The following is a 101,919-nucleotide window of genomic DNA, read 5'->3' as shown; positions in this document are numbered from 1 at the left end:
TACATAAAATACAGGGAGTATGCAGGTCGACGATGGCTTTGTACTCCCAGTAAAAATTTAATAAAACTTATATCCAATTTCCAAGACATAGTTTATCAAATTCTCAAAGAAAACTTAGAATTTCATTATTTAAAGGATATTATTAAAGCGTCTATTTATTCCTTAGTCAATTTTGATTTTATACAATGTAATACGCATAAAAGAAAAATGATAGATTATTTAATTAATACTGTGATTAGATGAATGTGCTGTGAGAATGTGCTGTGTGGCTACGGCACTAAAGAATTTAGCCACCCCCTCTCTTCCCGTGGGTGTTGTAAGAGGCGACTAAGGGATAACAAGGTTCCACAACCACCTTGGAACTTAAGAAGCCGACCGATGGCGGGATAACCATCCAACTGCTGGCTTTGAAATACACAGGCCGAAGACGGGCAGCAGCGTCTTCGGTGCGACAAAGTCAGTTCTGCGGTCACCAACCCGCCTGCCCAGCGTGGTGACTATGGGCAAAACACATGAGTTCCCGTTATTTTTGGCGTAAACTTGTGGAGGCCTATGTCCAGCAGTGGACTGTATAGGCTGTAATGATGATGATGATGATGATGATGTGATTAGATTTATGAATTTTAATTATTGTAAAGTAATAAATAAAATTTTATCTGGGAGAAGACAAGTTGATGATGAAGAAGATAAAGTACAGATGAAAGCTAAAAAATATCATGCTAAATGTTTTAAAAAGAAAATTTAAATATTAACCTATGGGGCCGATAAGGTAACATTTAAATTTTCTGTAAATTATGTCTTGGAAATTGGGATGGATATAAGCATCACATAAGTAGTTTTCACAATTTTTTCCTTTACCAACCAGGAAATCTATCAGTAATTTACATTATACAAGATTAGTTGGAAAGGGTGGCCCACAGAGTACTGTTAACTATACTGAAAGGGTGGCCTTTCTAACTGTATATGAGTTTGGCCATACATTTAATACTTTACAAGAACATTTAATACCAGCAATAGCGAAATGTCTCGTTTCCAATTTTGATAAGTGTGTACTAAAACTTCAACACAATTGTAATGTTCGAAATATATCTCTATCTAACTCATCTAGCCACTCCAAATGGATAATTTTGCAATATTCTACCATACCATGTTCAATCTTTACATATCATATCATAGGATAATTAATCAATCGAGGTCAATAGTAATAAAAACATTATTAGCTAAATTGTATTTCATTTTTCAATCCCTGAAATAAGCACAATATTAAATAATAAAATTAAATATACCTATACATAACTATATGTACATCGGTATCACAAAGTTTTAGTTCTGACTATAAAATACAGATGGCGCTAGTTTCTTCAGGCCCCTTTTTATGGAGCAAGATTGGTCTCTATTCCTGTTTATATCATAGTACTCTGTGGCAAGATGGAAGACGACTACACGCGTACGCTTGATTTCCCTACGCCCGGATCTTCGTCGACGGGTACGACGTCTGGTTCCCGATCAGTTGTTGCAAACGAAAAATAATAATAATTGTTTATTTGCAAGAACATGGTGTTGAAGTTGTACAGGATTAACATTTGTATAGTCCAAACATGTTCTACCTTACGGTGTGCAAATATTAAATATTAATGTGGTTATTATACAATATTTTTAACATAAACTGTAGATTATTTATCTTTGAATTATTTATATATTATTAAATTATTTATAGATTATTAATATATGATTTACTTTCTTCCTAAAACTATACAACTAATATGAATATAATTGAGAAAGAAAAAGTATTAAATTATTTATACATTATTAATATATGTTATAATCTCTTCCCAAAACTATATAAGTAATATAGGTACTATAATTGGAAAAAAAATTATACATTATCAATATGATTGTTATATAATTTCTTCCTAAAACGATATAATTAACACTACCATAATTGATATGTTTCTTAGATGTGACGTTTAATTGACTATCTTTAAGGTCATTAAATTAATATCCTAAATTCCGTGCACTAAAAAGTCATTAACATCGTAATACATTTTCTCCAACAGCAGATCGAATAATTTTTTCTTAAACATTGCAGTTGTAAGGTCTTTTAAGGTATCAGGCAATGTGTTATCAATTTTTATAGCCATACAGTATATATTTTTTTTATAAAGAGTTAGTTTTTGAAATGGTACATATAACTTTTGTGGATATCTTGTGTTCGTGATATCATATCTGAATTAGTCTTGAAGAGATACAAATGCTTTTTTTACGAAAGCATTTGTATAGTAGAAGAACTTATAGATGAACCTTAATTAAAAAAAATAGCATGTTTTAGAAATAAAAAAGGACATGGGTTTCAAAAGCCCGTGGATGTATATTATTTAATTATATTTAAAAAAAAAATTTCTTCAAGGGCTATAACGAGTCGGAAAGGTGTGTCCTGTTTGATTATTGCTGGCCCAATTAGATATACGAGTTCATCAAAAGACGAAATAATCATTCTGTAGTATTAAAAAAAAATATCTGGATAACATCTGAGTTTAGAATGCAATGTACGATGCTTCCCATATTATAATCTATTACTTAATATATGTGCAGCCAAAATTTTCGTTTTTGTTTTCATCTTCTTTTTATTATTAGAGCAATTAGAGCGTTTTTTTCTGCATTTTCACGCACACGCACCGCGCTAGCAACACTGTCACTGATTAAACCGAATAGTCTGCGTGAGTCTGCGGCTAACCAACCAACAAAATAAAGCTGATCACCTAAGTTGTAAACGCCCGCACACGTACGCAATTTAGTTGTTCGGTAGTCGGCCAACTTAATTGTAAGTGTGCGATACAAAATTTTTGTATTATATGATTATTGTTATATTTGTATTCTAGTTTCCCATGTCGTGAAATAAGCTATAAATAAATATTTTTTAGATATTTTATTTTTTAAACTATTATTGATATTTTAAATTGATTTATTAATAGTAAAATCATGTAGCAGATAATTTTTATGCTGTACAGCGTCATCTTTTATCGGTATTATACAAATGATTGTAAAAATTTTCATTACTAGGTGTCACTTATGCCATCTAGTGGAATTTTTATGAACTAGGGATAAAATAATTACAAAAAAGAATAGACGTACTTCGATATGCTATGTCATAAATTCTCAATTACTTCAGATTAAGTACCTATCATAATCAGAACTTTCCTTCGATTTTTTTTTATTATGCGCTAAGTTTGATATTTATAGGCGCATTTATTTTTTATATTGGGAAGCCTATTGACATAGCTTATAACTTTATAAGGCTTAAAACGTTATAGGTACCTACTAGAACTCTTAGAAGTGGAAAGAAAAAAGCACCGTGGAGGTTATATGTAAATAATTATATTAGTCTCCAAATTATAATCGATGATAAGAAAGACTTCTATAATTTTATTTATATCTATAATTGTAAAATTATTTAGTTTTTACTAAAATCTAGCTTAAGTTATAACACCTTAATATATAATAATATCATAAGCAACGTTATAAAAAATATTTTTATTTATATGAAAAAGACACTTAAAACATACTAAATAAATCCTTTGGTTTTGGGTGTTCTTAACCGACTTCCAAAAAAGGAGGTGGTTAGGTAAGGTATAACTTTTCACTGGGTGTACCGATTTTGATCATTCTAGTTTTAATCGAAAGCTGGTGCTTATCTTGTGTCTATTGGCATTAGTCCGTTTATTGCAGACGATTTAGACAGTGTCAGACCGACACTGTGTCGTCTAGGACACTCTTCAGGAAAACGCAGAGTTGCCTAAGCTCTGCGCTATCCTCTCGACCTCACTGGCTAGGCTCACAGTAACGACGAGTCGATACCTGTGGAGCCTATTCAGCTGCAGGAGTCTTTCAGATTTTAGAGCTATTCCACGAATGCTTGACGGGCGACTCCATTCTGGGTTTCAAATGAAGTTTTCCTTCTCCAGGACTTTGATGATTTTGAGCCAAGTTTATGCTTCGGTCGTCTTTTACGACCCCCGCGGGAAGAAAGGGGGTGATGCTATTCTACTCAGCCGACACCACACGGTATCTTGTAGTCCCACTTAAATTTGATAGAGTATCTACATATTTACTTGATTTTTTTTTCGTTTACCTACGTTATATTATTTGTCGATGTAATTGAAGTCAGTTTTTTTTTTCGTTAACGAGCAAACTATAATAAATATTAAATAAAAATTATTGAGGTAGTTTCCGTAAAAATGTAGATATAATTAACCAAAAGAATTCAAGTTTATATACATTTTTTTTAACAAGCTATATCTGTTCAAAATTGTAGCATTGGTAGGTCAGGGGACCAAATTATTTTCTTGGTGTGGAATTGTTGACACGAGAAGCTGTACAAATGTATACTAATATAATTTCAATTTGCAAAATGACAATTTAAAATGCTTTTGAAGACTATTAAATTAATTTCGATTTTGATTTTAATTAATTTCCGATTGCGCAAAAAAAGTCTCCTTTCTGGGTATTGTATAATAAAAACCCACCAACGATTTTGCAATTGTCTCAATATAAATTTACAGTTTTTATTAATTGCCTGTTTGAATAAAGGTATTTTTGATTTTCAGAATCTTAACAAAAGTCGAAAAATGTTTGTAAATGAGGAGGCTTAATTCCAAATTAATTATTTATTTTTTACGAAGTTGGGTTATAAAATAACATTAAATTAGATCAAATTTTATGATTTAACTTCAAAATTTATTTATTGACGATAGGCTTTCGTAAATAAGCATAAAGTTTAATTTTGGCCAGTATCATGTACATGTTAGGTAACTACTGCACCGCTGTAGCAATACCACTCCATTGCGGGTGGCGCGTTGCTACGTTACACGTGTAAAAATTATTTTACGTAAAAATATATAGGAACTGTTTGATTTGTTTTTTTTTTTTTAAATTATATCCAAGGAGTTTGTCTTAATTGAAGGTTTTAATCATTATTTACTTGAAATAAATTTAAATTTAAATTTCTCTTCAGTCCTGTCAGTGTTTTAAAATCGTATTAGAACACATAGGTATATTCACTTTTTTAATTTAAATTTTGAACGTAACAATATTGATAAAAAATACTATTAAGATTATACTTTTTATTACGATTATATGATATTATGTGATTTAGAAAATTGATTAACATTTTAGGTTACTACTATCATATATTATTCGTGAAGTCATATTGTATAACATAGCATTCTCCTTCTGAAAGAGTTTTTAAAATTAGTCTAGGAGCAGTTGAGTTTATTTCTTACAACCAAAAAAAAATCTTCTTTATTAATTTATATTATAGACAGAATGACACTGTGATTGAACACAGCTGTCCGTACGCAAAGGAGGTAATATCTTTCGGACTACATGCCCTTTCCAACAACAAGTATTCAGGTAGGTTTTCCCGCCTCGGTTTCCTAAATGATACCATGAAAAGAGCTGCCACCATCCACGTTCCTGCTCTTATCGAGCCTACTGGAATTAGTCGCGATTAGGACAAGATATCTACCCGATGGATTGACGTTGGTCTCTGATAAAGGAGACGGGCGCTTTTGTGGGAGGCAAGCTGCGTTGATACACTGGCTCCGTCTCATGTCAGGGTAACAGCCTTAAAAGCCGGAGCCGCAGCGGAAAAGGCTGAAATGACTAAACGGCGCAAATATACGTCACTAATTCTAAATTACATCTCTGTGCCGTTTGCAGTCGAAACACTTGGACTTTGGAGTAGCAGTGCTAAAAATAAAATAAAAGAGATAACTCCCAGGGCACTACACCTTGGGACACCGAGGTTGCTCCAGGAAATCGTCGGCAACGTGAAGGGTCTGCTAGGCTTCCTCAAGGAGCTAGGCTGGCACGAATAGTGCCCACCAGCCGATCACGCAAAAAAAGGCGCACCAAGACTTCGAGTTGCGGAAAAGAGCCCGTGAACAACAACAACAACAACAAAGAGATAACTCCTCGTCTTATTGCCTCCATTGGAGACAAGAGGGCTGCTGAGAACTTGGAGCAGCCCGACTTGGGAAGTACCTTAACCTTACAGAAGATCACAGCTAGATAGCACTTCTCTCAATTAGTGTTGTGTTCCTGTGAGTAAGGTAGAGAGCTGCTGGACAGGATCGGGGGTAGAGTCGGTAACGTGCTTGCGATGCTTCTGGTGTTACAGGCGTCTAAAGGCTACGGCAACCCTTATTATCAAGTTAAATGTACGCTACGAAATGAGAATGAAAGTCGGTGTAGGAAAATCGTCATCAGATATTTGACATGACGATGATGATATCGTCATGTCAAATATGGTTTCATAAGGAGTTAATTCAAAAATATATATTTTTGTATTAGTCGTCTGTTACTTGTAACATATGCATTAAGTTCCTTACCTTAGGAACGGACGATCATATGTATTTCAAAGATATTTATATATAATCCATCTTGTTGATACTGGTTCTCATACCGCATAGCAGTAACTTTGGCCTAAATTTAGCAGCGATTGTTTAACACTTTGATTAATTACTTATAGAATAACATTTCTATTAGTTAGAGGCCTTCGTTAAGCCCTTTTTGGTATATTTTAACCGACTTACAAAAAAGGTGGAGGTTGTCAATTCGACAGTATTTTTTATGTATATTACTTCAGAACTGGTGACTGGGTGGACCGGTTTCGATTATTGTTTTTTTAATCGATAGGTGGTGCCTCTCGCTATTTGCATAGTTTCGTTTATATTTCATCGAGACATGTTGAGTACTTTTTGAGTACTCTGTGTTATCATTTACTTGATTATTTTATCGTCTACCTATGTACGTTGTATTACTTGTGTGTGTGTAGCATACACTATTATGACCATAACATTACAACACATTTATATTATATCAAAATCATAACTTAAATTTTCTTTTATTTAAATCGGTAACAAAAATAATAAAAAATTATATTATTATAGGTTTTCTAAACTAGCCCATTAGCGCAGCTGTTTTCTGTTGCAGGGGATATGGGTTCGATTCCCGGGGTGGTCTGGGTGTAATAATACCTATGTATTTCTTATTTATATGTGTATTTATTTTAAAAATTATTTTATTTTATAAATATAGCAAGAACTAACGACCGTGTGTGTATGTTAAAATATACATTATTTGTTAAAATATTTTTTTTTTCTTTTATTAACTTTACTTTTTTAACTTTCAACTTGTTTCTTTTTTTTAACTTAACTTTCTTTTATTATTGTCGAGTATTTTATTTATTTATTTGTATTAATATTTTTGTAAATGACAATATTTTGAGTTTCGTTAAGTGTGTATATCAACCTTATGACGAAATAAATGTTTTCATTTCATTTCATTTAACACTTTATTTATAATTTCATATAGTTCATTTTATTATTATAATTAATACTAGCTGAGTTGGCAAACGTTGTCTTGCCGCTAAACGCTATTTAAAAATAGGGGTTGGTGGTAGAAGGGTGAAAATTTAGGGTTGTATGTATTTTTCAACGCCAAACCATAATAAAATTAAAAATAAGTAAATTATCTAAAAATAAAAAATATTTGGGGTGGACTACCCTTAACATTTAAGGGGATGAAAAAAAGATGTTGTTCGATTCTCAGACCTACCCAATATGCACACAAAACTTCATGAGAATCGGTTAAGCCGTTTCGGAGAAGTTTAACTACAAACACCGCGACACGAGAATTTTATATATTAGACTAGCTGACCCTGCAAAACGTTGTTTTGCCATATATGATATAAAGCCCCTTAATCGCCAGCCCCCACCCACCCCTTATAACTTAGAGGTATGAAAAATAGATGTTGTTAGATTCTCAGACCTAACCAATATGCACACAAAATTTCATGAGAATCGGTCAAGCCGTTTCGGAGAAGTTTAACTACAAACACCGTGACACGAGAATTTTATATATTAGATTATGCTGTAAAAATGTGACCTCAATGGTGTCAAAATGATTTAACAGTGAATACTAATAAAAAGAAAAATAATAACAGAAAATAAGAAAATAATTATTTTTAAATTAAATTTACAAATTACAAAAATTTACTGGTAACATCGTTCACACAAACGTCAATAAAAATATCACAATAAAACTACTACAAATCCAATGAACTACAACTGACTGACTGTAACAAAAAAAAAAAATTTCAACCTTTTTGGCATTATTAAAATTATCAAATTAAAATGATATTCTATCTTTCCTAACACAATTTTATAAACTTATCAATGTTGCTATAAAGAAAAAATTGTTTAGAGGCATGCGCGCGCATCCATCGACCCGATATGTGTTATCGGAGGACTCCAGTAGCGGTCCAATCACCGTATAGGTTGGACGTATGCTTGCATGGGTGAGTTACACTACCCCGGCGCTCCTAGCGTCGACGATGAAAGGCAGTACCGGGCTCCTTTCCGCCGAGCCCCCCAGTACAGATGGCCGGCACCTCAACCCCCTCAACCCTCAGCGTTCGCACCCTGGAGGAGGGCCCCAGCGCCCCCGAGGCCTCCAGATTATAGACGCAGTGCTTCTTACCCTGGAAAACCAGACGAACCTTACCAGGTAGGTTATCATATGTTTTTACAATACTTATAACGTACAAAAATATAAAGAGAAAATCATAAAATTCAGTAATACATAAAAATAATAAGCAATAAATTTTTTATTACATTTTTATTATAAGTAAAAACTCAATACGTTTTAATATCTTTATCACGACGTGTATTAATATTTTCTAAAAAGAAAATTTCAATTAATTTCTAATCAAAATCCATTTTGTCATGATTATGATTTTGATTAACAGCAAATGCTAAGCAGAAAATTGGCCTAATTTATATCTTTTAAATACCAATTCGTTATATCGGCTATGTAATTTAATTTAAATTAAATATAATAGATAACAAAACTTTATATATTTTAAACACATGTATAATATTCAAATATTTATAAATTAATCTCTATGTATATATATACTAATATTTAATGTTCTTAACTCTCTTACAAAGAAATCCTTCCGATCACATGTACAGCTAGAGTAGCTGTTAGCTCAAAAAATTAATTTAAAAAAAAAATGACAAGGTTGAACTCAACTCTAATAGGTATATATTAAAAATATATATACAAAAAATTGTGTGTGTGTCTGCTTCGGCACGTGAATGGAGTGTACTTCCTGTAAAACGATCACTAACTTTTATCTGAGGTAACTGAACTAGGGCACAGCAGGAAATTTCCTGCTCAAAATATGTGACAGCCCGACTGAGATAGTACCTCGACCTTACAGAAGACCACAGCTAAATAGTACTGCTTTCAAGCAGTGTCGTGTTCCCGTTGGTGAGTAAGGAGACCAGAGATCCCGGGGAATTGGGGATAGGATCAGCAGCGAGGTCGCGATGCGTCTGGTGTTACAGACGTCTATAGGTTACGGTAATCGCTTACCATCAGGTGAGCCGTACGCTTGTTTGTCGACCTAGTGACAAAAAAAAAAAAAAAAAAAACCATCAGGTGAGCCGTACGCTTGTTTGCCGACCTAGTTATATAAAAGACATAATATTAGAAATCGAATCAACAAATGTAACTTATTCAATTAATGTCTAATCCTTATCAGAGAACTGTAAGAAAATGTTTCGGAAACATTTTCTCTATACATTAGTACAAATTAAATTGTGAAATTAAAATTGTACCTTAAATTAATTGAAGTCGTTTTTTTAATCGACTAAAAAAATGGAGTAGGTTCTCAATTCTACTGAATTTTTTATGTGTGGTAGTTACCTCAAAAAAAAAAAAAAATTAAAAATAAACTTTGTACTACGTGAATCGAATATTTTTTTTTTAAATCTAAAGGTGATGCTTGTCATGTGTTTCCATTGAAATGTAATCGAGATTTGAGAAGTAATTTTTACTTGACTATTTTTTTCGTCTACCTTGTTATTCGTCTACGTTGTGTTACTTGTCGATGTAATTGAAGTCGACTTTTTTTTTCGTTTGCGAGCAAACACAATTATTTTTGTTGAGAAGAAACACAATATTAAGTTGAGAGTTATACTAATATTATAATGAGGAAAAATTACAATTTTTGTTTGCATTTGATGATATAAAAAAAGTAATGAACTGATTTTAGAAATTCTCCGTTATCACTAAGTGACATAGGCTATATTTCAACGAGAGTAAACGAGATCAAATCAAAATCGTGGGCCGTTAGAAGCCGCGAGCGAAAAGCTAGTTATTACATAAGTATCTTAAGACGTACTACGTATATCGTTATCGTTATATGTGAGAAAATTATGTCAATTACTATGTACCATAGAATTTAAATTATATTTTATTTAAAATGCAATGCGAATAACTTTCAGAATATAAATAAACGTAACAGGAAAAATATTAAATTTTAATTGGGGCTAATTAAGCCCAAAAAATGTTTCAATGCAGTTTATTTATGTTTAGAATTTATAAAATAAAATCTGTAGACTAAACCATTTATTCTCATATCTACCAAATAATCTTTGTTAAATAATTCTTGTTTGTTCTCCAACGAAAAAAAAAAATTAACTTTAATTCACAGCGTAGTCGATATTACTCAAAAAATATTATTCATCAGGTCTTCCTGAAATTTAATTAACAATCACAAGTTTCGAATGAAAAAGTATCATCAAAATCGATACACCCAGAAAAAGTTATCAGATACCTCCTCCTTTTTTGAAGTTTACTGAAAAGGTTACATATATTTATCTATACAAATAAATCAAATTTGAATGCCTGTTTGTAATATTAAAATAACAGCCTTTTACTAAATGCATATGGATGCATACACGGTACATATACCAAAATATTTTTTTTACAATTTTTGTCTGTCTATCTGTCTGTCTTCTTGTTCCGGCTAATCTCTGAAACGACTGGACCGATTTTGACGGAACTTTCGCTGGCAGATAGCTGATGTAATAAGGAGGCTAGTCTACTTTTTAACCGACTTCCAAAAAAGGAGGAGGTTCTCAATTCGACTGTATTTTTTTTAAATGTATGTTACATATGTAAATCTTTGATAATGCGTAGTTACTTGACAATTTTTCCGTCGATCTACGTTGTATTATATTTTAGAAATTTATTAATTTTCTAACTCTGCGAACTGAAAAATAATTATTTTGTTAAATTCCTCGCAGACGAAGTCGCGGGCACAGCTAGTTTATTATACAGAGCTTTCGAAAGTGTCATTTTAATCTTAGTTAGGGCTTGGGTTACCTAATCTCTTGAAAGAGTGTTCTAAATATACGAGTAGTATATAGCTGACCCAGTCCGTGTGTTTTCTGAAACTAAGTCTTTGCAGTTATTAATTAATTTTTAATTTTGTAAGAATCTTCTACAAAATATTGAGAAACTATGTAAAAACATCAGGTTGTACTCTATGGAAATAATATTCTAATACCAAGTTAAGAGAGGCTATGAGATTTTTTTCATAGGGTTTTATTCAGCCGTTTTATACTTTTAAGCATAGCACCAAATTAGTAAATCATATTTATTTGGCTAGTCCTTAGATCAAGGGCCGCCATTTTGAAATTAGATAGGTTAGGGTTTTTTTTTGTAACGAAATTATGTCGATAATAGGTCAAATTTTAAGCTTAGATCATTCGACGGCCGTTAATTTAAAGGCTTACCATTTATTTTAATAGATTATAGAGAGTCATAATTTTGTTTGGTGGACATCTTTACTCAAATTTTATTGCTGTGATAAATTTTCTTACAACCCTTAAGATTCGTAATCGGTAATCGAAGTAAGATGACATAACATAACAATACACAATTGTACACCAAAACAGAAATAATACATATCAGATTGATTTTAACAGAGTATAAGGTACGAAGGGCGGCCTTATCGCTGAAAAGCGATCTCTTCCAGGCAACCTAGGGGCAGAGGAGATGGTATTGTGTCGGTGTAGGTGTAAAAATTTTGACATAAACGTGATGTCTTGTATATATTTTATAAATAGTAATAAGTGTATTTGGTTTAATAAAATGTTCTTGATTGTAATTTTGGAATTGTCTCAACATAAATTTAAAGTTTATATTTATAAAAATAATAGATAGAGCGTATTATTCGTTGCAGGATTACATAGTTAATAAAGATGTGTGGACTTAGTGACGCTGTATTTCATGCAAGATATTACTAATTTTGTATTAAAACACAGTTTATATATTATTTTCAAAAGAGTAATTGCGGAGTTTCTTGCCGATTCTTCTCTGCAGAATATACATTCCGAATCGGTGGTAGCTTCACTTTTACAAAAAAATAATAATTTTTAAAGCTTAAATTTGTAAAATGACGATTCGAAACTGCTCACGGGGCCTATTTGAATGAAGTTGTTTTTGATTTTGTATCTATTTTTCATATTCGCTACGTAAAAGCTGTCTAATACAGGGCTTAAAATTGTATTGTAGTGCCTGTAAAGTCAATTGTTTTGATGTTGTACAGCAAACATATTATGCAACAAGAGTTTGTTTTATATAGAGTCCTTGTTGATAAAAATTAAAGTTATACTTGACATGTAAGGAAAAGTGTTCCGGAGAATCATTATAATAAATATTATTTAATACTTAAATTTATTACAGCGTGTTAGTTTTATACCAATGTACAAGGTATCATAAACATTAAAATTTGTAATGATAACACATGATTAGCCAAAGAGCCACCAGCTTTCGAATAAAAAAAATAATATCAAAAATCGGTACAAAAGTGACAAGTTAGGACTTATAATACACAAAAAATATTATGGCCAAATTAAGAACCTTTTTTTGAAAATTAAAAAAACTATGTCTTACTGACATAGCACACCATCTATATATTAAATACGAAGCACACACTTATAGTTTATATAGAGAAGGAGTGCAGAATTCTAATATTTTTTTTTTAAATTATGCATAAAAAAATAATTAAATCCATAAAAAAATATCGTCTTCGTCGTATTTGACACACACACGCATACCTATATACTCTTTTGTTTATTGTAAGCCTGTGATCAAATTGAGAATAGATTATAGATTAATATTGTTTGGCTTTAAAAAAAATAATAAGAAAAAAATCAACTGTCTATTTTTTTTTCATAACAATACTTTATTATTAATTTGTCAATATCTTATAGTCTATTTATTTTTAGTCTGATAATGTTGTGTATTAAATTTTTTAACGATTTAAAAGCAATAATTTTAGTCAAAAAAAATCTGTAATGAAATGACGCAACAAAAAAATGCTTTTTTATTTTATTTTATATATTGTTTGTCTTTACTGTGTAGTCTTGTCGAAATCTGTGATTATAGAAGTATAGTACTTGACAACAGAACCTTAATAATGTCCAAACTTTTAATTTAAATTAATTATCGTCGAATTTCGACCACTAGGCGACCACTAGTCCCGATAAATGGCTGAATACATATCTCGTATTAGTGGTTAAACGCCATGTAAAAAGTTGAGGGCAACGCATGGCTCATTAAAACCGTGGCGTATCGATCGCTATATAACTGGGTCAGAAGGTCGCATCACCGTCTCTCCTGTAACACTAGTACCAACATACTGTCACTCGAGTTATTACTATTATTTTTTTAATACAGGTAACATATATATTAATACGTGCAAAAACTTCGTACCCCGTTTTACGAAAATCGCGCGGACGAAGGATTATGAAATTTCGTACACTTATCTTAATATATATAAATCTCGTGTCACAATGTTTGTCCTCAATGGACTCCTAAACCACTTAACCGATTATAATAAAATTCGCACACTATGTGCAGTTCGATCCAACTTAAAAGATAGGCTATATTTTATTTTGATATATTATGTTATTATTATATTTCAGGAAAAAATAAAGTGATACGAAGTTCGCCAGGTCAGCTAGTAGTTTATATAGAGGAGTACAGAATGCCGATATATTTTTTTTTAAATAAGCATAAAATAATAAATCAATAAAGACAACATTATACACACTACCATGTACTTGACACACACGCATTTAACATTATGTCCGTTTTTAATAAATTAAGAATTGAGGTAATTATATTTATAGTGATGACTTACAGAATCGGAATGTAGAGAAGAATCGATCAAGAAACTCCGCCGTTAGTCTTTACATATACTTTTGTTATTTTTTGTTATAAAGTTAGTCATATCAATCTTTTATGAAATACAGCACAGTAAAAATTATATATGCACCTATTATATTTACATTTATACATTTTTTAATATCATATCAAAAATCGACCGTTCCAGCCGGGATCGAACCTGCATCTCCGACTGACCGTGTGCTCGCGCCAATTAAGCTATGGAACGATGTACCCGCTAGATCGTTTTTGATATGATGATTTTATATTCGGTCTAAGTGACCTTTGATATGATACAAGCGATTTTTGATATGATAGTAAAAAATATTTAGAATTTCCTAATGTGGGTAACACAAAAATAAAATCGTTCAAATTACATTTTATATTTAAACAGTTAAAATTATTAGGTAACACACGTAATTTCTTTTTTAGTTTTCATTCTAATTTTGATTGGATTTTGATTTGATATAATTTGTTTGTCACAATTATTGAAACTAACATTGGTAACTAATAAAAATATGGACTGATGTCTGCAATAAATGATGATGATTATTATTTATTTATTTTTATTTATTTAACAATTTATGTACATTAGGATAGCAATAGGAAATAGCTCTTATAAACAATGCTGGTACAAAGGCACTACTTATCCCATGATGGAATCTCTTCCAGTAGTCCTGCTACAGGAAAATTATAAAACAGTCGCAAAATTAGCGTGTACAATCTCAACATATTAAGAATAAAAATATAATATATAATAAATACATAATTATACAACATATAAATGCACACATACATAATAATACTATCGTAAAAATTCAGTCGAATTGAGAACCTTCTTTTTTCGAAGTCATTAAAATAATTCAATCTTCAAAAAGTTAAAAACAAAAACATGTTACAATATGAATGATGCTTAAATAGAAATTATTCACGTGATGGGGTGATCGTATTTAATGATTATGTCAACACTCACCCTTTTAGCCCTCATATACGATGGCAACACGAGGGCATCACGAAGTCATTACGACAGCAACGTGTCGTATGAAAACGCCCATTTATTGCTACGCCAACTCCCCATTCATTGGTCTAGCCGCAGTCTGAGGATCAGTCCAATCTATTGGTTCACTTCTTAAGAAATCGATATAATGTGCGATATGAAAAAAATATGGGTGACGACCGCTCCGCTCTGGTGTAATGGTGCGTGTGTCATGTCGACGGCGCCTAAACACCGACGGTCGCAGGTTCGATTCTCGCTCGGAGTGGATATTTGTGTTCGTACAAATATTTAATTCCGGTCTGGTTAGTCCTTGTGGGTCTCCCCATCCCTATTTCGGTATATTAATAAAGTCCTCGGTATGTTAATAAATAAAAAACAAAGAATTTTTACTTTTATTTTTTAATACCCGGTTTACCCACAACTAAACAGGCATGAGAAAAATGTTTGCGGTATTACACACAACGCCCGCCATTTACTTCAGCCATTTAAACAGTACGGTCCTGACTTAATTCTTTCGCGAATTTGTCGAATAACTTACGTACATACCTCATTTTTATTCGACGATTAAAACTGGCTCATCAATAAAGCGACGTGCTCTTTACGTGGTAAGCTCAAATCAGGATTAAAATGTCGATCAAGTACAGTTTGAAAATTCATTTTCTTCACGATAACGCCTCTTTTCCAATTAAAATGAAAGGCTGAAGCTTTATCTTTGAGTAACGAGAAATCTTGAGGAAATTATTGATTTATATTTGCTGGTATGAACTAGCTCTGTCTTGTTGTTTAAGCCATATATTTTCCGATTCCGTGGAAATTTCAGGACAAAAAGTATTCTATTTGCTATTATAACTGAGGTAGGAAATAAGGTAGGAAATTTGAAAAAATTATGATGATGATGATGACAGAAGATCACAGCTAAATAATACTGTTTTCAAGCAGTCTTGTATTCGTATTGGTGAGCATGGTGTCTAGCGCTCCTGGGGGAAATTAGGGATAGACTCGGCAACGCGCTTGCGATGCTTCTGGCGTTGCAGACGTCTATAAGCTACGGTGATACGCTTACCATCAGGAAAGCCGTACGCTTGTTTGTCGACCTTGTTATATAAAAAAAATCTGGATCTCCAGCTGCCTCTCCTCTGCCTACCGAATTTAATTACAGTTAGATGTGTAATTTTGTGTAATAGAGTAAAAAATATTCATCAATCTTCACAAATTTTCACATTTATATATAATATAAGGGTATCCGCTACATTATCCGCTAAAACGTATTGATAACCAGGTTTCTTTCAGGATAAGGTATTTGATATCCTAATACAAGATACGCTACAACTTTTTAATTTAACAGGCTAAGAAAGATAGAGAACAGATAATAGTAAAAAGAGTAGTTTGAGGGTAGAACAGAAAAAAAACCCAGATTGGACTAGAAGCTTAACTTGTAGATGAGAGAAAGAAAATATGTGCTTGCACCTCTCTTACACTCCTCTTGCTCCGTTCACACTTTTCGTAACGTTCTCGTCACGCATTAGCCAGCTTACTCCCCAAGTCAAGCGTGCTTAAAGAAGTTTCAATTTAAATACTTAACAGAAAATGTTCTCTATTGAATAATGTTATTTATTAGATATGCTGTGTGGTTACGGCATCAAAGAATATAGCCACTCCTCTCTTCCCGTGGGTGTCGTAAGAGGCGACTAAGGGATAACACAGTTCCACTACCACTACCTTGGAACTTAAAAAGCCGACCAATGGCGGGATAACCATCCAACTGCTGGCTTTGAAATACACAGGCCGAAGATGGGCAGCAGCGTCATGGCCTGGCGTGTGTTTGGCCTTGGCAAAACACACGCCATTTTTGGCGTGAACTTGTGGAGGCCTATGTCCAGTAGTAGACTGCGAAAGGGTGCTGTGATTGATTGATTGATTTATTAGATGACTATCTTTAAGACTTTATCAATAATAATAACTGAAATTAAACCCGGGTATTTTACTGTGACATAAAAAGACATCCTCCCTGTATTATGGTATTTGTAGCCCATATTTGTTCGTTAATTTTTTCCAAAAACAAATCAATATATGGAAATATTTACACAATTAGACTTAAATAGAACTATCTTTCTACAATATATTCGAAATTCATAAAAACCATAAACAATATTTTAATTTTTCGCCGCCTTTTCCTGTTTTTTCACTACGTTTTGATTGCTATACTAGATACTATTACTGATACAAGTAACGATTCCAATCTCTTTGCTACAGAGCCATGAGGGCAGGTCAACAACCTACTTGGAAATACTCTATACTAATATTATAAAGAATGTACTCTTATAACTCGGTATGACAATTTGGTCTTCATTTGTCCATATTTTAATGAGTTTTATGAGATATTTCTCATATGGATGTTATGACTACCACTGAATATCAGTCACTATAAACAATTATGACTAAATAGTACCCCTAGCTATCATATCGCTGAGCTTAAGCTGAATTATGCGATTTTTCTTGTTCTCTTTCCTTTAGCTGTTCGTTTGTCCTTTTGTGAGATCCATATCTATATCTCGGCCAGCTACACTGCGGCCATCAACCCGCCTGCCCAGTGTGGTGTGGTGTGTGGTCGCTACATGTCAGGGATAGTCACAAAAAGGAAGGCTTCCAGTTCCCGGTGGCCCTACTACTCTGAATAGGTTAAGGAATGCTAACAATCCCTGGGCTACGAGTGGTTATCATCAATTGACTTGATTGGTTACGTTCCGTTTACTCCAAGGAAAATATAGCAAAAAAATTACGGGGTAATTTAAAGGCGTTCAAATCATAATTGCGCAATACTTTTACAGAAAATAGGGATTATGATATCATTATGTTCGGTGAGCGAAAGAGTCAAAACTCGATATTGCTTTTCCTTACTCACTTTCCTACTTAAAAATCCCTATTTATTTTTTATTATATTAGTTACATTTCGAAATCAAAATTTAATTTTGATCGGTCATAGATTTTAAGTTTTTTTTTTGTATTTATTGGTTTCAATATTTAACGTTATTAGAAAATTATATTTAATTACATACGAAGGGTTACGACTGTTGCCTTATAGCATTTAGCTATATATATAATATTATATATATATGTATGTGTGTATGTATGTGTGTGTGTATATGTTTATGTGTATTTATATGCGTAGTGTATTTACATCTTATTATGTAATAAGTTATTTAATTTTTTGTATAGTGAATATTGTTTATGATATGTGTATGTTTGTATGCATGTATGTATGTTTATTTGGTTTTCTTCCTGTTTTCTTTCATTTTAATTCTCTACACCCTTTCCGCTTTTTTCACATTATCTCCTCCAAGCTGGTTGACTGGAAGAGATCGCTGTTTAGCGATAAGACCGCCTGTTGTACATTTCTTTTTGTGAATTGTTTTATAAATTGTAAACTTCTTTTTATGTGTACAATAAAGAGTAAATTAAATTAAATTAAGGGTTGTCCTTCTCAAATTTTGTGGTATAAATCTCCCCCTAAGGTTTCAAACGTCGGGATTTCAATGAAGTCGGTTTTTCCGTGGGTAGCGCTTACAATTTCGAATCGGATACAATTTTCATCTTTCCCTTCAATTCGGAAACCTAATGGCGCTTAAATTTGAGCGTTTACAATATCACTCGAATCGAGTATTTGATAGAATGAGGGCGTTGTAAATAATTGACATTTCAGCGATCGAACAAGATATGGGCATTGAGCTGCCAGCCTTTGTGTTTTGTATGTGTATGGCCATTTTGTCTATTATTAATTGTAATGTTACTAACCGTAAGATTTCATTAAAGTATTTTAAAATCAAACTACATATTATATTTTTAAGATTTTGATGAGCCTTTTTGTGTCTGTATATGTGTATGGAACTTTTTCCGTTGTTGTGATCTCCATTCCAGGACACACCTGCTCCAGCGTCCATCGCTTCTGTGTCACAGGTGATCAGTCCACTACCACTTGCTAATTCTGAGGGCTATATCTCGGTTACTTTCGTTCTCTCGCGGATAGACTAATTTCTAATCCTATCTTTGAGTGACCCCCGAGCATGGCCCGTTCCATTGGACATTGAGTGACTTTAAATTAGTTGACCAGTCCCTTCGTCAGTGTCCATAGCACCATTGAATCTTCTACAAAATTTTATTCAATTATTTATATTTGAAATTTATTTTATTTATTTATTTATTAAGAAGAAATTAGGAATTTATAAAAAGAAGGTGTTTCTCAATTTGACGATCTTCACGATATATCCTGCACTTGTAAAGAGAATGTAATTTCTTTTATTTCATTGTTTTTGTATATAGGAAGATTATATTTGATACTGTTTCAATATATTGTATGTGTATTAAAAGATATAGTGGCACTTAATAGTACTACTCAAATAAACGAATTAAATTAATCGTTACCTTCTTGTATTTACATTTTTTAAATTAAATAAAATGTTTTTGATACTGTTACCACTTACAGATTCGTCTTATTGACCCAAGTGTTATTATGCACAAATAAATGATGAGAAAACAAAATGGCGGATTTTGGCCAATTTTAAATATTTTATATTGCTGTATTTTGTATGGAAAATTGAGGAAATTTGGAGTAGAGAGAAGAGATAATTTAGGTAGTTTCCATTTCCGGGGCCCGGAGGCTTTGCCCGGGCCTACCGCCGGGGCGAGGTGGCGAATGCTAGCGCGACCCCATCTCGCCCCACTCAGGTGGACGTTAGTCAGTAGGAGTCTGACAAAACCCTCTGGTGCCCCCGCGCTGGAGAGTATCCATGATGGATTTTCCCCACGTAAAATTAAAACAAAGGTAGTTTCCATTTATTTTCTATTTTCCTATAAACTTGTCTCTAAAAGTAATCTCTTTTAGTCAATCAATGGTCACGAGAGATAATATCGTATAGAGGGTGAGACAGTTCAAGAACTACCCAATAAATATCGACGATAATCTCGTGAAAAAGGTCGTAAGCGCCATGCAAAACGCATCGCTTACGCGTTTAATTTTATTTTATTTTCAAATTTCGAAAACTTACAGCTAAATTACAAATGTAAAAAAAAAAAAAATGATTAAGTTACGGCCAGTTACAAGTTTTCACAAAAGGTAATAATGGATATAAGGTTGGCGTTGCTCTAAAAATAAGAGTTTTTATTTCGTTAAATTTTAATTTACATTGTAAGAAAAATCACTTAAATCTATAGACACTCTCACCTGAAAATAAGAGAAACGACAATTTAATTAATTAATTATATTTTATTATTATTTTCCGATTTCATCAAACACCATATTTTTATACTTTTATTATTTTTTTTATGTCATCTGCAATGACAATTCAAAATACTAAATTTAAATATTTAGAGATAAAAGAGGATACTCTTTATATGGATATGTGGGATAAAATTAATTTAGTGTAAAATCGAAAACAATAACTATGCAAACAACTCTATACAAAGGCCAAGAACACGTTTTTCTTTCTCTGTCGTGACGTAATTTCGTTTCATCGAATTTCGAATCGCAACGATTTTAAAGAAGTTTCACATCACTAATTTTAAGTCACTTAAGAATAAAAGTATAAGAATATCGAGTTGAAATGATTGTTGAACGAATTGCATAACATTAGCAAAGAATGCGTACAAATACACATTGTTCTGTTTTGTTGTTGATATCGATCCGATTGTTTTGAGCGACATTCATTTTGACGTTGTGGCTGCCATGATTATTTACTGAATCATTCTGAATGTAATTTACAAAACTATGTCCATGGTCACTGCTTCATCATTTCATCTGAGACGTTCGACCACGATTTAGTCTGTAACATCCCACTGCTGGGCATAGATCTCTTTCCTCGTGTAGGAGAAGAATTGGGGCTTGTTTATTTGTTATAGACTATTTTGAGACTTTTGGGTCGCCTGTGGGTGGCATCGTAACTTTCGAATGGATGAATCGATTACGAAGTTAAAATTAAATAAAATAAAAATATTTATTTAGAAATAAAAAACGTTTACATAGATGATACCGTTGTTGGGACATCCTTTTAAGTAAGTGTTTTACCTGTGTCAGGATGTCCCGCTCTTCCATATGCATACTTAAGGAATAAAAACTTAACATTAGAGAAGAGATTTTTTTAAGTGAAACCGAGTTTCTAGACTATTCTTAGCTTTCTTCGATAAAAATCGATCAAACAATTTGAAGGATGTTAACTTATCCGCAATGATGTATGACGTTTTCGTGATAAAATGTTATTATATTTCATTGTCAAATTAGTAATTAATTTAGATTTATCCAGCTAAAGGTGACGATAATATAGAAACTTTGACCTGATGATTCAACTAGGTTGGTCTGTTGAGATTCAACTGTTAGAAAATTTACAATAGATAATTCGTGTTTTTCTTTTGTTTTTTGCTTTTTTTTTTGCACCAGGTTAGATTCAATGAGCCACGCGTTGGCGTAACATGGCTACGTTAACCTGGGGCTGTGAACAGGATGATATGCTGAGAAGCCAAATAAGTTTTATTTTGCGTAGCGTAAGAAACCTCATTTTTAACTGACTTCCAAAAAAGGAGGAGGTTCTCAATTCGACTGTATTTTTTTTTTTTTTATGTATGTTACATCAGAACTTTTGACTGGGTGGAGCGATTTCGACAAATTTTCTTTTAATCGAAAGGTGGTGTGTGCCAATTGGTCCCATTTAAATTTATTTGAGATCTAACAACTACTTTTCGAGCTATATCTAATAATGCGTTTTTACTTGACGCTTTTTTCGTCGACCTACGTTGTATTATACCGCATAACTTTCTACTGGATATACCGATTTTGATATTTCTTTTTTTGTTCGAAAGAAGATATCCCAAGTTTAGTACCATGATAAGGAAACCAGGATCTAATGATGGGATCCCAGAGAAATTGATGAAAATTCTTGAAAATCCGCAATAACTTTTTACTGGGTGTACCGATTTTGATAATTCTTTTTTTGTTGGAAAGAAGATATCCTTAGTTTAGTACCATGATAAGGAAACCAGGATCTGATGATGGGATCCCAGAGAAATCGAGGGAACTTCTTGAAAATCCGCAATAACTTTTTACCGGGTATACCGATTTTAATAATTTTTAATTTAATCGAAAGCTGATGTTTGTCATGTGGTCACATATAAATTTTATTGAGATCTGATAACTACTTTTTGAGTAATCTTTGATAACGCGCAGTTACTTGACTATTTTTTCGTCGATCTACGTTGTATTACTCGTCGATGTAATTGAAGTCGGTTTTTTTTTCGTTTGCGAGCAAACTCAATTATTAATATAATAGTTATTAGGAACTCAAATTATAATGTGCGTGTGATGATAACCTGAATTATTTTATTTTCGACGTAAACGAAATAACACAAGGACACACAACTAGAGAGTGCAAATATTTGTATTAAAAAAAAATCGTTAAAAGTTAACAATATTTGATTATCTAATCACAGTTTGATAAACTGTACATAAATGTATAGTTTTTAAATGTATTCTTGAGTTATATGAATTATCTGATGTAGTGTACAATGAATAAGTACATAAACCCATACATACATATACACCAATAAATTAGGAACGCATTTCTAATGTTAAACTAGCTGTTCCAGAAACTTATGACTAATTTATTTATTTATTTAGAAAACTAGCAGCTTATACATACAATTTTTAACCGACTTCCAAAAAAATTCTCAATTCAATTGAATTTTTTTTAGTATGTTACTTCAAAACTTTTGACTGGGTGGACCGATTTCGATGATTTTTTTTTTTGATCGAAAGGCGTTGCGTGTCATGTGGTCTAATTTAAATTTAATTGAGATCTGACAAGTACTTTTCGATATATATCTAATAATGCGTATGTACTTGACTATTTTTTCGTCTACCTACGTTGTATACCGCATAACTTTTCATTGGGCATACCGATTTTGATGATTCTTATTTTAATCGAAAGCTGATAGTTATTTTGTAGTTAAATTTTAATTTGATCGAGATCTGACAAGCATTTTTCGAGTAATCTTTGATAACGTGTATTTACTTGACTATTTTTTTGTGTACCTACGTTGTATTACTTTTCAGAGTAAACTGAATTATTATCACAACAACAGTCATAGTCAACAGTCATAGCCAATAACAGGTTTTTTCTAAGGTTATTGGTGTTATGGAGATATCGTTGAGAAAAAAATAAATAAAACAACAGTCACAATCAGTACATTGCGATACACAAAAAATACTTATAACAGAATTTTGATGTAGAGACACAATTAACTAGCATTTATACGCATACGTGAATAACACATGTGAAAGAGGCGTATACAACTACTCATATACATACATATACAAACACATATATACTTATCTTTATTTATACTTTGTTATGATGACTCAGATAGTATTTTTATATTTATTTTTATTTTTTTAAATCATTTGTAAAATGATATTAATAATTTTGTGACGTGATAACGTCTTATAAGTTAATGAACACCGGCTGCGCGCACGAAAAACTGTCACGTTCCGCTTGAGCCTGAGCGTGCAAGCGAGAGCGCGGAAAAAGCGATAGAGAGGCAAGATCGGCCCAAGCGTTGGCTTATGACACATTTATTTCTCTTCTCGCGTAACGTAATTCAAGTCAATTCATAACAGTATGCAATTTTTCATCAATGTTTTTTATGACGTGATCACGTAAAACTATCGTCCGTAAACCGACTTTACAGACAACTGATTTTTTATGACGATAGCTGGGTGAGGTTTGAGGAAAACCGGGATACATGATGAAAACTTAGGGAGATCTATGTCAAGCTGTGGAATGCGATACGCTGAAGCGAAATAACTCTCCAGAAGCTATATGGCAGTAAATATTCAGATTAACATCTTCCCAACGTTATGAAAGTAGCACGGATGATTTCGCCAATGTCACGTAAAATAGAAAGAATGCGAAAGAGATGAATCGGTGCGGTTGAGATTACAACATCAATAGACTTTTCGAAGATCGGAAAAATAGTAGACATCTTATAAGAAGCCAGTAACAACTAGTCAAAACTAAACAAACTAGTCTAAGAAAAAGATCAATAACATATCAAATGGTAAATAAACGAATTAAATAACGGCATATATCGGAACCCAATAGGGTTGTTAGAAGATGGCGTTATTAAAAAAACGTCGTAACGCCATCTATCGGAATCATATTGATTTCCGATAGATGGCGTTAACAAAAACGTAACGAGGTCATTCGTTCAGTAGATTTTACTCCTCATGTTTTTTTATACTGGGCGGCTTATATGAAAATCGATTCTTAAGTATTAAACACCAATAAGCACATTAAAATATTTTTCAGAGCATACGCTTTCGTATTATTCGTTGTTTTCCTACAGATGATGTTTTGTAACATTTCAATTGATTTTAGCAATGACGTTAGTTCTATCTTATCTTTTATTTATCAAATATCTTCCAAAAAAGATTTGGTTAGTAGACGAAACCAAAATCTTATTAGATTAATATCTATAACGAAAACAAAAAATTTGAATTTCAAATTTGCTTTGCAAATTTATAGTAGTAGGTAGGGGTATAAATAAATAAAGCCTTTATTTACTGCCCACTTGTTTTGAATTAATTTTTACAATGATTTACTGCACAATGTACTTTACTTACACAATGTACTTTTAAATGGCATAGCACTATACAAATAAATACAATTTTTAACTAATTTGGCAACTAGTTCCTTTGTCAGGTTGTTCTTCGAAATAAGCCTTCCCTAGTTCCTCCCATACTTATTTTTCTCGAGCTAATTAGCTAATAGGGGTATATACAGAATTATATACTATTATATATGTATATTATATATATTACAAACTCATATATACATATGCTTAAATGTCTACTGAAACATAAGTACATAGTTAAGATACCATTTCTTTACTATATTTTTAAATCGTTACTGTACAATGTATAGCTGTTAATGTAAAAATAAAACAGATTAGAACCCACTTCTCATCCATAGTCACAATTCTATCACGATTTAGTCTGTAGCATCACACTACTGAGTATAGCTTTCTCAATGTAGAAGAAGGTATCTATAGTCATTTTAATAATTATTATACAAATGAAATTACAAATGAAGGTCCTGCATGAAATACAGCGATAAACTACACTCGTTTGTTTATCTATATTATGGTAAATATTTATGATGACACACAGATTGTATTAGAGTGATCGAGGCATTCGTTGAGTTGTACCCTTGACAACCGTTGATAGAGGATTCCTTTATATTGTATTATGTAAAGCAAACAATAAGTATTTAATAATCTTTGCATTTAAAACCAAGTCGTATATTAAAAACCAAGTTTTTGTATTATTAGAATTGTTAATATCAACGTTATTAAATAAAAATGGTCCTATAATTAAGCCCATATATAACAAGCACGTATATGCTAACAGATTCACAAATAATTGAGGTACCGCTCAGTAAGAATACTAAGAATGCTTTTATGTATTTATAATTCTATTTATATTTATCTACTTTTGCACAATCCACTTTGTTACTAATAATCTCCTTTTACCTGAGGTTGTCTGGAAGAGATTGCTTAAAGCAATAAGACCGCCTTTGTATGTCGTCATTGTAACTACTTACTTTTTGTTTAATTTTATTTCTGTTCTTTTGTTTTTTTCCTTTTTTTTACTACGTAAAAATGTTTGATTATATTTATACAAGAAGTAATAAAAAAATATATATAAGAAATACGTTGTTCAAAATCTGGAATGGCCGAACTTATGAAGTACTTCAACCTTATAAAAGTTACTGGAAAATAATATTGCTCTCATGTGGTGATATGTTTATGTAAAACGGCAATCAAAGCAACCAAGGACACCTGTGTTGATAACGAGGGTAGAGTCCGCAATGCGCTTATGACCATGGTTTTGAAGGTATCCATAAGCAATTTTACGGCTTTACAACAGGTAGACTGTACTATACACATAAATTAAATTTTTATTTTGATATTCGTATGAATTACTAGCATGGGCTAGTAATTCATACGAATTCATTACTAGCCCATGAATTCGTCAGCTTCTTTGGGCTAGTTGGGGAAGCTTTCAAAATGAAAAAAACCCGATTTTGAAACATTCTTCATTGGTGCTCCGCTTCTATTGGTCTTAGCTTGATGATATATAGCCTATAGCCTTCCTCGATAAATGGGCTATTTAACACAAAAAGAATTTTCGAAATCGGACCACGGTTCCTGAGAATACCGCGTTAAAAAAAAAAAAAATTCAGCTTTATAATATTAGTATAGATGAAGCTATGGCTAAGTCTGTTCACATTAACTCTGAAACGTTACAGTTTGCATAAAATACTTTAAGCAAACATGTTAGGGACTAAAATTTAAAAATAGGGACAAACTTATAATAATTCTAATTGTTTAAGAGGACGGGGACCGGGACGGGCGCTTTTGTGGGACGCAACCTGCGTTGACACACTTGCTCCGTCTCATGTCAGGGAAACAGCCTTAAAAGCGGAAGCCGCAGCGGAAAAAGCTAAAACGACTAAACGGCACAAATATTCGTCACTAATTCCAAATTACATCTTTGTGCCGTTTGCAGTCGAAACACTTGGACCTTGGAGTAGTAGTGCTAAAAAAAAATTAAATGAGATAAATCCTTGCCTTATTGCCTCCATTGGTGACAAGAGGGCTGGTGCATTTTTTGCCCAGAGAATCGGCATAGCGATTCAACGCGGAAATTCTGCCAGCATTCTTGGCACTATTCCACGCGGACATGATTTATACCAAAACTATCTGTAAATATTTAGTTCTTAAGTTGTGAATTGTAAATATGTATAATGCTTATTAAGCCATTACAGGCCAGTTTAGGAATTAAATTTATATATGACGTGGTTTGAAAGGAATCAGTTTCTTAGTTGAAGCATCTAGTAAATATAGTTAAAAAACTTTTCAAATGGCCACTTTTAAAAATTACCTCCTAACATAAGCTTTAGACTACTGCAGCATCTGTTGCCGATCTTTAGTGAAACTACGCTTGATATGAAAAATGTCACCAACATTAAAATAAAGAATGGTTTAGCTTTACATAATGTTGTCAAATATTTTAACTGCTCGCTATAATTAAAGGGATGTCAAGCGTCGAGTACTTACGGCCATTAGCTAAAGGCCGGCAACGCATGTGTAATTGCTTTAATACTGCAGATGTCCATAGCGACGGAAGTCATTTAACGCTAGATGGTACCTTTCAATAGTTTGCCCCCCCCCCCTTTATTCTATAAAAAAATTAAGAGAAGAAACGGAATCACTGGTCAGTAAGTACTGACCAGTGATTTCGTTTTGATTTTCTTTTTTTTGTAGTTGCGAGGAATTTTATTTAGGATAGGCATATTTAAATTTTATTTTATTTATTTAATACTCTTGTTGTATACAAAAGTTATACAAATTGTATCTTGCAGAACTTTAAAAGCAAATTTTAAAATTCTTACCAAAAACCATAATACCAGTATATTTATTCAAGTCCAAGGGGATTGCTATTAATAGTTCCAAAATACGTTGTAGAATAGACGAAAAAAATTTATCAGCGTGGTCGAGACTACAATTTTCGTTTAAATTTCAGACCAAAATGAGTAGTATAAGGGTATTACATAATCCTATAATTGGTACAAATCATTGGCTGAAATATTTGAGCAAATTTTTGCAAGAGTTTGATATTGGATCCAACGTTTTTTTTATAGGTGTTAGATCAGCGCTAAGTTGAACACGTGGAACTTAAGCGAAGGTCGTTGTTTCAAATATAAGTGAGCACCATTGAAATGTTTTAAGAGCTTTTGTGCTTCCTATTTTATCTTGTGGTCAAGAAAAACTTTAAATCTGCTTATATCGCAAAGTTTGATTTTTTGTCAAGATTTTCTAGGTTGTTTTACTAGATTTGTTTTGAGGTTTTATAGTATTCTTCCTTAGTATAAATCTTAAGCCCAATTTTAATGAAATGAATATTACAGAGGTAATAAAATAAGTTTTTTTAAAAAGGAAATGCTTAAGAATAGTGTTTGGCAAAGTCACAAATAAGTTTTAAAATATCTGCTTTAATACTGCCCTCATAATTTTTTACTATTTATATGCTTTCCAAAAGAAATATAGTTAAAAGTAAACGAAACAAGTGCTGTAGAACACACGACAGAATTAAAAATTATGACACGTAACTCTCTCAACTCTCGTAACTTTATCTTATCTAACTTATATCTCTCGACTTCCGTTCGCATCGCCCGATCACACTTTTCGTAACGTTCTCGTCATGCATTCACCAGCTTACTCCCCAAGTCGAGCGCGTGTAAAGAAGTTTTACTTCAAAATTTTACAAAATGCTTTTTAACGACTAAATTCCATATTTGAATTTTCTAGCAAGGTTTTAATAGTCTTTAATGGCCTATTTATTTTAATCTAAAAATACAGAAACTAAAATGCAGACCTATTTAAAATCATTGAGAAAATGATCAGCGCAATCTTCTGTTTCCAAACGTTAATTAATATTGCAAAAAATGACATTAAAGCCGTGTGACGTTACAACATGGCGTCAGTTCATATCAATCGTTTTCCCTCCAAGCTCAAGACACCGCATCGTCCGCAGCCACGTGACCCAGTTTACCCGCTCGATGCGGGCGCACTGCGACGCCCCGATTGGCCGGGTTACTATTGTCAGGATGGCTTTGTATTTTTCCTTTTTTTTTTATTTGAATCTGTTACTTCACTAAAAAGTTTTTAATGTTATTGTTTATATAGAAAATTAGGCTCTCAAACTATGTACCCATAAAATAAATCAAATAATAGTCGTTCTTTTGGAACCGTGAGAGGTAGATGTTAGTTTTAAGTTTGTTTAAAATTTTTAATTTGAATCGTTTTCTTTTGAAACTAATGTCACATTTCGACTATAAAATCGGGTTAAGTTTGTTGCGCTAGTAGGAGATCCAAACTAGAGATGAACTTCATCCATTAATGGACTATTTAATATTTACTTTAGTCATTTTAAAAAAATCAAGGAAAGAGGTGATTGAAAAATTACTGACCAGGCTCTATTTAATTCTAAATTGAATTTTTTTAATGCGCCTACGAGTATTAAGAATACATTTAATACCTACAGTATGAAGTCTGTAGAAAATATATATGTAATATATGTTGTCGTATTTTTTTTTTCGATCCGAGATTTTCGGGCCTTGTGAAAGGTCAGTGCTTGTAGCCAAAAATCAGTGCTTTTCATGTAGTCCCATTTAACTTTGATTATTATCTTTACATCTGTGTATCGAGTATAATATTTGAGTTAACTCTTATAATGCATGGTTCATTAAAAAAAATTCGACTACCTACGTATTACTTTTAGATTTAAATTGAAGTCAGTTTTTTTGTTTGCGAGAAAAAAATAATAATCGGAAGCTAGCGCCTGTCATGTTGCATTAATTTCTTATAAATTTGATGAGTAGTTTTTAACCGACTTCGAAAAACGGAGTAGGTTACTCCATTCGACCGTATATATTTTTTTATGTATGTTAGGAGATAGCTTCGTCGTTTATGAACCGATTTTGATAATTCTTTTTTGTTGGAAAGGGGATATCCCTGGTGTGGTACCATGATAAGGAAACCAGGATCTGATGATGGAATCTCAGAGAAATCGAGGAAAGCTCTCAAAGATCCGCATAAATTTTTACTGGGTGTACCAATTTTGAAGATTTTTAGTTAATCGAAAGCCGATGTTTATCATGTGGTCACATTTAAATTGCATCGAGATCTGATTACAACTTTTGGAGATCTTTGATAATGCGTTATTACTTGACTATTTTTTCGTCTACCTACGTTGTATTACTTGTCGATATAATTGAAGTCGGTTTTTTTTTCGTTTGCTTGCAAACACAATTATTGAGTTATCCTATAATGACTAAAATCCCTATTATTTGACTTCGACTACGTTACGAAGTTCTCATTTATCTTATATGTAGATGTCAACTAAAGTAGGTTTGTTGTTTGAAAACCAACACAACTAAATAAGAGGGAAGCTCAGTACGTTGTTTCATGGATTTATTTACTTACCTGTTCAGTAAATACTGTATGGTAAGTATTGGGGTACCCTAGGATCAAAAAGGCCATTGCCGGGGGCGGCGTTCGAAAATAAACGATTTTTTTGATGATAATTATCTATTTGCTCTAAGCGAGTTGTAGCTAAAAAATGGTTGACAGAAATATAATGGACATCGTTACATTTTTTAACTGACTTCCAATAAAGGAGGAGGTTCTCAATTCGATTGTATTTATTTATGTATGTTACTTTAGAACTTTTGACTGGGTGGACCGATTTCGATAATTTTTATTTTAATCGAAACCATGGTGTGTGTCATGTAGTCCCATTTTAATTTGACTGAGATCTAATAAGCACTTTTCGAGTATTTATTTGGCTGTTTTTTTCGTCGACCTGCATTACTTATTACTTGATTGAACCGATTTTGAGGATTCTTATTTTAATCAAAAGCTAATGTTTGTTGTGTAGTTTCATTTAAATTTGATCGAGACACGATGACTACTTTGTAAGTAATTTTTGATAACGCGTATTTATTTGATTATTTTTTCGTCTACTTACGTTGTATTACTTGTCGATGTAATTGAAGTCGATTTTTTTTTCGTTTGCGAGCAAACATAATTATTATTTGATCGAGTAAATCAAATAAAAACAAAATCAACAATTTTATTAATAAGTTATATCAATTGATTCATTAATTTTTTTTCTTGAAAAGTCTCATTCCGCTGCTTTTGCCTTTTCCACTTAATTTGTGGTGTCATCACATCATGATCACATCGGCCTTTAGGAGTTCACTGCTGGGTGTAGGCCTGCCCAAGTTCGCGCCAAAAATCCCGCTTTTTCACACTCCTCATCCAGCCTCCATCTTAAGTAGGTCGTCGGTCCAGTGCCAATTTATGACGTGGGAAACTATATTTGCTGGGGGTGCTGAATCTTAAAATACGTCACGGGGTACAGCAGAATATATCCTGATCAAAATCTGGAGCAGCGAGCCTTGGGAAGTACCTTAACCTTACAGAAGTTCACTGATAAATATTTCTCCAAGTAGTGCTCTGTTCCTGTATTGAGTAAGGAAGCCAGGGCTTCTGAGGAGCTAGCGATGCTTCTGATATTGCAGGCGTCTAAAGGCTACGGTAACCACATTAACCATTTTGCACACTTGATAATTCAAGTGTGCATAATGCTTGTTTGGTGACCTAATCGTATAAAAAAGTAACGTAATACAATGTATAGTATGTTAAAAATCAAAACAAAAATATTTCCGATATCAGGCGAATATGCTTTTATCGGTAAATCTGGACGAATAATTATTACATTGATAACAAGTCGTTATCGGGTATATATTACTTTTTAAAAGGTTAACAAACCCCTTTATCAATTGTAACATAAGTAATGTTAATTTTTAGCCGACTCCCAAAAAAGGAGGAGGTTCGCGATTCGATTGTATTCTTTTGTATGAATGTTACCTCAGAACTTTTGACTGACTGGATTGATTTTGATGATTTTTTTTTAAATCGATAGGTGATATTTGTCATGTAGTCCCATTTAAATTTAATGGAGATTTAACCAGTACTTTTTGTTATATATATATTAATGCGTATTTACTTTTTCCTCGACCTTGTCTTTTGTATTATACCACATAACTTTACAGTGGGTATACAGATTTTGATGATTCTTGTTATAAGCGAAAATATCAACTTGTCTTGTAGTCTCATTTAAATTTTGTCACGATCTGGTGACTACTTTTTGAGTAATCTTTGATAAAGCTTAGTTAAGGCGCAACAGGAAATTTCCTGCTTAAAATATGGAGCAGCCTGACTGGGATACCTCGATCTTACAGAAGATCACAGCTAAATAATACTGGTTTTAAAGCAGAGTTTTGTTCCTGTTGGTGTGTAAGATGACCAGAGTTCCTAGAGGGGATTAGGGATAGAGTGTACAATAAAGTACTACCTACAATTATTAACTACAATATATTCCCGCACATAATAAACATTTGTATTAGCCATACAAATTTTTGCCGTGGTCTGGGTGTTTGTGCAGTCCTTGTGGGTCTCCCCACCGTGCCTCGGAAAGCACGTTAATCCGTCGGTCCCGTTTGTCCCGTTGTTTTCATGTACACCTGATAGCGATCGTTACTCATACTAGGGATTATATCCGCCAACCCGCATTGGAGCAGCGTGATGGATTAAGCTCTAATCCTTCCCCTATATGGGGAAAGAGGCCAATGCCCAGCAGTGGTTATTACTGGCTGAAGCGGGCAACTATTGAATATTTTTATACTTCCATTGTAACTAATAACCAACATAATCCAGTAACATTATATGCTATAATAACTCATAGTATGGCTAATACTATTTAAATAATAATATAACCTGTAATACGTATCAATTGGACTTATGGAATTTCAATAACTCTGAGTCGAATATGGATCTGTTTTAATTAATGTTTCACAATTTTAATCAACATTATCAAGTAATATGATAGGCTGTAATAAATAACGATATGACAGTTGAAATTTATATACCAATCATAAATAATACCAAACAATGTAAACTGTAGAAATTGTAATGAAGAATTTAGTTTACTTTTGAAAAAGAAATAAGTATTTTATATCATATACATACGCAGATCAATATTATTGGCTTGTAAACGTGCTGTATATCTATCTCGTTCACACATACGGCGATGAAAGAGTTAGATGTATCCAGAACAAAAGGCCTTGAAACGTACTGATAAGAAGGAAAACCTGAAATTTTAATGTTGAACTTTTCATTAGTTTTAGTTTTACGTTGTTACAACTGTATTTTTTTATTTATTAATATTTGACGTGGATAAATAATTCGATACATCGACTTTAAAAAAGGAGGAGGTTCTAAATTTGATTTTTTTCATGAGGTAATAACCTCATTTTGTTACGGGGTGTATCAGTTTTTTTATTCTTTTTTTAAATCGAAAGTTGGTGCTTGTCATGTGGTGCTGTGGCTATAGAGAAATATTTGATAATAATGTGTATTTAATTAACATTTTTTTCGATTACGTACGTTGTGTTACTAATGTAATGTAATTTAAAATATTATTGTCATATATTTTAAACATATTTTTTTAATTTGATCGACAGCTAACGATTAGTTTTTGAGTTATCACAAATAATGCGTATTTCATCATAACTTCGACTTCGTAGATAATGTTCTAATTTCATTGTTAATGTAAATTGAAGTCTTTTTTTACGTTTGCGAGCAAATTTAATCACGGAAATCACTCTTCTAAAACAAAACATAACACACGAGATGCCGTATGGCGGATACATATCCGCCTACCCGCAATACAGCATTTTGGTGGATTGGGCTCCGATCCTTCTCCTAATTTATTTTTACAGACTGAATCGATATGAATTTATGTGTGTACATATATTTCGCTCTTTACTATTATTTTTCTTAACTGTAATGAGATTATTTTTTATCTTATCTAGGACATCGATCAAGATAACTGCGCGGTTGAAGATTTCGGTCCATATTATTCGTTTCATCTATTACTTTTTAAGATAAAATTTTCAGAATTTAATTTTCATTATTGTAGCAAATAAGCATAGTCTGGCTGATGGCAGCATTGTAGACGCATTGACGACCCCTATGGACAAAATCTCATAAGCTTCACACATGGACAAGTGCAGACTAAAGACTCATACCGAGTTATGAAAGGTCATGAGATTTTTGAGATTTTGTTCTGTTTTCGTCCATGTTTTTATGAGCTTCATAAGGTTTTCCTTAGTGCTGAATCCGAGCTCTCCAAAAGGCTTGGCTACGTTACTCACACAGGAGCACAACACTGCTTGAGATTAATGTTACTTAGCTGTGATCTTCTGTAAGGTTGCTGTACTTTTACAGTCTGGCAGCGCCTAGAAGCTACTATAGTACTTACTAATTTATTTTTGTGTTACCCACACATTAGGGAATTCTAAACATTTTAAATATCATATCAAAAACCAATAGAACCAAATAGACATAAATCAGAAACAAATAGAACCGAATATAAAATCATCATATCAAAAATTTCGACCTAAAGGGTACATCGTTCCATGCGCCGACACGGTCAGTCGGAGATGCAGGTTCGATCCCCGCTGGAACGGTCGATTTTTGACATGATATTAAAAAGGTTACGGCATTAAGAATATAGACACCCCCTCTCTTCCTGTGGATGTCGTAAGGGGTGACTAAGGGATAACACAGTTCCACTACCACCTTGGAACTTAAAAAGTCGACCGATGGCTTTGAAATACACAGATCGAAGACGGGCAGCGGCGTCTTTGGCACGATAAAGCCAGCCTTGCGGTCACCAACCCACCTGCCCAGCGTGATGACTATGGGCAAAACACATGAGTTCACTCCATTTTTGGCGCGAACTCGTGGATGTCTATGTCCAGTAGTGGACTGTAATAGGCTAAAATGATGATGATGAGTACTTGTTAAGAGCTATAACAATAAAAAAAACTCATTTTCCCAAAAAAAAAAAAGAAAAATTTGACAACCCCTTTTTTTCCTTCTTTTTTGTATCAGATTTCTATTCTAACTCCGATAATGAGATTTTAAAAGTGCTCAAGAAAAAATGTCGTCTCAACAATATTATCTAAAATTGTATTAAATATTCCGTCACAGCACTTCGCAAATGTGTATACAGCGTATTTCATTTAGAATGTGTCGTTATAAAGCTGATTCTTTATTGTGAGCTAGTTATATCTTCGTACCGCAATTATGCGGCCGCTTGCTTTTACCACTCAGCACTCGCACAAGTGGTAATTTGTGTTTATACATTATGTGTATTTTAAATACATTATATGTATTTTAAATACATTATATGTATTTATACATTCTGGGTGTCTGTTCTTGTGAGTCAAACCCTGCCTCGGAGAGCACGTTCAGCTGTCGGTCCCGGTTTTTATCATAGACATTTGATAGCCATCGTTATTCATATTAGGGAATATATTTGCCAACCCGCAGTAGAGCAGCGTGGTGGATTACGCTCCGATTCTTTTCCTACGTCTGAAAAGATGCCTAAACCCAGTGTTCAAAGAAAAAAGCGCAAACAAAAAAGAAATGCAATACACCCACACAAATAACTGACAATGCATACATAATAACTATAATGAGAGCCAATTTAATCATTTGCTAATAAAACTTATCTCGGTTATGTTACTGATACTCCGTGCTTTTTTTTTAAAGAAGCAGTTAGGACCTGTTAACCTTTAACAAATAAACTTAAAACATTTGGTTTCAGTTTTCGAATAGGAATATTTTACGGATGAATTGGAGTTTGGCAGTGCAACAGGAAAACATATTAGAATATTTTGTCTGTAGGATATAGCGTTGTTGTTAGATATTTTCGACAACAATTAACTTTTAAAGAAAAAATAATCTGATAGTATAGTAAAAATAAGGATCCTTATTCTATATGGGAAAAGAGGCCTTTACCCAGCAGTGGGATATTATAGGCTGAAGCGAGGATAATAAAATAAAAATATTAAAGGTACTTAAATTTTAATATTAAGCATAGTGTAGTACATATATTCCATCATATACCGAGGCGATGCGTCGCCACGGCCTGTATCGTCACGCCAAAAATCAGGTTTACCTTCGCCTAAATATAAATAAATAAATAAAAAAATAAATAAATAAATATCTACACAATACACACACGGTCGTCTGTTCTTAAAGTAAGCAACTTAATGCTTGTGTTATAAGTAACAGCCGACTGGTATATAGCTACATTTTTACATATATATTTATTAATACATATATGTATAAATATATAAATAAATATTTATATTACACCCAGACTCGGGGTGGGAATCGAACCCACAACCCTCGGAGCAGAAAGCAAGGTGACTACAAACTGCGCCAATGGGCAAATTAATAATATATAAAGTCAATGAATATATTTCACATCAAAAAGCCTTCTTTTACTACAAATACATAGAACATTAGCAAATGTTAGAAAAGGAACTAGCTTCATAAAGCCTATCATAGCAACATGTCCAATGAACAATTAGGTTAAGATTGTTTTTCAGATAACATGTGTTGGCGCACATGATAACCTACATACTAGAAAGGTGAAGTTTCGTGAAATTTCAAAATTCATTACAATTTGAATATTTCATGCTTTTTTCATTATTCGACTTCGGAGATGGTGTGTTATTTGTTTGATTGTCTTGTTTTATTTATTTATTATTTTTAAAAGGCCGAAAAATTACTTAATTTCATTTTTCGAACTTACTGCGTTGTATTTCATTTAAAATAAGATGATATATTATAAATAAAATATATATTTAAATATATATTTCTAATTACGTACAAGTCTCAGAGACTAGGTAGGCAATTTAAGATGATAGGTTCCCAATATCTAAGATTTTTTTTTTATTTTTGTGTTACCCACATTAGGAATTCTAAACATTTTGAATATCATATCAAAAATTGACCGCTCCAGCGGGGTTCGAACCCGCGTCTCCGACTTACCGTGTCGGCGAAATTTTTGAAAAATTAAAAATTATCATATCGAAAATTTCGCTCGAGCGGGTGCATCGTTCCATAGCTTAATTGGCTAGAGCGCCGACACGGTAAGTCGGAGACGCGGGTTCGAACCCCGCTGGAGCGGTCAATTTTTGATATGATATTCAAAATGTTTAGAATAGGTTCCCAACCTAACATAGTGGGCAATGGAGCTTTTCGTGGGGGCGGTTGCCGGTCCTAAGGCAAATGAGCGTTATGATAGTCAGGGGGCAGTCGCGGAATACCTACCTAATTAGAAATTTAATGTAAAAAATACTTTATAAATATTATATACTAGCGACCCGCCCCGGCTTCGCACGGGTGCAATGCTGATACTAAATATACTACAGAATGTCTTTATTTATATTGTGACCTAGCTTATAGCATGGTTATTAACATAATAACAACAACATTCAAATATGCGTCGTTAGATTACACGTTGTTTCAGAATGCGTTGAAGAAATAAAGGTTCACTGCTCGTTCCCCGTAGGTAGCGTGGTAGCGTGATATTATGTAGCCTACGAGTATATGTTGACCCGACTTCTTAATAATATTCGTGCCAAATTTGAAGTAAATCCATGCAGTACTTTTTGAAGTTATCCCGGACATACATACAGACAAATAGACAAAAATTCTAAAAACTATATTTTTGGTTTCGGTATCGATTGTACATCACACCCCAAACATTCTTTTAAAATGTACAGTTTTGACTTTCCTATCATTTTATTATATGTATACATATATTTTTTTTTATGAAAATATATTTTTTCTAGCCATCTAACATGGTTATCTTAATATTATAGCGTCAATGAACATTAAAACATATTAATAAACTAACTAATTGATTTAGAATTGTCGGCAACAAGTCTATGCAAGTTGGTATACAAAGACGTGATTACTTGTAACAACCTGTTTGCAGGGCAAGTGCACCGGGGCGCCACAAACAAATGCATGCAAATTGTTGTGAGCTCGAAACCAAATCTTTAAAATGCAGGGATAGCTTTGCAAATATATTATTGTTTTAGTGTGCTTTGCTAGTCCATACTCGCACTGATAAAAAAAAAGTCACTATAGCCATTACCTTTATAACTTTCTATAAATCGGTTGAAATGTTGATGTCTTGAAATTGTGAATTCCAAAATGTCTGAACTAAGATAAAATTTCGATAGTACAACATGGAGTATTTGAAATATACTATATTTACGCAATATCTAGCGAATTATTGCCTAGGGGCTTACTTTGCCAAAAAGTATTTTCAAATGAAGCCATGAAGCCTTTTAAGCTAGAAAAGCATCGGAATAATATATATATTATACAACTAGGTCGGCAAACAAGCGTACAGCTCACCTGATGGTAAGCGATTACCGTAGCTTATAGACATCAGTAGCACCTGAAGCATTGCAAGCGCGTTGCCGACCCTATCCTCAATCCCCCCCCCCCTCGCAGGAGCTCTGGTCACCTTACTTACCAACAGGAACACAACACTGCTAGCAAATAGTATTATTTAGCTGTGATCTTCTGTAAGGTCGAGGTACTTCCCCAGTCGGGTTGCTCCAGGTTATGAGCATGACATTTCCTGTTGTGCCTTACCTCAGTTAAAACATAAGCGTAAAACATTATTTCAGATCGTCAAAAAATCAGTCAAAAATACGGGACTGGCTTTTATTTGACTGATTCTGAAGAGGATCTCATTTCGACAATATTTATATGTTTCACCTCGTAACTTTTTTCTTAACTAACTTTTATTCCTTTTTTTCATTCAAAAGCTGCTGCTTTTCGTATTGTCTCATTTTAATTTGATCGAGACTTACGAGTAATTTTTGAGATATCCCTATAATGCAATGTACTATACCTTAACTCCCTATTGTTTATCCGATCTACGCAGAGTTACAACGCACTAGATACGAAACCAATAATATTTGTCATCGAAAAAGATAAACATTTAAAAGAACTGTCAGCTGTCTGTCAATGCACAGATAAGATAATGCGCCTTTTAGTACACCTGTATCGACGATGTGACCTCAAAATTTCTAAACTGACTATATTATAGCTATCATATGATTCAGCTGTCAGTTCGATTTATATTTGTATACTAGTTATGCCCCGCGTTTTTGCGCGCATTAATTTGAGAAAAAATGGTACTAAATATTATATAGCATAGAAAAAATATGTGTATGCGTATGTATTTTTGAATCTATTAAGTACTATTATCACACATCCTTAGAATCTTCATATTGTACACTTCCTATCCGCCACTACTATATCGTGTCCTTTGCCCAAAGGTTATCTGGAAGAAATCTCTCTTCAGCGATAAGATCGCCTTTGTACACCTGTTTTTAGTTACTACTACTGCTTGTTTGTATTTTGGTGTACAATAAAGAATATTATTATTATTTAATTTGTACGATTTTATTTTTGTGTTGCCCACACATTAGGGAATTCTAAACATTTTTTAATATCATATCAAAAATCGTCTGATTGACCGTGTGTGCTCTAGCCAATTAAGCTATAGAACGATGTACCCGCTAGATCGAAATTTTTGATATGATCCCCGCTGGAACGGTTGATCTTTGATATGATATTAAAACATTATTATTACTATTAACTTTCTTCGGGAAATGAACTATACAACACAAAAACAAGTTTTCAATTCGAGCCAATAGTTCCTAAGAACAAATAAACAAAATCTTCAGCTGTGTGATATTAGTATTTAGTATGACAATGGTATAGATATTGTACTATCACAGTATAAAAAAAGTTTGGAAAATCCAAAAGCGCACTCCTCATAATCTCATTTTTACACTTTATTGCTACTTATAAATAAACTACATTGTATTAGACCGTGACCTTCGAAAGGACTTAGTTTTATACACTAAAGAAAGAAAATGTCATAAATGTTGGACCTAGTGCTTTTCTCATTACGTTTATATGCAAACTAGCTGTGCCCGCGACTTCACCCGCGTGGAATTTAACAAAATAGTTATTGTTTAGTTCGCAGAGTTATAAAAAACATTTAAAATAAAAGTATCCCAAGTTACTCCTTATTACATAAGCTATCTGTCAGTGGAAGTCCCGTCAAAATCGGTCTAGCCGTTTCAGAGATTAGCCGGAACTGACAGACAGACAGACAGACAAAAATTATAAAAAAATGTTAGTACCGTGTATACATATGAATTTAGTAAAAAGCGGTTATTTTAATATTACAAACAGACACTCCAATTTTATTTATTTGATATGTGATAGAAACTGAATCGAGTTAATTTTAGTTCAAGAAATATCTTGATATTGTAAGGCGAGTGTAGAGCATTACCTCCTCCGCTTCGCTTACGAGGCGTGCAACATACAGACAACAGATGATTTTGTTTACTTTGTTTTTATATTTCAAACAATAACAATTATCAACCGCAAATGACCCGTAGACAGTGTATGACCACTTGGGTCTTCTCATACATAGCTCATACATAGGTAATGAGAACTCCCGTACACACTATGTGAGTATTAGAAGCATGTATAAAATATTTAGGCTGTGGCAATGCGTTCAAAAATTTCAACTTGAAAAACATTTCTAAAATGTTTAAAAAATGTTAAAAAACGGTCAGCGGTTTTTTAACAGTTTCATTTCAACATTTTTCCATGTTGAAATGAAAATTAGCTTACTTCACCAAATATTTAAAAAAGGCATAACACATGTATGTCTTACTGCAAAGTTGAAATCAGGTATTTTATGAAACAAGCTTTCTGTCCGCGACTTCGCTTGCGTGGTTAACACAATTACGTTTCTTCCTTTTGAAATATAGACTATGTCACACAGTCATAACGTACTGGTGAAAGAATTTATAATATCAATCCTGCACTTTTTGATTTTCAAAATAAAAATCAAAACGAAATATAACTTTATTCAATTAGGCTACAAAAAAGCACCTTAGCTACAAGAGAACAGTGTTGTGTGTCTGTAATTTTACAGGTTGAGATACTTACCCAGTTGAGCTGTTCCAGATGTTGAACAAGATATTTCCCTATATTAATAAACATGCATCAAGTACAAATGAGATTTTAATTGAATTTTTAGTGCTACGATTGTTATTCGTCAAATTTTTCACAACGCAAAGACGAACAACGAAGTCTTATATAGACGTATATTTAAAAAAAAAAAGAATTTTGCGCATAAAAACACTTCGAAGCCTTAATTAATTTACATACATAATTACTAAAACTAGTGGCCATCTAGTGGTCGAAATTTGACCAATAAACAAAAGAGTATATATGCGTGTTGTCGAATACATGGTAGCGTGTGTAATTTTTTTTATTAATTTAATATATATTCATAATTTAAAAATATATTAGCATTCTGCACTCCTTCTCTGTATAAATTTTAAGTGTGCGAAATTTCATACTCCTCCGTCCGCGCAATTTTCTTAAAAAGGGGTACAAAGTTTTCGCTTCACGTGTTAATATATATTAATATATATGTATTAAAATTGACGAAAAAACACATTAAAAGAAACATAACTCTAACTTCATACTATTTACAGTTTTTTTAAGTAATATCAAGCTAAAATCAACTTAAACAAAAATATAACAACACATCATTCTACAGTCATCACAACATATCATTTTACAGTTTGAAGTGTGTTTTTTGTAAAATGAAATTCAATTTGAATGAAAGAAGTCAGCTGAAGCCCTCACGTCACAGACAGATAACTGTATACCTAGTTGTAATATAACGTTGTAAGCTTTTTCAAGGCTGTCTTTTATTGATTTTATAATCTCTTGTCGAAGAGGCGTGTTGTAGCTTGTTTAATAATAATGTTGTATTTATACATGTTTTACCTGTATTTTTACCGCACTTCGAGAAAAGAAGAAGGTTCTCTATTCGACTGTTTTTTACGTGTGTTTCCTCATACCTCTTATAACTAGGTGTACTGATTTTCATGATTCCCTTTGTAATCGAAAACCGGTGCATATGATGTGGTGCCATTTAAATTTGAGCAAGATCTGACGAAAATCTTTTTTGTTATTACGAACGCCACGTGCATTAGAAGTCAAAGAAAATGTATGTATATTTTCGTTTACGGGGAAAAACACAAATGTCCTAGCGACGTGAGGATCCATACTCTGACAAAAATGATCGGTGTCTAGATTTTGTCTAACAGAAAAATAGGCAGATTTCTATTAAACTAGTTTTTACTAACACAAACTAGGGACTTGTCCCCTCGCTACGAAACAATCTAATAGCCGGAAATTATAACTTCCTTTTCGTAATATTCCAATCAAAATCACCACAGCATATTAAGTATATTAGAATGTATATTAAAATTAGTTATTGTGGATTATGTACCACATACCTTAGCCCTCTGAAGTTATTTTTCTTATTTAGGCGTAAAGGTACTAAAAATATTTTAGTGAATTTAAAAAAAATAACAATTTTGTTACTGGCCACAAAGAATTATGGCAAGGGGTGAAAAGAAAAAACTCTCAAATGCGGTTTTACTCCGATATTACTGCGAATAAAGCAACAAAATACCGCTTGTATCTTAATATTAATTAGACAGCCGGAACCGGAAGGTCAAGCGACCTTACATTTTCGCAATGCAGCTCGACCTCGTGACCTTATGCTTGCATAAAAAAAAATTAAGGAAACCCAAACTTTATACCTTAAACATAACGCGTCTTTTCGCTTAAAACTTCAGTTCTAATAATTAGTCACACAATATTCGACTTTAACGTTATGGTATAAGATTTACTTTCCACTATCCCAAATATATATAATTAATTTTGTGCTTTATGGCTTTAGTTAAAAGGTGCCTTTTCGTCTGTATTGCTCGATAGCGCAATGCCGTTGTGACGTCACACTGCGTACGAATAAATAGGTCAGTGGGTAACCAAGTTAACTTGACCCCGGTTCGCGTTACACGTGCCTGGGTTTAGGGGTTTTGCTAAATTGGATTTTATAGAATGCTCGTTGTGGAATTGATTTTAATTTTTATAATGATAATATGGGATATAATGGATTGTTTTTTTTTTAATTTCATTTTTGATTTTTTGAATGTGTTCGATTGTTAAATCTATTGGATTCTCGATTATTAGGCACTCTATCCTTTTGTTAATAATGTTATAGTTTAATTCTATTGCTAATATTGTTCAATTTATGTTATTGTACTTCATTAATATTTAATATTTGCACACCGTAAGATAGAATGTTTGGATTATACGAATGGTAATCTTGTACAACTAAAAAAAATGTATTCTAGGATTATTATTATTATAATCTTTTTTATTTTTGTTTTTTCATTCGCCTTAAGTTTTTGCAAACATGTTCGATTTTTAAATTTATTTCTTGATGTTGATATTAAATTGGATAACCTCCAATAATATAATAATAATAACCTCCATCTTTATTGTGGAATCAATTTTTTTTAATTGTAGATATTTTATTCAGTTTTGAAATACGTTCGAGTTTTAATTTTTTTTTACTTATTAAATTAAATTCTTACACCTACCTTACCTAATAGGTACAATAAGTAACTACCCCCTAGTCCCTACTGTGTATTGTATTAGAAAAAGGGTTTTTTATTGTTGATGTTTTTTTAAATTAAATTTGTTTTTCGATTTTGTAAATAAGTTCGATTTTTAAATTTAACATTATTTTATAATGCAACCAAGTTATAATGATTCCAGATTTGAGGCAGAGTGGCTTTGGTTATACGCGTTTTGTTGGAGGTTTTTATAAAATTGGATTTTGTTGTATCAGAGAACGAATCGATTATAATTTTTAAACGTGGTTACCTACTGGTCGGAGAAATACATTTGCTTTAAAAATATATATTTTGTATTGTTTGAAATTTAAAAAGATAATGGAAACTATTAAAATTAAATATATTTTTTTACAAAATTTGTTTCAAGAAAATTTCAACATTTTAATTAAAGAATTTATTTTTATTTTTTTTATCTACCTATCGCTCTACTAATTGCGTTATTCTATTTCGTAAACTTACTATTTATTTATTTAAATTTAAAATAATTTATTATTTACAGAATAAAATATCAATTAACAAACCTAGGTATAACCTAAAAAACATTAAATCTGAATAATATTTGCATCCATATTTTTCATTTCATAACCGATATCCACAGATTACTATTACATTATTTTTCTTCGCTTCAGCCTGTAATAACCCACTACTGGGCATAGGTCTCTTTACCCATGTAGGAGAAGGATCAGAGCTTAACCCACCACGCTGCTCCAATGTGGGTTGGCGCATATATTCCCTACTATGAGTAACGATCGCTATCAGGTCATGATAACAACAGGGATCGACGGCTTAACGTGCCCACCGAGGCACGGTTGGAGGACCCACAAGGACTGTACCCAGACCACGGTAAATACCTGTATGGCCAACACAAATATTTGTTACGTGCGGGGATCGAACCCGCAACCGCCAGCGCAACAGGTACAATCCACGGCTGTGACCGTTGCGCCAACGCGACGTCTATTTATTTTTCTTAGTTTACAAATATTAAAAGGAGTTTCTATACATATATTTATGAAGTTTCTCTTTTTTTCCAGGACCGTGGCGGTCTAGACAACATGCGGTCTCTAGAACATTACCTGACAGATATCATGAGAGCTGATACTTCAGACCATTTGAAAGGTAACTTTTTATATTATACTGACTTACCCGGAAACATGGTTCATTCACATCATCATACGGATAGAGACACCACTGCCACCTAGGAGTATTTAAAATAATGTACGACTTATTCCTTTTTAATACCCCCTCCCCAATTCGAAAACCATGATATTATGTCCATTAGTTTTGGAGCCCCTATATGAGTATCCCCCCCTCGTTACACCACTGGACCTACCAATATAAAAAATAAAATAAAACTCAGTCTAAGACATTTTAGAGGAGTTTGGTAGCAAACACTTAACATAAGGATATTAAGATTTAGGGCATGTTTCGCCGGTGGTGGGTTACGCTATTCGACGGATAACGGTATTCAACAGATATCAATTTATGATACGTTATCGAGTTCTTCTAAATTTCTGAGATATTTCTATCCGCAAATATGAATCTAAATGTTCAAGTTTATAGTTTGAGAAGAAATAAATCATAATGGCCTATTTTTAACTGAATTCAAAAAAGGAGGGTAAAAACAACAGTCGAACTCCTCCTATTTTTTTAAGTCGGTTAAAAACACTTAAGTTTTTCATAATTAACCTTCTTTCAACCCTCGAACCTTAAGAATTTATTTATTTATTTATCTAAGGTCAGTCAATAGAAACTTGTGTTATTGTAAACATTACACCAGACAAAACCGCGTGAAGTATATAGTCACGTCCTGTTAAATACTGCATCACGGTAAATTAACATATCCTATACTCACACACGAACAAACATACAAATATATATCTTAACACCAGACTTTAAAGTCCAAAATACTATAACGTTGCATGAGAATCAAAGTATGTAAGCAAAAATAGTTGCTAGATAAATGTAAATAGAGTTTAAAATACTATGAAAACAAAATGGTGTTACAAATTTAACAAATGTTTAAATATCTGTTTTTATTATATACAAGGCTTATGTAGTTTGGGTAGCTAAAAGGATTTATATAAAAACTAGATGACTTGGTGAACTTTATGTCACCTACATAAAGTGAAAAGTATGGATTAAAATAAAAGAAAAAAAAAACTTTCTGAACGCACCCATGAATATTTGACAACCAAGTGACAATTTTTTGACAAAAGACGAGATGTTTCACAGCTAGAAATATTTTGTATTGGAAAATGAAATTGTAGTTTTTTGTATTTTACGTTACTTATTATTTACGTTTCTCACCGTTTAAACCTTCCCCGAATTTCCAGTAACAATTCAAGATTATTATTCTGATATTCCCACGGAACCGCGTGACCCAGCTAGTTATACTATAGTAGTAAGATTCTGCAAACTCCGTATCGCCATCTTTTCTTTCTGATTATAAATATACTAGTAACCTCGATTACCAACATATCGTATACTAAAAACTTCTCCGAAACACGCTCCATCTTATGGCATAAGTATTATTCCGATCGGTTCAGTAGTTTTCGCAGTATAACTCAACAAAAAACCGCTTCTCCATTTATTAGTATATAGATTTGTATGTTATATACAAACTTTGTTCTGACAAAGAATTGTCCAACTTGCTACAATCATTAGGTAGTGATGCGCGTACATACATTTTGGCGATATATTTCAAAATCAAAATCAATAATACAATACCGTTGACGCAGTTTCTAGTTTGTAGTGCTTTCTGCTCCGCGGGTTGTTGGTTCGATTCCCGCCTGAGTCTCGGTTTAATATTTGTATTTAGATATTTATGTATGTATTATTTCCATGTATATTTCCAAAAAAAAAAACCACGAAGCTATATCAGCAGCCTGTTACCTGTAACAAGTATTAAGTTACTTACCTTAGGAACAGACAACTGTGAATGTTACAAGATATATATATTTATAACTAGCTGCCCGTACAGACTTCGTTCTGTCAAAAGTTAATAGTATTTATTTTTTTGTATTAAAACCGTGGGCCTTAAGGAACCTTAGCAACATTTATTTTTATTTATATGTACTTTATTACATACTACAAACTGCGCCCACGGGCTTATCTAGATAGATAATACCCGAGCGAAGTCAGGTTATAAGCTAGTTAAGTTATACATTGTGTTGTTAATTTATTTGTTGACTTTACTTCGTCACTTCTGTTACAAAAGACCGGACAGTGTTGATCTAGCTTACTAGATGTGGCAAACCTTTTTGTAACCTATTTATAAAATATAGACTAACTGGCAGTGTTCTGCGGTTTCACATTTGAGAAAAAATATTACATAATCTTTCTTGGTAAATTGGCACTACAACACAAAAAGAATTTTTCGATTCGGACCAGTAGTTTCTGAGAAAAGCGTGGATAAACAAATAAATGAGATAAACTGAAAGTGAATATTCCTTTACTCTAAATCTTTATTAAAAGTTTAACACGTCCATATACAGAGGCTATAAAACGTCAAGGTAGGCTATAATAGGTCACAGTAAACTTTTAGATGTTGAATAGTAAATATGACGTGAAATTATGTTTAAAAAGGCAGTCAATACTAATAAAGTACTTTCTATAAATTTTTAATTTTAATAACGCCTGTGGTGGCAGACATTTTGTGTAATTTTATTATGTGAGATTAAGTTTACTAGCACTTTAACACTATCGAAACGTTTGAAACATGACAAAGATCTCTATGACCTACAGAAAATTTTAATTTTATCATTGGCCAGTTGCTTATATTTATATACGTACGTATTATATTTATATTTTTCACTTCGAAGATTTCGCAATGCTTGAAGACAAAAGTCTTCGAGCAATGCGTCCTGCTTGTGTTAACATACGGAGCCGAGGCGTGGACACTGATGAAGGGACTGGTCCACAAGTTTAAAGTCGCTCAACGTGCAATAGAACGGGCTATGCTTGGAGTTTCTCTCAAAGAAAGGATTAGAAATGAGACTATCCACGAGAGAACGAAAATAACCGAAATAGTCCACAGAATTAGCAAGTTGAAGTGGCAGTGGGCATCTGTGTCGCAGGATCGATGGCAGTTGGAGTAGACGGGTCCTGGAGTGGAGACCGCGTCTTGGCAAACGCAATGTGGGACATCCTCGGGCCCGTTGGACCGACGATCTACATTAGATTGCCGGTGTAGGCTGAATGAGGATTGCGGAAAATCGGGATGTCTTGTGCGAACTTGGGGAGGCCTATGTCCAGCAGTGGACTGCCATAGACTGAAGTGATGATGATGATGATGGTGATGAGGCCTTTTTAACAATTGTTGATTTTTTAAATTTTATGTAAATATCTACAGTAAAATGTCAAATAAAAAATAAAATAAGCAACAGAACGAGATCAGAATGACCACAAGAACAATAAAGGTTGAAAACAATAGTTTGCTGGCAAACGTTAAAAAAAACCCGACTTAAATTACAAAACTTTGATAGACGAAAAAATAGTCAAGTAAATACGCCTTATCAAAGATTGCTTAAAAAGGAATCATCAAACATCAATCAAATTTGAATGAGACCACGTCACAAGTACCAACTTTCGATGAAAAAAAGAATCAACGAAAACGGTACCCCCATTAAAAAGGAATGAGGTTACACATAAAAAAATTACAGTCAAATCGAGAACCCTCCTTTTTTGAAGTCACTTAAAAAAATAACTCGTTTCGTAGGTAGTTTCGTAGGCCATAATAAAGCAAGTACGCTAAGCATCAACGTAAATCTACGCTCGAAACACTGTCAGATCTAGTGACTCTACAGTCATTGTATTACGCAAGCCTTTTATGCTATGTCCTTGGCGTTTTGTTAAAAACAGGGTTATTAGTATACCGTGTCACCTTAACTAGCAACTAGCATGCATATACGAATAGGAATGTATTTGCGACTAACATTTGCCCGTAGCTTCGTTCATTTGTCACGCTTACGGCTATTACGCTTTGTTTGCTTGCAAACCTAAAATGTCGGACTTCATTCGCATTGACAAGTAAAACGACGTAGGTAGGTGATAAAGTTATTCTATTAAATACGCATTATTAGATATAACTCAAAAAGTACTCGGCAGATCTCAGTTTAATTTAAATGGGACCACGTAACAAGCACCAGATTTCAACTAAAAGAGATGATTTTTTTTCTTTAAAAATCGGTACACCCAGTCAAAAGTTATAAGGTAACACAGATAAAAAATAGATTAGAAGTCTCCATTTTTGAATTTTAAAGGAGTTTCTGAATTCGATTGTATTTTTTTATATAAGACTTGACTGGACGGACCGATTTTGATATATTTTTTTAAATTGAAAGGTGTTGCTTGTCATGTGGTCCAATTTAAATTTAATTGAGTCTTGACAATTACTATTAGAGTTATATCTAAAAGTGCGTAACACAATCTTTATATCTAATTGAGGTAGGGCACAGCAGTAATTTCCTGCTCGAAATATGGAGCCCGACTGAAGTACCACGACCTTACAGAAGACCACAGCTAAATAATACTGTTTTCAAGCAGTAGGTATTATGTCCCTGTTGGTGAGTAAGGTGACCAGAGCTCCTGTGGGGTTTTGGAGATTGGGTCGACAACGCGGTTGCGTTGCTTCTGATATTGCAGGCGTCTATGAGCTACGGTAATCGCTTACCATCAGGTGAGTCGTAAGCTTGTTTGCCGACCTAGTTAAATAAAAAAAATCTATTCACCTCCACTGTCAATACGGCTATAGCTAGAGCTCCCTTACTCACACAGAACACAACACTATTTGACAGCAGTGTTTTTGTTTGTGATCTTCTGTAAGGTCAGTACTATTTTGAAGTATGATAATTCCTAGTGTACCATTTTTTCGCTCAGAGACAGCACAGATCTATTAAAAATATTTAGAAATAATTTATCTCAAGCACACATGTCTGCATGTTTTACTTTGTGTATTAAAATAAAAGAAAATATATATTTAGATAGAGTTGATAGAGATATAGATTGATAGTTTTGTAGATGAGAAGAAAAAAAAGGATAGGTATTTTATTCTAAACGTTTATAGGCTGTAAAAAGTCACACTATATACGATTGAAGCATTTTTCGTGCGATAGGAAATACGCTAGTAACTGAAAATGTGTTGTATATACCTTAATCAATATAATTTAAACGTAATTCTATCTCTTTTACACGCATCATATGCATATATAGTTGTCCTTTTCCTAGTTGCGATATTACAAAACCATCTACTAACAGTAACTAATGCGCTATTCGCAGTAATATGCCCGAAACGCCCACGTAACATGCTTCCTACTGAAAATACGACTAACAAAACAAATAGACAAGAAATCCAAAACAACAGATCAACTTTTGACATTTCCAATTTGGCTGCAACGCGTAGGTGATTAAAATAGACGCATAGACTAGACCTGATTCTTACCTCGTGACTCAATAACATAATAGACATTATCTGACCATTTTAAAAGTCACACAAATAACTCGAGAATCAAAACACAAACAAAACACTCTAAATTACACGGGTTATATCTACGTGCTAGGATGGTAAATTAAATAGGTAAGTGATAACTAGGTCACGGATGGTATGGCGCGACTTCTGAATTTAATCGCGTAGTCGACACGGCAATGGCGGGCTAGCTGAGTTGTCAGTACGAAATTGCGCGTGAAGAGGGCGCATGCGTGAGTTTACTTTTTAAAAATCACACTAAATTAGAAGCGGAGACGCGCTAGCTCTATTTATAAAAATAAAAAAATAGTGCGTTCGTTCAGAAGTGCAGTGAACTGTGTCTTGTGTTATGAAAAGTGGAAAAAATTAGGATTATTTATTTGGTATTACATATTTATTGATTTTTATATATATATTTTTTTAAATTTAAAATGAGATAGGTTTTTTATCATATCAGGTTTGTTCTTTAATAAGGTTGGATAAAGGATATATTGAGTTTATTGTATTTATGCCTTGGACAAGTTATTCCATTTTTTTTCGATATTTTTATATTATGTAGAGTAACTCTACATGATAATTATTTTACATAACTATCATTTTCTTTAAAAAATTTAGATTATAAAGTATTTATACTTACAGGATATTTGTCTGAGATCTACAGTGTTTCCTTTTTTTGCAACAAACTATTAAATTGTCTCAAATATTTTTCACATTGTAGAAGAGAAAAAAAAGAAAAAAAGTTAAAACTTTTAACACTAAAAATCTTAAGTATTTTATTTTAAAGTATATGATTTAGTAACAATAAAAATATAGATTAAAAATCTATGTATTAATTACGTTAAGCAAAAACTTTGTACCCCTTTTTACAAAAATTGCGCGGACGGCTGAGTATGAAATTTCTCACACTTATAGTTTATATAGAGAAGGTAGAAGAAGTGTAGAATGCTAATATATTTTTTAAATTGTGTATAAAAATATATTAAATCAATAAAAAATAATTACACACACTAAATACATGATGTATTTGACACACACACGCATATTATACTTTTGTTAATTGTCAGTCTGTAGTCAAAATAAAATTTAAAAAAAAGGTTCTTTATATTCATTATTATTTTGTTATTTTTTAATTTAAATTTTTAATTACGATCGAATTTCGAATACCAATAAATACATAACTAAAACAGTCTAGATCATGAACATTAAAATTTGCTATTTTATCTATATTCAGAACAATAATACGGAAGTTCCATGTTTGCTTGAACTCCCTTATCTCAGAATGAACTAGTTTGATTAAAAAATTATTTTTACGTTAGATAGCCTATTTTTTGGATAAGATTATAGACTATATAACATTGCATTATGACATATCGTGAATCTAGTATATTTCTAAAACAATTTCTTTGCTATATCGTTTTGAAGTTATACTTCTTTTGGCGTGTTGGGGAAAAATGATGAGAGTAAATTTTACGTTGCGCGCGCACACCGTCACAAAAAACCGATACTCTGAAGTTATCTAGTCAACGAAAAATAAGTTAGCAACGTGAAGTAAGCCAACCAATGAAGTATAACTTCTTACTGGCGTACATAAGTACTGCCACACATTTTTTTTTCAATTTTTCAAATGTAGAGAAGACCTAGAGACAAGACGATGTGCATTTTTATCCTCATGTCCTCATTTACGCCGTGCGATGTTTTGCAGTCTAACTTAATAAGCTTCACAATTCCTAAAGTGTGTCTAAAGTAAGTTGATGTTTTTCCTTTGCTAGCAAACAAATTATGAACTAGGTAATGATAGATTTGCTATCATGACAAACATATTTTGAAGGACAGATTTTTTTACAACATATTTTGAACATATTTTGAAGGACAGATTTTTCGATAAGTGGGCGAAGAAGCGGGTGAGTAGCTAGTCAATACGAAGAAGATATATGAGAAAAAATATTGTGGCCTTTATCGACGCAAATAGCACCCAAAACAATGATTGTTATAATTTCTGTCTGTTTGTCTGTGCGTTTTTGCACGTTAATCTCAGAAACGGCTTATCCCATTCAGATGTGATTTTGACTAATTATTGTGGTAAGCTTCGCTTAACATTTAGTGTTTGTTTAATGTCAATCGGTTCATAAATAAAAAGTTATGCCAATTTAAGTAATCGTGTTGAACATGTCAATAACCAAAACGCGGACGAAGTCGCAAGTACAGCTAGTTTTACAGAAAATCCAAAAAATCAACACTTTTTGGTGTATATTTCCTTTTTTTTTCGTTAACCTTTTAAAGAACCTCGCGTTACTATGTCAAGGTTGATTTGTTTATTGTTATAGATGTCATTTTTACCGACTTTATAAAAAAGAAGGTTACGTTTTGCTCGACTACGTTCTAATAAGTGTTTTGATTATTATTATTTTTTGTGTTTATGATTGTATTTTTAAGGGAATATGAGGTTTGACAGCCGTTTTTTTTATATTATATTATATAATATTACTAGGTCGGCAAACAAGCGTACGGCTCACCTGATAGTAAGCGATTACCGTAGCTTATAGACGCCTGCAACACCAGAAGCATCGCAAGCGCGTTGCCGACCCAATCCCCAATCCCCCAGAAGCTCTGGTCACCTTACTCACCAACAGGAACACAATACTGCTTGAAAACAGTATTATTTAGCTGTGATCTTCTGTAAGGTCGAGGTACTTCCCCAGTCGGGCTGCTCCATATTTTGAGCAGGGAATTCCTGCTGTGCCCTACCTCAGTTAAATAAGCCGTTCTGGTGTAGTGGTGCGTGTGCCACTTACGTTCTTAAACACTGGTGGCTTGTGGGTTCTATACCTCGGGGTGGATATTTGTATTTGTATAAATGTTTTTCGTCGGCTTGGATGTCTTTCCTTGTGGGTCTCCCCACCAGTCCTCCGAGAGCACGTTAAGCCGTCGGTCCCGGTTGTTATCATGTACACTCCTTTTATTATGCTATAGGCTAAATTGTGATCATGATTTGAATATAAATTTCCTACCAATCCTTCGTATATCCTCACTGTCAGTAGCTTTACACGTACCATATTTCATTGCAAACAGTATATAGATTTTTGCTTGAAACTTCTGCACAATAGGCCCGCACTGTGAGTGTGACTGTGTGTGTGTGACTATCTAAGAGATACACGAAACGTAACTGGCTATGAGAGAAAGAACGAAAGAAAATGTTGCTCGCACGTCTCTTACTCCGTTCGCCTCGTCCGATTACACTTTTCGTATCACTCTCGTCACGAATTCACCAGCTTACTATCCAAATCAAGCGTGCGTTAGGAAGTTATACTTCAAATAAATTACATGACAGCTCCGAGTCTCCGAGACGCGATTTGTGTTAACTCATTATTCAATGAATTCAATTATAATAATTAATTCAAATAATTATCATCATCATTACAGCCTATACAGTCCACTGCTGGACATAGGTCTCCACAAGCTTATGCCAAAAATAACGTGAACTCATATGTTTTGCCCATAGTCACCACGCTGGGCAGGCGGGTTGGTGACCGGAGGGCTGGCTTTGTCGCACCGAAGACGCTGCTGCCCGTCTTCGACCTGTGTATTTCAAAGTCAGCAGTTGGATTGTTATCCCGCCACCGGTCGGCTGTTTAAATTCCAAGGTGGTAGCGGAACTGTGTTATCCCTTAGTCGCCTCTTACGACACCCACTTCAAATTTCATTCAAATAATAAAGCTTTAAAATTAAAACATAAATCGTTACAGCAAAAGCTGGTATACTGTTATAACAATATCACTAGTATCATTTATGCAATCCTGCAATGGATAATAAGTTTCAGCTATTAATTTATCATAATCAATACATCTATACAAATAAATAAAATTGGAGTGTCTGTTTGTAATATTAAAATAACCGCTTTTTAATAAATGCACGTGGGACACGGTACATATACCAAAATAAAATTTAATACAATTTCTGTCTGTCTGTCTGTCTGTATCTCTGTTTGTTCCGGCTAATCTCTGAAACAGCTGGGCCGATTTTGACGGGATTTTCACTGGCAGATAGCCGATTTAATAAGGAGTAATTTAGACTACTTTTATTTTAGAAATTTATTTATTTTATAAATCTGCCAACTGAAAAATAACTTTTTTGTTAAATTCCACGCGGACGAAGTCACGGGCACACCTAATATATAATAAAAATGTAAACGTAATATGTTTGTGCACGTTACTTTCAGAAACAGCTTATCCGATTTAGATGCGGTTTTCATTAATATATTGTGATAAGCTTCACTTAACATTTAATGTCTGTTTCATGTCAATCGGTTCATAAATAAAAAAGTTATGACAATTTAAAGAATTATGTTGAACATGTAAATACACAAACAACGATGTTTATAATCCAAAATAAACCAAAAGATATATGAAAAAAAAATGCTGCTGATTCCAGAGGAAGGTTTATATGTATAATGCTTTATATAGTAGTACACTGATCGTTTTAGAGGTTTCTAATGTGATGTCGTAAATAAAATACATTCTGTAGCATATTTAGTATCAGAATTGCACCCGTGCGGTCGCTAGTATGGAATACGTACACCAACTCTTTTCACGTGTCGGAGCACACACATATCTTATTTTTATTTTTTCTTATTATTTAGCTAGCTAATTATGCTAGTAGTTCGCGTTGATATTGTAATCATTTGCTAACGTTTGGTTTTGTCGTTCGTGAGTGACCTTGTGTTACAAAACAGTGGCGCAATAGTGATGTGCAGTTATCGAAGACAATTTAAAGTGATTGTCGATTGTTTTTTTTTTTCGAAACATGACTACGTTTTTGTCTGACTTCAATAAGAAAGATGCACAATTCGATTGAATTTTTACGTGCGTTATCTTTAACTTTTTTCTGTGTTTCGATTTTGAAGACTCTGTTTTATTATTGAAAGCTGGTGCTTTTCATGTGGTTCCGTTTAAATTTAATCGATATCTGACCAGTCGTTTTTTACTTATTTTCGCCTTCTTACTTTGTATTATTGAATTTCGGATTTATTTTTTTGACCATGAACAATATTAAAATAAAATTTATAGAGTAACAACTATACTTCTAGATGATGTATCAAGACGAAACCTACACCAAATTTTAGGTTATAGTTCTAGGCATACAATTATTAAAATTGAATTCAATTTCTTGCGTCATACGGGAACAAACATACACAAAGACAAAATTCCATTTTTTTGTTTTCTACGTCTATCGTAAAGATGGCGTTTTCTTTCGAAATATCTCTCACTAGATGTGCCATGCAGTTTCACACGCGTTCATTTGAAGAAACAATTGTGTTTGCTCGCAAACTAAAAAAATACCGACTTCAATTACACCGACTAGTAATACAAGGACAGTCAACGAAATAATATTCAAGTAAATACGCGTTATTAGAGATTAGCTGTGCTCGCGACTTCGTCTGGTTGAGTTAAAAAAAAATGTTTAGTTCGTAGTTACAAAATAAATAAATTTCTAAAAAGGTAACAACTCCTTAATACATCAGCTATCTGGCAATGAAAGTCCCGTCAAAATCGGTCCAGCCGTTTCAGAGATAAGCCGGAACAAACAGACAAACAGACAGTCAGACAGACAAAAATTGTAAAAAGTGTAATTTTGGTATATGCGTCATGTATTTAGGTAGTAAAAAGCTGTTATTTTAATATTACAAACAGACATTCCAATTTTATTTATTTGTATAGTTAAATCAAAAGTACACGTCAAAAATCGATCAAATTTAAGTTGGACCACATGACAAATTATCTTTTGATCATGATATTGAATGTTACGTATCAAAATGTAATTTAAAAATACAATTTTAAATGAATTTTTTGAGGACAGAACAGAGTGCCTAGTGTGAGTTTTATTCACAGAAACATGACAGAAACGCGCTTATACGCGAAAATTATTTTGCATGGGAATTTAAACAGTGCAGCCTAGACGATAAAGAATAGTATACGATACAATCGATACAGAGTCATCTAGCGGCAAACGCGAGAACTAGGTTGAAATCCCGAATTTCCCATACAAAATGAAGTTAAGATTTACGCCCGTTATTGCGGGACGGATTAAACGAAACTCTAGGCACTCAGGTATCCAAACGGGAAACAATATTTATCCAAATACAAATATTCATCGCGAGCAGAAATCAGAAGCAGAATCAGAATTTGGTTAGTAAAAAACTTCTTTATAGAAAAAAGAGTGCGTCCGTACAAAGTACACATGTCAGAAGTTAAACTTCTTTGGTAACCTAATTGTTGTCTCGTTTATATTTATACAAATCTAATGCTTGAGGTTTCCGTTCTAGCGCTATCGGCAAAAACGTTGCCGTTTCATCAAAACGTTGCCGTTTCATCCGTAAAAATTTTACCCTCATGTCCCCAAAGAAGTTTCACTTCGAAAAATTATTTCAAAAAAAAAAAAAACTTCAAAAATAATGTACAATTAAACATTTTATAGTTGTTACTTGTTTTGATAATAGTTATAAGTAAATTTAAAAGTAGGCACGACTACATTAACAAACGAATTTAGGACCTTGTCGTGTCAAACTCATTGTATATTCGTTCCACGTTTTAACCTTTTAGTTTTATAGGTTAATGTGGTAAGGTTCTACAGTGTTAATCTATTGATTACAAATCAATGTATCTTTCAAATTAATCTTTTTTAGTATGTTTATAGTATATGTATAGTTAGATAGATGTATATAGTATGTGTATATATATATATATATATATATATATATATATATATGTATATAGTTAGATAGTATATATTATCACTTCAGCCTATCGCAGTTCGCTGCTGGACTTCACAAGTTCGCGCCAAAAATGACGTAAACTTATGTGTTTTGCCCATTGTTACCACGCTGGGCAGGCGGGTTGGTAACCGCAGGGTGGCTTTATCGCACCGAAGACGCTGCTGCGCATCTTCGGCCTGTGTATTTTAAAGCTAGCAGTTGGATGGTTATCTCGCCACCGGTCGGCTTTTTAAGTTCCAAGGTGGTAGTGGAACTGTGTTATCCCTTAGTCGCCCCTTACGAAACCCACGGGAAGAGAGGGGGTGGCTATATTCTTTACTGCCGTAACAACACTGTAGGGTAGTAAATACATATATACTAAAGAGGATACTTAAGAGGATATGCAATTCAAACCCGGCAGAAGTGAAACTTCTGAAAAGTCATAGGAAGGTAAACCCTTCTGATTTGTTCTATCGACGATAATCACGGTTTGGTGAAAAAGGCCGTAAGCGCCATGCAAAATCCTTTAATGCAAAATTCTCAGTTCGACAGTAATTAACAAAAAAATAGCACATGTACCTATTGCAGTCGTTTGGAATTTATCTGCTTACATACATCTCGACGATTAATTCCTATTTACAGAGATTAAAACTTTCGATTTAATCGCATACAAAATAATAATGCCATTAACCTTGGTAATTAAGATGTATTTTTAATTATGAACTGATTATTTCATTGAATTACGTACGTAAATATATTTATCTGTGTACGAAACCTGACCTTTTCTCATTATTTGTTCGTTTAATACGTGAAATAGCAAGGTTTTGCGCATTTCGTTTTTTATTATTAAATATTTTAATTCAAACATTCAAAAAAAATGAGTCATAATAACCTAACAAGAAATATATCAAAACAAACACTGCAAATCCCTAGACCCCGTTCTTAATATAAAATCTGCCATTGGAATTAAAATAAAAACACACTAAAAAGTTCCATTTAGACCAACATATAAAGAAAGAATGAAATAGCCGCATGTGAATAACTTTAAAAAAAATATATAGAACTACAAATTACTTATTATATTTATCTATATATTAATACGTTAGGCAAAAACTTTGTACCCCTTTTTACGAAAATTGCGCGGACAGAGGAGTATGAAATTTCGCACACTTAAAATGTATACAGAGAAGGAGTGCAGAATGCTAATATTTTTTTTTTAATTGTGTATAAAATATATTAAATCAATAAAAAAAAAAAAACATCACACACACTATCACGTATTTGACACACACACGCATATTATACTTTTGTTGATTGTCAGTCTGTAGTCAAAGTGAAAATTTTTAAATAAGGTTCTTTATTTTAATTTTTTTTTGTTTTTTTTTGTAACTTAAAATTTTAATTAAGGTCGGAATTTCGACCCTGGATATTCGAGTTCCACAAAGTCGTAGGTTCTGTCACCTCACACTATATAAATGACAAAAAGTTATAACTTTTAAAACAATAAATAAAATTAAATGTAACATTTTTTTTGTAATCTTAAATTTTCTGTGACTAGTATAGTTCCGTTCAAGAACTAAATAAACAAGCAACCAAAATAATCAAAACACATTTCGCCTCTCCTCAAAGTCGGTTGCTCTACATACATAGGAAATAGGTCGCAGCTCCGACCTGACCCAAACAACACACGACCTGCCATATAGGCCATGTAACGTCATATAATATCATTAATAGTATTTATTCACTGGCTTTTCATTTGAAAATGTTAAATCTATACTAACATTATTATAAAGAGAAAAAAAAATTTGGCTGAACAAGAAAGGAACGTCGCTCGTGCGGGTTATACACCATCACGCTATGATTCACCCATTGTCAACCCATCGGTACTGACTTGGATAGCAAAATTTCGTTTTTTTTTTTCGTGTCATTTAACATCACGCTATATATTATTTATGTAAACTTATTATTTTAATCAAGAATTTTTTTTAAATAAATTACAAAAAAAAGTTTTTGTTTTATGTCAAAAGTAAAGTAGTAAAAAGTAAAAGTAGTTTAAGTACAAAAGACGGCCTTATATAGAACAATTTATTTCAGACAACCTTTGGATGGAAACTTTTCATAGAACCTATAAGTATATAATCGACAATTATGCGTGTACCTGATCTAACTAAATGAATTTAATTGACAGCCCAAACATTACTTTTGATTGCATACATTTATTTTATGATTTACTAGCTGTCGCAATATACTCTGTACCGCCATTTTTTATTCGTCAGTTCACTATATTATTTAAAATTTTATTTAATACAAACCTTTTTTGAACTAATACTTCTTTAGGGAAACATAATAAGAGTAAATTTTTACGGTGCGCGCGCACATTGTCACAAAATACCGACACCCTAAAGTTGGATAGTCAACGAAGAAGAAGTTAGCAATGTGAAGTTAGTCAATGAAGTATAACTTATTATGTGCGTACATAAGTATACAAACACAAACTTTTTTTTAAATAATGAACACAAAAAACAAAGAAAGAATTATGTAATTCGGTGCAGCGTTTGAAAATTATGCGAGTATAACATTTTTATTTATATCGATTTTTTTAAACAACTAGGTCGACAAACAAGCGTACGGCTCACTTGATGGTAAGCGATTACCGTAGCTTATAGACGCCTGCAACACCAGAAGCATCGCAAGTGCGTTTCCGACCTTACCCCCCATCTCAGGAGCACTGGTCACATCACCCACCACAAGAACACAACATTGCTTGAGAGCAGTATTATTTAATTGAGATCTTCTAAGTAAATAAGGTCGAGGTACTTCCCCAGTCAGGCTGCTCCTGAATTTTCTCAATTTTTTTTTAAATGAATAAAAAACTTTTTAGTGTAGTTAAGTTAAATACAACTTTTTTTTATTTATAATTTTTTTTTTGAAAATAATCATCCCTATTTTGTTATCGTATATAGATATACAAGATCACATGTATATTATTGTACTAATTATTTCGCAGTTGGTTAACAATTAAATATATGATGTCAAGGTGAATGACCAGAGTTGCGAAATGTGACGTGCTTCGTATGGGTTCGATAAGGCAGTGTTTGGACGTGATTTTTATTTTTTATCTTTGACTAGATGTTACACGTAGTTTTACTTGATTTTTATAACATTATGTATATATATTAAGGATAAAAGTTTTCCGAATCCGCGATTTATTAATTGGTCACGGGATGACTGACGAGGCCATGGTTGCTGTAAAGTATCCGAAACGTTGGGCATTTAAAAAATGTAATGAGCCGTGATAAATTTCGAAAAAATTGTTTCATTATAATGAGTGATGCGTAAACATTAGAGAACAATATTATGTATACATCGTTTAGTTATCATTACTTTGAATTTTTATTTCACAGAAATTAAGAAATTTAAAAAGTATACGATGATTGCTAAATGTGATTAAATTTAACCACTTTTTTAATAAGAATTCTATTTGAATTAAATTACTATCTGATCAAACAGACGTTCTGTCTTGCGATCTGTCAAATACATGAATAAAGAAAAGTTTAAATGGTCGTGGGTTTTCTGTAATTATAAAAACTAGTGGTCGCCAAAGGTCGAACTTCGACCATATTTAAAAATTTAAATAAAAAAAGACAAAAAATGACTAAAATAAAGCATACCTTTTCAAAATATTTTAATATGACCACAGTCTTTAATAATAAACAAAAGAGTATATATACGTGTGTGTCAAATACATGGTAGTGTGCGTAATGTTTTTTTTTTTATTGATTTAATGTATTTTTTACATAATTTAAAAAAAATAGCATTTGACACTCCTTCTCTATATAAACTATAAGTGTACGAAATTTCATATTCCTCCGTCCACGCAATTTTCGTCAATAGGGGTACAAAGTTTTTGCTTCACGTATTAATATAGAGATGAAACACTATCGATATCGATAAAAACATGAAATTGCTACATCACTATTGTCGTCGGAAAATGCATGTCATTCGTGTCTAACTTGTGTTCTGCTGGTTATTATTAACCGACGCTACAAAAAGGAATAATAGATCTTACAATACTATATTGCAGCCGGGGACAAAAAATGTGCAAACAGAATACGTATATGTTTTATTGTAATTGTAATTATTGACTAGCATTTACGTAAGATTAGGTTTTTAGTTTGTAAAACGACTTCAAAATAAGTACGATAAATTCAATTCGACTGTTTCTCTTTATATGCTTCTTCATAACTTTTATCTTGGTTTGTTGGTTTTGAATATTCTTTTTTTTTGGAATTTTCCTCTCGACAGATCTGAGGAGTACTTTTTGAGTTATCCTTGATAATTTTATTTGCTAGCAAACGCAAAAAAAAATCGACATCAATTACATCGACAAGTACTACAACGTAGGTACACAAAAAAAGTAGTCGAGTAAATACGCATTATCAAAGATTACTCAAAAAGTAGTCATCAGATCTCGATTAAATTTAAATGGGACTACAAAACAAGTATCAGCTTTCGAATAAAATAAGAATCATCAAAACAAGTGAACCCAGTGAAAAGGTATACGGTATAATACAACGTAGGTCGACGTATAAGTAGTCAAGGAAATGCACATTTCGAACTCAAAATGTACTTGTTAAATCTCAATTAAATTTAAATAGCATCACATGACATGCATCACCTTTTGATGAAATTTTCTTTATCATAATCGGTCGGTAATCATATATAAAAAAAAAAAACAATCAAATTGGAAACCTCCAAATTTTGAAAGTCGATTAATAAAGCGTATATGCGTTGTAACTTTAATTCTAGTCGCTCTAAATTGAATTCGGTTTTTATTTCGTATTAAAATAAACATAATTAATTGTAATGGATAAACTCGAATACCACTGGCCCGATTATAAAAATTATTTTAACCAGTAGAATGCGATATCACTGAGTGACATAGGCTTTTAATGTCGTGTTTAAATCGTCTTATCAAGGCGCGCGAAGTCATAGACAGAAGGCTAGTTTAAGATAATTTTATCTAACACATAGATAATTACACAAAATTATTATTTCTTGTAATTTTAAAACTGATGTCAATACGTGCTTTTATATTATAACAACTACATTTCTAAGAAAAAATAAAATCCCCTTTTTTTAGAATCAATTATTTATTCACAATCTATTGTTACCCAACCGCTCTGGTGTTACGACAGTTTACGGGTTTGACGCCGCTCGGGATGGATATTTATATTTCTACAAATACCTATTTACGGTTTGGATGTCTGTTCTTGTGGGTCTCCCCGCCACGCCTCGTATAGCACGTTAATTCGTCCGTCCTGCTTGTTATCATTAAAAGCCGATTACAATCGTCACTCATAATAGGGAACATCCAACCCGCAGTGGATCGGCGTTATGGATTAAGATCGAATCCTTCTCCTACATGGATGAAGAGGCCTTTGCCCAGCAGTGGGATCTTAAATGCTGAATCGTGATTGTTACTAGATATTCATCGCAATTTTACTGTTTTATGCCACTATGTTGACTGACTGACTGACTGATTTTGTTGACTATTAAGTCAACAAAATCAGTCAGTCACTTATTACTCGTAAAGTGGATATCCTTGTCCAGGCATCTAAACGTTTACATACTTTCGATTTCTTCATCAAATCAAATCAAAACAACTTTATTTAAATAGGCTTCAAATGCACTTCCGAATCATTATTTTTCAAATTAAAATGTTCGAAGCAATTATTATAATATTTTTAAAAGTGAAGCTACCACCGTTTCGGAATGTACATTCTGCAGAGAAGAATCTGCAAGAAACTCCGCAGTTAGTCCATTGAAAAATAATAAATACATAAACTGTGTTTTAGTACAAAATTAGTAATATCATGCATGAAATACAGCGTCACTAAGTCCCCACATCTTTATCAACTATTAGTAATCCTGCATCGAATACTTAATATGCTTTATCTATCAATTTCTTTTTAGTAAACACTTTAAATTTATGTTGAGACGATTGCCAATCGTTTGTGGGATTTTATTCTCAACTAAGCCTTTATTGAACCTTAGAGGATGTGAGATTTCAACTCTTAAAATAAACATATAATAGAAATCTTTGGTTTTCGTAGAGGAATTAACTGTCCACTATCAAGTACAGTAGAGGATAAAGTCCAAAAGTATATACTACAACAGTGTTTCCCAAAGTCAAAATCAAAAATCAAAATCAAAAATAGCTTTATTCAAATAGGCTCCAAGAGCACTTTCGAATCGTCATTTTACAAATTAAAGCTTTAGAAATTAATTATTATTTTTATAAAAGTGAAGCTACCACCGATTCGGAAGTGGGCGATAAGTCCCCCTTGTGGGTGCTGCAGTACTAAAGAGAGCTAAAAAAAATGATGGCGCTGTTTAGAGGCTTGGGAGTCGATTTGTCATTTAATCGATAAGGACTCTCGACTACAACTCTTGAACATCAACTAATATTCATTAAAAGATTTCTCAAAGGGGGCACTATAAAATAATTTATTCTCTTAGTGGGCAGTAGACAAAATAAGTTTGGGAACTCCTGTCCTATATGTTACAGATCACTGTCCAAGTTAACTTATGTTCAATACAAATAAATGATCCTATGTTTCCACTCATAACGTGAAAATTCATTTTGTAGTTTTGTGTATGAAATGATTATTTTTTAACAATTATATCAAAATGATGAATGAACAACTCGTCGCGATGACTTACTATGGTGAGTATTTTTTTCCTACTTTTTTATAAGATAAACAAGCGTACGGCGCATCTGATGGTAAGCAGTTTTTTTATACGTAGGGAAAATCCTCATGGATGGACCCCTCCAGTGCGGGGATACTGGAGGTTATGTCAGACTGACCAAAAACCATTACGTGTGAGCAGTCATACCTGGGTGGGGTGAGATGGGGTCGCGCTAGCGTTCGCCACCTTGGTAAGCAGTTACCGTAGTTTGTAGACGCCTGCAACACCAGAAGCATGCAAGCGCGTGACCCCACCCCCGGCCCTGTCCAGGAGCTCTGACATTACTCACACAGGAATGCAAAACTTTTAGAGCGGTGTTATTTTATTGCGATCTTCTGTCAGGTCGAGGTACCTACTTCCCCAGTAGAACTGCTCCAAATTTTGAACAGGATAATTATATCCTATTGTGCTCTACCTTGGATTAAGCCTGGCCTTTCACCTACATGGAAAAAGAGACAGAATAGCCATCGATCGTGATCGTCATCAATGAAACTATCAATGGAGTTCACATTCTCTATAATAATATAATAAATCTTATACAATTTTTCAATCGTTAATGAAATACTTGAATGATGCCTATGCCCAGCTGTGGGACCAAACAGCCTGAATCGTTGTTATTCATTATCAAATCTGAATGAATTTTTTGAATGAGTTAAGCTAGTGACTGTGTGTCCGCCCATTGTACTTCACAGTCTGTAACTGTCTTTCAATGTGTTGAATGTTTAAAATGTAGTTTTGGTGTACAATGAAGTATAAATAAATAAATAATAAAAAAGAAAATTATGTGGTGTCATGGGACACCAGGTAAGAACGAAGTTCCTTCTTATAGTATAGAAGCAACACAATTTGAATTTTTTTTTTGATTTTTATATATATTTTCTAGCTCTTGATTTTTTTTAAATTTTGTTGATTGGTTTTTAATTAAGTACATAAGTATATTGAGGAAATTTAGTATTTTAGAAAATAACAAATACCGTGAAATAAAATAAAATAATAATAATAATTCAAACTATTAAGTGAAATAAAAAAACATGTCTTTATTTATTTTTGTCGACAGAATAAAATTATATAAATAATTTAAAAAGTTTACTTGTAATATTTTAGTTTAACAAACGTCACGGTCGTGTGACTGATATTATGTCAGTCCGTTATATGTTTTTCTTACGGTTTTAGTATCACATTTTTTTCAGTTCGGTCGCCCAGCCAAATGTCAAGCCTGCCGTAAGGAACTTCGTTCCAATAAACACTCATTCAATTCTTTAGCTTAATGGCTTTCAGTTGTGTCATATTTGTGTTTGCTCGCAAACAAATAAAAATTCACTTCAATTACATCGACAAGTAATACGACGTAGGTAGTCGGTAAAACGGCCAAATTAATTAATACGCATTGTTATGGATAGCTATAAAAAAAAATTCTCGCTAAAATTAAATGGGACCACACGACAATCACCAGCTTTCGAATAAATAAGGGATCAGCAAATTCGGTACACCCAGTAAAAAGTAATATGGTAACACATAAAAAACCAGCCAAGTGCGAGTCGGACTCACGCACCGAGGTCTCCGTACAAACAAAATTATTAAAAATATTTTATTACATGATGTAACTAAAAATCTATGCTTTTCGCAATTTTTAGGTTTTCGTAGGTGAGCCGTAGGTTTGTTTGACGACCTAGTTGTATGGAAAAAAAATGTAGAGTGACGAATAACATAAATACGAACGCCCAGACCATGATAAACGTCCTCGAACCTACACAGACATTTGTCATACACAGATAACCTTGCCAAGAGACTTGAGTAATTTAAAAATAATGAAACCAAACACTGAAATAAAAATATTTAGACAATAATTTTCAGCTATTTAATATTAATGTGGACTTAAATGATCTTTCAAAAGCTCTTTAGAATTAGGAAAATATGAATAATTCTATCTTTTAAGTAGCTACGTAGCTTTTGAGGTAAGGTACGGCAGAGAATATTTTGCTTCGAATTTGGAACGGCTCGACTGGGGAAGTACCTCGACCTTATAAAAGATTACAGATAAATAAATCTGGGCAGCACACATGAGTTCACGCCATTTTTGGTGCGAACTTGTGGAGGCCTATGTCCAGTGGACTGCAATAGGCTGAAATGATGATGATGATGAACTCTGCGTTCAATTAGCGTTGTGCTCCTGTTTGAGTAGTCAGAGCTCCTGGGTCGGGTCGGGGCCAGCAACGTGCTTGCAATCTTCTGGTGTTGCAGACGTCTAAAGCCTACGATATCAACTATTGCTACCAGCTGGACGTTACGCTTGATTGATTTTTTTTTTTGTTATAAAAAAATGGGAATTTAAAGCGATTAATATTTAAAAAAATACTTATAACAAACTTCAGATATAAAGGAGGTACACGATTGGTTTTTTTTATTACGTATGTTACCTCATAACTTTGTACTGAGTGTAGCGATTTTGATGATTCTTTTATTAATCGAAAGCTAGTGCGCGTTGCGTTCTAGTTTAATCTGTCAAAATCTGTAGAGTATTTTTTTAGTTATACCTAATAATGCGTATTTAATTGACTGTTATTTGGTTACCTAAGTTATATTACGAAAAAAAGAAAATAAAATTGTTAAAGTCGATACAAAATAAAATATAGTTAATATTATTAAAATAGAGTTAATTTTAATTTCGCTTACGAGCAATTCTTGCTTAATCCATTAAATATTATAATTACAAAATAGAATAATTACGAAGCGATTAGAACTAACCATTCTTACAAATATGTAACTTAAAGAGTTTCTTAGTTAAAGAGTTTTTTTTATAATAGAAAAAGCTGAAAGAAATATGGGTCAGCCAAGGGTAGATTTGACCTACTTGTCTGGTTGCCATGGTTACGGCCGCCATGTTGCAGTTTCCATGGCTACGCGCGTGCGTACTATGTCCGGGCTTAAGGCGTGGTGATAAGGATTGATAACAATAGCCCTATGTTTCCATAAAAAACAACTATACTCTGTGAGTTAAATTTTAATGAAATTATTATTACGACCTTAACACATAGTTTTGTGTAATATGAAAATGTAATTATGTATAATGATTTTTTTGATAACATCTAAGCAATGTCTTGATAGTAACTCAAAAAAACATTAGAAGTTAAAGAGACTGTCGATAGAAGTGAAAACTCAGAACTTTTAGTATTAAAATTTGAAAATTTATAATCATTTACAAATAAAAAATTCGAATAATAAATAAAAAAAAAACACAATTTGAACAAATAATAATCAAACAAAAACACTATTACAACAATGCACAGCATAAGATATACATAGCACTAATGTTGCACAATACATCAGCTGTTAGCTACTGATATACTGCTATAAGCATGTGACGCGAATGCACAAGATTTCACCCATCCAACAACCGTCTAACGCGCCCAGCACGCGGCCGTTGCGCTTGAGTCACGAGCATGTCGATGACGCGAACCCATAAGGTTTCCCCTACCAAAAAGTGCCCAACGCGACTAAAGGAGTTTTCACTTCAAAAAAATTCAAATTTGATGCAGTAATCCGGAAATCACCCGCGTATGTCCATTTCAAGGATTAATTTTTTTGATTTAAAATAATGTGGAGATACACAAATCGATTGAAATTCTTCTTTATATGTGTTATCTCGTTACTTTTTATATTAGAAAACTGGTAATCTTTGAGTGGTCCCATTTCAATTTAAGCGGGATCTGAAGATTAGTTTTGGAGTTTAGTCGTTAAGAATCGATTTTCATATAAGGCCCCGTTATGAAAAAAATTTGACGAGTAAAATCTACTGAACGAATGACCTCGTTATGTTCAAACCTAACCTAACCTAACGCCATCTATCGGGACCCAATAGGTTTCCGATAGATGGCATCTATCGGGACCCAATAGGTTTCCGATAGATGGCGTTATTTGATACGTTAATTTACCATTTTATATGTTATCTTTTTCTTAGACTAGTAAGCCTTTTTTGTACCTATTTAGGCAGTCGATCTGAAGGAGTAAACTCCAGTCGTGCGTCGGAGCTGACACACACACTTCTTTTTATTTGTGCTATCCCTACTGATGTCTATTTAAATGATTTAGACTATATTAATGACATTCTCATTTTATTGCCTGTTGATGTAAATTGGAGACTTTTTTTTGTTTTACAATAATAATAATAATAATACACTTTATTGTACACCAAAAACAGAATTAATACATATCAAAAAAAGAAAAAAATATTGACAATATATTCATTAGGTACAAAGGGCGGCCTTATCGCTAAAAAGCGATCTCTTCCAGGCAACCTTAGGGCAAAGGAAATGGTCTAGCGTCAGCATAGGTGTACAAGTTACAACAAATTTATTATAAGTATTCAAATAATAACAATTTCAATTATGTAGTTTATTTAGATTACCAATCTCTTTTATTCAGAGTACCGAGGCCCAGGGAAAACCAAAGTACACAGCTATTAATGTCAGCTAAAAGTTGTATGAAGTATGTTAAACTGGTATTACCGGAAATATATGATTGGCAGTGAGGGGAACTAGGGTTCTTCCTGTTAAAATAACTGTTACAATTGCGTTTATCTGTATGTTGCAATGGCGGATACCTACTACTATTATCAATCACTCAGTAAAAAGTTATGAGGTACAATGCCTAAAAAAATATATTTGAATAGAGAAACTCCTCCTTTTTGAAGACAGTAAAAATTCCACTAAAATATAATTTAATTTACACGCCGAAACTGACAAAATCGCATCGAAATCGCTCCAACCTTTTTAATTTATTTTTAACCGACTTCAAAAAAGGAGGAGGATACTCAATTCGACCGTATATACATATTTTTTACGTATATTCGGGGATAACCTCCTCGTTTATGAACCGATTTTGATAATTATTTTTTGTTGGAAAGGAGATATCCTAAGTGTGGTACCATGATAAGTAAACCAGGATCTGATGATAGGATCCCAGAGAAATCGAGGGACACCCTTGAAAATCCGCATGACTTTTTACTGGGTGTACCGATTTTGATGATTTGTAACTTAATCGAAAGCCGATTATCATGTGGTCACATTTAAATTTCATCGAGATCTGATTACAACTTTTGGAGTAATCTTCGATAACGCGTATTTACTTGACTATTTTTTCGTCTACCTTCTTTGTATTACTCGTCGATGTAATTGAAGTCGGTTGTTTTTCGAAGCTTCTGGTGTTGCAGGCGTCTATAAGCTACGGTAATCGCTTACCATCAGGTGAGCCGTACGCTTGTCCTGCCGACCTAGTTGTGTAAAAAAATAACCTAGAGCTATTTCGGACAATCTATTTCTGTGTCAAATTTCATCAACAACAACCTCTGTGGCTCTTTTTAACCAACTTCAAAAATGGGAAGTTTCTCAGTTCGATTACATTTTTACTAAATTTTTAATGTGTATCTTATAATTTTCTACTGGATGTATTGATTTTGATGATTCTCTTTGTATTCGATTGTTAGTGCGTGTCGTGTGGTCCCATTTAAATTTGATTAAGATCTGACAAGTAATTTTTTAAGTTATCTTCAATGATGTACTCATATACTCACTTGACTATTTTTTTGTCTACCTACGTTGTATTAGTCATCATCATCATCATCATCACTGCAGACTATCGCAGTCTACTGGTGGACCACCTCCACAAGTTCGCGCCAAAAGTAGCGTTAACTCATGTGTTGCCCACCACCACGCTGGGCAGGTGGGTTGGTGACCGCAGGGCTTGCTTTGTTGCACCGAAGATGCTGCTACCCGTCTTGAGCCTGTGTATTTCAAAGTCAGCTGTTGGATAGTTATTCCTTCATCGGTCGGCTTTTTAAGTTCCAAGGCGGTAGTGGAACTGTGTTATGGTGGATATATTCTTTACTGCAGTAACCACACAGCTAAATGAGTATACATATGATTGAAGTTGACTGTACATCATCCACGGTACCGTGCTGCGGCACGACGCCCTGCTAGGGGCATGGGGCCAGGCCTATAGATGAATAAAATTTAAAGCTATACATCTCTACAGATGGTTCAAAAGACAAAACGCTAGAAAACTGTTGCTAACTAAATTACTACGGTCTGGATATCTCAAGATCTACATCTAGACCAGATCAAGACTATGATTCAGTCTACTGAAACAGAAAATCACATAACGGAATCATATTGTTGTAACGGAATATATTTGCTTTAATTCATTGAAACACTCAAATTTAATACATATTATCTGTATTAATATTATAAAGAGTAAGATAAGATTTTTTGTTTCTTTTTAATGTATATAATTATGTTTGCTTGGAAACAAAAAAAAACCGACTTCAATTCCATTGATCAGTAATACAACGTGGGTAGACGAAAAAAAAGTCAAGTAAATACGTATTATTAGGGATAGTTCGAAAGTTCTTGTTAAATCTCGATTAAAAAAAACGGCTAAGTGCGAGTCGAACTCGCGCACGCAGGGTTCCGTACCATTGATTAGGTAATATATTTAGACTAAATTTTTTTGTCTAAATATTTATTTTTAATTTTAATTTTATTGTTAAAGTATATATACAATAAAGTATTTTGTGAATTTTTCAAGTGTCTACCTGTTACCATTTATTGATATCGAGCAAAAATAGGCCAACAATGGCGTTTTTGTATGGGAACCCCCCTTAAATGTTTATTTTATTTTAGTTTTATTATTTATTAAAAATACGATTGAGTGAGTTGGTGAATATTTCAAGTGCCTACCTGTTGCCATTATTAATATCGAGCAAAGAAGGGCAAAAAATCGTGTTTGTTGTATGCGAGCCCCCCTTAAATATTTATGTTATTTTAATTTTAGTATTTGTTGTTACAGCGGCAACAGAAATACATAATTTGTGAAAATTTCAACTGTCTAGCTATCGCGGTCCTTGAGATACAGCCTGGTGAGAGACAGACGGACGGACAGACAGCGAAGTCTTAGTAATTAGGGTCCCGTTTTTACACTTTGGGTACGGAACCCTAGAAAAGAATCATCGATATCGGTCCACGCAGTACATATTTATGAGGTAACACACCTCAAAAATACAGTCGAATTGCGAATTTCTTCTTTTTTGAAGAAGAAGTTGTTTAAAAAAGAATTGGTTTTATTTCAATTCCTGGATTTCATGTGATTATGCGTAAAAAAGCATTGTCTCTGCTGCGACACATGAGGGCCAGCAACAACAGCATTCTGAGGACAATCACGGTTCGCCCTGATTGTTCTATTCGAAAACATTGGTTTGAAACAATGACAGGCCAGATAAAATGATTATTTTATTTTATTTACTAACTAGTCGACCCGAGCCCACTTCTTCATTACAGCCTATACAGTCCACTGCTGGACATAGGGCTCCACAAGTTTACGCCAAAAATAACGTGAACTCATGTGTTTTGCCCATAGTCACCACGCTGGGCAGGCGGGTTGGTGACCGCAGGACTGGCTTTGTCGCACCGAAGACGCTGCTGAAGACGAGCCCACTTCGTTTAACGTTAATTATGTTTGTGATGCAAATATATACTCATAGTAGTTTTCATCTCGCTCGTATTTCTTCAAATTGGCACATATAGGCATTTCTTTTTCACTGATTTTTTTTTCAATCACAATAAAATATAGCCTATGTCACTCCTGAATAGTGTAGCTTTCCGTTAGTGGAAGAATTTTCGTGATCGGATCAGTATTTGCCAAGATTACCCCCTACAAACAAACAAAGCTAGAAGCTTTACGCTTCAGCCTATAATATCCCAATACTGGGCATAGACCTCTTTCCCCATGTAGGAGAAGGATCAGAGCTTAATCCACTACGCTGTTCCAATGCGGATTGGCGGATACATTCCCTACTATGAGTAACGATCGCTATCAGGTGTATATGATAACAACCGGGACCGACGGCTTCACGTGCTCTCCGAGGCACGGTGGGGAGACCCACAAGGACTGCACAAACACCCAGACCACGGCAAACACCTGTATGGCCAATACAAATGTTTTTCATGTGCGGGGATCGAACCCGCAACCGCCAGCGCAGGTACAATCCATGGCGTGACCGTTGCGCCAACGCGGCGTTAGAAACTTTACCTCTTCATAATATTGGTATAGATTATATTCACAAAAAAAAATAAGGCGATGCGAAGTTCGCCCGGCCAGCTAGTTTAAAATTAAAATACGCCAAATATGTATGAACAACAAAAAAAAAAACACAGATGCATATCAACAATTCGATAATTCCGCGAAATAATAAAAAAAGTACATGCATAATAACAAAACACGAAGGGACGTAAAAACCTACGAAATAATTACTAAAAAAGGGTTGAAGTAATAAAATTAATTAAATATGTGGCCCACTGATACTCTAGTGACGAAATTATGACAGTGTCATTGACCCCCACGTGACTCTGCCACGCATGCGTATTACGTTAATGGATTATGTACGGAGTGACTATAGACGCAACCTTTAAAAAAATGGAATTCTAAATTTGAATCCAGAGTCTTTTCGTGCTAGAGCTATTGAGATTACGGTCGAAAGCTACCAACATAAGGATAAAAAAGTTTAAAAAATAATTGTGTTTGCTCGCAAACGAAAAAAAAACCGACTTCAATTACATCGAGGAGTAATACAACGTAGATCGACGAAAAAATAGTCAAGCAACTACGCGTTATCAAAGATTACTCAAAAATTAGTTATCAGATCTCAATAAAATTTATATTTGACCATATGATAATGAGTTTCCCTCGATTTCTCTGGGATCCCATCATCAGATCCTGATTTCCTTATCACGGTACCAAACTAGGGATATCCCCTTTCCAACAAAAAAAGAATTATCAAAATCGGTACATCCAGTAGAAAGTTATGCGGTATAATACAACGTAGATCGACGAAAAAAGCGTCAAGTAAAAACGCATTATTAGATATAACTCGAAAAGTAGTTGTTAGATCGCAAATAAATTTAAATGGGACCAATTGGCACACACCACCTTTCGATTAAAACAAAATTTGTCGAATCGATCGAAAAGTTCTGATGTAACATACATAAAAAAAAAAAAAAATACAATCGAATTGAGCACCTCCTCCTTTTTTGGAAGTCGGTTAAAAATATGGTTATTCAACTGATATATTTGGAAGGGTGCATCTATCTGTGCATCCTTATGAAGCTCTATATATAGGTACACAAAGTCTCTTCTCAAAGTCTGTTTCCCACCTCCTGCCCTTACCTTGTGAGTGACATCCTTATGGAAAAAATCTCATATAACATGGACAAAAAACGCAGACGAAATCCTCAAACAAAGTCATGAGATGCTATGACATCTATATGAATTTGGTCTATATTTTTCCATTTTTTAATGGAGTTTATAAGACATTTTCCATAGGAATAGACGATAGGCTATATTTTAACGGAATGGGAAGAAATGGGAAAAAACAGTCGAATTAGTAAAATCCGTGCTTACTAAAAACTTTTAACTATGTGCAAAAGTAACAAAACGATAATAAACACGTACGTACGGACAGATTTTAACCCGTTTAGGAATAGATATATGATTGGTAAGATCACTTCGGTCGTGTAGACGTCTAGATTGCTTATATTAGGGCTTAGCGATCGAATCATCTAGAATACAAGCTGCTGAAAAATTTCTTATATTCAAAGTAAATTTTGTTCTAGAATTTACTACAATTTTATTTACAACTAGCTGCCCGGACAGACTTCGTTCTGTCAAAAGTTAATAGTCAAAATTATTTTTTTTTATTTTTTATTTTTTTTAAAGTATTAAAACCTTCCGTGTATATTCCTTAAGCCCTTAAGGAACATACTAAAAAATATATAGCCGAATTGGTCGAACCATTCCCGAGTTATGCACTTAGAAACATTCATTTTTATTTATATAGATAATTCACAATTTCGTCTGCGTAATTTCCAAACCAGATTACGACATTTATTTTTATTTTAATTATTATTACAGCAAAACGAAGTTGGTTGGGTTAGCAAATAAGTACTTAAAAACTTTTTCGTACGGCCCATCTGATGGTAAGCGATTACGTAGCTTATAGACGCTTGTATACAAAATTATTGCAAGCGCGTTGCCGATCCCACCCCCAATCACCCAAAGGAGCTATGGTCATTTTACTCACCACAGGAACACAATACTGCTTGAACGCAGTATTATTTAGCTGTGATCTTCTGTAAGGTCGAAGTACTACCACTGGGGCTGCTTTAAATTTCGAACAGAATATTTCCTGGCGTCCTCTACCTCAGTTATATATAGGAATACTTACCCTATATACATATGTGTATTATGTTCAAACGTGTTTATCACGATATACTCAGTCTGAATCGTATTAACGACAGTAGACACGTGAAAATTACGCCTCTTGAGACGCGAGCTCTTGACCTTGGACGTTGGATAATTTTCGTAGACTCTTTGCATCCGTCAACGCTACGCAATGCTTGTATCAAAATAATTTGGTGATGTTGAGATGATTTGATATAGGTTTATTGATTTATTGGTTCAGCCTATCACAACCACTGCTGAGAATAGGCGTATAGGCTTCTTTTTAAACGACTTTTAATAAGGAGTTTTCTATGTGCATCGATTTTGATGTTTTTTTTAAATCACTATTAGAAATAATAATTATAATAATAATTGTGTTTGCTCGCAAACGAAAAAAAAACCGACTTCAATTACATCGACGAGTAATACAACGTAGATCGACGAAAAACATAGTCAAGTTTCAACGCGTTATCAAAGATTACTCAAAAAGTAGTAATCAGATCTCAATAAAATTTATATGTGACCACATGACAAACATCAGCTTTCGATAAAATTAAATATTATCAAAATCGGTACACCCAGTAAAAAATTATTGCGGATTTTCAAGAGTTTCCCTCGATTTCTCTGGTATCTCATCATCAGATCCTGGTTTCCTTATCATGATACTAAACTAGGAATATCTCCTTTCCAATAAAAAAAAGAATTATCAAAATCGGTACATCGAATAGAAAGTTATGCGGTATAATACAACGTAGGTCGACGAAAAAAGCGTCAAGTAAAAACACATTATTGGATATAACTCGAAAAGTAGTTGTTAGATCTCAAATAAATTTAAATGGGACCAATTGGCACACACCACCTTTCGATTAAAAGAAAATTTGTCGAAATCGCTCCACCCAGTCAAAAGTTCTGATGTAACATACATTAAAAAAAAATACAGTTGAATTGAGAACCTCCTCCTTTTTTCGAAGTCGGTTAAAAAGGCTTACTAGTCTAAGAAAAAGATTAATATACATTACATTTGATAGTACAGTATATTACATTATAAAATAATAAATCAAATAACGCCATCTCTCGGATCCCAATAGTGTTCCGATAGATGGCGTAACAAAAACGTAACGAGATCATTCGTTCGGTACATTGTAGTCCTCATATTTTTTTCATACCGGGGGCCATATATGAAAATTGTTACTCAAAAATATTGGTAGAAAGGACTTCAATTCGTCCCAAGGTTGTTTAAAGGAAATCGCTTGGCTGACGATAAGGTTGATGCAATGGATGCGACTCGGCTTCATATATACTAATATTATTATGCAATGAAGTTTGTTTATTTGTAGGCTACCTTCTATTTATTATTAAGTTATGTATATTATATTTAAATGTATTACACATATAGCACTCAAATTACACATAGAATTATTAACGATTACTATTTAATTTGTAAAATATTATAATAAATATATTTATGGAACGGATTTGACGTTAGCTTTTTCTCTCACGATTTTTTACACGCTTTTTATTAGCTTCACCTGTATGTTTGTATGTTTGTAACCCACTTCAAACTACCAGATTTCATTTAAACTTAATAGACTTATCGAGGACCGATGACAATACACTAATTTAATACAATTATTCCTTTTTAGTATGGTTTATATAGAAAAGCGTATTTTTTAATCTTTTTAAAGTATTATTTTTATATTGACATAATTTTTTTGTCATTATAAAGGAATGGTCTAGACTCTTGGAGGACTTTACCGCGCATGATCGAGAATTTTGAGAAGACAAGGGAGACGTAATTCTATGATACAAGAGATTTAATTATTAATAGCTTATTTAAACGTGCTAATTTGAACTGATTCGAACTGAAACATTCTTTTTGTGTCGGATAGCGTATTTACCGAAAAAGTCTAGGTATTTTTTTCCTTAATTAACACATGAGAAACCGCGGGGCACGATTAACGTATATATTTTGATACTTTTCGTGCTGTTAATTCAATGAAAATATTATTATAAGTTAGGTTTACAACTGAACTTGAAGTATTTCTTCTAACTGACTGATGTTTTGTATCTTATCTCTTATACTATTAAACGAGCAATTCTTGTATATATATATCTATATAATCTGAATCTCGGAAACGGCTCCAACGATTTTCATGAAATTTAGTATGCAGGGGATTACGGGGGAAATAAATAAACCTAGCTAGGATTCATTTTTAGAAAATGTCGTTTTATCCCTGTTTTAAGGCAATGAAAAAATGGCTACAATATCGTTAGAATAAGAAGGTAAATTTCGCATCTGTCAATAAAGTTGTAATAGCTCAGGGGAAATCGGCCGATCGCGCTCGGCCGAAAAGATCATGGTTCGAATTCTCAAGTTTTCCAGATCGATTATCGTTTTTTTTTTCTTTTTTTTCTAAAAAAAAATAAAATCGAAAAATATTATTCATATTTTATCAATATGTAATTCGTATTTAAATATGATTTTCAAAAAACACGATTTACTAAAAATACCGAGCTAAGCTCGGTCACCCAGGTCCTATATTATTATATATAAAGTATATATTCTTTTCTATATATTCTATTATCTATTCTATATATTCTTATATATAGAATTCTCGTGTCACAATGTTAGTTACCCAACTCCTCAGAAAGGGCTGGACCGATTTTATGAAATTTTGTGTCCATATCGGGTAGGTCTGAGAATCGGCCGACATCTATTTTTCATATCCCTAAGTTATAAGGGGAGGGGAGGTTAAAGGGGTAATACAATATATGGTAAAACACCGTTTGCAGGGTCAGCTAGTATGTATATTTTTTCTAAATGTTAGTATTTAGGTCAATCGTAATGTATAAATCGATAATGAATCATTACAAGTGTTAATCAAAAAACCGACTTCTATATATACCTACGTTTTATACCATTAGTACTACTTTAATATTTAATAATACCTTTTTAGTTGTTTTCCGTAAAAGAAGGAGTTGTGTTTGCTTGCAAATGAAAAAGAATCTGACTTCATTTACATTAACAAGTAACCACTGCTGGGCGTAGGCCTCTCTCCCCATGTAGGGGACGGATCGGAGCTCAATCCACCACGACGATCCAATGCGGGTTGGTGAATATTAAAAGAAAATCAAAAATTATTCAAATAGGCCCCAAGAGCACTTTCGGATCGTCATTTTACAAATTAAAACTTTAAAAATGTTTTTTTTTTTTTGTAAAAGTAAAGCTACCGCCGATTCGGAATGTAGATTCTGCAGAAAAGAATCGGCAAGAAACTCTTATTATATATTCCCTACTATGAGTAACAATCGCTTTCTGGTGTACATGATAATAACTGGGACCGACAGCTTAACGTGCTCTCTGAGGCACGGTGTTGTGGTGTTGTTATCATGTACACCCGATAGCGATTGCTACTCATAGTAAGGAATATATTTACCAACCCGCATTGGAGCAGTGTGGTGGATTAAGCTCTGATCCTTCTCCTACATGGGGAAAGAGGCCTATGCCCAGTAGTGGGATATTAAAGGCTGAAGCGTAAATATTTAAAGTCATAGAATATGTTTTAAAAATTGATTCTAAAAATATCTTAGTATGTAGTAACTTTATAATTTTAAAGTTAGGAATTTGAACTAAATTACTTAAAAAAAATGTGTTATGAAATCAAAACGTAATAGTTTCTATTGAAATAAAATTCAAAAGCGTTTTGTAATCTGTATTATTAAAAAAAAAAAACTACTGATTGTAATCTATGTCGCCATTCGTACAGATTAAAATCTCATCAAACACTAATGACTGTTCCGTGTTGATAGACAGAACTAAACAAATTAAAAACGGAATAACAAAAAATAAGACAAAAATTAAAACTATCTGCGTTCATTTTTAAATAGCATACAATAGTTATTTTCGTAAATAAGCTTAGCCATCCGCTGGCTACTGACGCGTTTGTCACATTTTAACGAGAAAAAGAAAAAAGTTCTTATGACTATTAGTGAAATCAAACAAAAAGTAATTAAAAATAGTTCATAAATACACAAATATTTAATTTTTGTTTATATTAAAAAGTTGTTTTGAAATTGATTTTATTTTTAATAAATTTATTTAATTATACAGCTGGTTGGATATAAAAAAAAAATATAAATTAAAAACAGAACACGGCAGTCAATTTTTTTCATTCCAAGTGTCGTGAAGCGTAGAGCGCTCGCGTGTGACGATTCGAACAGAAAATTGTTATATAGTTACGGTAATTTTTATATATTTTTTTGTGTTAAAATGTCGGTGCACACAATACCCTTGATAACGCCCTTCATCAGAGGCCCGAAGTATCCATATAGAAAGAGTGAGTACGCTTATTTTATTTTATTTTTTGTCTAAAATATTGATACTTAAAATTACGAAAAATATTTAAATAATTTTATTAAAACATATTATAATAATTTTATTAAATCGTAAAATTACGAAAAAAAAATCATGACAAAAATTAAATTAATAAAATTTGCTATAAGATTTATTAAGTAAATAGAGTATCGCTACATGACGATTCTCGATGTCGCAATGTTATATGGCCTATAGTCATATTAAATTTATCTGTTTGGTCAAATTACTCTTTGGATCTACGGGGACCCCAGGCGAACTTTGTAATTTTGCTCATTATGATCACTTCCTAACCACTGAGCCATATGGTAATATTTTATACCGTTTTGATGAAACAATAAGAATCGGACGGTGAGCTTCTTTACGCAAAGGTTTTTCTTCTCACATTGACTCGAAGCGAGTTAGTTTATTATGTACTAGTTTTAATTTTTATGTTGAATTTTTGCTGTAATTTGAAGTTTGAGGCTAGTAATTTGAGGAAAAATAGGGCTTATATGTACATTATAGGTAGATTTTTTATGGGAGGTTATATTTTTGTTATTTCTGACTCTACCTTAATTTACACATATATAACACTTTTACATAGTTGGAAATCATGACCCGTCTTTGACAAAGTCTGTTAACAGCGTTACAGAAATTCTATTAAGCGGATCAAAGTAGCCAACCCGAGTTTTTGTTGATTCATCTCCTAACTAAATGGACGTGGTTCATCGAACCACATCAAGGTGGTCACGGGTTTAGCGCTCCCTAAAATATATATATTTTTGTTTTAAATTGTAATTTTTATCTGTCTATTTATCTATGTATATGAAAATTAGTCACCAAAATGTATGAACGCGTATATCTTTTGAACGACTACATGAATTGAATAATATTTTTTTGCGTTTTTCACTATCAGGAACAAGGTTTGTATGGAAAAACGTGTACGTACTTATGTACGCACGTAAGAAGTTATAATTCACTGGCCAGCTAACTTCACGTTGCTAACTTCTTTGTTGACTAGCTAACTTCAGAGTGTCGGGTTTTTTTCGTGACGGTGTGCGCGCGCATCTTCATTTACTCTCATTATTTTACCCTAATGCGCCAAATGAAGTATAACTTAAAAAAATATTTGGCGGTAAATAGGTTGCGGTAAGCTGGCTCGCTGTCTCTCATGCAGCATATGACTCTGCTTAAATGATTGAGTAATGTATTGACGATTTTATGAGACGCAACTGTTATTTTTATTTATTACTTTATTGAATAGACGTAGTAAAACACATTCTCAAATATTTAGCAGATACACTGACAGCGTGCAAATGCGGTTTTCTTGCTTTAAGCAATCTCTTCCAGATAACTTCGGGAGAGGAGATTATTGATAATAAAGTGTTGCATTTACACTTAAATATAGGTAGACAAGCGACCTATGTCCGTCCTTTTTTTACGCAATAAGTAATCAGCAACATATCATATACTAAAACGGTAAAACCTTCTCCGAAACACGCTGCATCTTATGGTATAAGTATTATTCCGATCGGTTCAGTAGTTTTCGCAGTATAACCGAACAAAAAAACCTGCTCACCATTTATTACTATAGATAAAAATATAATCATAAATACATATAAGCATAAATATATATGGTTCTTCTTAGCTCTTACATTAACTATATTTGCTGTATAATAATTAAAATTTGAATGTTATGATTGCCTCTCGGTTTCGCTGGCTCTTGCGAGAATTAAACTCGTGACCAATGCTGTGTACTGGTTTTTCTCTATTATAAGTTATTTGTTTGACTCAGCCTGTATGTAATATCCCACTACTGGGCATAGGTTTTGTTCTCCTAAAGCTCGATAAAATAATTTAAAAAAAAAAACAAATTGCCACGCTCTGGTAGCGCCTCGAACAAACGAAAATATGAAAGTATAGACGTCGCGTAGAGTCATAATATAGATACTAAAATAATAGAACGAATATACCTAACTCTACAAATCAACATTCCGAGGTATAGTAATTTTATTTTATGACCTCGCCTAACCTTTAACCCTAGGGGTCGTTAGACTGAAAACTAGACTGCTACGACTGTGCAGCACAGACGAATGCAAGTTGTGTTGTTTTTAATTTGTTTATGTTTTACTTTGTACCGCCATTTTTAACCGATTTTCGCAACAGGAGGAGGTTCTCAATTCAACTGTATTTTTTTATGTAATAATAATAATAATAATAACTTTTTAATCGGTGGATTGATTTCGATGATTTTTTTTTAAATCTAAACCAGTGCATGCCTTGTGGTCCCATTTAATCATGCGATTTGACGAGTAATTTGTGAGCTATATTCTATAATGCGTATTTACTTGACTGAAAGCTGCATTTCTTGTGGGTCCCATTTAAATCTGATTGAGGTGTGACGACTACTTTTTGTGTAATCTTTGATTACGCGTATTTACTTGACTATTTTTTTGTCCACCTACGTTGTATTATTTGTCCGTTTTTGAAGTTACTTTTTTTTGGCGCGTTAGGGAAAAAATATGAGCGTAAATTCAAAATAACCGACACCCTGAAGTTAGCTAGTCAACGATGAAGAAGTTAGCAACGTGAAGTTAGCTAGCCAATGAAGTGTTACTTTTTACATGCGTACAAAAGTAAAACTACTACCGATTCGGAATGTAGATTCTGCAGAGAAGAATCCGCGAGAAACTCCGCAGTTAGTCTATTGAAAAATAATATATAAACTGTGTTTTAGTACAAAATTAGTAATATGTGGCTATATCATTTGCTGCCGTAACCACACAGCCCGCGACTTCGTTCGCGCCGAATTTAACAAAAAAGTTATTGTTCTGCTCGCAGAGCTAGTAAATTTCTAAAATAAAAGTAGCCTAAGTTATGCCTTATTACATTAGCTAACTGCTATTGAAAGTCCCTTCAAAATCGGTCCAACCGTTTCAGAGATTAGTGGAAACAAACAGACAGACAAAAGAAAAATTGTAAAAAAACGTTATTTTGGTATACGTACCGTGTATTCATATGTATTTAGTAAAAAGCAGCTATTTTAATATTACAAACAGACACTCTAATTTTATTTATTTGTATAGATATAGATTGAAGCTTAGTAAATAAATAAACGTCTCCATTAATAAGTTCGTTTGTTGTTAAGTATAAGCATTATACCAGATTATCTAACTCAATGGCAGAATGCGGTGTTCTCGGCACAGTGTGGAATATTTTCAGTGTTTGGCTCAAATCCAAAGCAAGATGTCGTTGACTTTTGGCTTGGATAATAATTGTTACACATACGCCCTCTTAACACGAATCCGTATCATAGCTTATGAACATTTCGAGGAAGATTCTTTGCCGTTTATTGAGATGCTAGCTTTGATTGGTTATGAGACGTGTGAGATTATTTGCGGCGCTTCTGTGGTCTTACTGTTCTATGATTTGTTATGATCCCCATTAGGATTGTCTCCTGTGTGACCACGCCACTTAAATGCTCAAACCACGGCTCACATCTATATGGCCAATACAAATATTTGTCATGTGCGGGGGCCATTGCGTGTGAAGCATTTATTTATTTACTAGCGACCCGCACCGGCTTCACACGACAAAAAACCTATTCTATTTAGTTTTTTTTTTCTAATTTAAATACCCAACCTTAAACTACGATTTTCGTAAATAATTAAAAATACTTCAGCCATCGTTTGCAATGTAAGTTCAAATAAATGTGTTTATTTATGATTACACAGTATAAATCTCTTAAATTATCAGTGTTTCTCTACCGTATTATGCATGTATATATAAACCTTCTTCTGGAATCACTCTAATTACCAAAGAAAGCCGCATCAAAATCCGTTTCGTAGTTTTAAAGTTCTAAGCATACTGACAGCGGGATGTGACTTTGTTTTTTAACCAACTTCAAAAAAGGAGGAGGTTATTCAATTCGACCTTATATATATTTTTATGTATGTTCTGGGATAACTTCGTCGTTTATGAACTGATTTTGATAATTCTGTTTTGTTGGAAAGGAGGTATCGTAAGTGTGGTACCATGATAAGGAAACCAGGATCTGATGATAGGATCCCAGAGAAATCGAGGGAAACCCTCGAAAATCCGCATAACTTTTTACTGGGTGTACCGATTTTGATGATTTTTAATTTAATCGAAAGCCGATGTTTATCATGTTTAAACGTTTAAATTTTATCGAGATCTGATTGCAACTTTTGGAGTAATCTTTGATAATGCGGTATTTACTTGACTAATTTTTCGTCTACTTACGTTGTATTACTTGTCGATAAAATTGAAGTCGGTTTTTTTTTTCGTTTGCCTGCAAACACAATTATATAATATGTAGTGATTTATAAATAAATATAACTAATACGTGTATATCCCACTGATAGACAAAGGGATCTAAGTAACTCTATTGATAAGATTGATTCTTGAATCCGCAACGCATCTTGAGAATTGGCAATTGCACGAGTATACCTTTGATTTCTCCCGAGATATGTTTTCCTTTACCATCAAGATATTGATGAATTTTTAAAGTACCACTTGAAGCAGTGTTAGATCAGAACAAACAACATAAATATTTTTATTCTTTGACGGTTAGCAGGAAAGTGGACATAAGGTGCCAATCAAACCACTAATTGCAAATTCATGCGACGTTTCGATCCTTTATTGGACCATCATCAGGCATCTACAAAATACAAACATTGAAGAAAGTTGTACAACCAATTAATCCATAACAAAAAAAAAAAAAAAAAAGTTGTTGACCTTATGTCCACTTTCCTGCTAACCGTCAAAGAATACTTATAACAAATGGACACAACGATAAATAATGAATAAATTAAAATTTAAAATTTTATAATGCCAAATAGGGTGGTTTCAACTCGACTCTATTTTTTTATTTTATTTATGTTACATCATAACTTTTTACTGGGTGTACCGATTTCAATAATATTTTTTTTACTCGCAAAGCTGACATTTTTCGTGTAATCTTATTGGCATGGCAATAAAATTTCTCTCCTATCTTTCCAGTCAAGTCTCCATTCTTCCCCGGTGTGGAAGACGGCGGTGTCGCAAGCGCCGCTGGCGCTGGATCACCTTCGGGACCCGCTGATCAGACCCAGGATGTAGTGTCGAGGCTCAGTGCTGCCGGTAAGACAATAATAATAAAAAACCTTAATTGAACAAAAATGATATGTACATTTAAAGCTCACAACACATAACTTACTAATACAAACTTATCAATGCGTATTAACGTCTAAACTGAGCAGCCCGACTGGGGTAGTACCTCGACTTTAGAGAAGACCACAGCTAAATAATACTGTTGCTAAATAATACTGTTTTCAAGCAGTATTGTGGTTCTGTTGGTGAGTAAGTTAACCAGAACACCTGGAGAAGGACTGGGGATAGGGTCGGCAATGCGCTTTCGATGCTTTTGGTTTTACAGACGTCTATAGGATATGGTAATCGCTTACCATCAGGTTATCAAAAAAAACTAGGCCTAGTTAAGTAGGTAATATTAAAAAAGGTCGATTCATGACATCAATTGAATTACTTGCGTGAAAATAGGTATAATATTTCAAATTACCACATTTTATAAACTTAGTTTTTAAGTCTCGTTTTACTTACAACTGTTTCTTATTATGTTAATCGCTACTTGACATTTTTAAGCCCATCCTAACCTAGATACCTATGTAAGCTATATTTATATTAATTTTCAAATTTGTGAATCTGATATGATTTGATTCTTGTATAACACTTTTTGTTTCGGAAAGTATTCAATAAATACAAAAAGCGAGTAACTATTCTTTAAACAATTGGTACAAAGAAGTCCTACAAATGTGACAGAAAAATAAAAGAATGGTAGAAAGAAACTATGGATGCAAATTCGGATTCTTTTGTATCTTTACTCTCACTAGGCTTTCGTATCTCTTATTGTTAGAGCCGGTTTTGATAATCTATTTAATATTGCTTTCTAGATACAGAAATTTGATTTCATAATTTTACTTTATTAAGTACCAATTGAGCAATAAATTTGACGCTAGTCAGGAAAATCTGAGAATTATTTATTTTATACTTTATTGTACACCACAAATATATTACAAACAAAGCATAAAGATACAGACAGTGAAGTACAGTGGGCGAATTTATGGCTAATTAGCCATTTCTTTCCAGACAACCCATAGAAGACAACCACAACAACCCAGAGAATTAGCATTTGGTACTGGTTTGGTTCGTTCAAACCAAGTAGTATTCAAATTGAAATTAAATGGATGATTAATGGATTTTTTGAAGGTTACCGTAGCCTATCGATATCAGGAGTGTCACAAGCGCAGCAAGACCAGACCACCAGTAGTTCTACCCACCTTACGTACCAATGAAGCTCAACATTACTTGAAATCAGTATTATTTGTATGTGATCTTCAGTAGATGTATTTACCCAGTTTTATTGCTGCAGATTTAATACAATATATTTCCTGCTGCGGTCACCAACCCGCCTGCCCAGCCTGGTGACTATGGGCAAAACACGTGAGTTCACGTTATTTTTGGCGTAAACTTGTGGAGGCCTATCTCCAACAGTGGAGTGGACAGTGGACAGGCTGTGATGATGATGATAATGATGATGATGATGATTTCCTGCTGTGCCTTATCTCATCAAGACTGGTATAGGTGTAATTTAGAACTGCCCCATTTTAATAAGCTCAGTTTGGTACATTAAGCTAAACATATTCCAGGACTGTCGATGTGCGTCAGCGCTCTCGGCTCGCCGGCACGCTCGTCCCCCGTGTCTGCGGGATCTGAGCACGGAGAACGGTTCAGTCGGAAGGTGTTTGTTGGTGGACTACCGCCGGATATTGATGAAGGTAAGCTAAGAAGTTTACGGAAATGTTTTTTACGTCTCTCAAAATTTGACTGAAATTGTCTAATCCGCGTCATTTGCTGATTGTTATTGTAAGTGGCCGTTGGTCTGAGCACAGAGAACGGTTTCAGTTGGGAGGTGTTTATTAGTGGATTTCCACCAGATATTGAAGAGTCAATTGGTTTTTTAGCTTCCAAAAGCTAAATTCTTAGCGGAGATTGGCAAATCCGTATTATTTGCTGATAGTTCTAGTGAGAGTCTTGCAGTACAATTAATGGAAGTTTTAGTTACGTTATTACTGTAAAATGTCGCTATTGTCTTTATATTGATAATAATAAACGCTTCGCCAGTAGAATGCGAAACCTGTGTCTAGGTCTTAGTAACATACAATATAGTGAAAAACGCCCAGACCACGCAACAAAATATACATATACACATTACGAGCACGAACCAGATACCAGCCAGTCGCTGCGACCACTGCGAAGCAATGTTTGTACAATTTCCTCTAACGATAGGCAATATTATAATATTTGCACGTTACGTAAAAGAACTTGCAAATTTTGAGATCACGTTTGTGGCCAAACTCCTCCAAAACGACTGGACCAATGTTTATAAAATTTTGTGTGCATATTGGGTAGTTGTTGAGAGTCGGCCAACATTTATTTTTCATACCCCTAAATATATTTTGTTTTATTAACTTGTGAAACGAGTCATTAGTAGTACCGAATTATCTCAATTACATACAAATAAACAAATAAAACTGTTTATCTTCATAATAATAATATACAGTAAGTATATGTATACGACGAATGATAGAATTTGTTTCATCTGCAAACCTCAGTCCAGCCTTCACGATTCTAGGTCGAACAACAATACCTAATCTAGACAGATATTACGAGCACAATGAGGTGCCCTAGTTACGTTAGCTCTGATTGTCTATACGTATTGTTTTAACCGACTTTGTATTAAAACTGTCGTATTGTTTTATTTTAAATTGTCACTGGAGATCTGGAAATCCTTTTGCTGTAAAATATATGTCTCAAAGCGAAAGAATAGTTACAATTTTTTGTTTAAAATTAATTATCTAATAGAAAAAAATCTCGTGTCAAGATTTTTATACTCTCCTAAATGACTCGGCACACTCGTCCTAAATGGCTCGACAGATATTGATGAAATTTTTTTAAGTATGAGAGTAGGTTGTAAAGTATATTCTATATCGCTAGGTATTTATTCTATCCCTATTCAGAAAAATAAAACATTTATAAAATCGGACTCGTAGATTTTGATATCAATGGTTTGATAGCTTCACTTCAGCCTATTGCAGTCCACTGCTGGACATAGGCCTCCACAAGTTTGCGCCAAAAATGGCGCAAACTCATGTGTGTTGCCCATAGTCACTACGCTGGGCAGGCGGATTGGTGACCGCAAAGCTGGCTTTCTCGCACCGAAGACGCTGCAGACGCCCGTCTTCGGCCTGCGTATTTCAAAGCCAGGAGCTGCATGGTCATCCCGCCATCGGTCGGCTTTTTAAGTTCCAAGGTGGTAGTGGAACTGTGTCATCCCTTAGGCTAGGGGCTTAGGGGGTGGCTATATTCTTTACTGCCGTAGCCACACAGCAGTTGATAACTTGATAACTTCACTCTACATTAATTATAAGTAAAGATTTTTGTGCTGTGTGGCTACGACACTAAAGAATTTAGCCACCCCCTCTCTTCCCGTGGGTGTCGTAAGAGGCGACTAAGGGATAACAAGGTTCCACAACCATCTTGGAACTTAAGAAGCCGACCGATGGCGGGATAACCATCTAACTGCTGACTTTGAAATACACAGGCCGAAAACGGGCAGCAGGGTCTTCGGTGCGACAAAGCCAATACTGCGGTTACCAACCCGCCTGCCCAGCGTGATGACTATGAGCAAAACACATGAATTCACGTTATTTTTGGCGTAAACTTGTGGAGGCCTATGTCCAGCAGTGGACTGTTATAGGCTGTAATGATGAAAGATTTTTCTGCTAAGTATTTTCAGAATGAAATTCTGTTTAGATTATAGGCGTGGTAAACAACTTAAGATAACCCATTATGAGTTAGTTCTATTTTACTTATTATTTTTTTCAAAAACATTTTTAGGTTAAAGATTATTTACTTCTCAAAAGAATTGTTTCATTATATAAACAAAAATTAATACACCTATTCATTTTTATTTATTTTTTAATTTGAAAACGTATTAATTTACAAAAAAAAAAAAAACATTTTTATGCTTGCTATCGGCGATGTACCATAAACTCATATGGATGTAATACCCTCAAATTTGGTCTAAAGCGTATAATCAACAAGAAATCTTTGATGTTTCCAGATGAAATCACGTCATCGTTCAGACGCTTCGGGCCGCTGGTCGTGGACTGGCCACACAAGGCCGAGAGCAAGAGTTATTTTCCGCCCAAGGGATACGCGTTTCTGCTGTTCCAAGTAAGCAAGATTCATGTTTTCTTATTGCACCTAAAAAATTTGTACAGTTTGTGAAGTTTAGCAACTTTAGACTTTTCTAGAAGAAATCTCTTTCAGCCACTTATCTACTTTGGACTAATTTACTTCAGCCTATTGCAGTCCACTGCTGGACATAGACCACAAATCTACTATGGACATTCTCAGTTAATCCAAAAAATTGCGAAGAAACGACTCAGTGTATCTGGTACTATAATTTGGGAAGTAGTTTCCAAAAGTGGCCAACTTCAAGATTGTTTGTGCAAAGTCTTTCAGGTGCTTCTATTAATAGCAGGAGATCCGAAATAGAGACGAACTCCACCCATCTGCTTAATGGATGAAAATTATATATAATAATAATATAATGGGTATAATAATATATAATATTCTAGTCACTTGCACCCACATGTTTAATAAATAAATCTTACATCAAAATGAATCTTACATCAAAATGAGCGCTATTTCATTGCGAATACGACGATATTGGGTTACCTGCTAAAAACCTGGTTTGAATGACGGTTGCCGAATGTAATATAGCCTGGCTAGGAATTTTCCAGCCAACTTTTTAGCGATTTATGTTTAACATACTAAATAATAAAATATAGATCATATCTAGTTCAGATCTTAGACTATAGCTATCGAAATCAACTGAATCCCTTTCAAATCAAGTCGGTTATAATGTAAGCTCTTAGAAAATAATTTTGTCTCTAATCACAAATACCCTGTTACAAATGATTTTACTATTGGCAAGTATCTTCTGTATGCAGTGCTGGATTAAGGTAATTTGACGCCCTAAGCAAACTTTCCCTAGGGGACGAACCCATATCCTTAGTGAACTAGAAATAATTAATGGAAAAAAACGTGAATACGTATCGTTTAAAACGCGCGAATTTTGGAATTGTATTGCTGTTTTTTTTTCTCGGTCATCTCAAGTGTCTAAACGGAATGCCCTGAGCAATTTCTTAAATAGCTTATAGGCTGATCCAGGACTGCTTGTATGAAAAATGTTGCTTATTTTCCCTAAATATGTCTAAACAAGTTGTCGATAAAAGAAAATGAGAAAAAGTTGCCAGGAAATGGTATTATTTTAATTTAAATCAAATAAACATTCCCAAATTTCCAGGATGAGAGTTCAGTAGCTGCACTAATGGAGGCCTGTATCACCGATGACGACAAGTTGTACCTGTGCGTCTCATCTCCAACGATCAGAGACAAGCCGGTCCAGATCAGACCTTGGAGACTGGCGGATGCTGATTTTGTCTTAGACGCTAGCATGCCCTTGGACCCTCGGAAGACTGTCTTCGTTGGGGGTGTCCCTCGTCCCTTGAAGGCTGGTGAGTGTGATTGTATGTAGTCATTCTTCTGGTGAGTTTTTGGTATCATGAGTGTACCTGCGAAGAAGTATAGGCGTAATAATCTATCAGTTTTATTTTACTAATGCCGTCTAGCTCGTCGATGTATATTAATGTTCCATCATCACGTCAGCCTATCATAGTCCACCGCTGGACATGGGCCTCCTCAAGCTCGCATCAGACATTATGGTGCGAACTCGTGTATTTTGCCCATAGTCACCACGCTGGGCAGGCGATTTGGTGACCGCAGGGCTGGCTTTGTCACACTGAAGACGCTGATGCCCATCTTCGGTCTGTGTATTTGAAAGCCAGTAGTTTGATGGGTATCTCACTACCGGTAGGCTTTTTTAGTTCAAAGGTGGTAGTGGAACTGTGTCATCCCTTAGTCGCCTCTTACGACACCCACGGGAAGAGAGGGGGTGGCTATATTCTTTACTGCCGTAATATAACATTGTTAATGTTCCATTCAAAAATAGTTTTATATAAATAAAACTATTTTTATAGAAATGGAACACTTTATCTGGGTTATATCACATCGTTCTGACGATATTAAATGTCTTAAACAGATGGAAGTTTCTTTTGAATTTGGGCTACTGCTGGGTTTCTAAGGGCTATTTTTGTGCCACTAGTTAATTTGTGCTTTTTGAAGGAACTTAAACTTTTGCTAATAACTTAAAATTAATTTAGTAATGTAGTAAAAAAACTTTTCGAAATTTCAGTCGAGTTGGCGATGATAATGGACCGGTTGTACGGCGGCGTTTGTTACGCTGGCATCGACACTGATCCAGAGCTCAAGTATCCTAAGGTAAGAATTATAATCACTAGCGGTCGTCCAGTGGTCGAAATTCGACCATAATTAATTTAAATTGTACGTTTGAAAATTTAAGGTTCTGTTGTCGAAGACTATACTTCTGTTATAATAAACAAAATCTCTAATCGCTGGCGGTTGCGGGTTCGATCCCCGCACATGACTACATTTGTATTGGCCATACAGGTTTGCCACGGTCTGGGTGTTTGTGCAGTCCTTGTGGATCTCCCCACCGTGCCTCGGAGAGCACGTTAAGCCGTCGGTCTCGGTTGTTATCATGTACACGTGATAGCGATCGTTACTCATAGTAAGGAATACATCCGCCAACCCGCATTGGAGCAGCGTGGTGGATTAAGCTCTGATCTTTCTTCTACATGGGGGAAAGAAGCCTATGCCCAGCAGTGGGATATTACAGGCTGGAGCGTAATAAACAAAATAGCATACATGCGTGTGTCTCTCAAAGACATGGTAGTGTGTTTAATGTATTTTTTAAGCATAATTTGAAACAAATAGCATTCTGCACTCCATCTCTATAAACTATGTGTGCGAAATTTCACACTCCGTCCGCGCAATTTTCGTAAAACGGGTTATAAAGTTTTTGTTTTACATAAATCTCTCATAAATCTCACAGCTTAAACACATTGTTCTCTAAGTGACTTGCTGATAAACGGTACAGTATATAGATACGGTACCTTTGATTGCTAACCGATTGTTAAAATTGAACGATTATTGCTGTTAAATTGCAAATTTACTGTTCTTATGGGAGTATAAGTTGACTGGTCGAGTAAGTTAGTTTTATATGATTAAAATTTGAATTCACTAAATATTGCCACAAAATAAATTTGATGATTGATTTTTTTTTTTGTCTTGTCAATTTCAAATTTGTTGCCAAGATTAGATTTAAAATTTATCATCCAATATATCGTTTGCTTTTTAGTAAAAAAATCTCTATTACACTAACTTTGTCCTGACCATTATAAAAAAAAAAAATACAAAATTTTTGGTGTTTCCATCAATAGAGGATCTTTGAACAAGTTAAAATTTATATTCAATCATTAAAATTATTATTAAATTTATAATTTCCAGGGCGCCGGTCGAGTGGCGTTTTCCAACCAGCAGTCTTACATAGCGGCCATTTCTGCGCGTTTTGTTCAACTGCAACACGGAGACATCGATAAGCGAGTCGAGGTACATATTTTAATGTATACTATCCGCCAACCCGCATTGGAGCGGCGTGGTGGATTAAGCTCTGATCCTTCTCCTACACGGAGAAATAGGCCTCTGCCCAGCAGTGGGATGCATGAGTCATAATGTTAGCTGATCTGGCAATCGTTGTTCTGCCACACGGATGGGAACACCGTTATCACCCAGGGGAAAAATTACCTACGACCTATTCTTAGAATAACCAAATATACACACAACTTTGAAAAGAATCTTAGAATAACTAAATATACACACAAGTTTGAAAAGAATCTTAGAATAACCAAATATACACACAAGTTTGAAAAGAATTTTAGAATAACCAAATATACACACAATTTTGAAAAGAATCAGTCAAGCTGCTTAGGAGATGGTCGTCAAAATCATCAGTGAAAATCAGCGCCGCAATCAATAAATTGGGATTATCTGCTGAGACCCATTTTCCATTCCATTGAAAGAAAAAAATGGTCTTCGTTAATTAATTTTGGCGTTTTGTATTTTTTAATCGACTTCAAATAAAGGAGGAGGTTCTCGATTGGACTGTATTATTTTATTTAAGATTTTAGAAATTTTAACTGGGTGGAACGATTACAATGATTTTTTTTTTGCTTGGCGTGTGGTTTAATTTAACTTTGATCGAGATCAGATGACAACTTTGAGTAATCTCTAATAATGTGTAATTACTTGACCAATTTTTTTCGTCTACCCACGTTGTATTACTTGTCGACGTAATTGAAGTCGGTTTTTTTTTTGTCCAGGTGAAGCCCTACGTGCTCGATGATCAGATGTGCGATGAGTGCGCTGGAGCTCGTTGTGGGTCGAAGTTTGCGCCCTTCTTCTGCGCCAACGTTACTTGCTTGCAGGTATTAACATGGAACTTTTCCCGTATATTTCTATGTATACACGAGTTTAGAAGACCTGAAGACCTTACAGAAGATCACAGCTACATAATACTGCTTTCAAGCAGTGTCGTGTTCCTGTTAGTAAATAAGGTAACCAGAGCTCTTTTAAAGAAGGCAACGCGCTTGCGATGTTTCTGGAGTTGCAGACGTCTTCTGGCTACGGTAATCGCTTACCATCAGGTTATAAGGAAATGTTTTTTAGAAGATTCCGCAATGCTTGAAGACAAAGAAAAAAGAAAAAGCTCTGGTGCTTGTAGTTTGGTGCCGTTTAAATTTTAACGAAACTTGGCGAGTAGTTTAAAGTTTACCCCAATCATATTATACGATATTTTTTACACTTTCTTGTACACCAACACAATGTATGAAATTGTTGCGGCTTATCGCTAACGCAGCAGTTTCGTACTACCAACCTTTGTTTTTTTTTTTATTACTTTGTACACACTTAGCTATACTTGTTCGTGTTAATTGAAGGTATTTTTGAAGTTATACTCCTTTTGGCGCGTTAGGGAAAAACTATAAGAGTAAATTTGTATGATGTGCGTGCACGCCGTCACAAAAAACCGACACCCTGAAGTTAGCTAGTCGACAAAGAAGAAGTTAGCAACGTGAAGTTAGCTACCCAATGAAGTATAACTTCTTGCGTGCGTACATAAGTACACACACTTTATTTTTTCTTGTTGAGAATATACGATTATCTTGCTTATAATACCTACTTAATTTCTACCTTCCAGTACTACTGCGAGCACTGCTGGGCGACCATACACTCTCGTCCCGGCCGCGAGTTCCACAAGCCTCTGGTGAAGGAGGGAGCCGACCGGCCTCGCGCCGTGCCCTTTCGCTGGTGTTAGTTCGGGGGGGTCGGGGGGAGGGGGGTGAAATGGGGAGAGGTTATGGGGGGGGTGAGATGAGATGAAGATATTGGGGGGTTGTGCTGTGGGGGTTTACTTGAGATGATTGGATTGAGATGGGATGAAAAGAGTGGGAGTTTGGCGCAAGGGTCAGATGGGGAGAGGTTATGTTGAAGGTTTATGTTGGTTTTTGAGATGGAAAATGGGGGGTTATGAGTAGGTAAATATAGAGGGGGTGTATTGAAAAATAATATAGAGAAATGTTTAGGAAATTGTTCTTGGATTAGTGAAATTTACACTGCGTTTGTGGGTTGGACCTGAAGTAAGGCATTTGACGATCACGGATAGTTTGAAATGTTGAGATAATTGTGATAACGGCATACCCGAACACCCCTTAAGTTCGTTAGGACTTGGAAAAAATATCTCCCTCCCCCCTAAACCCGAATCGAAAACAAGAACGGGGAGTTTCATTCGATTCTGGCAACACTGGTCACGGCAACGACGCGAGAATTAAAACATATTGGTGCGTTTGAATCACTGTGCGGGCATTTTGAGACGTTTACATTTTTAATCTGTATTTTGACAGTTCACTTTTTAGAATATAAATTAAAAAAAAACACAGCTTTTAGTACCTGCGTGAAATGTTCCAAAATGGCCGCATCGCCCTATCGCCTCCGGACACGACGATTAACATTTGAAAATGGTTCAAAAAATAATAATTAAAGTATGACAACATTACCCAATTAATGTTAAGCGAAATATATAGAATTCAAGTACAAGATCATGCTTGTTGGATTTCTTTTTACACGATTAAATTGGGACTGTGTTGGTAATTGAAAAAAAAGACTTTCGTGTGATGAGAAATTTGATGAGGACTTTGGTTTAAGTAAAATGTGTATTCAAACTTAGCTAGTTGTCAGTTTGTCGTTTGTTGATAAGCTCTGTAACGTCTCAGTGGCGTATTCCGACAAAATTGTCGCAACGTTTTGTCGCGAGTGCGTACGCTCATTTATCGTAAGATATTAATGTAAGACATAAGTGGATTCACATTTTTTCGATAAAAAAAAAAAAAACATAATTGTACCTGTGTAGCTAGAGAGAATTTCCCGTTTTTCCCCATATTTTTTTACTCGGATGTTGCGGTGATTAATTTTAGAGTCAACGATCGTTCGAACATTGATTTCGATTATGATTGATTCTGATCAATTCTGAACGATTATGGCAATGATCGATTATCGAATCATTCGAATCGTGGCATGGACGATTTTATTGTAGCTTTTCGTATTTATTTGAATGGTTTTTGTTCCTTAACGTTTTCCGGGAGGCGGTAATGACTGGGTTTCTTAGTACAAAATGATAAAAAAAACATGTTACCAATCTTGGCTGTAGGCTGCGCGCCTTATATTTTTTTAGTATTAAAAAAATAATATATATATTTTTTGGATCCGCCGGGGTAGTGCAATAGATGATAGAATAGGTAACTAAGATTATATATAACTAAAAGTCTTGTATAAAATAATGGATGTTTTCTATTATATAATAAAGCATTCTGGTCAGTGCGTATGACAACTAAAATCGACACCAAATACCAACTATCGGTGTCGCGTACTACTTTATTCAAGTAGGCTTTTGAGATTTTTAATCGTAAAATAAATTCTTCTATTTAATATTACAGATAATAATTGGTTTTGAATGTAGAATAAATGAACTCATACGAAGACAATTTAAAAATATATAAGGTTATTCTTTTAAAAGAAATTATCAAAAGAACCTTAAATAATAAATACGATATGCATCTTATAAAAATTGAAAATATTTGGCAATTTGATTTTGTATTTTGATTAGAAAACTTCGTCAATTACTTCGAAGAACTTTATTCACTTATGTCGCCAGTTGACGTCATTAGATGACTCTGGATGTCATATACTGATCAGCATGTTATATTTTATTGATAAATACTCCCGGTAACATTTGTCGACTCTGTCATCAACAGACTGTGTCGAAGCAGTTTTGGAAGTTTATCGATGTTATCGATCGTTGGATTTTGTAATTTTTACAAAATTCGTTCGAAAATCTTTAGAAAGTTTCCACTAGAAAAGACAATTTTTGTGTTTAAAACTTGTCTAAATCTTGAAGACGACATTCTCGACTATAATTGATTAAGATTTTTCAACAATTTACACATTATCAAATTAAAACTATTTCCGATATTTGCGCAAATACATGTTTTAAACGCCAAAAGTTGTCCGAATTCTTCCCGGAAACAGCTTTTTAACAAAAAAAAAGGTTTGATCTAGTAGACATTGAAGGCTGTCCGACGTTTATTTCGATCGTTGGAATCGAAAGCGTCAGTTTGGGTGTGTACTTAATTCCTTCGGATACAGACACCGTATCCCGACCGACCACGGAAACTGAGACTGTAGCTTAAAAGACTAGCGCGAATTTTTTGATGAGTTTTTTCATGATTTTTGTAGATGTTTTTTCGTGTCGTGTATTTTTCGGTAGTTGGGTGAAAGTGCCTTTGTGCGGCGCATGAACGGACCCCTCCCGTTCTTGATTTGTCTTCGATCGTGACGTTCGATCGACGATTGATTCTCTGACCGATCTTTGACTCGTATCTTTCGGTTTACGGATCGTGCTGTTTCCCATTTTTTTCCGTTATTTTTCAACCGCTCGACCCGACCGTTCGTTTTCGACGACGGCCCGAAATTGTAATTAAGTAGTGAAATTGTAATTAATAGAGCGTTTTTAGTGGAAATTATTTGCCATATATAAATATGAAGCGTCCCGACATTTGACCAGCCCCAACGCGTTAATCAAACTAAACAATTACGTAGACAAATTGATATGGATATATTTATTTTCTTAGACTTAGATTTATGTATCGAAGCGGTCTGGGAAGTGTCGCGGCGCGTTAGCAGAGTTTAAAAATGCACACACGTGCGAAAAGCTCTTAGTGTTAATGATATATTAATAAAGATAATAGTTTGAAAAGAATAGTTCGCGGTTTCCTCTTTGATAAATACTTAGGAAATTAGGTGATTTTTGATACACGCTCTACGCCCCGACTTTCTCTCTCACTTTCACGGCACTCGTTATCTTGTATCTCCTTCGCTTGTATCCGTTTGTTGCATTTTGATATTTCGTTTCGTTTCATTTAAATTTGTGACAACACATTGTTTTCGTCGTGTGACTCGATGTGTGTGCATTTTCGATTGTTTGGTCTTTTCGTATGATATTGCTCAATATTTTTTATTGAAACGGTAAAATTGTTTCACGTGCCCCCTTACCCTCCCTAGTGAAGAATATTGGTACGAACGAGTGGTTGTTGTATGGTCGCACTGTCCCGTTTTGTATTTTTGTATTTTTATAAAAAACGACTATTAATGTGAAATTCGGAAAGTGTTTTTTACTTTACGCGCAACGTAGATAGTGCCAGGCTACGGCCATCGAGGTCGGCCTTCATAGTGAGGTAGCTGGTCGCTAAGAATTGGTGTTAGAGAAATAAATAATAACCCGTCGGTTTGAGTTGTCTGGGATATGTCGTCTGTTGCGAATGATTAGTTTTTGCACTATACCTAGGAGCTTGGAGGTGTGTTATCATTTTCTTAGGACGTCTGCACACTGCGGCGTGTGGCTTGCTACGGCACGCGTGTGTTAGCTTAGTGTGTCCGGCGCAGGCTTAGAACGAAGCGACAGTTTGGAGGAAGTTTCGATTTCTCGTATTATTACTTTACTCTTGTACTTTGTTAATTTTTGCTTGAATAATTTTTTTTTTTTTTGTTTGCACGTACGACCCGTGGCCGTTTTGAATGTCCTTTAATTTTTACATACTGTTAGTACGATTTGTTTAGTTAACGAGTTTTAGTTCGCCACGGGGCGGGTTTTAGTTGAGTTGGTTAGTTTGTAGGTACTCGATTTCTTGTTTATGGTCGCTTCGACCGTTTGTTCTCGTTGTACGTTGTCTGTTTTTCTATTTATAGTGGCTTTGAATGCTGAATAGTTTTTTTTCTTCGTTTTTTAGATAGTAATTTTTATCGCATATCACATGTTCACCGTACGGGGGGCATCGAGGTGTTTCTTGAATTTTTGACACTATTTTCGAGATCTTACAATTAGCTAAAAGATTATTGTTGTTGTTGAAACGACGTTTCGTTCCCTCGTCACGCCCCGACTGATTGTTTTTATAGCACTATGACATGTTACACACATTCTGACATAAGTTTCTGGACTTGACATAAGATCGATGTTTTGATCGAAACGACATACGCTGACATGTCATTTGGTCAAACTGGTGCTTAATTTGCGCTGCGTTAAGGCGTCATAGTAACGCTTTAAGTGCATTATGAGCGTTTTAGAATAACTTTAATTACGCATCCAGTCCGACAAAGGCGGATAAAAATTGAGCATAAGACGATTTTGACACGGAAGTTTTGCGTCCGATTTAGCTGATGTCAGAAGGTGTGTGACATCTGTCGAACAAGAACGGGTACGTTAGCGTCCGTTGTGAGTGAAAAAAAAAATGAGATTTTTTTATAAGATCGGCGGCGGACCGAGGCTAGTAAATTTTTTTCTTAGTGCGCCCGAAAATAGGCGGCCTTGTAAATTTCTCTTAGGGATTTTAGTGAAATTATAAATAAAATAACATTAACGTGAGATAGATGAATGTAGAGCAATTTGCGATTACCTTACCCTAGTTGATTAATATTATATTAGTACCTAATTCATTATAACCAGACGATATTGTTTGACAACGTTTCAGCACTGTCTTTTTTATATTTAGCCACGTTTCATTCAGAGGCCGGGATGGTGCATAAAATGATATTTTTTTAATAAATTTTTATGATAAAAAAAAATGTAATCGAAAACCGACTCCGATGCGAATTTTTAATGCCACAAATGTATAATTTGGTTCTATCTGATTTTGTACAATAGGAGATGTTGAATTTTCGTCAGTCTTAATTATTGTTTACGGCTATACTTCGAAATGATGGTACGTTTGTCGAAAATAATTTTAGTAAGAATATAATTCTAACTAAAATGTCTTGACAAAGATTTCTAATTGACAAAGTTTTTAAACAAATTTAAATAAAAAAGTAATTTATACCTTTGGACAGTAGAAGAGAGGGGTCCTTTTGTCAAGTTAGAACAGTAAATTCAATTGATTTTTCATAACTTGTCTCCGACTTTTAATCGTGTCCCGTCATTTTGAAGTGTGACCGCTTTAAGATTCTAAATGCTTTGTGAAAGGAGTCGGCTTACTATAATTTCAAATTAGATTTATATATTTTTATAGACCGTTGTTTCTATTGTTATATACCTACGATTAATTTTGTTGACGATTTCACGCTTCCAATGTGATTTTTCGTTATACACTTACGCTGCAGCCACACCGTCGCGAAGGTAACGACGATGTGGTCGCATCGTAACGATTTAATCTACATATCGAAAAGTCACAATTGAAGCTTAGGTAAATAATTTTAAAATGTATCAAATATAGATCAATCTTTCGTTTTCGCTTCGATTAATCAAATTCACGTTATTTTACAGTGAAACTGGAATATTATTTTTTCACTCTAGTTATAAATTTTATGTAATATATTATCTATGTGTACTTCGTTTATCACACGTTTGTATAATTGTTTTGTGTCTCGATATATTTTCGACGCGATCATTTGAGCTTTTTGTAAATGAGCGCCCTCTTGTTTGCAAAGCGTTTAATTTTAGACTATTGTGAAGATATTAAAATGAATTTGAAACTTTCTCCTTGAGTTTTCATCTAGTAGTTTGCTTTGGGATAGTGCAATCAACTTTCTTTATTTTGCGTTTCGTAATAGCCGCGAACTTTAGACTTAGCCGCCTGATGGTTAAGTGTTAAACATTTCATATTATCTATTTCAGCATATGATTGATGTTACTGAAAATCGATTTTGGTATAAATATTTTAAGTATCATTTGCTTTAAAAATTATCCAAATATCAAATATAAAGTTTAATAACTTTAATTTTTTTGTGCGTTTAACTTTTCAATAAAAAAAAGTTGACAAGGACTTGGTCTATATTCGAAGATAGCCATCAAATTAGTTATTAAATACGAAATTGAAATGATCTGAAGCACCATAAGAGTAAAGAATCAGTCTGTCTAAAGTCTACAGCATGGCTATTACGCTACGTGAACTGTAATTTAGTTACTAAAATTTAATCTAAACTTTTTAGTTGCTGAACTTTACCGGTTCGTCTGTTTAAAGTTTTGTAACTAAATCACTCGTCCATATGCCTCTTATTTGTGTTGTCACATTATTTTTTATAAGTACATTTTTTGAGCTATTTTTTTTTCTTTGACCAAAGACGATTTTACCAAAAAGACAAAGGCAGGATCACGGTCCCTGCAATTCCTATCTGTTTGAAAAATATTTGCTTTTTAGATGTAGATTTTGAATCCCGCTTATTTTGATGTATTTTTGAACTTATACCTATTTATATCTTTTTTATCTTTTTTTTTTGTATAATTTTATAATATCGCATAGCATAGTATAGTGTTGTTATTTTAGCGTATATAAATATTTTTTCAGTATTTCATAGTTTTTAAATAGAAGTATTTTTAAACACTGCATTAGTTCAACATTTTGCATTAGCATCGAAAGTTGTTTTAATAAAAATAGAAAAAAATATAACTCGATTTATGTCAAAGGTAAAAACAATTTTTAAGTATTAATTGAATCTTTAATAGTGATGTACATAAATTGAAATTTATATTATTTCGATGCTAGTGTTGTAACAGTCGTTTAATAAGCTTTTGCCGATAAAATTGCACATTGGCCGTAAACTAAGGATTATATATTGTAATATAGTAAAGATTGTAAAAAAAACCGGTTTCTGTCAATAAAAAAAAATAATAATGTAGATTCGGATTTTCTAAACCAGAGCTTTACTTAATAATTGTTGTATTGATTTGAAATTAAAAAAAAAATCTATGTAAAAGTGAGGATGCAATACGATTTTTTATATATTTGTAATTATGTCGTATTTAATGCAGTAGCAGTGTAGTTTGAGTTTTTAATTTCTTTAAGAGTGTTTTTTTTACTTTATTTTATTTTTGTTGTTTGATTAAATAGTAACTTTAGATGTATGAATGGCTTGATGGAGCGACTTTGGAAAGCAACTGTTTGGTGACAGTTTTCTTTTATTAACTCAAAAATGTTTTGACTGTCACTGTCATATGTCACTGTCATAAACTCGAGAACTGTCATCGTACAGTGCCGATGAATCGGAACGAACTCCATCAACAGTAGGTATCGTTTAAAACAAAAATATTTGAATTTTTATATGAATTTTATTATTATAATATGGTATTTTACTGAATATTAGTCCAATATTAAATCTTTATATGATTGTTTTATTTTTCAAATCCTGTATACAAGTATATAAGTAATGACGCGCTTTAATATTTATGAAATGAATAGATTTGAGTTGCAATATACATAATTATGTTAAGTCTACAATGGATAAACCTCGGATACTACCAAGCTGATTCGATTTCATTAAATTTTAGTGGACACCCAGTGATATAGGTTATAATATCAATCTTAAGCTTAATAAGAGGACTAGTGATAACCAAAAGTTTTAACGTGTATGAAAAATATACCTTATGCTTTTTGTACAAAATAGTTTTTTTTTTTACTATTCAAGTAGTTAATTTGAATTTTCTAGGAATTTTTCAAAATATATTGGCGACTCCACTGTCGGAAGCGGCCGATATAATTTATAGTTTTAAATTAAAATAGAAATCTATATAAATAAAAATGAATATTGCTAAGCGCATAACTCGAGAATGGCTCGACCAATTCGGCTATTTTTTTTTGTATCTTTCTTAAGGTCCAGGAAGGTTTAAACAAAAAAAAATCTATATAAATAAAAATCTATTAACTTTTGACAGAACGAGGTCTATCCGAGCAGCTAGTTAAAAATAGAATATATTGTTTATTTGTCGATAATGATTAGGGCATTATGGGACTGATATTTTCAGCCTTGCTGTAGTCTTAAAATAAAAATAGAAAAAAAAGTAAATCTATGGTTCATCATTTCAGCCTATAGAGTCCACTGCTGGACATAGGCCTACACAAGTTCGCGCCAAAAATGGCGTGAACTCATGTGTTTTGCCCATAGTCACCATGCTGGGCAGGCGTGTTGGTGACCGCAGGGCTGCCTTTGTCGCACCGAAGATGCTGCTGCCCGTCTTCGGCCTGTGTATTTCAAAGCCAGCAGTTGTATGGTTATCCCCTCATCGGTCGGCTTTTTAAGTTCCAAGGTGGAAAGTGGAACTGTGTTACCCCATAATCGCCTCTTACGACACCCACGGGAAGAGAGGGGGTGGATATATTCTTTACTACAGTAGCCACACAGCATGTAGTCTACGGTTACATTATACTTTAAAGAAAAAAATATATAAAAACACAAATAGGATATCTATAGAACTTTAAAACTAAAGTTAATTTGAAAATTATCAAAAATATAGACCTGTAGATCCCGAAATGCGTGACAAAATTATTTTATGATCGCTTTTTATATATTTTTGTTTATTAGCTTTTGCTGTCCCAATTTGATAATTAGTTTGCTAATTACCAAGTGAAATGATGAAGACGCGTTCATTTGGTTTAACAGATGTTAATGGTGCTAAACGAGCTTATGGAGGATGAAGAAAACACGAAGATATAATATGGTTCATATAATCTTCGTTAACATATTAAAGGAAGTAATAGAAATTTATTTAACGCACATCATTTAGTAAAACTCCAACATTAGAAATATAAAGTATCTTCCTATAAAAAATCATAAACTTTATTTATACAAAATATTATACATATTTACAATTCACAACTTAAGAACTAAATATTTACAGATAATTTTGGTATAAATCATGTCCGCGTGGAATTGTGCCAAGAATGCTGGCAGCATTTCCCCGTTGAATCGCTATGCCGATTCTCTGGGCAAAAAATGCACCAGCCCTCTTGTCACCAGTGGAGGCAATAAGGAAAAACAAGATAATATAAAAAAAGTGAATGTAACGTAATATGAATTAGCAATTCTGCATTTAGCGTTTGCTCAAAAAAAACAGACTTCAATTATATCGACAAGTAATACAACGTAGGTAAACGAAAAATAGTCAAGTAAATATCAAAGATTACTTAGAAAAGAAGAGAAACTTAGTCATTAGATCTCAATTAAATTTAAATGGGACTGCAAGACAAGCATCAGCTTTTGATTAAAATAAGAACCATCAAAATCGGTACACCCAGTGAAAAGTAATGTGGTATAATACAACGTAGGTCGACGAAAAATAGTCAAGTAAATACGCATTATTAGAATAACTTGAAAAGTGATTGTCAGATCTCAATTAAAATTAAATAGGATCATATGATACCTTTAGATTAAAGCATTTAAAAAAAAAATCAAGTCAGTTAGGACCAAATGCCAACTATTCCGCACCGAACAAAAAAAAAACCGTAATCAGTGTACATATAGTATTAAAAAAAAATACAAACTGAATTGAAAACCTCCTTTTGAAGTCTGTCAAAAAATAATAATTTTTATCTTCTTCGTTTCAAATCATTCTTTTTTTATAGTTCGATAGTTGATTAATTAGAAAAACTCGTAGAG

General features: G+C 33.6%; 1 protein-coding gene across 1 annotated transcript; it reads left to right on the top strand.

Moving 5' to 3' along the window:
• Positions 1–8,320: 8,320 nt before the first annotated feature.
• LOC123665920 (cytoplasmic polyadenylation element-binding protein 2) lies at positions 8,321–92,263 on the top strand. Its single transcript, XM_045600149.1, has 10 exons — positions 8,321–8,568; positions 44,268–44,352; positions 82,846–82,965; positions 84,549–84,677; positions 87,026–87,138; positions 88,277–88,487; positions 89,225–89,310; positions 90,400–90,501; positions 91,272–91,376; positions 92,147–92,263. The coding sequence occupies exons 1-10, from the start codon at positions 8,356–8,358 to the stop codon at positions 92,261–92,263; spliced, it is 1,281 nt and encodes a 426-aa protein (XP_045456105.1). The 5' UTR covers positions 8,321–8,355.
• The last annotated feature ends 9,656 nt before the right edge of the window (positions 92,264–101,919 follow it).

This window comes from Melitaea cinxia, chromosome 25 (genome assembly GCF_905220565.1).
Source record: "Melitaea cinxia chromosome 25, ilMelCinx1.1, whole genome shotgun sequence".
In the NCBI taxonomy this organism is placed as follows: domain Eukaryota; kingdom Metazoa; phylum Arthropoda; class Insecta; order Lepidoptera; family Nymphalidae; genus Melitaea; species Melitaea cinxia.
Note: the sequence above shows the minus strand (reverse complement) of the source record. Positions and strands in the feature narration are given on the sequence as shown.

Excerpts from the sequence above, each read along its gene's own strand:
- LOC123665920 (XM_045600149.1), top strand. The coding sequence starts at position 8,356 with ATGGGTGAGTTACACTACCCCGGCGCTCCTAGCGTCGACGATGAAAGG. Across the intron at positions 88,488-89,224 it reads CCCTCGTCCCTTGAAGGCTG|TCGAGTTGGCGATGATAATG; the intron begins GTGAGTGTGATT and ends TCGAAATTTCAG. Across the intron at positions 90,502-91,271 it reads ACATCGATAAGCGAGTCGAG|GTGAAGCCCTACGTGCTCGA; the intron begins GTACATATTTTA and ends TTTTTTGTCCAG.